Source organism: Acanthaster planci, linkage group LG04, assembly GCF_054643075.1.
Source record: "Acanthaster planci isolate LZ-2023a linkage group LG04, COTS_SCS, whole genome shotgun sequence".
NCBI lineage: Eukaryota > Metazoa > Echinodermata > Asteroidea > Valvatida > Acanthasteridae > Acanthaster > Acanthaster planci.
Genome location: NC_141780.1, coordinates 7,041,353 through 7,166,567, shown reverse-complemented (window position 1 = coordinate 7,166,567; position 125,215 = coordinate 7,041,353). Strand labels below are relative to the sequence as shown.

At 40.3% G+C, this 125,215-nt stretch overlaps 5 protein-coding genes across 12 annotated transcripts; 2 read left to right on the top strand and 3 right to left on the bottom strand.

The window, feature by feature from the left end:
* Window positions 1–3,892: 3,892 nt before the first annotated feature.
* LOC110989548 (4-vinylphenol methyltransferase 1-like) lies at window positions 3,893–12,826 on the bottom strand. Its single transcript, XM_022254023.2, has 4 exons — window positions 12,487–12,826; window positions 8,320–8,624; window positions 6,342–6,474; window positions 3,893–5,817 (listed from the first exon to the last, which is right to left on the bottom strand). Exons 1-4 carry the CDS (start codon window positions 12,659–12,661, stop codon window positions 5,645–5,647), a joined length of 786 nt encoding a protein of 261 aa, XP_022109715.2. The 5' UTR covers window positions 12,662–12,826; the 3' UTR covers window positions 3,893–5,644.
* Window positions 12,827–19,854: 7,028 nt separating this feature from the next.
* LOC110989551 (mitochondrial tRNA-specific 2-thiouridylase 1-like) lies at window positions 19,855–32,591 on the top strand. Of its 4 annotated transcripts, none has more exons than XM_022254026.2 (10): window positions 19,855–20,031; window positions 22,833–22,998; window positions 24,482–24,675; window positions 25,778–25,950; window positions 26,859–26,912; window positions 27,805–27,871; window positions 28,067–28,167; window positions 29,207–29,348; window positions 30,251–30,333; window positions 30,949–32,591. In XM_022254026.2, the coding sequence occupies exons 1-10, from the start codon at window positions 19,944–19,946 to the stop codon at window positions 31,090–31,092; spliced, it is 1,212 nt and encodes a 403-aa protein (XP_022109718.1). In that variant the 5' UTR covers window positions 19,855–19,943; the 3' UTR covers window positions 31,093–32,591. The 4 variants fall into 4 exon arrangements, with proteins under 4 accessions (XP_022109718.1, XP_022109720.1, XP_086991537.1 ...); XM_087135411.1 differs by lacking the exon at window positions 19,855–20,031 and adding an exon at window positions 20,065–20,189; XM_087135410.1 differs by lacking the exon at window positions 19,855–20,031 and adding an exon at window positions 21,214–21,580.
* Window positions 32,592–32,682: 91 nt separating this feature from the next.
* LOC110989540 (protein kinase C delta type-like) lies at window positions 32,683–87,284 on the bottom strand. Of its 4 annotated transcripts, XM_087135408.1 has the most exons (19): window positions 87,152–87,277; window positions 76,510–76,604; window positions 63,229–63,455; window positions 56,762–56,955; window positions 54,081–54,141; window positions 52,245–52,443; window positions 51,918–51,952; window positions 50,849–50,934; window positions 49,479–49,608; window positions 48,164–48,261; window positions 46,083–46,159; window positions 45,207–45,227; window positions 43,611–43,746; window positions 42,996–43,169; window positions 40,845–40,936; window positions 40,505–40,706; window positions 39,469–39,657; window positions 38,798–38,926; window positions 32,683–38,094 (listed from the first exon to the last, which is right to left on the bottom strand). In XM_087135408.1, the coding sequence occupies exons 3-19, from the start codon at window positions 63,338–63,340 to the stop codon at window positions 37,948–37,950; spliced, it is 2,082 nt and encodes a 693-aa protein (XP_086991534.1). In that variant the 5' UTR covers window positions 63,341–63,455; window positions 76,510–76,604; window positions 87,152–87,277; the 3' UTR covers window positions 32,683–37,947. The 4 variants fall into 4 exon arrangements, with proteins under 4 accessions (XP_086991534.1, XP_086991533.1, XP_086991535.1 ...); XM_087135407.1 differs by lacking the exon at window positions 76,510–76,604 and having other exon boundaries at window positions 87,152–87,284; XM_087135409.1 differs by lacking the exons at window positions 76,510–76,604; window positions 87,152–87,277 and adding an exon at window positions 67,903–68,085.
* A 2,796-nt stretch (window positions 87,285–90,080) lies between these two features.
* On the bottom strand, window positions 90,081–100,312 carry LOC110989545 (uncharacterized). Its single transcript, XM_022254016.2, has 5 exons — window positions 100,148–100,312; window positions 98,516–98,713; window positions 97,225–97,376; window positions 95,473–95,739; window positions 90,081–94,104 (listed from the first exon to the last, which is right to left on the bottom strand). The coding sequence occupies exons 1-5, from the start codon at window positions 100,259–100,261 to the stop codon at window positions 92,472–92,474; spliced, it is 2,364 nt and encodes a 787-aa protein (XP_022109708.1). The 5' UTR covers window positions 100,262–100,312; the 3' UTR covers window positions 90,081–92,471.
* A 3,753-nt stretch (window positions 100,313–104,065) lies between these two features.
* LOC110989536 (scavenger receptor cysteine-rich domain-containing protein DMBT1-like) lies at window positions 104,066–113,089 on the top strand. Of its 2 annotated transcripts, XM_022253999.2 has the most exons (8): window positions 104,066–104,202; window positions 105,987–106,040; window positions 107,038–107,151; window positions 107,790–107,995; window positions 108,707–108,839; window positions 109,773–110,111; window positions 110,672–110,983; window positions 111,282–113,089. In XM_022253999.2, the coding sequence occupies exons 1-8, from the start codon at window positions 104,154–104,156 to the stop codon at window positions 111,314–111,316; spliced, it is 1,242 nt and encodes a 413-aa protein (XP_022109691.2). In that variant the 5' UTR covers window positions 104,066–104,153; the 3' UTR covers window positions 111,317–113,089. The 2 variants fall into 2 exon arrangements, with proteins under 2 accessions (XP_022109691.2, XP_086992310.1); XM_087136184.1 differs by lacking the exon at window positions 111,282–113,089 and having other exon boundaries at window positions 110,672–111,012.
* The last annotated feature ends 12,126 nt before the right edge of the window (window positions 113,090–125,215 follow it).

Genomic DNA, 125,215 nt, shown 5'->3' with positions numbered 1-125,215 from the left:
GAGCACATGTCTGTAAACAAAGAGATCCAGTTCCTGCTGGTGACCATATGGGCTCCTTGGGGTGACTGATTTTTCAAGAATTTTAACTCGGCAGTGGTTAGGGTCTGGCCAGTGGGATTTTACAGGCTTGTGGTGTGTGCCTGGGGTGAGGATCACCTAAAATCTTTTCCAAGTTGACCAAATGAAAAAAAAGTTGTGACCATATTTGAAGAAATTTGTCGATCTGTATCACCGCGCCGTTGACACTAGGGTTAAGGAGTCATATGGTGCCAACGCCTCCTCCACCCCTCCCGCTTTTCAAATTTTCATGACAGGGTAAGTCATTTCCCCCCACCTCTTTCCCAATCCCCCACCCCCAATCTCCGGCACAAATTTTATGCTACTGCATGTATTGGTAGGTGGGTCGGTTGTTAGGTATGCGGTTACAAGGTTGAGATTGAAGACTCGCTCTTTCATCAGCGTCCTAACTGATATCAACGCGAACCTATGTTCGATTGATTAATTATACCAACGCAATTAAAACTGTCATGTTAAATAAAACCTGTGTAACAGTATCAGACCATTTTAGGAAAGGCAGAAAAGGACCAGTGGTATACTGAGTTAGAACAGCAATGGCCTGTTTATTTCACACGGATCTGGATCGCGATCACTGATCCCTATGGAATTCCATATCTGCCGTCGTGCGTCGCCCGTCGTGCGTCGCCCATCAAATGGGTTGCATAGGACCTGCAAAAGCCGGGGTTTAACAAATGACAATGTGATGATTCCATTCATTTCTAAAGATCTTTTCCGAATAAGGCAAGTACAAATCCCACCTGCAAAGCATATACTAGTCACATAATTAATTCCAATAATGTTAGACTACCCCTGCCCCTTGACAAGAAAATATCACCTCTCTGAGAATTCAACTAAGTGTTTTTTGGGAAAAACATTTTCAGCGAAAATGTTCCTGCCAACTTATCCACAGTGTTATTCTAATTTGCATACTGTAAAAATGTGCCGACTTGTTTTCATCAAATTCCAGGAAGAAATCTGCCAACCGATACAGATATTCCATCTTGTCCTCTCAATTTCACCTTGAAATCCAGAAATACTGACGTGCTGGGGATAACAAACTGTTTATTAAATGCATTGTTAGGGGGCAATTACCACTTGGTTTAAGTTTCAGAAAATATGACGTGTTAGTTTTTGTGGGCGTGTATGCCATGGCGGATAGACCAATGAGAACAGGTTGTCCAGCACATCAACATTATTTATGGGCTAACAAGTAACGTTACTGTTGAAAAGATTTCTGTGAGCCAACCTGCAACTGAAGTCATGTGTAATTTGGAGTATACAGCAGATTTCATCATAGGTATACCCGCCCTCAAAATAATGTTGAATCAGCTCGTCTCTTATGAAAACTATTAAGGAATCAAATATTGTAAATAATCTATTATTTACATTCCGTTCTGTGGGATATCGTGCAGGGATAGACAGAAATATTACATAGGCTATAGACCTACTATAGGTCACGTGTCTTAGCAGGCGCAATTGGCCTATTGGGTTACTACGGATCTAGCTGAAAGTTACAGAAATCACTTGTGGTAGCGTAGGACTGTTAGTAAACTCACGCTCATAAAGTTAATATTTCAAGACCACACTTTTCAATCGAATTATTTTCATCATTGCCTTGGCTAAAGATCCTCAGGTTTTATATCGTAAATCACTTGAATGTACTGGTACGTGTACATTTCATTGAAAGTCAAATTTTGTGGCTTGATATATGCTTTATTCCGGTTAAGTTAGCAGTTATAATACCAGCCCATCAAATCTTCTCAATAGACCTAGGAACCCTACCCATTTTTTCCCGATCCCCTGAACCCCCTCATTCATGTCCCACATATCCAAGCGGGCAGTCTCATTTTCAGTACAAACTCACTATATCAACTTGAATCATCAAATCCAACCTCATTTCGCCTATTTGGGTCAGCAGGCAGAGCATGTGTTTACACTGCTGTTTCTGGCATTTTGTAACTTCAGGAGTTAATTGCGATGCCACTAGTAGCTGCGATACGTCTTTCTGGATGCTTGGCCTTCTGGTGTCATTTTTGCAGTGCTTGTGACTGAATTCTGCACCTTTGCAGACATAACTGATGTAAGTGAATTGTTACTTTTTGTCACATCAAGATCTGGCCATGTATAGTCTCTTCCATTCGGCAAAGTGAGTGTTTCATACAGGGTCAGATCGATAATGCGAAGGTCCGATTCTCTGAACCAACAGGTTATCTTTTGAATACTTAGGAGCACTTAGTGCGATAACATGAAAAACTGTTTGTCTGAATATTCAAGTACAGTCCATATTGTTGAGGTTGACCAGGCTGAGCGTTAAGAAGTCTGAAAAGCGCCCGATGCTCAGGTTCAGCAGTTTGAACTGGAGTCGTTGTTCCCATGGATCTTTCATAATGTCAGGTAGGATCACTGAACCCTTGTGTCGATTGGACTTGTTAGCCTTCTGCTGTCGATTCGGACTATCAAACCATCGAATCAGTGACCCTTAATGTTTTCGCCTTCCAAACCTTTGGCATCAGACAAACAAACCTGCGGACGAAACGGTAACCGTTTCATAAGTCAACGATTAAGTTAATTCTGTGTATATCTCTGTCGGAGTTTTTTTGAGTCTTTTCGCTCTGAATCAATCACACAATCAGTGGTAAATCTTGACGCAACAGGGCGAGAACTTTATGAGGCTGGACGTATAACTTAAAAGCGCGCATAGCAGCACCATAGTACAATGGCTTTTTACGCTGATCCGCGGATCAATTTACAGAAAATCATCAACTTTCGGCTGCGGAGTAGGCCACTTCTTTTGGTTAAATCGTGACCCTTGCCCCACACTTCAAGTCTATGGCAGCCCAACCAAACACCAGGACCCGGCAGCAACCTTTGCACCTACTCTGCATCGCAGATGATGAGTCTGCAAACTTATATGCCCTTCATACACCACCAGGAAAGTAGCGCACGTCGTTCCCCCGTTTGTACAATACCTGCATGGAGGTATACGTAGTAACGGCATGCTGCGACCAGGCCAAATTGCAACACTCGCCTAGGATCGTAGTAAATAGACGAAGCTTGTAGTCCTCTGCACGCAGCCGAAAGGGAAAGATGTTACAGAGAGTATTGCTCTGGATGTCTCAGAAAAAAAAAATCCTGAAATAAAGGGTTATTTTGGCCAAGTTGTGCGCATGCTGTAGGAATCCGTCTCGAACAGAAGCACCCCCTCATCGGTTGAAAAGAGTCATGATGGCCGGGGGGGTAATGCTTATCGTAAGATGATATCACTCACTTATCGATGGTAAGCTGGACCATTGCTTAGAGTGTAGCTATCTGGTTTCATTTGTAAATAACGTTTATAAATACATGTACTGCCTCTGAAAAAGTCCTTTGTACAATCTGTCGACATCACATTACCCGAATCAAGCTTTCCATTCCACACCTTTCAGACATCATGATGAATGTTGACTTATCCTGACATTATTCCGTGAGGCTTTGTTTGAATTTAATCACAGTGTAGCAAAATGGGTTTTGGCATGTCAGTGGCGTATTATAAAAAAAATTTGCCAGGAACTGAGGGAAGGGGGATAAGGGGAGTTGGGAGGACGACTTGCCAGCCATGGACGTTTGAAAAGCAGGGAATGAGAGGTTCTTTCACCATATGTCAGGCACTAGGGAGCGACGTTCATGAGGCTACATCTGTAAGGTGTATAATAGTTCTGACGAACCCTTTCATCAAAATGTTGTATTTATATGGCATTTCAAAATTAGTTCTCCTATTTTGAGTACTGTTGAGACAGTTCATCATATAAATGTCTGTAATTTAATGAGGTACATTTAACGAAAGAATGGACAACAATTTTTGAGCCGATACTAAGCAGTTTATTGTATTTGATCCTAATAATAAGAGCCACTCTTTGGCGTGGAATAATCAACACAGACATTTTGGAGCAGGTATTTAGCAATGTATTTTAGCTCAAGAGCCACTCGTTTGGGCATACGTCGAAGCCGAGCAAGCAAACAAACGTACAGTCACGCAAACCCACACAACCATTGCTTAAACTATGGAAAACAATTCTGTAAGGAAACATGTTTGTTGTTGTATATTAAATGAGACATATTACAGCGTTCATTATTTCCCCTCCATTTGTCTAACATTTAACTAACAAATTTGTATCTACTTTTTGTTTATCCCTAGCTCCCACCAGGGGAGGAAAGAAACGATTCATCTCATTCTGGCGATTGGTGCAAAATTTTGTTACTGAAACTACAAATTTCTATATTCAAATACTATATTATGTCACCTTCCTACCATTACTTTTCTGACATAATTGCGACCCCTTTTTATCACAAAAAAAATACCACTTGAACATATTAAGGGGCAGAATCTTAACTTAAGCTGGTTAGGCAGCTCCGACATGCATCACGTGCCTGACATAAAGCACCTCGTTTTTCCTTAATGCTGAATATTTTCACTGTCTTAGCTGAAATAGTACTGAAAAGGGGAAAAAATGGACAAAAAGCTTTCAATGTGCCATAAAGTAGTTACAGGCTTGTACTGGAATTCGCTTAAGTTACTTCTTTTTGCAGATACTTGATTTCATATTTAATATATTATACGGGGAAGAAACCCCACTCTAATATTAAGTATCAAATTTGTAAGTTGTTGAAAATGAACAAAATTTACTGGCAGGTACAAGTATCCTAAATTGCCAGTAGTGCAGTGTGACAATTTTAATGATTTATTGTTTCACTGTAGTATAAATTCGTGTTTTGTGACCGTATTGTCGAGCGTAAAATGATGTCGTTACATACTGAGACATGAGTGGGCTGTGGTGGTAATGTTATCGAAACTTTGTTGTGTAGGAATTGTTTTAAGACAGGAAGATTCTGGAAAATGCTGCCATTTCGTTAACTAAGCAACATTTATAATGACTGACTTAGGCTTCGAGTACTTAAATGATGTATGGTTGGTGGCGTAAATCTGTGTCGGCAAGTGGGGAAGGGAAATGACTACAATCTGTTCATTACCCGACCGTGGAACTTAGAGAAGCCTTGGGGGACTGACTTACACAAAATGACACTAAAGGGAGCCAGTCATGACACAGATATTCATCTTATGTATAGTTACTCCAGTTATATGACGTCGGAGTAAGTCATAAAAGCACGCCCACCTCGGCATTAACGTTGATGTTTGTTCGAGGTTCCACGTCAATATCCTTGCTTAGAGCATTTAAAATTACCCTGAGCTGTGACCCTCCATTTACTCCCAAAGCAAAGGTTAAACGACTTCAAGATCACAGACAAAACTGTTGCCCCACTCAAAATATGTCAGATCCTAAAATATGATACACCTATATCAGTTCATGAGATATGTCAAGTAGATAATCGTTAACAAGTTGATACCTGACAATGCCATGTGTTTGTATTTACATCTAGGGATCGGGGTTGATGTTCGTCTTAAGTTTCAAGTTCATAAAGTGTACTTTCTCTGAGAAAAGCTGCAGAGAACTATCATCCAAAAAAGGAGAAAGATAGACTACTACAAACCACCACGCGGTGCCCAATCACCCCAGTATTTCGAAGAAAGCGAGTGCTGAATTAATATATCTCAGCAAGATTTGCAAGCCTGAATGATGAAAATTTCTGCTGGAATGCGGACGTGTCCAGGCTTGGACGAGTCCCCGTATTGTGACAATGTCCACTGCCACATGTCTCGAAGGTATTCCTCCATCTCTGATTCCGGTATTTGCGCTGAGATCCCTAGACCACTCTTTATCATTGCTTAACAGCGGATGAAAAAACAAAAGGAAAAAGTGACAGGTGACAAAGGCAACGAGGACTTTTTAGCTACAAAAAGTCTATACATGCTCTTTTGTGGTACACAGACTCTCTAATCAATTCAAAAACCCTACCTATGTGCAAAGTTCAGCGAACAGGTCCAGATACTGTTCTGGACCCCCTCGCCTGCGAAGTGAAGAACAATTTACCCCACTCTGTGTAGCAACTACCCAATGTCTGCAGACTGAATTTTTCTTTTCTGTTTAATAAAATAGCAATTAACTGAAAGTTCTTATGTTAATAGTTATACATGTAATTGCTTTGTGTCATATCTGGCATCAACTTTCACAAGGAAAAAGATTAAACACTGAAGATTATGTGCAGAATGTAAAAATTTTGGCAACTTTTTTTCAGCCCAGCATCAGAAGATCCTCAAACTGATAGGGTAAATTGTCACACAGTTTGATACTTTCTTTATTAAGTTTGGACACCCTCCCCCCCAAATAATCTGAAACATTTAATCTTGCCTTTTGTGGGTTCTTCCGTTATTTGGCCGTGATGCTGGAGCTCACAGCGTACGTTTTTCCAACCACAAGACGCCAGCAGTTTTTCAGCTTCTGAGACGGACATATTCCAAAATTGATAGGAAGACTTGAAGTCCTGAAAAGAAATGGTTCAATCTCACTGCTGGACGACTCCAAATATACTGTTCTAGACAGAAATCATTGCAATCAATCGCTGCAAAAATATATATATATATTCGTGGTTATATTATTTTTTTCTATGGGATAAAGTTATTTGACTGTACGGTGAGAACCAAGAAGATGACAATTCGTTCTTGGCACACAGAGCCTCATTCTCGATCTTTACGCAAGCCGGTTCACACATTCCTGTGTATGCATGCTTCGTAATTCTGTGCGTGGTGCGTAAGCTCTAATACATAGTTGGACAACATTTGAAAAGCTACGGGGTGCATTCCACCAATTAGTTGTATTTCTGCGAGCGAGCTCATTAATATTTTGTGATCCCACAGGGTTTCTACAATAAGACATCAGGAGGTATTTTGAATAGAGGCGGGCGGCTACATTTAGAGCCAAGCACAAAGTCTTACTGCTATTTGGGGGTTATTTTCGGGGAAAGGCGAATAAGAAAAAAGATTCGTGGCTAATCCCCATAAATTTGAAACGAAAAGTGATCTTCTGGCCATAATCTTGAATTTCCAGTGAAAACAACAAGACCGATTTCTTCACGAGAGTAAACAGGCGGCGCTATTTGGCTCGTTTTTGCATCGTTTTATATGGGCGCGTATTTGGTGTAGTGCAACCATTGATCTCCAGTTTAAAATGGAGATCAACGAGCGCAACCTACGTTGAAGCGATTGTGACCAGATTTTACAAACAGCCAGATCAAGGCTCTGCATGACTATAATGGCGGCAGCGTGCAACGAAAGAATAAGTCATTACGTTATCACTTATTATTTGAGACGATAACCAATTGTGGAAAACAGTGCTGCATTGCCGTAAAAGTGTAGCAGCGATAACATCATTCGTCACAATTTTTTGCAATGTCAAATTCCTCTATGTATGTATAAATTATTCGACAGACTTCTGCTATTTTTGTAATCTGTGTTCCGTTTCCAGTTTGGTCTTTTACGTTATTTATTTCAAATCATACAAAGTATATTTCTTCATTGGGTGGGGTGTGGGAGAGTCCTGTTTCTGTATGGATTTTGATTTTGTTTTTCTTTAGGATTGAGTGTTTATAATGTACATGTAATTGTTTTGTTTCCTGTTCGTCCGAGTGTATAGTGTATGTTTTAAATTTTTATCCTGTATTCTATTTTATAATTGATTGTCCCTGTATGTTTAAAGCTTTTTTCTTTCTGTTTTGTAACTTTGTAAATGTGCCTGGAGAGCTACCAGATAGTTATTAGGTTAACTTATTAGCAATCCGGCAGGGCCGCTTTTTTGTTTTGTCATTTTAATGTATTGACCGGCGAAATAATAAATGAAATGAAACTTCTTCGGTTGAAAGAGTATTGCACTGAAGAGTGCAATGTTTAATTAAAAACATTCACGAATGCCCATGTTTTCCTGGACAACAGAGGGCACTGTTATTGTGATGTCAGCCAGAGAAGACAGATTTCAGTACAAAGGTTTTTCTGTCCAGGTTGAAACCAAGAATTTAGTCAATAAAAATGTTTTTGAGAAAAGGGTTGGTTGCTTTTTACCTACCCAACAATGAATACGCAAAAACAAAAAAATCTCTTAAAAAATGAAGCAGTTTTTTGTGCAGAAACCAATGCAACATTTTGAGGCTTTCTTCCGGAATGATCTAGTTTTGCTCATGGATGTAAAAATATTTCTCAGCATTAAAAAACACACAAAATACTTAGAAAATACTCAAAAAGAAACAAGAATTTAAAATAAGGTTGAAGAAACACAAAGGTATAGCTTTTGAGATGCATTTTAATAATTAAATTGAGGCTACCCCGCACAAACATACCTTTCCGTATGTACTCCATTTGATGTGGTTTTGAACGAACTGAACTGACTCGGGGACCCAAGAAGACCTATTGCAAACGATGAACAGCGCTTCACCTCCGGGCTTGAGGCAGGCCAGGATGCTCCTGAGTGCCATAGCATGGTCCGGACACCAGTGAAGAACAAAGAAGCTGACTGCTTTGTCAAATCTCTCCTGCCACTCAGAGCAGTCCCCAATTGTTTGCGCATCTCCCAAACTGTAGGTTACATTTGGCGCTGAGTTGTTTGCACGAGCAAAGGCTATCATCTCCTTCGAAGAGTCAATGCCTAATTTAAAATAACGTTGGATTCAATGAGTTGGACGCATGATGAAACCTTAATGAATTTTTGGATTATGTTGCTGATTTTTTTTTACATACATGTAATTGGAGTACTCGGAACTGTACTCGGAACAAAAGACCACGCTACGGGAAATTTCCGATATTTTTTCACTCTCAAAAGTGGCGATAATCCAGCCTTGTTTTGAAACAGTATACCACGGTTTGGGGCATTTAGAGCGAGCGGATTACCACCGCGGACAAAAGCGAGCCACGCATCACAGCTGCACACTAATTTGGCCTCTGTTGAAAAAAAAAGTTGTAAAAAAAATTAGGAATTGTAAAGAATTTTGAAAAAAGAAAAAATGATAAATATCCCGGCCCAGCATCATCAACATTGAATGGCCTGGCAGGAAGTGGATATCAAATAGTGCCCTCCTAATGTGTCCACCTGCTCCCAAAAAGGCCAATGGAAGGAAATCCATTGCCGGATAACTGCTTTTGATTGCGATATTGAACTTTACAGAATTGGAGTTTTAAAATAGTTGTGAGCCTATGTAAGATCTTTTGACAAACGTTATAACTTGAAGTGTGTCGGATATTTTTGATACAATTTTATGCTGACCAAACTTCTGAAGGGATGGATTTTCACCAAAAATTCCAGAGTTTACATAATGTGTTGTAATTGTTTCAGAATGTGTGTGTGTGTCTGTAATCCTTGAATATCAAACCTAAAATTATTTGTTCAGTGTTTCATTGAGAGCAACTATGACACAAGAAAAGGATTCATCCTGTGCCAGTGTAAGTTTTTTTCAATTATTGTTATCGTGTAAAAATGCCAAATATGTTACAGGGTTGGCTGATTTAAATCACTTTGATTTAATTCACAAATTTAAAAAAAATCATTGATTCAAATAAACATAATCATTTAATTTTTGTAAGAAAAAGCAAAAATGTTTCAATTTTTACATTCCTTTCAACTGATATGTAACCTTTGCAGGTTTTGCAAGTTTAAGCAGCAAACCTCCCTTCTGTGAGCCTTTCAGTTTAGCGAAAAGGTGAATAAAAGAACACGTGTTACACACAATCTGGGTTGGCAGAATTTTTTGTTTAGCTAAATCCACTTCGATTTAAACCAGCTTTTTAGATTCAGTGAATAAATATAATGTAAAAGATTTACAATCATAACTTAATTTCACTTCATTTAAATTGGCCACTCCAGAGTTTGACATGGTAGAGGTTTCAGTGTACTCAACGTTTTATCTTTGAGCATTTTGTACAAATACGGTACATTCATTAATCATGTGATGCATGCATAAGTACATGTACTCTGTTAACAAACTCTTGTGAACTCTAGTTTTTGTCAAAACTTAAAAGTATGGTTTAAAACTGGTACGCAATTCATCCTTGGTACATGTACATGTACTATACATGTACATACACCTGTCTCTGAGGGAAGTATGTAGGTACATGTTCATGTGCCTGTAGGTGCTATACTGCCCGAATTACACCTGGATTTAGACAATATTTATGGTTGTTTGTCAATTCAATCAAATTATTCCATTTAAATTGCTTATTCGAATCCAAATTTGTTTAATGTTGTTACAAAAGACAAAAATGAAAGAAACTTAATAAACATGCAGCTACTTTGCTTGCTTTTGTAAGATAATTGAGCCAAGTTATCTTCAATTTTTATAAAATTTAAAAATTCGATTGAAACCAAAAAATCTTATTTCAATTTTAAAAAATCCTTCCTTTTTCTTTAAATTAAAAAAAATTGCCAGCCCTGATGTGTAATTGTTTTCTATAGCTAGCTACGTAATCGAGATTTCACTCAGGTATACATGTAAGTTGCAAATACAACAACTACATGCACATGTACAATGTACATAGAGGTAGTTTGAAATGTTTCCATGTTTTACTTAGGTTGTTTTGAAGTTCTCTTTGAACTGTGCCATGATAAAAATACCCCTGTTGTAATAAATCTTTATAAAGGTATCTTGATTGATTGCTTCAGTTTCCTGTTCAGGAAATGAAGCTTAGTCACGTGATTTCGGCTACTGGTTCTAATTTTGAATGACTTTAATAAATTAACTTTGTGTCACTACGTCTTCTCCCGTGGCTATACATGGATTCAGTGAATCTGTTGTTGCATACAGTACTGAAGAAGAAGAAGACTTGGAAGTGCAAAAATCAGATGACCATACTGTTTACTAAGTTGTGTCAACAGTAGTCATCTAGAGTATCCATGGTGTATCTAACTAATTTTAGGCCTTGCTTTGATCATTTCAGACACAGGGCAGGTCAAATGCTTTGTCAAGATGACTATCAAACCATGAAGGATGGACTAACTTATAGTCACGGTACACTGGGAATGATTAGAAAGGGAGGGTCTGAAAAACTTTAGAATCGTTAGAATCCACCTGTCAGCAAGGTGACTCTACTATACAGTGTGTCCATATAAAAAGTATACCAAAGTAAAAATTACTGTAATGGCAAAACTATTGTGTATATATGAAAAGAGATATATATCTCTAGAAAGGGCAGCATGTCCTCTTTGCAATGGTATACAGCTTGTTGTGTTATTGACAGAGATGAGTAAACTAACTATACTGATGTAAGGTACTGAAATTGGCAATGTGAAAAGTTTGCATATTTGAGGCTCAACTATGCAAGTGTACAAAATAACAAATGCCTTTACTTTAAGAACACATTCTTGAAAATAAGGACTGTACCTAAATCAATCTAATCTGCTTTGTTTTTGCTACTTACCTCATACCATGTTTAATGTGCTGTGCCCTCTACATGTACATGGCCATCATTCCTGTCAATGCACATATCTGACATCTTTGTAACATTCCTATAAGATACTGATTCCACTTTACAAAGCTACAGCACCATGACCCTCTCTGAGAAAACCCTCCTATTTTTGCCTGGCTGACAACCCCAATCTCCTTTTGTAATGAATGACTTGCCTGTGTAACACCCTTTTGTAAAGAAGATAAATAAAACTCATTTCATTGAGGAAACTACTCTTTTTTTTTAATATATTACAATCCAGCAAAGATGTACAGTATATTGAACTGAAAAAAGGAGGAAAAAAGATTTTTTTAAGGGCGCTCACCAATTGCATGTATTTACTTTTATGTGGCTTAAAGTTGTAAATAAAATTTATTTTCTAAAAATAAACAAGGGGAATTGTTGTTTTGAACACACAAATAAATTGAATATCATTAGATTTATGAAAAATGTAAAAGAATTACTTTGTGTTTTTACCTACGATTGGTGGCATAAACGTAGTGACAACTTCAGAGCACTGTAACTTTAATAACAATTTATTGGTCTAGGCCTAGTAGTAGGGATAAGAGAGTTCTGGCGCAGCCCCCCTTTTCCACCCTGCTTCCACGCTTCACCTCGACCTTTGACCCAGGCGCGGGACTGTGGAGGTGGTGAAGCATGGAAGTAGGGTGGAAATGGGGGGCTGCGCTAGAACTCTCTTATCCCTACTACTGGCCTACCGGTAGATTTTTTTTTCATTTCTAGAAAATTCAAAATATGTCTTATTAATTTTGAAAAAGATATTTGAGAAAAAGCATTTTGAAATTTCGACTGTGTTGCACTTTCATGGAATTGCCCAGCCTACCCTTTATCGGTCTAGTTTGTTCACTTAATATCTGTGTTGATAACATTCACAAGCTTTATAGTAATTTCTTACCATTGCAAAGAAAGAGGACATGTATTCTGCCTTTCCTACTCCTAGAGATTTTTCTCTATAAGTAGCTATGCCATGACAGTAACTTTATCTTGGTATACTTTTTATGCGGACACCCTGCAGTTACCATGGTAACAAGGATAGCATGGAGGCTAATTACCCGTCACACTTTTCACTTCCGCTGCAATGGACTTTGTCTCTACACCGGTACCACAGCCCACGTCCAGTACGTCATCGTCTACTTGTAATGTAAGCTTATTTTTGTTACGATTCACCAAGGCGATGTGCAAGTGCCTCCCGTGGCATTCGTAATCACTGATAGCTGAGAAATTCATGTCATTTATGTTAAGACTGAAAGACCTGTGATCGTCACTTCTGAAAAACGTTCAGCCCGACTTGCCTCAAAAGATTTGGCTACTTATACTGACGGACTAGATGTAATACCGCTCTAGGGGGCCTACCATACGTACGCTCGGCCCGGAAGAGCTGCGCTGCAGCTAGCTGGTACCAAGTGGTAGATCATACGTCTGTAGATTATGTACGGGTCGAGAGCCAGTCTAGTGACAACAAACCTTAGGCCGTTTTCCTCAACTTCGGCTCCATCTGTGACTTCGACTGTTTTTTACTACCTGACTTTGAAACTGTAAGCGCACTAATTAGTCTAACAGTGCCACAAAACATCAAATAAGATGCAAGATAGCAAAAACTTACAATAATCCAATTTGATTTAAACGCTTCAAGCCCACAACCGGGGATTGGTTTTGGGGACGAACCTGAGACGGAGATGAAGTTGAGTATTGGAAAACGACCATAAATACATGTACAAACGAACAGCCTGAGGGCTTGTTTAAAAAAACATGTCGGAGAACCCGCGAAGATTTTACCGTGATCGGACGTAGGATTGGATGTTCGAGAGCGCGCGAAAACTTGAATCGCTGTCAGCCAGTGATGACTGCCTTCGTTTGGCATTCTTGATTATTTTTCAAGATTCTTGTTTCGCTACTTCAACCGGTAAGCAATATCTTATTATCAGGAGGTTTTAAACTTTCCCCCTTTCTGGGCCGCCTTAGGCCGATTCCACCCCAAGATGGAAGATAAGATGGAATCAGACACCTCATGGGATCAATTATCACAATCTAATCAAAGGCTTATGGCAATCTTCAAGAGAATGATGACAGATCACGATCAACCCTAGATAAATTTAATGACTCAAGCCCAAAATGAAACACAGTCTCAACCTAAAAGCCGTAAACGACAGCACATAACATACAGTGACGTCTACACAGATTCAGATAGGGACCCTCCACAAAACTCCCAACCTAAACGCCGTCTCATCCATAACTCAAACATCAAGAGTCAACCTACACTGGTCATCATTAACTCCCCTGATATCAAACTTGCTAAGGTTAGCCCGATTAAAATTGCCAAAGCCTTGAACATCCTAGGTCGCAACTTCGTAAAAAGCGTCACCAAAAAAAATCAAGGGGGCATTGAGGGGACATTACTGTTAGATGTCATACATCAGCCCAGGCCAAAAAAACTCAAAGCCTTGTCGGAACTTGATCAATGGACTATAACTACCGAATTTGCAAAATCAGAAACCCAGAGCAAAGGTGTAATAACTGTAATCCCCACTGACCTAGATGACAAAGAAATTCTAGAAGATTGCAAGAAATAAGGTATCCTAGAAGTCAAGCGTTTAATGCGCAGAGAAGATGGTAAATTGAAGAAAATTCTGTCTGTTTGCCTAACGTTTAACACTCCCACCCTCCCTGAAACCTTCCAACTAGGATATGAAAACTTCAGATTCAAGCCTTTCATCCCACCCGTCATCCGTTGCTTTAACTGCCAACGACTTGGTCATGTGGCTAATAACTGTCGTAGCGCTACTAGGTGTGTTCGTTGTGGCGGCTCTCACTCATACGAACACTGCACACAGAAGGATGAAGTTAAATGCTGCAGATGTGGGGAGCAACATTCATCTGCATATGCAGGGTGCAATACTATGAAACAAGAAAGACGCATCCAGAACATCAAAGTTTCATACAATGTATCATATGCAGACGCAGCAAAGGCTATCAAAACAGACATCTCAATAAACCCAAACGCATCATCCACCCAATCTACTCCTGCAAAACAAACAATGGCGACCCCTGAGGCAAAACCCACAAGTCGTGACACCCAAATAGAACAAAAACTAAGATCAACAGACCTACTCAACCTGGAACTACTCTCCCCTCGAAAAAAAAAAGGATGCCACTACCCAAACTGAACAGGCAACTGCAACACAAACTGAATCCACGCATCAGTGCCTTTGTAGCGCAGTCAATATCCCAGAACTACTCACCGGAGTAATGCAAATAATGGATACCTTCAAGAACAAAGATGAGGGAGTAGCTGCAACTAAATCTCTTATCGACCATCTTCGTCCCGAACCTGAAGAAATCTCGCTGACGCAGATCAACCCAACAGACTCCATCCAGCCCGAAGAAAACAGATGCATCGAAATCTCATCAAACAAAAACAGGAACACACTCATCTAACCAGTCAAACGCAAGCCAACCCCCTAAAAGTAGCATAAACGCAACATCATGAATGTTTACATTTTGATGACAGGTTTACTTATCTTACAATGGAATGCACAATCCCTTCTGGCTCACCAAGAGGAACTAAAAGAAATAATTTACTCTTGGCCTACGATCAAGAAACCAGACATTATTTGCGTCCAAGAAACTTGGTTGAAAGAGAATAAAAAAATTCAGATTAAGTGGCTACGATGTCTCTACCGCCATGACCGAAACAACTCAAACAAAAAAGTGGTGGTGGATGTGCTTTTGTTGTAAAACATGGAGTTGCTTTCAAGTACAAAACGGGTTCCAATATCCCTCTGGAGTTCCAAATGGATGAAATTTACGTTGACTGTAAAAATATAAATAACATCATCAATGCTTACAACCTTGCTCCACACTAGACTTCAACTCACTGAACCAAATCATTGGAAACACTGACAAGCCTTGCATAATTTGTGGCGACTTTAATGGTCAAAACCCACTATGGGGTAGCTCTAAACGTGATCATAATGGACAAATTATTGACGATATCATCTCTAACAACAACTTGGTCTGTTTTAACACTGGAGAAGGTACCAGAGTTAACTCATCACACATAGCCTCCAAATGCAAATGGCCATTCTAAATAACACGATGGGGAGTGATCACTGTCCAATCACTATTGAAATTAATCACCGTATTTATAAAAGCACTAACCACTCTACACCTCGGTGGTCACTTTAAAAAAAGCTGATTGGGGCAAATTCGCAAAAGAATGCAACTGTCTTATCAGTAAGCCAGACAGCACAGCCAGTATTGATACTATACATACGACAACTTCATTCATGAACTTGATTGGCTAGTTCTATACCTAAAACCAAACCTATTGTCTAGTTCTATATCTAAAACCAAACCTAGTCGCACAAATAAACCACCTACCACTTGGTGGAATCACGAATGTCAGAAAGTTATACAAAACAAAAAGGAGGCTTTAAAAAACTGAGAAAATCTAGTCTATATCCCATCTGATCTAATAAACTACAAAAGATCCTGTGCTATCGCTAAGAAAACCATCAAAGTTGGAAAAAGGAAAGACTGGGAACAATTTTGCAACGACCTTAAGCCGAGTAACCACGTGGGGTGCTGACTGCAAGACACTTTATCAGTTATACTCAGCTTTAATCAAACTAGTTCTTGAATTTGGATGTGAAGCTTTCAACTCCGCTTCCACTACCATGAAAAAAAATTAGACAGCATACAATATCAAGCTCTTAAAATCTGTATAGGGGCTCTCCAAGGTACTCCTCTGTTCAAGCTTCAACTAGAATGTGGCGACCCTCCACTGAACCTCCTTCGTCAATTCTTGAGTGACATTTACAGCATCAAAATAAAGGCTCACAAAAACCATCCAAATCAGTATATTGATCAAGATAACTGGCAAAAAAAATACTTCAATGAGAAATGGAGTCAAACGCCACACAAACTCCTTTTGAAGTCAGAACTACTAAATATGATATTGTTACCTTCCCTTTGACTAACACCTTTCCATATTGGCACTATTACAATCCTAACATATCTACAGAAATCTTTTCCCGGATCTCATACAATGATGACCCAAACATGCGAGGAAGTATCAGCAAAGATGTTATTAATACGGTTTGGCACAAATCACTTCGGATCTATACTGATGGATATTTTAATCCTGACCTCAACACCGTGACAGTTGGCTGCAGTCTGCATATTCCGCAACTTAACTACTCCAAAAATGTCAGACTTAACAACGGTATCTCTATTTTCACAGCTGTACTTTTCGCCATCCCCTTAGCCGTGGATCCGAATGGACAGAAACCGTCAATCCAGTGACTCTTGTATATTCAGTGACTGTTTAAGTGCCATCCAAGCTATTGCTAATCCCCTGTCCCAGACGGAATAAAATCGTCTGTGACTTTCGACATACCGTCATTAATATTCAGCACCAAAGAAACGTTGTTGCATTTGAATGGATTCAGGGCCATTGTGATATTCCTGCCGCAATGAAAAGGCTGACAAATTAGCTAAACTACGAACAAAAAAAAAGTTGACCATCACACCCCTTTCTCTGACACCGGAATCAAACGCTGTCTTAAAAATGATCTCATAAATAAATGGAAAAAGTCCGTCCCAAATATTGACCATTCTACGCACCTACAGCTTGACCCTTCCTTTACCTTTACAAAATGGGGCAAAGGACGTACACAACTTACACACTTCGCCTGGGCATCTGCAAAGGACCTAACTTTCCTCTACAACATTGGAAAAACTTCCAATAATTTTTGCGATTCTCGCGGCACTCTCGATGACGTCAAACATTTCCTGCTTGAGTGTAATAAGTTCAATACACAGAGACAGACCCTTCAGAAAACACTAGGTTTAACTGACGCTCAAATGAATCTCACACAATTATTAGGGCAAAAACATTTCTCCCATTCAATCTTAAAATACACCCATAACTGTAATGTTATGGCCGGGCCCTGGCCCTTAAACTGCACGGTACGGTCCAACCTTGCAGGGCACCAGCGACACTGCATGTTCGGAGGATCATTGGCGTTCTCAGCTCTTCTCTTGCTCACGTGTTAATGCCATTCTGTTGTAGCATTTTTAATGTCCTTTTCTTTTTCCTTTATCCACTCTTTACTGTCTGATCAAGTGTCTTTAGCTATTTGAATTTCTAGCTGTACTACCACATGGCCAAGCGACCTTTTTGCTAATGGCATAAAGGGCACCAGCGTATGCCATGGGTCGTACTAATCAGCGTCAACACACCATCAGGATGCGTCAACACATTGATAGTAAGGTCAACCATGGAAGAAGAAACACATGTCAACACACCGCCTACACTTACAAAAATGCATTAAAAACAGACTTACCGAACTGTAATGTGTACACTTAGAAATAATTACTATTTGATCGAGTTTACATTTTACGACATTTCAAGGGAGTTTTTTAAACGTGAAAAAATTGTCTCTGAGCAGCGCCGCTCTTCGCCGCCATCCTGCCTCCTCACCGCGTTTTGACCCCCTGTAGCTTAATGGTGTAGTCCGTCTGGTCGAGGCAACCCCCCCCCCAAAAAAATGTCGTGCCTACTGTACTGTCGCCAAATTGTATTTTAGGCATTATATATATTGCTATCGACTCGCATTTCTGTTTACTTGAACGTGATTTGGGTGTGTTGACGGTGTGTTGGGGTTACTATCATGTGTTGACGCGTGTTAACGTTGTGTTGACGTTAATTAGTACGACCGCGTGCCATACATGCCATTAATTCTACAACAACAACTTAAAAACTAGAGAAAAGTGTTTGTAAACAAACACAGAGCTGGTTCGGGACTGTTTTACCAACAAGATAAGTATTGTTGATCAAAGCTCTCAAACTAGCCCAAATGCTGGGTTGAAAACGTGTACAAAGTCAAGGGGCTGAAATAAATATTGAAAAAACAAGAGTAAATCACATGACGACGTCATCATGACGTCATTTATATACAATAATTTCTGTATCAAGATTTTTGTTGGCTGTCACTTTGAAAACGAGCAAACATCCGAAAGGGTTCAAAATTGTGCCTTGGAAACGTGTACAAAGTTAACGGGCAAAAAAACCCATTTGGAGAAACACTGCTCTTTTAAGTTCGTGTCACGTGATTTGCGCTTAAACTGAACAATTTTATGAAATATTACTTCATATTCGGACCCTTAGGCATATTACAAATAAAACAACACAGCGTAAAGTACCCGATTTCTCCTTTGTTCTGATAGTAATCTTGCGCCAAAGTTAAAGACTACTTGTTCACTTTTATTAAGTAGAAAAACGTGTACAAAACGTATGGGCAAATATTCAGGTCATCGTGACGTCATCCCTTTGAAATAAGTCGTGCATCAGGGTCTTTGTTGGCTATTACTTTGGGAACGATCAAAGACTGCAAAGTTACCGACATTGTCGCTCAAAAACGTGTACAAAGTCAATGGGCTATAAACTTGTTTGTGGAAACACTGCTCCTTTAAGTTTGTGTCACGTGATTTGCGCTTAACCTGAACAATTTTTATGAAATATTACTTCATACTCGGACTCTTAGGCATATTTCAAATAAAACAACACAGCGTAAAGTACCCGATTTCTCCTTTGTTCTGATAGTAATCTTGCGCCGAAGTTAAAGACTACTTGTTCACTTGTGTTAAGCAGAAAAACGTGTACAAAACCTATGGGGAAAATTAAATATTCAAAAATGAATATAAAATAAGGGGATGATGTCATCATGACGTCATCCCTTTGCAATAAATCTTGCATCGGGGTCTTCGTTGGCTATCACTTTGGGAACGATCAAAGACTGCAAAGTTACCAAAATTGTCGCTCAAAAACGTGTACAAAGTCAATGGGCTAGAAACACGTGTGCAGGAAAACTGCTCCTTTAATTTCATGTCACGTGATTTTTGTCTAAACTGGGAAAAACTTATGAAATATTATTTAATATTTGGACACTTGGGTATATTTGCGATCGAACGGAAGGGAAAATTTAGTCTGATTTCTTCTTCGTTCTGGTAGTAATTCTGGGTCGAAGTTGAGGACTGCTCACGCATTATGCGGGACAATGTGTGTACAAACCCTATGTTGTGCAACAACGCCATACATGGTTCAATATGGGACAGTTTCTTGGAAATTGAAAGCCCAGGCAGGTGTGACCGTAATTCTGCAATAGCGCCCTCATAGCCTGATATAGGACAGTCCGAAAACTGTGTGCAATCTGTGTACAAAGTCTATGGGGGAAAATTAATTCTTCAAAAATCAATAATAAATAAACTACTTAAGTTATCACTGTGAATTTCTTCTAGGACCGTCCTTGGATGATCACACAACTATCCTCCAAGTTTGAAATTGTTCTGATTTTCCTAGGTGCCAAAATGTAGGGGTAGAAAAACTTGGCTGAAGAAGAAGAAGAAAAAAAAAAAAAAGGAAAGAAAAAAAACCAGAACGATTACAATACTGGTTCGGCTGAACTGCCGAACCAGTTAAAAAAACTGGGCCAGATGATCATGATTGATGAACATGGCTCGTTTCAAACATATAGTCTGTGCTGTGTCAGGTGGTGTCGACAGCAGTGTTGCTGCGTTATTGTTGAAGAGTAAAGGTAAGAATGTACATTGTGAGAATGGAGTTAGGAAAATTGGTTTGTCCTTGCCAAAGACACGAAAGAGTACATGGCATCCTGTTAGTGTAGTACTACTAGCGCGGCGAGGGAGATCACGTGTACATGTACATGTATATTATGTATGGCCATGCATGGAGGTAGAATGTTGGTAGATCATGTGACATCATGCTATTAATGTCCTAGTATTGTCCAATCAAAATCACGACTTGCAGCTCATTCATCCCACTTTGACCAGTCACATTCATTTTCAGCCTGTAGAGTGACTGGTGCCCTTTGAAAAAGACAATTAAGGGTGATTTCTTCTTAACAACATTTGAAAACGTATTGAAAACATTTCTTGTATAATCTGATTAGGGGCCTATACACATGCATCTGTGAGTTGATGAGCAGATACATAAGAAAAATTTAGAAGAAAACTGTAACTTGATTTTTGACTGGTTCACTCCCCCTTGCAGGGTTGTGCATAAAATGCGTTGCTTGTTTGTCATCCACACCCATAATGCATTGCGAATGTAGAACAGGTTTATTATGAGGGGAACTGTGAGTGTTGATGATGGATTCAAATTTGCATGGCTAGTTTATTAAGTGCTATCAGTAAGTTTTCTCACAATTTACAATTTGAAATTTCCCCAAAATAGGGTCATCGCAATCATCCATGGCACAATTAATGAAGAGAGTGTTGCCTTTGTTTTTTGTGCAAGATTAATGTGACAAAAAACGGTGGTCCCCATGAAAAGTGCCTACAGTGTACACTTTTGTCATGATGGGAACCACAGTACATCATATGGAAGGGAAGTAGGGGGCCTTTGGGGGGAAAGTCTCTGTAAATTCCAATTCAACATTTTTGAAATTTCAAGTGAAGTCATTATTTATCATGAATAACTAAGGCACAAATAAGAACAAACACTGTTTAGTCAAAAACTAATTGTTGTGTACAGAATAATTACCCCCAGAACTGTGGGGTTAGATGTCTGACCCCAAACAAACTGATCACAATTTGCTCTGCGAAATACATCCCAAAACCTGAAAACATCCCTGCTTCAAATGAATATTTCTTTGCTTTGGAGAGTCAGATGGTGTCTAAACTTACATCAAAATGTTTCTTATGAAATCCTCTCCAAGATTACTTCAAAAAGAAAACAGGGGGAATGGTTGAAACATTTATGACTACATGTATATGAGCTTCCCTAACCCCTAGTCTCACTGTCAAGAGTCATGATGAAGGAAATTGTATATTTGGGACCCCCTCCCACTTTTTTGTTATTTTAATCTTGTAAAACTGGTCAATCCCCCACAAAGCCAAAGACAACTCTCTTGTGTCGCACAGACCCCTTTTTTTTAAATTTCGAATTGTAAATTAAGAGAAAATGTGACTTTTTTGACTGACAAACCAGCCATGCAAATTTGAATTCACCATATTTCATGTGTTAAAATATGCACAATTTCCCCTCATAATTTCCCTCAAAACTCAAAACCCTGCCCTCTCTTCACAACATCAACCCTACAGTTATGTCATGGTCTTACCAAGGTAAATCCAAAAGTTAAAATGTACTGTACATGTACATGTGTGTACATGCACATGTACAGTGTAGGTCTCCGTTCTATTAAACATTTAGGAACGGCCGGGGTCCCAAAATATACAGTCCCCATGATGGCTGTCTCCATGTTCAACTCATCTAGTTTCCAGCATGTCCAGCCATGCTAGCCCTTTGCGTCAGCTGCAAATTGACCATTGTAATCACAGTTCCATGTGATTTTGACTTCTTTAATAATAATAATTACATTTGGAAAGAATTTCATACGGACATCACTTGACACCCTGTGCACAAACCCTATGAGCCTACATGTAGTCTGAACAATTTTAAGTGTTTTCTAAGTAAACGGTATTAATATCAAACCTGTAAGGCACACAGTATATGTACATGTATCTCACAGTCATTATCTCAAAATTTGAAGGTGCCAACAAGGCTTTAAAAGGTCAGGGATGGTGCTCTTGCCTACACATTTCCCTCTCTGAATCCAAAATTAATTCTGCCCCTTTTTAAAAGTTGTTACTGAACATGGTGAAATTGAAAAATATGGAGGCTGGACAAGGCTTCTTTCCTTTGAGTACATGTACAGTTGTAGTAATTGTACCAGGCGAAATACAACAAATTTTACTAGCTACCTTAATGTCCACATACATGTACATGTACGTGTACATGTATTTCCCTGACTCAGTACTGTACCTGCAGTGATTGTCAGTGTACAGTGTTGGCACAATTGATAGATTCGTGCAACTCTCTGATGTCAATTATATATAATGGGTTTGCCCTTACCCAACGTATATTAATAAACACTGTATGCTCAGTGCTTGTCCGAGAGCTTGCGAAAAAACCTCACAAGCTTACTCGGGTGGGACTCGAACCCACGACCTCCTGCTTACTAGTGCAGACGTCTTAACCACTCGACCACCGAGCTTGCCGGGGTCGGCTGGCCGGTCCGAGTCAAATGAAGCAGCGGGTACCGCGAACTATTTTCAAGATGTATTTTTTTTTTTTGGCGTTGGGGAGATGTTAATTATATATAACGACCTCCTGATGTCACCTGTTAACTTTTGTTTTTGAAAACAAAATTCCTTATCCTGAATTACAAAAAAGGTAATTCACTGATAATTGAATTATTACCAAATTTTGCAATATTAAGGTCAACAGATTGCACAAAGATTGAGCGATCGACTGATTGTAAACATGTATCATTATGTTGTATGTATGAGTGCTTTTGTGTACATGTATGTGCAGGTTACCAAGTAACAGGACTTTTTATGCGCAACTGGGATGTCCTAGATGAAACGGGAGTGTGCACCGTGGACCAAGATGAAGAGGATGCCCAGCATGTCTGCCAGAAACTGGGACTACCCTTCCATCAAGTCAGCTTTGTCAAGGAATATTGGCACGATGTCTTCAGGTACTTGTATATAGAAGCAGAAAAACCTCACTGACATTTTGAGAAAAGTTAGTCATCCTTTTTTACATTCGTTTTTAAATTGTCGTGAAATCGGTTTGTGTATACATGTAAAGTACATGTACATATCAAAAGAAAAATTCTTGAAAATGCAGTTTGGTCAAATATTTTATCTTTTTTGTAGGTGATGTTGTGGTTGTAATTTGTCTTTTGGAAAAGCTTGGAACTAGAGAAGTTTATACTGTTAAAGTACACCACAAAGTTGAGGTTTCAGATCGGTGTGTGCAGTCTTATACAGTAGTTCATGCCCACACTTACATGTATACTGTATCAACTGCAGCCACACCTGGGGCGATTTGTACAGCAGTCACTGCAAATTCAGCCCATACAGTGTCGTATCTTCAACCAATGAACATAAATAATGCTGTGTCAGGTAGCCTGCTGCCCACTCGTTCAAATTTTGCAATCTACGAAAGTTTCTAAAGCATTGGTGCCATTAAGCCTGTTTGATATTACAGCACCGTATGCCCAAAAGGAAGCGCGTCCGAGGTCAATCGGATGCATGTGCTACATGTACATGTACATGTAAATTTGCCCTGTCAACATGGCCCCAAGTGGACTCGTGCTACATGTACACTGTACGTGCTTTGTTCCTCGACTTGTTTTTCTGAAATACTGAACTACTGTAGCTCATTGTTACTGCAAACTTGCCCGTTATTGGTATACCTGAACTGTTGTATCTGCCCCAACTTTGGGGAATGTCCCACCTACCAGTAAACGACATTGTATGGGCCACCCCAAGTATAGTTGAGCCAGCCCAACTGTACCAAAAAAGGTACAGGTACATTTACCTTTACATTTTGTATACATACATGTACATGTACAGTTCATCATGATCAGCAACACGTGATACAAGTACATACATACATGTACGCAGCAGAATCTAGGTTTTGTTTGTATCATGGACGGAACTCTAGCTTGGCACATGGTTGATGAATTCTGTCAGCTGTGAGATGCAAATACATGTACCTGGAGTCTGAAAAATTTGCCTGTAGAAATTGGCCTACAGTGTACATAAGAGGGTTTGCATGGCTGCCATCTTTCTGGCGAGTGCTTTTGTTGTACAGGGTATGCACAAAGGAGGCTTCCCTGTGGAACAAAACAACTGCCCTGCAAGATGGCTCCCATGCAAAGCCTTGCATCTACTTGTACATGTATACTGATTGTAGGTCATACATGTAAGTGCAATGTACCGGTACCTGCAGCAGTACACTGTAAATATGTACATGTACATATACTGTATGGGACTGATGTTGTAAGTTGGGACATACATGTACATGTACATTGTTAGGTACGTGTGCCTACTGTACATACATGCAGTTACTGCAGAACCTTTCTGCTTGAAGCACAGCTATGCTGAATTAAACCATTTAAGTACATGTATTTACCGGTACACGATACATTGTGGTGATGCATTTTATTGCAGCGAGCTGCTGAAGCAATACCAGGCAGGCATCACACCCAACCCAGACATCCTTTGCAACAAGCACATCAAGTTTGATCGGCTGCTGCAGTACAGCCGAGATGTGCTGGGCGCTGACGCTGTGGCCACCGGCCACTACGCCAGGACAGATGCTGGAGAGAGAATCCTAGAAGATGGGTGGGCATCCAAACCCCCACGTGAGTATCACCTGCTGACCCCTATAGTCAGAGCTTCATGTTATTGTTAATCTCTACCCGACTTACATACATGTACACATGTACTCAGTGTACATTGTACATGCACATACAGTGTACATGTGTAATTTCATAAGTGATGACGACGGTTATGGTTTTCTTTAATGTAAAAAATAACATCTGATGACACTTATTTTCATTTAATACAAAGGGCAGAACTGGCCATATATATACTGCCTTTTATTTTACCATACCTCGTAAATACATGTACATGTATGAAGAGCTAAATTCTCATGAGTAAATTCATGTGTCGGTCTTTACACATTTGCTGGTGTACATGTACCTGGCACGCACCCAAGGATCCATTCACAAGTCAAATACGCAAGCACATTGTAACAAACGTGTACCCTAGGAACAGTTGACTACACCTGGACACTTTGAAGCCATACATGTACATATACACATGATGTTTATCATGGTTCATCTTTGGTGGATAGCCAATGTTGCGTGTACATGTATGTGTTCCCCCCCCCCATATTGGATGGTGCTGTGGGATCTTCTTTGTCAACTGCCAATACCTCAGGGAGCTCCAGTGTATCCACATACATGTATGGACACATACATGTATCCCCATGTGGACTGGTAATGAGGTCACTGGTGAACGTCCATACAGTGTATGCCTCTCGGGACTGTGAGTGACTAGAAGAGGGTCCTACAAGTATTTCCCTTGGGCATGTTTGACCTCAGGGAAATAGGACCCTCTTTTAGTTACTCACAGTCCCTCAAGGCACTCAGACATTCACTAGTGACCTCATTGCCAGTCCATATGTGTATACTATTCACCCCTTTAACCTTGTTACATATAAAGGTATGTGGATAATATCACACAATTTGAGATCTTAATGGCTTGATATGTCATGTAGAGACAGCTAGAGTTGGCAATTTCAACTGATTTTGTTTGGTGAGTTGTTTCAATGGCTGTGAGTGACATGCAAACAAATATACACAGGCAAGGGACCTCTGACACATTCGGTTGAGTCCCAATACTTTGGCAGAAACCATTGATGGATTCATTGGTGTTTGCCATATCTACCCGTACATGCAGTGGTCAAGTTACTTAGAGCCATGGATGCCACTAAAGACCAGACGTTCTTCCTCTCGCAAATGCCCCAGTGGGCACTGCAGAGAACGCTATTCCCTGTGGGGGATCTGACCAAGGATGTTGTCAGAGAGATGGCAAGCACTGCTGGACTGGAGAGGATTGTCAAACGGAAGGAGGTGAGAGCATGGAATGCCATAGCTGATGCTTAGGAAATATCTAAGAATTACACATCCGGTCAAACTGAAACTTGATGTGCTTATAGGCAGGGATGTATTATAGTCGCCACCATGACGCCACCATGTACCACAGGATGTCACCTTAAAAATACACGTTCAACGGGCCTGGTTTGACAACACCATCACACATGAAACACCGGTCAAATCCCGTGCACATGTTAACAGTGGACAAAGACAACAGGCCTAAACAACTCTGTGTTTGTCACATGTACGTACATGTACTGTATGTGGCAACACACATCTGCTTACAGTTCAGACTGTCCTTATCACTGTCATTTCCTTAATTATGCGTAATTATCATATTTATCTTCCTTGTCATTTGGACAGCCATTTTTCCATTATTGTTGCCACTTACCTTTATTGTCTTCACTGTCACAAGTTGCTTGGTCATTCCATCACAATCAGTGGCATCATAAATGATGCCATCTTTGTCATCATAGACACTTTAATAATCATCACCGTAATCGCTTCACTGCATCTTTTGCATCTTTGTAGTAATTATGAATACCATTTTGGATCTTGATCATTTTCTGAAGATCATCAAATTCATTATTCTGTCTAATGAAATTGCTGTCTTTTCCAAACGTTTAATAGCATACACACATATGGGACCATTATAACTGTGCTCCAACAACAAATTCATCAGCAGCAACAACCATCTTTTCTATGCTCTGATTATTGCTATGTACCCTCCAAATTTAGCTCCAAGGTTTAAACCAGTCTTCTTAACCCACATTAAAGAAATGTTGTTAGACGTGGCTCCCAATGGTATTGTACAAATTTGCTCTGTTCCCATACATTGTACCTTGTATAAGGAAGCAACTGTATACTTTTTCTTGTTCTTTCAGAGCATGGGAATATGTTTCATAGGAAGTAGGAAATTCAAGCGCTTCATCAAAGAGGTACGTGTTAGCCACTGATGCCATTCCTGCACATTACATGTACATTGAACCATCCCGTACGGCAAATGACAAAGTGTTACTGACTGCTCTGACTGAAACGAGTGCCAGTACTTTACATGTATATGTATACTTCTATGGACCCCATGAAATGCTTGGTTGGGGTGGTGTGGTGTGGTGTAGAGCGTAAGACGGATTTGATGCCTGTGCATTGCATAAATCTCGTGGGCCAATTTTCACTTGAATTTGCACAGTTTTCCTGGTGGAAGTGCCTGTCACAGGTCCATATGTTTTGAACTGTTGACATGGTTGAGAGGTCATTTTGAACAAGACTACTTACAGTGTTTAATTTATAAGGAGGTGGGGGCTTGTAACAATGTTTGTCTCACATGCGAAGACAGTGAGCATGTTTGAAAACTCCCCCACAGATTCTGAAAAAAATTGAACATTATGTCTCAGTTTCATTTAGTCTTCAGTTCATTGAAAAAGAAAAAGAAAAGAAAATGCCTGCAATTAAGAGAAAATTAAGAACAACCTCTGCAACAACCTCGGTGTTTAGTGGGTGCCACGGACTGTACATCTATTTGGGCCACTGTTATTTGATAAAATGTGAAGGGCACAGTATCAGCAGCTTGATTTCACACATACTTGAAATCACACATACTGTATGCTCCTGTAATTACATATATATGTTAGAATGCAAAACTTCCTGTGCCAGCGATCCAGATCAGCTGAAGATTAAAGCAGAAAGCCCATGAAACAAAGATCATACTTTCACACATTTAGAGGCAAAATTTTGTAATGTCTGGTAGCGCAGTGAAGAACAGCACTTTTGGCTTTCCCAAAATAATGGAGATGTTAAAATTACATTTGAATGTTTTTTGTTTTGTTTCAGTATTTGGAACCCAAGCCTGGTGACTTTGTCTCTCTAGAAGACAACAAGGTTATAGGCAAGCACGAAGGTAAGTTATTGAACTATTAGTTGATTAGAAACTTGTGTTGTAAGAGCCGAGCATTCCCTCATACCATGCAGCAAAAGCAGAACAATGAATTTGTCGGCAAAACTTAATATAGGACATCTCGTATGTGTACTGTATGTACATGTACAGGCTTAATGAAACTCTCTCATACTGTGTTTATTTTATTTTGCCTGCTAGGTCACTTCATTTATACAGTTGGGCAGAAGGCCAAAATAGGCGGAATGAAAGAAAAGTGGTTCGTTGTGGATAAAGTCCCTTCCTCCAATGAAGTCATTGTAGTGAGTAGACATGAATGGATGTTACAATTACGCTGTGGTTCATTGTTCAGTACACGTCATTTGTAAAAGCTGTGAGTAGTGGGTTTACTATTTGAATTTCCCCAGGCATTCTTGTAGCTCAACCCCAACAGTGTCTCTACCCCTGTACCACTCAAAGAACGCCAACTTCATATGTTTCTACAGGTTAATTGCATGCAGGCGGTTTTCTTTTCCATTGTTGCAAAAGGGCAAAATTGCAGTCACCTTTTGATATACATCCAAACACTGTTAAAGCTGATTCCTAAATACCTCAGACAGTTTCCCTATTCAGCAACGCGCAACATGACCGTGTGTTAATAGTTTGTAATGCCCGCTGCGATTTGAGAATGCCCCCTGCATAAAAACGTACTGGCAACTAGATACGAGACAGTTTCATTCATTCCTATTGGTTAAGAGTCTGTGTGCGCACCGAGGCATATAAGGAAATTCTCCAGGACTATACTTGTTCAAGGAATATACCCTAAAATGGATTGGGGTGTTCGGTCAGAGAAACGCAAAATTCTTGAACGAAATCCCTGAAAATTTATCTTGTACTTCTTTTGACTGTCCAACTAAAACGTATAATGGGAACAAATATGTGCTTGGTTGGTGTTTATATAAACTAACGCTCAAGACCAGCAAAGCACATATTTATTCTCTTATTTACAATGTCATTTGAACAGAATCTAGATGCATTCCCTGCCACAACCTCATATTTTTCAACACTCGGGGGTGTGCTCATGGAGCGGTATGTGTTATTGCAACTGGCTGTGCAAAGCAATCAAGATCAGGTTCAACTCAAAAAGTCCCAAACTATATATATACAAAACAAATGGGGATTTGATAGGTTTAAACATCTGGTGGAAGTGGGACAAGGCATACTTGATGGTTTATCCCATCAGCCGTGCCTCTGTTACAGATCCAGTCCAGACTGTGTTTACACGTCCTCCAGTGCAAAGTGGCCAAAAGCAGTGATTTTTCTGTCGGGTATTACCAGTGATTACACCCTTTAACTCTCCAGGCTCCACACACCAACCATCCGGCTCTGTTCTGTGAGACAATGTTGACAGGCCCAGTTCACTGGATACGAGAAGCTCCTAGGCAGCTTCTACAGGAGCAAATGATAGACTGTGACTTCCGTTTCCAAAACACTGATCCACTAGGTATGTGTACCATGTGTGTGCTTTACTAGCCAAGGAGATTGAACTGCAAGTTGAATGGATTGGAACATAAAAATGGAACAGTGGAACTTTTTTTGTGTCCACTGTGGTGACCAAGATTTAAATCTCACCACAAAGAGCCATGTTCAAACTGTGTCTCCATAGCCTTGTTTCTAATTAACCAAGGGGATCTGGGATGAAACTCCAACAGGTGTCACCCATGATCACTTCCTACCATTGTGGTCCAGATTCAGTTCTCTCAAATTTTCAGAAAATCACATTTTACTGCCATAACCTGACTCCAATGCATCACTTACATGTACAACCTGGTACATGTATCTGGTATAATCCACCAATGTGACCCTGGTTCAGATCCCACAATGATGAACAGGAGTAGATTATGTCACCGTGACCAACGGTAAAATGCCACCAGCATGACCCTGGTTCAAATTACACCACCACTGTCCTTGGTTTACATGGTGTAGATGTCACCAACTTAACCAGACTCAAAGTGCAGCAGGTCTCACCATCATCCAATTTCGAATCCAGCTGTAGTAGGCCTTCTTTTGACCCAGGCCGACTCCCACTTGAAGCAACATATGGATCAGGATCAGATCAGAATTGGCCATGTACAGGCACATTAGGTTTAAAACAAATCCTATTTTGAATTGAAAAGCATAGTGAATATTGTGCTGTACTCTAGGTGCTTAATATTGTCACATACTGTACTAGCTAGACATTTTTCTCAGAGCCAACTTATTTCTTCAGTGTGAGCCCCCTCCGCAGGCAAACAAAAAAAAGTGGTACACCTTAAATTATTGAGAGCTTTTGTGTCTATTAATTGTGGTGGCATTGTCATCTCTCCTGCAAAAGTGACATAAGTCTTCCATGTTTTCTCTTTCCAGTGCCTTGCACGTTAACACTAAGTAGTATGGGATCTGTAATTGTCTCACTGAGTCAGCCACTCAGGGCAGTTACCCCTGGACAGGTTAGTTAGTGTATGCCGTAGTCACAAAACGGTACCATATTTTACAGGATTATGTACATGGTAAGGTTTTGACATGTTTACAAGACAGTTGTGAAAGGCCAATTTTAATAACCACCACTGCATTCCTTGAAAGAATATTGTTTCTTCATTGAAAAAGATTTCTGAAATTGAATGCCCCGGGTTCTCCACAATGGATGGCATCCCTCCCAAAAATAGGAGCTTTGAAATTTTCCAGGTTTGACTGCACTTGTTTGTGTGTTGGCATGCATGCTTTGTGTAAGTTCTGCACATTGGGACTTGTCAGCATGCAAGTGCCTGGAGGTCACTAGTCCAGTACCAGTAAGCAACTCGCATATTTATGACTGAGAATAAGTTTGTGCGTGGCCGGTGTCCAGCTTTGAAGAATGGCCGCTTCTTTCTACATAAAAACTGGCAATTTATTGCTCACAATTGGTCGAAGAGGCACGTAATGCACGTGTACCGCCTATTGGTGAGCATGTCCCTGCCTTCAGCTTGGGCCATTTTCAGCAGAACACTGCGCATATTTATTTCCTCGGTTAAGTTTCAGGGTGCAGAAGAAATCAAAGTATGTCTCCGTTTCCTTGTTTTGAACAGTATGCTGTGTTCTACCTCGGTGATGAGTGCCTAGGAGGAGCTGTTATAACCAAGCCAGGACCTTCTCTGTACACACTACGCCATAGACACTACCAAACTAGAGACAGGCCAGTTCCAATTATAAGTCAGGGCTCCAAGTCATGACATGAGAGAGGCTGCTGAAGACTTCCTACCAGTATGAACGAGATTGATTCCCTTGTGGACACAAAAGCAGCCAGTCCTGCAAACCTTTGACAGGGATTGAGGGCAGAACGTCCACGTACATGTATGTGACCTATGGAATACTGGCCTGTGCTGATTACAAATGCTTTCACTATGGAAAGGCCACACTAGAGTGTGGTATGCCATAGAAGTCACAATCCCGAAATTTGTATCCTAGTGAAGACATGGCTTTGTTCTCCAGTACTAACACGGTCGCTGTGAAAGGATGTTTTCAAAATGCTCCCATTTCAACACATGAATCACTCTCCTGGACTAAAGTGGTGACCGCTTGTCTCTTACATGAAACACTTCAATTTGCGACAGATAGTACACATTAAAAAATTCTCCTTTTTGAGCGATTTTCAAGCATCAGTTTTGTGAAACTTTGTGGAGACCTATACACCTTTAGAAATTCCTTGTGGAGACCTATTTAACCCATTCTCCTGGGTCTCCACAAGGCACCATATTCCGAAATAATGCTACAGTATACGCTTGGTCAACACAGGTTGCATTTATGTTGCTTATGGGGTACGCGAACATGTACCTGTTGCAATCGTCCATGTCTTTAACCACTTCGGACCGGGGCATTTTTCAACGTTGAGGATGCTGGGCCGGCATGACTATCATTTTTTCTGTTTTCAAAATCCTTCAACAATTCATCATTCCATTTAACAGTCGTTTATAGCCGAACGGAGTAATCTTCAGGCACTACTCTAAGTTGACAGGTGACCTTCATTGACACCCGAATATTTCAGCCAGGCCTGCAGCCTTGTAAACAGAGCCCAGATTGTGCGGTGTCACACAGCTGTCTTTTGTTCACGAACCTGGCTCAGTGCACTGCTGACCTCTTTTCAATAGGGGCCAGATTAGCATGCAGCGGTGCTGTGTGGCTCATCGCTGCGGTGGTGGAGAGCTTTTGTCCCCGGTGGTAATCCGCTTGCTCTAAATACCCCAATCCCTGGTATACGGTTTCAAAATAATGCTGGATTATCACCACTTTTGAGAGTGAAAAATTCCGGTCATGCCCAGCAGCCTGGTCTTTTGTTCGGAGTACGGTCTTTTGTTACAGGGCCCTGTTTCCTTTGTCCGAGTTCGGAGACCCCGGCCACACATATAAACCATACGGCTCCGATCCCGGAGTCCCCGGCTGGTAGTGGTTAATAGAAGTGAAGTACTCCAGAATAGATTGATTTGGAAATCAGAGATGCCAGCCAAGATGATTATCACTGCAATTATCATGCTGAGGTGTGTATCGCTGGAATATATTATGCCAAGATTTTCATTAGTGGAATGTATTGCACGTGTGATTTGTTTCTTGTGGTATGAAAGGTATAAAGATGCACATGTATCAAGGCCCCTTAAATGAATTTGGAAGTGATAAAACAATAGTTCAGTTGCTAAAGCCGAATAAAGTTTCAACTATAAGCACACCAAAATTGAAACCTGTGGGTGTTCTGTTTGATTCCTATGCACACCTAATTGCCCCTTGCACTCCTGAAGACAATAACAAAATCCAACCCCAATACACAGTGGTTTTGACTTTACATCCTACAACATTTATTACATCTTCAATTTTCGGTTCTTTCTGCATACACAAAGAAATGCATTGATGTTATTCAGCTATCACTGTTTGGAGATCATAACCCAGCTACTAACTACTGGTACACAAACAATAATACATGTACATAATGTTTTCTGTGTTAGACTACTACAAAAATAGCTTTCTACACCATTTTTAAACCATAAACTCTGCAACAGGCTAGATATACACGAAGATCAATCTTAAGGTGATGTGTGATTGACACCTGGAAGTACCAGTACAGTGTAGCTTTACTGTTGCAACATTTTCGACTTTCGTTTTGTCCAAGCAATGGAGTTACCAGGTTCATTAAAATTACTGTTTCCATCAGCCTACATGTACGTGCAGTTTTTGCAAAGATTTTGTAAAGATTAAAGAGTGTGCCCTTTTTTTAAGCCATAACTTGGCAAAGAAGTGTACCGTCTTGAGCCAGTTTGGTGCACAAAGCACAATCGGCCAATATGGAACAATTGGATACATGCACATACACTGTATACAAGTAGGGTACAGCAAGCATGAATTGGTGCTGGAAAACTGTAAGTACACATATTTCTATTTGCAGTGTGTTTTAAGCACAAAGTATGATTATTTGGGTAGGGTTCACAATAAGCTTCGTACTGTTCAATGAAAAACAATTTTTTTCTGCTTATATCAAGCACTCACAGTGTATATCCCAACATGTATGTGTCAAGCATAATTGGCAACAAATTCCTCTAATTCAAATATCAAACCACTTGTACAAGTCTTGTGCCCAAACAACTTAGCATTTTCACTGTTTCAACTGCTATTGCCTGTACCAGTAATATTGACATTTCTCAGTTTTGGAAGAGCCACAGAAAGCTTAATTTATTCCTTTACAGCACTACATATACAGAATCAACAAAACAGTTCCTAACCATGTACAAAGCCATGATAATATAAATATAGAAATTGATAAAACATGTTTTTTTGTGGTTGCTAATACAGCATACAGCCCTTACAAAACTTTGTAAAGCAATAACTTCATTCTGTATTTACAGGATTTTTTCACTGTTACAATTTTTAACGACATTCATCAATATCGACCAGCTCAAGGAATTTTCAATAATGCAATGTTTACATCTGGCTAATATTTACATAAACTTTTAAGTTTTCCTGGTCACGGTTCCTTTTATATCCTTTTCCTTATCAATATTACAGCCTTGAATATGAAAAAAAAAATATATATGTCGCTGGTATTGACATGATTGAGTATATTCCTACTACAACAGCTGATAGTTTGCAACAGCTGATGAGGAAAATTACATATCTAATTTAGATCATTAGCCATCGCTTATGAACAGTCCCTCCAAAAGTGAGACTCGGTCCAAATCTGCCATTTCTGTGACTCGGGCTACTGATGCAATGCACACAGCAGTGAATATTCACAGCCAGCCAACTCTGTGTGGGACAAGTTTTAGGACTGCCTTGGTCGCTGATCACAAATGGAAGAAAGAGACACATGCACTGCTCTCCAAAAGGAATTTAATTATTCCTAAGTAGTGCAATAATATTCCACCCATTTCCTGTGTTGTTTGACCCTTGAACTTTGTGCAAATGGATGACTGAAGCTTTTCTTTTACAGGCAGCATGTGTTTGCTGGTTGGTTCATCTGTTGATGGCAGTAGATATGGACACACGGTCACAAGATTGTTGAAATTTAAATTTTGTTCTGACATTTTTCAACAGTGAGGCTCAAAGGTTCCACACAAACATCACCCTTTTCAACAAGTGCATACAAAGTGTACCCTTGTTACATTTACAATGTACATTGCAATACTGAAATGTTTCTATCACAGCTAAAATTCTCAGTCATTTTCTTGTCATTTTTAAAGATAAAACACCACCCTGTCAAGGTCTGCATGTTGCAGGCAGACTACTGCAAGCAAGTTGCACTGCAGATGAAAACTTGTCACATCACAGATAACTGCGTATTTTAAACTACTTATTTATATGAACTCACTATGCACAGCATATTGTTCAGTCACTATGGTAAAACATTAAAGTAATTCTCGATATTAACGCCTATTTTGGATAGAAAAATGAGTCCGGCCACATGCTACTGAGCGACAAAAAGGCTACCCCATTTAGGTTAAAACTCGCTACGGAATAAACATTTTATTGTGAGTTAGCATGCATTTGATGCATTTGGGAATGAATTTTATCAATTGTTAACTGGAATGATTGATTTCGAAGTTTTAAAGTCCAAGACCCAATTTCATAAAACAGAAAATATGACTCCTCAAAACCAAGCAGAAACTCAGTCACATGTAGAATAAACAGTTTCAGCAGAAAACAAAATTCAATGACTTTGTGAGGACTTTTCAAGACTAAAATATGACACTTTCCAAGACACCTGATTCCAGATCCTGGAGAAGCTTCTTGGTACTGCAAATTGGAAGACTGCCATAGCAAAAGTGGTCAATCAAAAACCACCTTTGCATAATTTTGATTTCCACGACTTTTTTCCTTAGACATCATGATTCCAGGATACCTATTCACCCCAATTTTCTATGACTTCCATGACATTTTTCATGACCAAACCCCAGAATAATTCACAGGCAATTGAAGTGGTAACCTGATGCATATCTTTGAAGGGCTTGTTTGTTTCACGTGGATCCAGATCGAGATCAGTGAGTCGACCTTGGTTCACTGACACCAAAACCTGCGTATAGAGGGATTTCACATTAGCGCCGTCTGCGCATATCTGCATCGAAACCGAGGCTCTCTGTGTTGAACTACATCGCACGCGCCCACGAAGTCGACACAGTACATACAGTATCCCGTTCTCAAGTGTGACACCACTTCAGTTTAAACCACACCCACTGCACAAGATACACGGCCATCGCAGGTACGTTAGTTTGCGGTAAATTGTCGTTATTTTTTCCTTTTTGATTTTACGTGTCGAGTCATCCTGACAGACTCTTCCACAAAAATTTGCAGCCTGAAAAGTCTGAATTTAACATACCTTTATGTATTTTGTGTCTTGACTCCTTACTTTCAATCGTCTGATCGTATTAAGAATTGAAACTGACACAGCCTCGTTTTCAAAAGCGGAAGTGCGCAAATCGACGCAAAAAGCATCGTATTGGGATCCCTCTATTGGATAGGTGAACCAGCTTTGGGATCACTGATCGCGATCCAGATCTCTGTGGAAAAAAAAGACCGAAAGGAGAAACACTTTCTGACCTAGAGTTGGATTGCAGAATAAGCTCTACTGGCCTGTCCATCTGGATCAAAGTTTGACAAAAGGAAGAAATAATTATGCCACTACTTCCCACTAGCTGCATGTGGCCACTTCATTAACCATAGACCTGTGGTTATTCTGGCCAGTTAGGAAATTATGAGGCAGCTTTCCTGGACTGCATAACATACTTCATTCCTAAGCATACGTGTATGCTTTCAAAAGCAAATAAATCAGATGGGCATCGCCTCCAAGGAATGTCCTGAAAAATGCATTTGATGAAAACTATGGGACAAAGAGAAGCCCCCCCCTGCCTCTGTGTTGGTCACCCACCCACTCTTGAACACTAAGGATGGGCAAAATGAACAGTACATCAGGTACTACTACCTTGGAGGTGGCATGCACAGGATGCAAACCATTATGAAAAATGGCGTATAATTAAATGCGCATTTTGTTTATTCCATTTGTAGTGGCAGTTTTGTTTTTGCTTATACACATCTGGCACACTTTCATTCAAAAATCAGTACAGAGGTTATGCCATCAGCCATCTTCCCCGTCAATATTTATATTCCATAGGGATACACATGAGTAGACCATCTGTGCATATCCCCCATGACAAAAGCACTGACTGGAAAGATGGCTGCCATGCATAGCCTCTATAGGACCTACAATATCAGTGCTTCCATCATTGCGCAAGCATTGCTCTATTGAAAGCACCCCTGTTCGCCCTGTATGTGTGATTGGTCCATGGCTAAACCAATAACAGCCTGTATTCTCAACATTCATAACATCTACAATGCTCTAAACCTAGTACTTTTGCATGGCCCCTTAACGTGAACTACACATATGGATCCAGCTGGTATACATGTAAGGTATGGAAGCCAGACTTGAATAGAGTCTACAAGCACCCTCACTGTAGTGGAATCACTTGGGAAATGTCTGCACCAAATTTAAAATCGTAAACCAGCATTCAAAGTATACACAGATGGCATGACTACGGAGCCAACATATCAGTACATATGTACCAGCCTGTGATATAAAGTCAGTTAAAAAAGTGTACACACCCGGGGTTAAAGAATCTTTAATAGAGATGGTACACTGTGTTAAAACAGAAAAATGAATGTACTCATATTAAGAGTGGTGAAAAAAAAAACACACATTGCCAGAAATACAAAATATACCTGTATATGTAACATAACAGTAATACTGGGTAAAACATAAAATACGCATATATATACACAAAATGACATGTTAACAAATGATGAACTTTAAGTATACATGGATAAAGAAAGAGCAGATAATAATGAAAAGAACCAAATTTGGTATCTGACAAAAGCATGATTGTAAATAACTGATGCACAGAAACTAAACAACTAGAATGATAGACTTGCCTCAATTAAGTACAATATTATCATCACACAGAAAATACAAACTACCTCTGATTGCATTAATTGGAATGCATTGCCATTGCCCACACAAATCCACAATGAATTGTTCACTAAGTATCCATTTGAACACATGTTCCTTCTTACAGGCTTAAACTTTATGATGCGACGAGACTCAACTGCCCACTGAAAATATCAAAATTTGTATTGAAAAATACAAATCTTGGAAGTGAGACTTTCACATTGTCGTTGTTGGCATCTGAGGGTAAATGGAGTTTTACTGGTATGTTATAAAAGATGAAAACGCAATTATAATACATGTACATGTAAGCTGATAAAGAAATGACAGAGTGATTCAGTACATGTAATAACCAGCGCCAGTCTCTTGGATAAGAAATACTAACTCCATCAACTGTTGGATTAAATGATATTATAAAACAATAACCTGGTACAAACAAAATGTCCACATAACAGTCAACCAACTAATGGTGTTAGTCTCTTTTCCAGCCACTAACAAGGCTCCTACATGTAAATACCCCTAACTTACTAAAAGTATGCACACTATTGTCACTTAGCCTCACACTGTGTACTTCCAACTCCATTGCAGTCAGTGGTTGCTGCTGTTTGGCTGACTACCGCTCCATCATGGGGTTGGTGAAGGAGAAGCCGCGGAATTGGTTCTGGTTGATGGTTTCCAGGACCTGCCGATCGATGACGGACAGTGCCACCTTCTCCATGGTGAATTCTGGGTCAAAGTTGCTGGCGTCGGAGGCAGATTTCTGGAAGTGAAGATCAAATGATATGTTCGGGTATTGCATAAAGAGATCAAATGTGGGTGAAATACACAAGAGAAGTCACCAGAGAAAAAGTCGGCAGAGTTTTTAACATTTGGGGTCGTACCTTTTTCTTATCATTTTCACAAGAGTACAAAACATTTGCTGGTGTGGGGAGGTGTAACAACAACTTTAGAAGAAATTACATGGGCCTGAAATGTGGCAGTGTGACATTTGCCAGGAATAAATAAAAAAGAAAGATTGAAAATTTGTCTTTGAATAGGAAAAAGCCTCCACAATTTTCTCTTTACAAGTTCTGAACTACATGTACACAGCTATTTACTAGTATTAAATGCACTTTTACTGCACTGCATAGTGCAAGTTGCCTAAGTTGTGGCCTATTCTATGAGAGACAATTCTCACATGCCACTTCTTAAACAAATTATGGCTTGGACTGACAGAGTCAAGATGTGGCAAGCTTATAAATAATTTTAATGGTCATCATAACGTTGCATCCAAAAGAGTATGTAAAATATTTGAAGAAAGTTGACCGTTGCCAGCATGTCTTTCCAGATCTACGAACGAATCACCATCGTGAGCATGTCTTTCCAGATCTGGGAACGAATCCCTCTTCCCACCGTGTACATTCATTGGTTCTTCTACAGGTCCGTTTGACCCAGGACACGCACCCTACCAGGCCTGCACTTACTATCTTAGGCTTGAATGGAGGCGGGATTTCTCGCCTCTCCAGCTTCTCAAAGTTGACAGACTTGAAGAAGTCGTGGTTGCGAATCTCACTCCTTACTCCTAATCGCATGTTAGGGTCACGTATGAGAAGCTACAGAGGTCACGTAAAACAGCAGAGGAACAAATGAGTCAGGCATAAATGGAATTTCTGAACATCCAGATATGTCAATCAGACAGAATAAACTTTGGGAGTTGTAACAGGTACCCAGCTGTAAGTCATGTAAGTGGTGATTCAGAATCTGTTCTGAGGTCTTAGCCCCAACGGGAAATAGTTGACACCATTAACTTCTGCACTGCCCTGAAATTACACACTTTTGAATCAACAACAACACATAGTGCTAAGACGGTACAGTGGGTACCAGGTTGAGCCCTTTAAAGCAGTACAGTGAATATTGGATAAGTTTCTCATTTTAAATCTTCATAATGCCGGTCCAGACTTCAGCCCACTTCACCTAAGAAAATTCGTAAATGGCAAGTCAAATCATGCAACTCCTTATGAATTTTTTTCAACAGGGAAGTATGCAAAAACCAACTACAGATAAAACTATGAGCTTACTTGTTATGAGTTCCTTACAAATGTATGGTTCTCTAGGTCGGCACAGATATGACTGCACGCAATTGGTCAACACTTACACTTGATACGCAGGACTTGGCTTCACTGGACAGCCACCGCGGGTAGTGGGGCGTGTCATGGAGGATGGAATCAAAGAGAAGCTCCTCGTCATCGCCATGAAAAGGCGACTGACCTATCAGCATCTCGTACAGCAGCACACCAAAAGACCACCAGTCTACAGAGAAACTATATTTCTGGCTGTTCAGGATCTGTGGGAAAAAAAGAGATATTTAACAGGTTAGAAACTTTGAGAAAATGGTTACAAAAAGCTAGTTTGGTATTTCAAAATGGCAAGGTGATTTGAGAATGAAGCACGTGTATGGAGTGTACAGACATGCTGATAGGGCAGATCTCGGACGCACTTCCTCTTGGGCAAGTGCAATTTGAATACTGAACTAGCTCTTTGAGGACAGACGCAGAAGTATAGACACACTTGAAGCTAGCGAGAGTTACAAAGGCCAAATACTGCAGCCCACAATGAGTCTGCACAAAAGCTGCTGAGGCCACTGTGTGACTTGCTCCTGACAGTGCAGTGAGGGACACACATTTCACCTTATACATGAGTGTGTACACACAAAAACTGAAGGCGTGCATTTAGCACTTCCACAACAATCCAAAATAAATCCTTCGTCGTTCCTCTGCTTCCATTCCACATGCACAGATAGCACCACAGAGAGAAGACATTCAAGGCTGAAAATAAGTGTACAACCATCCATCACCACTCAAACACATACACGCCAATAACTGCAATTATGGATATCCTTTGCTTTCCTATTGTCTATACTTGAAACTTTTCAGAGGGTTCCAAACGGACTTGCATAAGTTTCCGATGGGACACTTTGAGACGCATGGTGGCGGCAGACAAACCGGTCCTTTTTCGCAGTTGTGAACGTGCTCAGAACACGCATGCCTAAAACTGCACGCCCATGCCCACATCAACCAAACAGTACCGTTGTGTCTGCCGCCACTAAGTGTCTCAAAGTCTCCCATTGGGACCCAAACTGAATTATCGACATTTCCCAGGGAAATCTGGAGTTGGCAAAGACTGTTTATTACCTCTGGTGCGATGTAGTCGGGAGTGCCGCAGAACGTCGAGGCTTTGTTCTCCAGACTGATGTTCTGCTTACACATGCCGAAGTCTGCTATCTTGATGTGGCCCTCGAAGTCCAGCAGCACGTTGTCCAGCTTGAGATCACGATAGACGATGCCACGGCGATGAAGGAACTGCAGGCCGCAGATGATCTCTGCCGCATAGAATCTAACAAGGCAATTATTGTGGGTTTTCTGTGATATGAATACAATTTGTTATTCTGCACTAGAGGAGTTTATTATGAGCACAGTGTCATAAACATCTTTAGGATCTATTTATTCAAAACAGATGTCACCAGAAGAATACCTTGCTCTTCTTTCTTCAAATCTTAGGGATGACTGGATGTGGAACATCAGATCTCCACCATTCAAGTACTCCATCACAAAGAACAGGTGGCCCTAAATGAACAGGATTACCAACAAAAAAAATGTCAACAATATTGCTTCTGTGGATGATAGAGTCAATCCTTCACTGCTTACTTTCCGTCCTGTATTTCAAATGATCCAAAGAAAACTTGGGAACATTTATCAACTAGTTTATATGCTGCTTTGAAACTGAGGAGTCAGATTGGGGTAGTGGTACATGTACTTTCCCAGGGTTCCTGTGCCTAAAGGACAATTAAATTCCATGACTTTTCCATGACCAAATTATAAAAATCCATGACCCAATGACGCAATTTCTTGGACCATTTGGCCTTGTAAGTTGCAAGTACAATCACACATTTTTTGCGCTTATTTCTGAGAACAGAAATCACACACAGAGTTTGAAAAATTCCATGACCTTTAGTCATTTTTACAAAATTCCATGACTTTTCCTGGCCTGGAAAATAAAAACAAATTTCCGTGACTCTTTCATGCATTTTCCAGGCTGCTGGAACCCTGCTTTCCCTACCTTTGACCTTTGTAACCTGGGTTTCAAATCCCACCAGGGTTGACATGGGGATTGGGCTCTCCCCCTTGCCCCAGAATATCTGTCATGAATTTTCCTCCAACCTCTAAACACTATCTTCTCCCCTAAGGCCCTTAAGAAGAACAGTTTGACTGATGGAGCTTCACACTGGTTAACCACTTCGTGCCGGGGCATTTTGCAATGTTGAGAAAGCTGGGCCGGCATGACTATCATTTTTTCCGTTTTCAAAATCCTTCAACAATTCATCATTCCATTTAACAGTCGTTTATAGCCACACAGAGTAATCTTCAGTCTAAGTTGACAGGTGACCTTCATTGACGCCCGAATATTTCAGCCAGGCCTGCAGCCTTGTAAACAGAGCTCAGATAGTGCGGTGTTATACAACTGTCTTTTGTTCACGAACCTGGCTCAGTGCACTGCTGACCTCTTTTCAATAGGGGCCAGATTAGCATGCAGCAGTGCTGTGTGGCTCATTGCTGCGGTGGTGGAGAGCTTTTGTTCCCGGTGGTAATCCGCTTGCTCTAAATACCCCAAACCCTGGTATACGGTTTCAAAATAACGCTGGATTATCACCACTTTTGAGAGTGAAAAATGCCGGTAATGCCCAGCAGCCTGGTCTTTTGTTCGGAGTACGGTCTTTTGTTACAGGGCCCTGTTTCCTTTGTCCGAGTTCGGAGACCCCGGCCACACATATAAACCATACGGCTCCGATTTCGGAGTCCCTGGCTGGTAGTGGTTAAATAACAAAGAATTAAAACTGGAGATGCACTAACATTTTCTTAACCACTTCCTGCCGGGGCAGTTATCGATGTTGATGATGCAGGGGCAGGATATTTATCATATTTTTCCTGTTTTCAAATTTCTTTAAAAATTCCTCTTCATTAACTGCACACTTATACCCACACAAAGTATTGTCTGGTCTCCACTCTAGCCTGACGGACAAAATCTATTGACGCCCGAGTATTTCAGCCAGGTCTGCAGCCTTGTAAAAAGAGCCAAGATTGCGCGGTGTTATCTAACTTTCTTTCGTTCACGAACCTGCCACACTGCGCTGCTGACCTCTTTTCAATAGGGGCCAGATTAGCATGTAGTGGTGCCGTGTAGCTCATCGCTGCGGGGGTGGAGTGCTTTTGTCCGCGGTGGTAATCCGCTCGCTCTACATGCCCCAAACCATGGTATACTGTTTCAAAACAAGGCTGGACTATCTCCACTTTTGAGAGTGAAAAAATGTCAGTAATTCCCAGAAGCCTGCATGGTCTTTTGTTCCGAGTATGGTCTTTTGTTATAAGGACCTGTTCCTTTTGTCCGAGTTCTAAGACCCCGGCCACACATATAAAGCATACGTGTCCGGATCCAGAATCCCCGGCAGGAAGTGGTTATTAAAGTTGCTTAACTTGTTTACACAATAGTTGAAAAGGAGTCTATCATGCGTGCATAACCTGCAGATCCAATCTACATCACTATTTTCCCCCGCAGGAAATGTAATATTACAACCTCAAATCCCTGGTTTCAAATGCTCCTCTTGAGGGTGAAGTTTCACTTTCGTACCTTGCTTTGGAAGGTGCAAAACAGGTGGGTGAGGAAAGGATGTTGCCAGGCAAGGCCCAAGACGTGTCTCTCCACCATGGTGCACTCCACGTCATCATCTTCCAACACCACATCCTTCTTGAGGGCCTTGATGGCGTAGTACTTGTCAGTGCCCTTACACTGAGCTAGCATGACCTGTTAAAACACACGGTGGCATTAAAAGCCACATCAAACCAGGATTATCATATGTTTACATGTACGTTGCATAAGGTTTGAAACAACGCCTTCGGCTTCAAGCTTCACCAACATCAAAAGATGTCTTTTTCCCACTTGAACCCCCTCCTGGAACATTCCAGCATCCTTTGGGTAATCTGATGGAAACCCCAACAAGTCATACCCAATACACTTTGGCATTAACATGTGCAAAATGCTTAACAAAAAACACTATTTGTCCAATTACTTTCAAACAGGCCAGTATTTTCCTTTACATGTAATAGTATTTATTTCCTTTTATCTTTCATACAGTAAATGTGTAATTTTTCAACCTGTGGATTATTCTCTTGTGTTTGTTCTGACAGCCATGGTCTATCCAGGCAAAAGGCACAACTGTGATGTCGAAATAGAACCGTGATTTACCTTTCCAAAACTTCCTTTGCCTAGAACTTTGACGAGAGTGAAATCCTCAATCTTGTACAGCTTGGGTGCAGGGGGCGGGGCTTTGTCCTCCTTGTCAGGTGGGGCTACAGCTTGCCACAGTGGCTCATAAATTGCCCTGATGCAAAGGTCAAAGCAGGTCGAAAGTCATAGCACGTGCCAAATTACACATACATTGTACATATACAAATGTACCTCTGCAACAATTCCTTACACACAAAGATACATGTGCAATGTGTACTAACAACACAGTACAGAAAACAAATTGACACGTCTAAATTTCACCCCAAACCCATTTGGGATATTGTAATATCCAACCAATCCATCTAGACTGTACTGTACAGTCCTTTTCCATTTATGTCTCATCAACAGCTGTATACAAATACATGCATTTGAGGCAGATTTCACCCCAGTTCAATGCCCTACTGTAGCTTTGTAAGGAGGCAGCATCAAGATTGGCCTTCGTTTTCATTCCTTGGTTCTTTGACTAATTGTGAAGTGTCTCCTGTTAACACCAGTGCGATTCTGCGGTTTCAATTGGCCAAAATGATGGGCTGCTCGTAACAGTCATGACAATTCACTAAAGCAAATGTAAACACAATACAAAAACAGATGGTACCGGTGGCTAGGACACGCAATGCCAGATGGCTGTGAAGGAAAGGAATGTATCGGTATCAACATACTGTACACTGAATCTGAGTAAAGGAAAAGAGGTTGCGTTCATAAAAATGAAAAGGATGTATCCATGTATAAGTACAGGACTCTTCAGTAAATATGCAATTCACTTGAAAAAAAATCTCATGTGGTGAAAACGCTACACTACAAAAATTGCTTGGTAGCAGTGAAATGGTGGATGTCTAGGTGTCAAAACGGTACTTTTGTGTCAATACATGTACCTCTATATGCACTTCATGGACACACAGGCTCCTGCAATGCTTGCAATAGTCTGCTCACGCATTATCTATATGTATGTTGGTGAACAGGTGACGTATCCCCAAAGCCAGAGATGAACTTTAATCACAAGGTTTCGATAGCAGTCTTGCCTCAAAGGCATTTTTAGAAAATTACATGTGTGTCTCAACTCTTGAAAATCTGGAGAGGGTCAACTGGGTTTTTATACCCAAGACAGAGTCGTCTGTGCTGTGGTATGTTGCTTCCTATCTCTTATATATTATCAATATTTCCATACACCTCTTATCAAGTTTGAAAAATAGTGCGAAACCAGACAAAAATACTGATACTGTGTTTTTGAACAGCACATTGAGCTCAAAGAAAATCTACAGAACACAGCATTCACCACACAATAACACTGACAGAGACAACCAACCTCCACAACACATTAGACATCAACAAAACAACAGGTATTCAAAACAAATTGTCAGGGGAATTGCTTTTCTGTCCCACCCCCCCTTAAATGCAACCCTCGAGTCAAATACATGCAGCAAACACTATGTAACATCAAATATCAAAGTGCTTATGGCAGTGTGGCTAGTGGCTCAGCTGGCTTATCCACATATACATGTATGTACATGTATACAGAGTGCACATTGGAAAACCGTGCACAAGAAGTATACTTACGATTTCTTCCCCAACAGTATCCTGATTAGCAAGACACATGTAAAGCAAAAGATGTGTAAGACTGGCTGAACTAGACAATTCCTGTCTTTGGCATTCCTTTACTTTCCAGACACTGTGGTACATAGAGTTCAACCAATCTACACTGAAGCATTTCTCATTTAAATGTACTGTTTTGATTTTTGTTTGGACACAGACCTCTTTGCATTAAGTGATTACAATTCTTTCTTCAGCTAGAGACACAGTATTACAGCCCCCCCGAGCTGATTCAGATTGAATCAAACTGTCCAACACTTCAGTTACTCCTAACAGTTTTCAGACACCTAACTTTGAGCTGAAAATTCCCCTAGGTAAAGCATCCAGGTACATGTACAGTGTATGCTGCAGTTTCAAAACTGCACTTTCAAACCCCACTGTAGTAAACTTTATTGAAGTTTATTTCTGGTTATCAGAAATTTCCTTTTTTTGCCATGAAATACTTGTTGTTCATGCAACACTCACCACAAACTTCCTCTCTTGGCAAATTTGTGGCCCCTTTTTCTTTTTGGTTGACATAATAAACTTCCCTCGCACATACATGTATCATTTCCCTGAGGCATACATGTAAACAGCACCTTAATAAAATTTTGTTTTGTAAACTGTTAACATGGAATGATATAAAAAGGTTTGCTGTTACTTTTCCACAAACACTGAAAACTTGGCATTTACTTGCTGTGTTTACTGCATACAATATCTACAGCATGATTAATGAGTTGTCTTTGCTGCAGACAGAGCAAGCCCTTGCACAGGCGGTGCCTAGAAATAAGACTTCTCAAGAGTGTTGACATTTTATGCAAGAGAACCCAGCCTTTTTAGAGAGAGAATAAAACATAGACTTACTCGTCATCATCTGAATCATCATGTAATGTCTCCGGACTTACAGCAGCACCCTTGCTGGCAGCAATGCGCTTCTTCTCCTGTGTTCAAGTTTAAAGATAATTGTTACTGGTATTATACACGGCTTTTTGAACATCTATTCTTAAAATCCCAGCAGCAAAAACATTGCAAACACCGTACATGTACATATACTTACTAAAAATAAATTGGTGTGAATACATATGAAAAAATTAAATTAAATGTAAATTGATATTGAGAACCAATGACAAAAAGTGTTAAGTTACATACATCAATATGAAGAAAAACATAAAAAAGATTCTTATTGTGATTAAAATCTTAGCAGCTCTACAATGGGAAAGTGCAAACCAAAAATACCTATTCACGCACAGCACCTCTAGAAATCAACATCTGGGTATTGCTATTTTAGTTGGTGTCCGACTGAACTTGAAACCATACAGAGGAGTGGATTAACAGTGTGTACAAGTCTATAGAGTAATGTTGGCAGTTACAAATCGGAAATTTCGGATGGTAATGCATGGACGATGATGGAAAATACTGAGAAGCATTTAGTGTATGGTGCAAAGTTGTGTTAAAATGTGTTTTTTCACTTGGATTTTCAATGCTCAATATTTTTCAGAAACAATGTTGTACTTCTGATAAATTAGAGCTTTGGAGTTTGAGCACTTCCACTGCCGTGCTGATACATGTTTTCAACAAACCTTAACATAAAATATCCAGGACTTCTAATGTTCATTTAGGAAATGATTAACTGCTATTCTGTGTTCATAGCCTCAGCTTTGTTTCTTAACCCCTTGATGATGGGAATTTCTTCGCGAAAGCCGACTCCAAGAATTCCAGCCTCGCTTGGCCACAAAGGCCACCTGCCAAACCGCAGATTCTCGGTTTGTGGCCCTGCGTGCTCTGCACGCTTTGAATTACACAGTGAAAAGGCTGATTGTTCGGTGGCATGCTGCTCTACTCAAGCTTCCACATTCCCGTTGCCTCTTTTCTAAGTAGGGACTATTGTGAAGCTGGTGATTATGATGCAAATTCGGTCTTTTCATTTCTGGGCTACGCACAAAGACCAATTACCATATATACAAGAGCCAGGGTTTGCCTTCTTTCACCGTGTTCGCTCGAGCGTTGGCCGAGAATAATAGCTGAAAAGCGGGCTGAGGATTTCAATTTTTACGGCGGCTCTATCTGTGTCCCGGCATGAAGGGGTTAAAAGATAATTTGCTTATTTCCGAAGTGCTCTGGAAAAAGCTCACAGTACTCTTTCAGATAAATTCCACAAAACATGTTAAATCACATTCAGTTGTATTTTTCTGAATGGCCATTAGACAACAGGGATGTTTGACATTTGTCATAATTTCACCTTTTGTGCATTTTGGGTTTTCAAGAATGACCCTAGTAATGCTAGAGGAAAAAAACAAAGTGTGCCATGTTAGATCTTTAATAGAAGACAAGCTACTTTATGTACATCTGTGCAAAAAGGTTTTTAAATTTGCCATCCTTGTTTCCATGGTGTCAAGCAGTGTGTCAAATGAAGTAAACCATAGGGTATCCTTGTTTCCATGGTGTCAAGCAGTGTGTCAAATGAAGTAAACCATAGGGTATCCTTGTTTCCATGGTGTCAAGCAGTGTGTCAAATGAAGTAAACCATGGGGGTATGGCAGTAGTTCAGTAGTACCTCTCCTGAAATTGCAGTCTCATGACCACTCTAGTCAGTCTGGTGGTATTTTATGCATATCATTTTGGTTTGTCACGAATTTTTGCTCCAGATTTTGGAGAAAAAGGTGTCCGCAATGGTGACAGTTGATATTATAAGTGACAGTGAGATGTACAGCTAAACATCATATTGCATAATTACATAGCCAACACAGGTTTCGTGCACATCTAGATGTGGAACGAAAAATATGCGTGTGCACAAACCATTCTGTGTCCCACACACCAGAGTTTTTCATTCCTACACCAGAGTCTACACAGCAGCATGCTTCAGTACTAAAGGCCCACCGTGAAATCACAGAGATGGCTGGCCACGCTTGAGCTGCATTTCACCCTGATGCACTGGTCCTGCTTACCTCCACCTCATGTATGGCAGCGGCCATCAATTTCTGATTGATGCCACACAGATTGGGCACATTCTTCTTGCACTTGTGGTGGATGTTCACGTTGCAGTCTGAAACCAAGAAATGGAACACCTTCAATTGTTCTCCCATTCTGAACTACATGTAGTTTGAGTAGTTTTCCTGGACATGGTAACAGTAAGTTAAATTTCAGGAAAGCTGTGCTTACTTTCCAGTTTTCTGAGTTTAATGAACAACCATGTCATGCAAGTTGTATAAACAACTGTATCGGTACCTGTGGGCTAAATTGCAGCTACTAAGTCAAATCTGCATATGAAGACAAATTTGATAAAAGAACTGATACTAAAAAGACAAAGTAATAGCTAATTTTATTTACGTAATATAATAACTACAGTGCCATGTACAATACACTGACTGACGGCTGCTGTCTATCAACATTTAAAAATCACTGCAATGCAGGCAAATTTGTTCAATTTTCTCTCCTATGCTGAACCAGCTTTCATTGTTTTCCTGGCAAAAGAAGAGTTGCACTCACTCTGCATTTTCCCATGTTGGATAAACAACTACACCTCTGCACAGGCTTTTGAAGCAAAGCTACTTAATCAATCTACATGTACACTGTACACCTGTGTACCATGTAGATTTTATTTAAACACAGTTACAACCAGGGTACCATGTGCAATGACAACAAATTGAGCAAGCAGTGTGGGCGAAAGACCTTGTTAACAGCACCCAACATCCAGGGTTGTGTTTATATGCCAGCTGGTGTTACCCGGTAGCCTGCATTCCAAACCACCAACAAGCAAGTGGGATAAAATTAGAGCTTTCTGGCTGCCACAAACTTTGCTGCATATACATGTATGGTGATTTATAGTTTTGACAGAGAAAAAAAGGGTAGAAAACACTGAAATTTCCTCCTAAAAAAAACCCCTGTGCAAAGGCATGTATTCAGTTGGCCACATGTATATGTGTACCCTTCTCACTCTTATATATGATATTACACCTGCTCAGCCATTCAGCACTAACATTTTTCTTGTTCACAAGCCGTGCTAATATTTTCAACGAATTTGTACCTGCATTAAGAGAGCAAAATGTTCTATGCATCTACCTCCTTCAAAACTAACAAAACAAGATGACAAAAACCACACAGGAGGACCACTCAAGATGCTTACAGGCACCTGTACATGTAGTTGCTTGTTCCTCTTAGAAATTACTATCACTAGCCAAAAGAAAAAAAATCAGTCACCCAAAACTTTTTTTTCTCTCCAAAGACCACACCCATACATACAAGTCATACAAGTACATGTACCTTCACATCTGACCCCTTGCCTGAAAAGACCATACAGCATTGTGCCACAGTGATCGCAGAATGTAGGACTCATGTAGGTGAATACCTTGAAGCGATGGGGCAAGTTAAGATTGAAACGCTTCTTCAAAGTCTGCAGAAAAGAAAAACAAATAGGGAAAGTTTTCGAGTAAGCACAGGTGCCTACCTGTACAAAACCATTAAAACACTGAACAGAAATTCTATTCCCTTGCAAAAACGCTTGAGCTGAGAATCAAGGGATCTGAGCAGAGCCCCTTTTAATGTTGGTAGGTAATTAAAGTCACCACACAGAAATTCTATTCCCTTGCAAAAACTCTTGAGCTGAGAATCAAGGGATCTGAGCAGAGCCCCTTTTAATGTTGGTAGGTAATTAAAATCACCACTTTAGGGCAGCATTTTAATGTTATATGTACTGTTTCAAAGGCCAATTACGTAAACACATAAATATACAGGTAGAATCCTTCACTAGGAATGACCGGTAGATGGGAACTGGTACAACCCGCCTTCCAAAAATTTTTGATAGAGGATTAAATGTCAATTAGAAGAAACAAATTAAAATTTTCCACTGAAACCCTTTCAAGGAGTGGCGAAGAGCAAAACTGAGCAATGGAAGAAGATGATTGCATGTTTAACACCAGAAACACGTTACCAGCTAAAATGGCACACTGACTGAGTATGCTGTATGGTGAGTGGTTCTCCAATGTTTTTGCTTAGCAGCTTAAAAAGCAGAAATAAAAAGAAAAACAAGAAACCCAAAAAGTGAAATGTGTGAAACTTAATGTACATGTAGTAAGTAGCGTATAGTGATTCTGTCACCCAACAAGAGAAGTACTGTACACATAAATGTGCATGTACTTGTACTGGGTGTATGTAGCTTAAAGAAATTCTGCATGTCTGTTTAAACAGAACAGTGTAACTTGACCTTCCTCCGTAATCATGGTTATCAGTTGAGCATTAATTCATATAGTTCTGTCTGCAAAGATAAGCTGTGCCCTAGGCAGACAATGCACCACACCCACCTAGGTTTGATGAACGTACATGTACATGTAGTTTTAGAATAAAGAAGTAGCTAATTAAGGACAAATGTACTTTTTGAACCCATTTGAAACATAATTCATAGTCCGTTTGCACTTCTCTGGACTCTTAACCATCTTGGAAAAATTCAGTTTGAAATTTTTAATTTTTGTACCAGGCTTCACAGTTGCAAGTTCTGATGCGACTGGCGATGATAAGTACTGTATTTATCACAAAGAAAGCATTCTTTGCATAGTTGGAACAGGGGAACAGCACTCACACCCCCCCCATAAAGATGCTCCCGCCCCACCCCCTTTCAAAAACCTGAAAAACCTCACCTTTGTATCCATTGTTTCGATGCCTGCACCGGGACACTTACTCAACACTTGGTTGTAGCAGCGTTTATGCACAGCCAACTGACATTCTATCAGAAACAAAGAATGTAAAAAACAGAATGGCTATCGTTCCTATCTCATCATAACTACGTCCAATTTTGGTTGTACCACTCCCACAAATAGATGAAGGTTAACATGCAATAATCAAATTCTGAAATTTTAGTCTCACTGAACAGAACAGGAAGGCATTTACATGTTAACTATTCACACAAAAGCATTTAACTACAAGTATTCATACGATACTATAAGATATACCATTTCATTTTGATTCTGTGGGAGTTCCTACATGTATTCATTTACGCTTCTCCAACTGTACCTCCACATACAATAGTGAAAAAACTAAATGTATTAATGAAGTGTTTAGCATCCACCATCAATAAATCATCATCAATAAATGCTGGTCCTGGCATGCCAGGTGAAGGATTTTGAAGTCATCTTTACCATAGAAAAGGTACCAACACATGTCACATGCATAAACACGAGGTGCTGGTGTAATTCAGCAACCCGACCAGTCGAACAGGTATTTAAAACATACCACTATATGTTTGCCTAATGTGTGGGCACAGTGCCATCACAGTACCAGCTTCTAATTCTCCTCCCCAGTTTTGTCTTAAAATCTTTTATGGTTAATCAAGTGTATGATCAATATTACATGTGCATGCATTCTCTTTCAGGTACAGCTTACTGGGATCCAACCGTACATGTGTACCATGTATGTACTACACATGTACATCACAGCCTGCTTTTATGAGGCTGGCCACAATTGACATACTGCACAGGTACATGTACATGTACATATACATTTCAAGTGTACATGTATAATCCTGAGGGTAAATCAGAAATTTATGAGCCAGTCTTTTCCTCATTTGATCACTCTGTATTAAACTTTGCTACTTTCCTCAGCATGAAACATGCTGAAAGGTTGTCAGCATGAAACAAACAAGTGCCTTAACACTAAAAAATTGATTATGTACATTTTAGGTCTCATACAGTGACTTTGACAGTTTCTTACCTTTGCATTTGTAGCCCTGTTTTCCCATCACACCCCTGTGAATGTGAAAGTAACAAGAATGTGCTCATAAGAATGTACTCAATATTTAATGTTGGTGATGTGTTAAGATGGAAAGTCTTTGACGAGCTGAAATGTACTTTACGTGTACATGTAGTTGTGTCATTTGATACACACATGAAGTCTTTGTGCTTTAGTCAATGGCAAGCCCTTTTTAAGATGACACTGCACATCATTCCTTAATAAAGTTCATAAATGCAGTTCCATCTTCTCTGAGTTTAACTTCAACATATGCTTCTATACAATACTAATTTCCACGCCTTCACTCACCAGATGAACTCATTGCAGAAGGAGCAGTAGGTTGGGGTGCGGAAGTAGTGGGCAATGAACTTATGGCCCATGTGCTCGTGGACTTTTGCCTGCCGCATGGCACCACGCCGCCTTGTGAGGGCACCAGAACCAGTCTTGTCATTGTCATCTACTTCGAGGGCCTGGCTCGGCTTGATCATGCTCACTTGGTTGGGGTCATCTGGATTTGTGATTCCGACACAGTACAGGGATTACGAGAACTGATTTATGCGTAATGTAAGCAGAGACCCAATAGTATACACCGCATGAAATCGGGGCTACATGTACATGTACTACATGTAGTAAATGTATATGAACATGTGCATCCCCACAAAAGAGATACCAAAGTGTGCCATGGGATTGGAGAAAAAATAAGGGTAACAATATCAACAGTTTCTACACTAACATGACTAATTACATGCACTGGTACATAATCCTCTTGTCCCCTTATACCACTACATTAATTGCCACACCAATGCTGTCGAGCACTGTGCTCAGAAAGGAGTACAGTATGGTACATGTACAGCCTGTACGTGTGCACATACATGTACAGGTACAGCTCCTTTTCTGCCAAGCAAATTGGAAAGCAAATTTCTTTCCTCAACAGCGTCAGGAAATTGGCCCTAACACTGACAACTCTTTTTTTTTTCACGCATGTCTGTCTCAGCAACGGCAAAGTCTGGCACACCTGCCCACCCACACTGTAAAAAAAAAAGGACCATTCAGTCGCTCATGCTCATCATGAGACGATGGGAAAAAAAAACTGTCAAAATATTGATTTTGAGTCCCATCTGCGGACAAATGATATGAAAGGAGGGCTGGCAAAAGAATCCCCCGGCGCACTTCAATGCACTCTTGCTGTTTGTTAATGTAAACACTTAGCTCGCAGCTCAGCGGGACAACACCTGTCTTCTCAATAGTCTCAGGATAACAGGATCGCATTACATGGACTTCCTCATCAGAAGACCACTTTTTTTTAATTCTCGCTCACATATCGTCAGAGTGGCTGATTTTTTCCCCCTAACAGACCATTATACATGTACATGTATCTACAGTGTATGACAAATCGTGAACACAGGTTCATTCATGTACTTTTTTGAAGCAGAGGTAATAATGTCTAAAAATATTACAAACTCTATTTAAACAACTTTACAAAAAACCTGAGGGTGGAAGCCAGGCGTAAATCAAACTTCTGAAGTGCTATATTAGGGTCATGGTTAGTATCACCGAACTTAAAAGGATTTTTTTTGGGGGGGGGAGCTGCAGAGCTAGGGGTTGATTTTAAACAATTTCGTCCTATTATGATTGAAACACACACACAAGTGTGTATTTGCCTGCAACTGGGGACCCCCTATTGTTCCTCTTTTGTTTGTACTTTAACTTTTTTACAAGACCACCCATATGTTTTGTACACAGTTGTCAATCAGGGACCCTCTGTCAACCGGGGACCTTATTGTCCTCTATTGTTCAAGGTCCCCAATTGAATGCAGAAACAAACTCATGCACACATTGTTTGGCTATGTACTACATGTACATGTACAATGTTCTTTTCTCACCCATTCAAAATTCAAAAAGTTCTTTCATCTCATTCTTTCATGAATGTGATTGTTAGGTTTTTGAGGGGGGTATTACAGAGAGAATACCTTGACAGTTGGTTTAAAATTCCTACTTTTACTTCCCACTTATGGATAAATTTGCAGAACTACATAAATCTGGCCCACTTCCAACCGATTTGGTACTTTTCTAGACAATCCAATTAAAGATGAACATAGAGACTGTATTGTACAGTACACACATGATGATAGTGACGGTAAATACCTTTTGATTCTGAGAAGCACTTGAGCTGCGCATGGAGTGTGCCTGTTGGCCTCAGAGTCAACTAGAGGTAAAATGGGAAAAGCAAGATAATGAATATTAAACCAAGTCTATCAGTACTTGTATGCACGCATGTTGCCTGTTTCAACATTCCTTTGCTCATTGGGTTAAACAAACCCGGTTAAGAAACATTTGACAGGTGCTAGATGACATTTATTATCACATTCTGTTGCCCCAACTTGTAAATGACCATGTACAGTACATGTATCTTTATGTACCGGTATATGTGTGCAGCTGCTTTTGTGTATGTTCAATTATGTACATGTACCATATTCAAGCTTTCACCAAAATTAAGGAGTCGCAATGAATGCACAGCAGTGAGTGTACCAATTTGTCTCATTTGACATGTTAGAACATGCACGAGGCCAGACTAAACACTGAAGTACTGTGTGGCATTGGGAAGACTTGGAACAATAAAAAATGTGCATAGGGAAAAAAAAAACCAGAAGCAGGAAGACAAATGAAGCACACCGGCACCTGTATGCTACGGTAGGTGACATAGTCAGGAAAAACAACCCTGCACACCCAGGGCAGCAGATGCAATCAATGGGTGACAGACATGACAGATGAAATCTGACAGGCCGAGAACCTACACACACAGGGTATGCATATGTTCGTGCCTACATGTATATGCATGTGCAAAATCTGCGCCCACCCACAAGCGATATTGGTCTGTGAGTTTCCCCAATGCCCTCGACATTTGGGAAAAGCCAAAGATACTATCTTGAATCACTCCAAATCTCATCTTCCTTGAGAGTTTCCAGAGAACATTTACATGTACCCGGTACGTGCTATGGCTTTTCACTGATATTTCAAGACGACAGTGCTTTCTTCTTTTAGCAAAGTGCCCAAAAGCAAAAGCATTAAACTTCATGATTCTGATCATTCATTTTGTCTAAAAATATTACATACTTATCCTCTAAGCAAGAGGATTTTGGCATTATCATCTTTTGTTGTCCAGGTTGAGAGTATTGTTAAATCTGCAGTTCATGTACATGTAGAGTGTGTATACACTGACAACTTTATGGTACCGTACGTGCAAGGAAACTGGCCTAATAGTGTACATGTACATGTACTGTACAACAGCATTTTTTAAGTTGGGGTTATGGTCAACACTGTCCAAGGATTCATGAATGATGTGGTTACCATTCATTTTTGGCATGAGTGTATATGTACATGTACAAGAATATACACTTTTGTACATCTACGTACATTGGATATTGCCATTTCATTGGTCCTTCACAGAAAAGCACCTGCATGCCTATGGATGTTTCTGAAATGAACATGACATGTACATGTGTACATTGTACATGTATCACATAAAATGCATCGCAACTCCTGGAATTCATTCAGGCCATTTTTGGTTTGGTTTAACACATTGTTTGCATAAGAAAGAACAATTAAGCTTCATTGTTCAGGATGAACACTGGCATGTGGGTGAAAATTCTGAGTTCCCATTGATTACATTCTTTTGTACTGTACAAAAAGGCAATTGTTCCCTGGTTATATAAATGTAGTGTCATAACATTAATGTGTACAGATGAGTTCCTCACACTGGTACAATGAGTAAATGTACATGTACATGTAGTCACACTTGATTTGTGAGCTGCAACTGGATGTGATCTTGGTTAGTTACCAGTACATTTACAAGACACATGCACTGACAAAGCCTACATTTTATACAGGCATGACATTTTGTAAACTGTTGACCCAGAGAGGGGAACACAGCCTCCCTCATCTTTCAATGCCTTTTCAACATGTTCAATGCCCTTTGACATATTCGTGTGTCGTATGTCCTCCCCTTCCTGGTGCACACAAGAACATAAAATGCAAAACTTTCCTTGATTATCAGCAAAGCAGGATTTGTATTCCGACTATAGTGTACATTGTACACTGTGCATGTACATGTACGGTACTTGAGACAACGGTACCGACAGGTTAATCCTGTTTATACAGTGTGTACATACACGTGTATGTTCAATCATAGAAATCTAATCTGACGCAAACTTGAGAATGGGATGTTGAAACAACGAGCACCAACAACGGAGAAAGAGAATTGGCAAGGAGGAAACGAAGAGAACTAATGCACCTAGGGAAAAGGAGGGGGGGCAAGGGGATGGAACAAGTTATTGAGATGGAGAAAGGCCACAGCAGATAGACGGTGAAGAGAGATTGATGAGAAGGGGAAGATGGGGTTTGAAACTGGAGGAGGTTGAATGGTGCATCAAATGGACAGGTAGACTTGATTGATGCACTGCGCAGAGCTCGGCCACAAGGGCAAGGACCAATGAAACAAATGGAGAGATGAGGGGAAGGATTAGAAAAATGCACTGCATGTAAAACTCAGGCTAGGATTGGATACATGTAATGGAATGGTTAAATCTGTACTGCAGGCTTCATCTCAACAGCATTGTATTTATTAAAAACACTTAGAAATGAATGCCTCTTAGCCTCCAAGGGATTAAAAATGACTAAGTGAACATATGTGTGAATGAAATGCTAACTTTGCAAAGACACGAAAGAGGGTGCCCTTTACACGTACATGTACTTGTTCTGTACAGCTGGCAACCAATGTGTTAATCTCAACTGAAGTTACAATGTCGCATGTATGCAGCATGACTTACGTTGGTGGTAAGCACATCGCCGTTGGTGCCGCACATAGCGGCCATGTCCATGACTTTGAGTTCAGCCTCTGCCACCATTTTGTTGTTATTCTGGATGATGATGTGGATGATGCGGCCCTCATAGAGATGTGAGTCGAAGCACTTGCCCCAGAGAGGGGTCAGCTTGCGTGTGGTCATGAAACTGCTTCCCCCTTCTGAAATGAGGCAGTAAACGCTGGGTTAACATACTGTAACACTGAAATAAAATGAGATTCAAAGCATGCAGTGTTCTCCACCACACTTCAATTTTTGGAGGACGGCAGACACAATGCGAGCACAAAGCCCTTATGGGGTCTGGCCTGGATTCGTGTTGCAATCTGAGGCATTTCCTAGGCACTCTCTTTTGACTCTTGGAATCAAATCTGTTTGTGTTTACAGCTTGAAATGACAGCAAGATTATTGGGGAGAAAGGGGTTTGATCATCCAAAGTGGAATTTTTAGAGCAATTGTTTTACTGAGCGGAACATGTCACTGAGCTGGGGATTCAGGGGTTTATTCGTCTGAATAAACAAATGATCAGTTTGACTGTAAATCAGACAGAATTGGGTTATTGCTTAGACTTTTTTAATGTTCATTGACTAGTGTACATTTGATTTTAGACAAATAAATTCTTGATTCCCTCAATGATATGTAGAAATCCCTTTTTGGTCTACCAGACCTTCTTGTCGCTATCCATCATCTGAGAAAAAAAACAACACTTTCAAATATTACAAGTACTGTACATTGTAATTTACATGTACAGGTACGTACCGGTAGGTTAAGCTACGTGTAGTTCTCAACAGGATGAAGTGAAAATGATATTACCAGCAAAAATGGAGCCAGTCCAGAATTTTATGTGTACAGTACGTACATTCCACATTACGTGTATGTCTTATGGGAAGGCATAATACGGTACGTTGCATACATTGCATCCAAAAGATATTGTACCTTATGTATGTTCGCTTATGTTGCTGCAATACCGCTAAATATTAATGCTGGCAAACTCTTCATGTTCATTCAACAGAGTCCAATAAACTTCTTTTGTACTAACATTGTACTTTGATAAACTCTGAAGACCTTGAAGAATGGGAGAAATTCAGTGAAAAAAATAGCAGGGTGCTGAAAAGTTTAGCAGGGCAGCAAAACCTTAGTGGGATGACATAAAATTTGGGCAGGGCAGCCTGCTGTATTAAACCCCCTCGTGGAGAGTACCAACCATGTACCGGTGCAGTAGAGTATGGGACCACTAATGTGTATACATTAGTGCTGGTCTATGAAATTACAACATGCATGCTCTTCAGGTACAGGTACTGTACATTGCACTGCATGCTGGTGGTTTCCTGATTTGTCAGTCTTTTTGTGCTACCGGTTCAGGGTGCAGTGCCCCAATTCAAAGAAAATTCTCCGCTAGACGGAGGCGCACAAGAAGTACCCCCACAGATACTTTCGAAAAGAGGGGTCTGTTTGGGCCAAAAAATGGTGAGATTGTGCCAGCATGGCCCGATCATCTCTGTAGATTCAGGGGCACCCATCTGGGGGCAAAGCAGACAAAAATGTGATTGAAAATTTGTCAGAAGAGCCCCAGGAAGGTGAGAGATGTCATTTGAAAAATGGCTGCTGAGAAGACTTGGGAACAATGACGTTTTAGGGGGGGGTGAGTTTGTTTTTGGTGGATAATTAAAAAATTCATTGGTTAACCTACTAAAAATTGAAAAACAGGGACTTCAGTTGCCTGCCATGGGGCTCCAAACTTGGTTGATTTTACACTATTTTCAATGGAGTTTGAGTTGGTTCAGTGCACCCTTCAGGTACAAAAATGTCACTGGTCACGATAAAAACCATACATGTACGAGTACATATACATGTACCATAAGGTAATGGTATTTTTATTTTATAGTTCTTGCCAGTAATCATGCTTAAAGCCATGATGTCAGCAGAATTACTAAACATCTCTAGTATGCCTACACTGTACATATAATACAAATTTGTATCGGTAGCTCCACAGGGTGTCTCAAAAAGGACACCGAGATCAATTTGTTTCTTGAATGTGACTTATTACTTTGGTAATGGTAACCATCATCTATTTTACATATATTATGATGTCCTCTTTCATATGACATCAAGAAATCCAAATTCAGATGACTGAGCATGAAGTGGTTTAATAAGAAATGGCTCTGAACCAAACAGCTGTTTTGCAGTTAAATTCAAGTTGTCCAAAGACGGCTTTTTTGTCAGAATTACCTGTACCAAGTACATGTATGTAATGTTTGTTAGAATCTCCAAAATGCATAAAAGCGATGAAAACAAGGGCAGAAGTTAGCATTGAAAGAAACAGAGGGCATATTTTAGTACACTGGGGTAAGGCTGCTTCTAGAATAAGCCCCTAACTTTGGTTGTTTTTGAATTAATGATTTTGGTAGTGTACAGGTACTCAATTATCAATTTAAATTCACAATGCATGTAAAGCTTTCATTACAAAACATTGTTTTCTATTGCTTTGGTTTGCTTTGGCAGTTCCTCTTGTCTGCTACGGTACATGTACATGTAAATGTTGTTCTTCAACATGTTAATGTGTTAATAAAAAAACCAATACACATAATGCACATGTACATGTACAATAATGCAGGTCATGTACGCACGTTTTACTTACGTGTAACTCTCCGCAAAATTCTTAGTTTTGAGGTATTTTTGCCACTTTTTATATAATTAACAGAATTACATATTTTCTTTACATGCATGTACAGAGTATACTTCATACACAAATTTTTGGTTACAGAACAAGTAAATACTGCATACACCTGCCGTAATTTTACATGCAAATGTGTAAATGTGATTTCTTTATTGTTCTTTCCTTTCCCCCTCAACATCCTCTTTGGCAATGTTCCCGGAATATGCAAATACGTAAATCCTGACAAACAAAACAATGGAAATCCATGAATACCGATGTTCAAGAATTCTGATTTACCAGTAATCTGTATGACTCATTGGCCTTTTTTTTTATACATGTAACATGTATTTCCTAGGTGCTTTAAAATCAGTCGAAAAATATACTGAATTCTCCTTCTTGTTGAGAGAAGTTTTGAAATCAAAACCTCTGGTGTAAACACTTTGACGTAAAACTTTAAATGAATTCAACTCCATTTGATCTGCACTGGAAGCCGACCAAATGTCCACCATAAGTACATATTATGCCTAATTATCCCCATATAAACATTTTCATTATCTGAAGGTGCTAATTTGTATTTTACAAGATCAAAGTCACTCTTTTAGAAGTTTTGAAAAATGAAATCCGGAGTTGCATTTTGGTCCATTTTATGAAGAACATGCCACATGTGGCATGCAAGAGCAGCAGTATACCCGTACATGTACAATGTAGTATGGTACCATGCCAGCTAGTGCCCCCCGCCCACACACGTTTTTGACTGGGGAAGAGCTGTCCCTCCCCCCCACACATACTTTTTGCAGGTCCTATAAACGGATAGGGCTTGATGGATCAGCCTATGCTGGCTGATGCCTGATGGTCTCACAACTGTCCTCTCCCACTTTGAAAATCGTTCTGCCCCTATGTACATGTATACCCTGTACACGTGTACCAGTATTTTGGGGTCATATTCCTCAGTTTTCAAGCCTCTGGCCCCTCCCAATCAGTGAGGACAGTCAGCCAGGGATATTTCAATAAATTAATTTTCCACTCATTCGGCACTGGCTCCTTCAAATGCCAGTTAGCCACTCTCAGTTTCCCAATTCAATTAGGAGCACAGGGAACGGGCAAATATAACGAGGCAATTCCTGACGGCGCTACATGTATCCGAACCACCCCCCCCCAATGAAACGCTCTCCAGGGCTGTCTCCAAATTTACCGAAGCTTCAAACTTTGGGGAATTGTGTTTGTACAACTGGACAGATCAAACGAAGCCGAGCAAACTAGCGCTGGAGGCAGGCACTTCCACAATACACGTGTTTAAACCCAGCGCTGGGACTGTCACAAGTGCAGGCATGACAGGACAGGGGCATGGGGAAACATTTGCCGGGGCAGGGGTGTATGCATCTGATGACAAATGCATGGAAATGGCACCATTTGTAATAACAGCTCCTGACAGCCACAGTTCAAAATAAGGAGTCATTTATCTTTTACAAGGAAGTGCCTGCGTCATTAAATTTATATCTGTTATGTGAAACCTTTCTGTTAAAAGTCATCCATGTAAACATCCAATTTAGATATGTGCATACATGTACATGCACAGACTTGCAAATTTTATATTCAGTACTACAACAACCTTTCCACACATTCATGTACCTGACTACCTGTACCTGTACACTGCATGTCACAAGATACAACTGATATACATGTACACAGACATACATGTACATGTACCGGGTACACTGTAAGTTGAAAAAGTATGGTACATGTGGTTATGTGCACTCAACAGTGTCCCCAACAGTCTGGAAATGTAACTTTTAATGTCACAGCAACCAACATTTTAAGAAGCAGAGACTGAGGCACAGACCATAAACGACGGCAAACTGCTTCCATTTATTTCAGTTGGGGCCAGAAACAAAGTGATCCAGAACATTGGCTGACACTTGCATTCATTTATGCATTCTGCTACGTATACCTGTAACTTCCCTCAGAGGCAAAAACCAAAAGTTGCGGTCACATGAAGATGTGGAGTCCAACAGTTCTAACTGTATACAATTAACCAGTGTTGTAACAAGTCACTTACTTTGGTTTGGTCAAGATGTCGAGTCACTTTGTGTAGTCGAGTTAAGTACTGAGCTTGAGTCAATTTGAGTAACAAATTTTCGAACAAAATACAATAAAAACACAACTACATGTACATGTAAGTCATATATTGGTATTTCTACTTTAATTACATGTACACAATGAAAATAATTAAATTACATGTAAGGTGACAGGTACATGTACATGTACATGTGCAGGTACCGGTATCTAGCCAACTAAAATTTGCATTTAATTTTTTTGCGACTCAAGTCTTATAAGTTTGTACTTGAGTCGAGTCTCCATGAAAGATTCCAGTCGAGTCATTTGGTTGAGACTTGAGTCAAGGCATTTACCCATCGGGACTCGAGTCAATTCACCAAAATTGTGACTCGAGCCAGGACTTCAGTCATTACAACACTGCTGGTAATATACGGTATACTCTTTGTACAGTGTTTGTTATAGTCCGAGTGCCAATGTACATGTAGTACTGCCTTCCTTGAGGAATTGAGAATGTCTGGAAGCCCAAGTAAAAATTCAATCAAGCCAGCCCACTAATATTTGATTAGACTTGGCACAAAATGCATTTAGACTTCCTTCACCATGCCCATCGCAACACGTGGCACTGGCAACAATTTGCTGATCATGGACCTGGGATGCAATGGAACATTTCACAGGCACAGATTTCACCAAATGGGATCAATACTGTTGGAGGTCTTTGCTTTCCCTTTCCCCTGGGCAACTCTCTTGGCCGGGAGGAAGTCAAATTCGGGATGCATTACAGCCAGGTTGCAGTGTCACGGTACATATCCAGTACATGCACAATGCACACGTGCCCTGTCCATAAACCGGTGCAAACAATATAATTTTACCTTGCTTTTCCCTATTCTGAATTTGCTGAATCACCTTCACTTGCAACTTCCTGTTTGTGTGCACATTAAACATTAATTTCTGTAATATTGCTGAAATCTGCAACTTCTCTTCGCTCAGATTCTTTTTGTGTATTTGTAGTTTTCAGAACAGACAGCATTCAGTGTAATTGTGGATATCCAACAAAGGTGAATTCCGTGAACAGCGGTGATGTACTGTATTTAACCAACTTTTTTTTCTGCAAGTCAAGTCTCAAGCCAGTTTGCCTAAAGTCAAGTCATACATGTACATGTACAAATGTAGGTGTACAAGTAAGTCATTTTTTCTAGTCCAGTCAAAAAATAGTTTTCTCAACTCTGTCCAAAGTGATAATGGACATTTTAAACATGCTCTTGAATTATTCAGAGCTGATATAAAGTGATGTTTAGTCAGCAGGTTTGACTTGTCTTGCTCATGCTTTGTTTGGCAAAGTGCAAGTACATGTACATAATGTCGGTATAACAGAAACAGGTACATTGTATGTGACTGTTGACTAAGGCAAACAAAAAGTCAGGATTTTTGCACACATTACAGACATTTTTTCTGTGTTTATTTGAATGAAATTTATGTCAACGAACAAAATAATAGTTGTAGTTTTTATTACATAAAAAAAAAATAGGGAGGGTATGAGGGTAGAATACAATGTAGAAACAAATGGACATTAGTACTTACGATTTTCTTATAATTTAGGGGCACATTTACATGTAGGAGACAAACAGGTGCCTTTTAGCTAAAGTGTACCTGCGCCCTAATTTCGAGCCCTGCATACATACGGAACTATAACTTCCTTATAACCTTGATACCTGTGAATCATACTCACGTGCAGTGGTGACTTTTTCTTTGATGTGAATGACAACATTGCATTCACTTGAGTCTTTGTTGGGCAGGTCTATATCATCCACTCCATGAAGTCGCACCCTCAGAAACACCATGGTGGCAGCTGGGCGATAAATAAGGTGTCAGAAGTGTGATATCACAGCCACTGATCAGTTTCCTGAAGCCAACAGCCAAAAGTTCAAATGGAAGCACCCTTTCCTATCTGGAAAACTGCAGAAAAATAAAAACAATTCACAAAAGTTATCACTGTCAAAGTCTGTATTACTTACATGTACACTATACATGTACATGTATGTACTGGTACCTGTATACGTGTAGACAGAAAATAGGAACAAAAACTCCTCAAGAGAAAAATTCTGCACATGTACACGAACATACACAGGAACATGTACATGTAGATGTACATACAGAAAAATTTACTGCAAGTACGGACAAATTCATTTTGTGATGTTTCATTTACACGTACCGTACATGTACATTTGACAGCGGGCCAATTTCAAATAACAGGCCATGTTTCAGCTACTGATCTCATGGAGCCAGTTGCTTTTTCCTTGCATGCAATGGGGAGTCAGGTTGGCATAGTGATTCTTTCACACCCTGTACGTCTCTAAAAAGGTAACTGCTTCTCACTGTCCCCTCTTTACAGGTTTCTTCAGGCTTAACTGCCTATAGACACTTTTGAGGAATCCTCAGTGTCCTTAGCAGAAATGAATTATAATAATACTACTACTCAAATGAAGTCTTCTTGTTTACTCAAAGGATTACACACGTGTACAGCCAAAATTTGTAAATATTCACTACTTCAATTTGGTGGCATGTACACGTACATATTCATACATGTATCAAAAGTACAATATACATACACCTGAAAACTGTACTGTACTATTTTGCATTTTGCACATGTACAGTGTACGTGTACCTACAATGTACATGTACAGTGCACAGAAAAACAAACAGCTGAAAGGAAGTCTAAAGTCTAGCAATACTAATATGGCATTCATATTAAATTCACAGCTAATGTACAGGTACATGTAAGTGGTTACACAGTGCGTATGTGTACTAAAAATATATCTGCATACTTTATATAGGAACGCCACTCACAAATTCTCAACAACTAAAACCGAAGTTTAAATAATGAAGTTGTCATTACACAAAGTTGAGGCATGTTTTGTGACGTTTGGATGTTTTCACTTGAAGTATAAAAGGGTCACTAAGACTTTTAACATTGCTTTTGACAAATTAAATGTAGTCATTCAGAAATGTTTCAAGGCATTATGAAATTAATTAGCATGATATTTTAAAGTAAACCAGGTTGCAGAGATGGTAACAGAGACACTGAAATATTTTATTAAGTTTAACTAGTCCGACAACGGAGCACAACCCCCAACCTTGTACAGTGCTGGTACCATGTACCGGGTAGAACTTTTTGTAAATCATTTCTGTTTAATGTTTTTCACCATGTATTTTGTCACTGCAATTTTCTTCCCCGTTTCAGTTTTACAGAGGGTGTGCATAAACAATGGGGGATATGTGCCAGCCCCACAACCTGTCCCTGTTGATATTTGGAAGATGATACCCCATGGTGGAAGGGGCAGTGGCCTTACTGGGGTGAAATTTCTGGGCAGCATCCAGGGGTGCAAACTTTTATTTTTTCAAGAGAACAATCAAATACTTCAGTCAGGAGCAGTGTTTTACAACTTCTAGCCACAGTGGGCTGCACAGGGCTGCAACCCTTACATGTACAGTGTATACTGCAAATTTCCGCCCGGCTCTTGGGTTCAAATTGGCTGTGCTGCCCAGCACGGATTTCCAAAAAATGACATGAAATGTTACTGCAAATGTACCAATTTGATCGTATTTCAAGTATTCAGAAGCACTGACAATGTCTAGCTACATGTAGCATTATTACGTGACCTAGATGTGAGACTATGGGATGTAATGTAACCTCCCCTGAGGCAGCGTGCACGTGTTCATAGTCTTGGCTTAAGACCAGCTGACCAGCGGTATCAATAGAGGGCGTAAATCTATTCCGGCTATGAGCTGTGACAGCTCTGCTCACTGCATTCACTACACTTCGCAATCCAAAAATTTAACCGGTACTAACATTTTCCTAGCAAGCTAGAGCACTGGTCAGTACCATGAAAAGTACATGTAGGCCACGATACAGTACATGTATGCGTGTACACGAGGCATGCACATGTACCGTACCCAACAGGGTACATTACTGTACCTTAATCTTTCCCAGTTGAGAATACCATTTCCACCATGTTGTACTGCCAGTACTTTAGCGTGACCTCGAGTAGAAGGTTGTACATGTGTGATACATGTACAGTACATGTACGTGCACGTACATGTGCCTGTAGTTATACTGTACACTAACACTACATAAATTTACGTGTTCATGTATGTATGTCCCTGTGAGATCTACAAGTACATTGTACCATGGCGACAGTGAAGTAACATCTTTGCCAAAACTGTGCCAACTGTGTCCACAACTTTTAACTGTGCCAATCTCACCCAAAGTTTACCTTAACAATATCGGCAGACAACAATGGGTAGCCTTCAAAAAGAGGTTTCTCTCACATTCTGAGAAAAAGATCAGAAACTTGATTTTTACAGTACATGTACCGGTATGCAGAGGTAGCACCAAGTCATTTTTGCTAGTCCAAGTCAAGTCAAAAGTCAGGCATCAGGTACAGTCAGAAGTCAAGTCGCAAGTAATTTAGTCACAGGGCAAGTCAAGTCAATTAAGCCAAGTACAAATCAAGCTGCACATTATTTTGTCCAGCTGTAATCAGCAAAAAGAACCAGGCGTCAACTTACAAAGTTACGGGTTATAAATATATATGGGGCTGGTCAAGTGGCGTCTGACTTGGGTTGGCAACAAGTCATTTTTTGCAAGTCCAAGTCAAGTCACACTCAAGTCAAAGCCGGTATTTACAAGTCAAGTCACAAAAATAGCTACTTGAGTCCAACTCAGAGTCCAAGTCACATGACTCAAGTCAGCAACTCTGCCAGTACATGTATATGTACTGGTAAATGGATGTACATGCAACTTCAAAACATTTTAACAGGCAAATACATGTATGCATGTATACATTATGTGCATGTTCCTAGGACTAAACTCTCCTCAATTTTCAATAAAGCTCAAAGAAAGGTGAGGTCATATACCCTAGCTAGTACAGACATGGCAAAATTAAACAACTGTTGAGTACTCTACATGTGTTTATAAACAAGTACCCAACATGTACATGTACCAGTACAGCAAGCATGCAAGTTGGGCATGCAGCTGTTTGTACAGTACTAAATGTATGTGTGTATTCAACCTTTCCAAGTATCATACATGTGTACATTTATTGGCAGATCATTGGGAAGTAACACTCTGCTGTACCATACTAACTGAGGCGTCTGTAAAGCCTATGCCCAGTAGGCTCTCAACCGAATGGCTTTCAATTGAACAGACGGGAACAATCATCAGAAGTATATTAAAAAATGGAGCACTGTCATCTTTGCACCCATCAAACTTTAATTACGTGCATTCACGACCGTAACAAAAGCCGTTTACTTTTACCCTCGATAAAAGCCAACAGTGCAATTTCACCACCTGGTTGCTATTACCTGCCCATGGATGTGTGAGGTTCGGTACTAATAATTTGAAAGGCTGTGAGACTGCAGACTGTGCACACAGCAGCATTTGAGAGATCCAATTATTGCTTCTTTGTCTGTGGTACTCGATGGGCCAGGCTACAGGACCCTCTTTGTTAAATTGGCTTCGTTCAAAATATGGACACTGATATTAAACAGCAAATCTGACAGGCACTTAAGCAATAATCACATTATTTCTGCAGCTGCTTAACTGATGGTATCAACCTTCCAGTATATTTTTTTCTGTACAGGTACACGTACATGTATACACTGGGCAGTCACATTACACAACAGGAGTATGTGATCTATCATATACAGTGTAGGCCAATGATTTGCTTGAGTTCTGGCTCGTGTTTGCAAACTTGCACAACCAATCCAACCTGCCTTGGGCTCTTAATTGGCCCAAATACCATTGCGTAGATCATATTGCTGAACAACATATCCCCTGCAATTGTACATGAATGTACACGTACATGTGTATGTACATGTACGTACAGTGCATGTACATGTACCGGTACATGCATATAAGCACACAAAAACAACCTGGTATAGTCCCCTGAGCAGAAAACAAGAGCAGAAAAACCAAACAAATGAACAAAAAAGCAACAAAAATAAGACGAACACATGATCACCTCCTTCCTCCATGCTCAAACCACAGGGAACGACAGTATATGCACTTGCAAGAAAAAAGCGCTACTGTACATGTACATGTATGTAAGTAAATGGGATACTAAATACTTTAAACACAGTGCTCGTATTTAAAACTTACCATGTACACATGTACCGGTACCAATAAACATGCATGAACCAAAAACTGCAATATTGGTATCTGCATGGGTACCACTGAACATACATACATATTGTACATGTACAGTCCCTGTGCATACTACAAGTACATGTACATGTACACTATGCACAGAGTCCTCCCCTTTGCAGACCATATCAACTGCATGTTCTTCACAGCATATTTACAGCCTTGCTGGTTAACATTCTGCAGTGTATTCTAACTTACCTGTATTTACCTAAATGCCAGTTAACATGTACATGTACATCTTTATACAGCTCAGCTTCGGATCAATTTACGCACATGTACATGTACCCATATGAGCCGGCATGTGTACACATACAGTATGTGTACCGTACGTAGAACGTTTAAAAAGCAAAAAATAACAGAATAGAACTCTTCACACTGCAAAGTGCAGACACAATTTGCTTGCAAATTCTCTCCTGACCAGAGGAAGGAAGACCACCGTTTACGTATCTCTGCGCTATATCCTGCTGTGTCAACTGATTATCCTGTATTTCCTGGTCAAATCCCCCTCTCTGTTTTCTGTTGGTATGCAAAATAACTATGCACATACATGTACATGTATGGGAGAAGTTATTTTGAACACCAACAAAAAACAGAGAGGGAGACTATTGCACGCAAGCACTTGTGACAGTACACATGCTGTAGTGATGGGCATAAAAAGTTGGCAAAGTACACATGTACGTACCTGTCCATGAAATAACCAGCACCGTCAATAAAAAACAGGAACTGTTACAACCATGACAACTCGTCTTTTTCACTAAACAAGTACATGTACCAGTTGTGGTAATTTGTACATGTACATGATGTACAGGTATGCATGTGGGTTGGTTTTGTTCTGTAGTCAGAAAACTTTAAAGAAATACAGCTTATAATTTCCAGTAAGAAAAGGAGCAAATGTAAATTGACTTTTAAAAATTGTACTCTGGTTCTATAAAAGAAGTTTAACCCCAAAACTCTTTGAAGAAAAAAGAAAAAGCAAATTGTAAATTAAATCAAATTACTAATTAAGCTGTACACAAAATGGTCATCAACAACCTGTGGGCAAGAAAACCTTACATTAAAATGAAATGTCAAGAGTACATACACAGTATGTCCCCACAACTACGGAGTACGAGGGTGTGTACATGTACCCCAAAGTGGTGTAGCCCCAATGTGGCATACATGTAACATACATGTGCTCTGATTTTTCATTTTTTTTGTTAACATCTTTTATTCCTGTTTCCGGCATGTAGGACTGAAAATAAGGCTGTGCTGAATATCCGAATAGTATTTTTTTAAATTTGAATAATCGAATGCAAAATTTATGATAAGGAAGGGGAAATATTCTTTTGTTTTAATTATTTAAATGAGAAAAATTGCACAACGGAGGCTTGTTCCAAGCAGATTCAAATGAAAAGCATCAGAAATTGTACAACAATACAACAAAAAAGTAAATTATTCATTAAACAATTGAAAGGAAAAGAAATTTTCAACTGGGCAACAAGTCTTGTTCATCTCTTAAATCTTGCTAAATTATGGCTGGAGATACTCCTAGACGTGAGAAGCTACTATGCTATTATACTGATTATAATGTACAATTGTGTGTGTTATTGCAACTGATTTTGTATATGGTTTGTTCATCAACAATCTGCCGGTCAGTACAACCGAATATTTGGATATACATGTACATGTATTCGAACAAATTGAAAGTCAAATATTCAAAAAATTGACTCAGCCCTAATTGAAAAAACATGTACTGTTGGCATTTGGTTCTAGGTGTGCACTTACATGTATACTCTTCCCAGCCCATATTCTATAATACCTGAGGGATACCGGTATATTCCCTAACTCATTTCCAACTCTCAACCTGGGGAGTATGTACAACCATCAGCAAAGCCATTTCAGTTGCTCACAAACAAATGAGCCCCTCCGCACTCAGAGGTGCATGTACATGTACATGTCCCCATTTATACTCCTGGCATGCCTGGGAGGACAGAGGCAAGTGAAGGTAGTGGTAAAGTGACTTGCCCAAGGTCACAATGCCTGTCCCACAACAGGATTCGCACCCTGACCCTGCAAGTGCAACTGGGAGTTGGGTCATTCCATGAGGTAGGGGCACAGTTTGTGACGGTGTCAATTGTTACATGGGTTCCGTAAAAATGAACAGCTTTTTCCCTGCAAGTGGATTCCAAATTAACATTGTTATGTATGTACATCTTGCAAGGCTAAATACAGAGGGGTACGCTATTTTTATTGAATAAGTGACGTACTATACAGGTCATGACTGACTCTAAAAGCTACCTATGTAACAAAGACACAGTCAAAAATTGTGGCCCAACCTTATGGAATGACCCAGTTACAAACCCTACACACTAGCCCACAAGCCCTTACTTCTGTAAATTATTGCAAGGGTCACCTCATGTGACTGCAGTGGCTATGGTTCATGTAGGCCTAGCCTTGGGACAGATGTTGCTGACTGGAGTTATGTGACTTAGATTCGAGTCGGACTTGAGTTGTTATTTTTGTGACTTGTGACTTGACTTGTAAATACCAGCTTTGACTTGTGACTTGACTTGGACTTGCAAAAAATGACTTGTTGCCAACCATAAGCAGACGCTACTTGGCCAACCCCATATATTTTTGTAACTTGTATCTTCGTAAGTTGACGCCTGGTTCTTTTTGCTGATTACAGCTGGACAAAATAATGTGCAGCTTGACTTGTACTTGGACAAAGAGACTTGAGGCTTGTTTAGACCAAATTGACTTGACTTGACTTGTCCTGTGACCGAATGACTTGACTGGACCTAATGACTTGTGACTTGACTTGGATTTGCAAAAAAAGACTTGCTGCCACCTCTGCCTTGGGAGAACCAATCTCTTTGTAACAGCATCTCCTGAGCTAGTGTACGTGTATTGTATGGACATGTACCCTAAGCACAACTTTCCTTTTGCCAGAACATACATGTACATGTACATACACGTATACAGTACATGTAAAACTCAGAAGAAAGTTTAAATATTACACAAAATGATTTAAAAAGTGTGGGGAGGGGCCAGTTGTGAGATCATCAGACGTTAGCCATTAACAGGCTAGTCCAGCCACACCCTGTTATAGGACTGAAAAAGTTGGGGGGATGGCACAGCCCCCCTTCCGCCACCAGTGATTGTAGGTATGACATGTTGTTCAATTTCCAAAGGAGTGCCATGAATTCACCATAACAAACGAACCTCCCCAATCTAATGATGAGTAACCACTTCACAATAATACAGACAAATAGCCGTACTTCATGTACACATACTTATTGCAAAGTCAAATACCCACCCCAATCCATCCTTCAACCATCCAATTCAAAATGCATTACATGTACATGTAGGTTCCACGCCTTGGTGCCCACAGCAGCGGAGGAAATACATCCTCCAGACAGTTAGGCCTCTGGCACATCAAGGATCAATACTGAACGCTGAAACTAATGCACATTTCAAGTTCAAAAGCAGGAGCTTGTGGGCCTGACTGAAGAAGGGAAAAAATGCTGCTGGGAAACAGACTTTTGAGTGCATCCATTTGATGGAATGAAAACTGCAGAGCCCTGAAAATGTCAACCACTAAATACAAGGACATGTACATGTACGTTGGTAATCTTAAGATAACATTACAATTCCACTGTGATTGTATAAACGTACATAGTCTGGATCCCTTTACAAGAACATACCGGTACATATAAATACCAGGTACTAGTACATTTGTGTGTGTACATGTGGCATGGTACCGGTACATGTACAGTACATGTGTGTAGTCACTTACATACATACATGTACAACAGTACAAGCACATTTCATTGTGTGTCCAGCAAAAGTTGCCAGGAAGCATGATCAGAGTAGAAAAAATGCTCCCAGCAAAAGGGCATAAGAAGTGCACTCTCTTTATTTAGTAAAAACGGATAAAATTTACTACAAAATCAACACAGGCAATACAAAAAGCAACCTTTGAACAACTTGGGAAATTTTTAACAATTTTGGCAAAAAAATCTTTATATCTCATTAAAATAAAACAGTTGCATACATGTACATACATCCTTTTGTTGGGAAAAGTTTTTTGCAGTGATCATGCTTCTCGGCAAAAAGGCATTAAGCGCATAGACGTACAATGTACGTCCTTCCTGGCACACAACGATTTACAACATGTACTGAGTAGGTGAAAATGTGCAACTGTGCACAATCATACATGTACATGTACAGTGCCGTACATGTACGTGCACATGTTTGTATACTGTACATGTACATATACAGTGTACATGTACATGTAAATTTACATGTACATGTATGACATACATGTATGCATGAACCGTGCATCAACTGTCTTCTGGTTGAACAGGTGCACACGTACATTACATTGCATTACATGTACATGTACATTCTGCACGTACTTTGTACATGTACACTGTACACACTTACATGTAACATGCTTAATGTAAATTTAGTAAAGCCTGACAAGTGTGCTGTCTGTTCTACTCAACAAAAGTGTGCTTCCCTGGTTACAAGTTACACGTACTATGTGCACAAATACATGTATATAAAAAGTGCAAATTTAATCATGAATCAAATTCATTATGAGTAAATTGTACAATGTACCGGAACTGTATACATATATGTTTGTACATGCTAGCCTACATGTTATACAAGATTACAGTGCAAATGCACTGGAACTTGATGTACACGGGGTACAAATGGTACCTGTTCGTGTATGAACAGAAGTGTACATACATGTATGTATGTACATTGTAAAAGCAAACAAAGTATTATTTTACATGTGTGCTAAAAACACTTGAGCCTTGGTGGTGGTACACAATTCTCAAATTTGATTAATTAAACCTCAATCACCATGATCACTGTACGGTGAATGCCATTTTACCATGAGTTAATTAGTTTAATTTTTCTACATGTACGTACCGGTACCGTACATGAGACCTACTTACCCAATTTAAAACCCCAAAAGAAAGGTCACGTCTGAAAGAACAACTTACCCAATTTAAAACCCAACAAGAAAGGTCATGCCTGAAAATGTACCTGTACATACATGTATGTAGCTACCGGTGCAAGTACATGTACATGTACATGACCATCATGGATGAATAATGCTAACACACACTGCTGTACACCCCTCACACTCAATTTGCCAACTTCAGTTCTACACTGACTACAGGTCTGAGCTGCTGCAAGAATAACTTTGTTGTGTTACAAATTAATGGTATGAACTTGCCCAGTGAATCACAAGACCATATAAACTCCTTTAGGTACTGGTACATGCACCGCTTTCCATGAACTTCAATGTGTAAAAATAGCAAAGTGTTTGTGGACTACAGTATATTGAGGCCTTACAAATCTGTGCACTCCCAGCACCACTTGTCATGTGAAACTGACTGGGATATTTAAACTTCCTTAAATGGTCATGGCTGGATGATGTGAACAATCTACATATGTACATGTTTTATTTGGTTCCCTACCTGACAGCTTTGTGCGTCACTGCTTTTTCAAACCTAGGTCTGTCACACAGTACACAGTTCTATACACAATCATAAAGATAGCAACACACACACTAATGGACTGTCCATGCATGCTACATGTACATTGTATATGTAGAACTCACTGACACTAACAAAACTATAGAGATTACAAAAAATCTATAGTCCCACACAATCCCCTCAAGCATTTGATTGTTTGCATAAGAATGACAAGGGGGGGCAATGAACTGTTGTTGTTATTACAGGTAGTGCACTCTGCCGATGTACATGTGCAGATGCGTACATGTATGTACATGTACATTACAGATACATGTACATTGTACATGCAGTATCAGGGTTTATGGGCTCCAGGTCAGGGGAAAACTAGGGTCTATGTGACCTTTTGTAAGTATGGTACCAACAGTACATTTGCACAAGTATACGGAACATCTGAGGACTTCAAGAGAGACTCTCCAAACCTTGGCCAAGTCCTCAGCAAGATTCTACAAGTAAAGAAACCTTGTGGGTTTTGTCAAGAAAAGGTCAAAAGTATCAGCAGGTCATAATAAGTCAAGCAGATTATGTAAATACCAGTAGCATGACTGGGAGTAGACCTACATGTACATTGTACATGTACTGTATGTATGCATGGCATGTACACAGCTAGGTAACGGTGCATTTGTACGACATGCTTGCTAGACATTTTATGCAAAATGAAATTACAATGTACAAAATACATGTACATCTAATAATACCACATCGGAAAGTGATCATTTGAACTTTCACTTAATGAAAATCTGATAATGAAAATCTAATAAATCAAATTATTCCTACAACTCCACATGAACACTGTCTAATTTGTTTGGCTTCACATAGATGAAGTACACTGTACATGTACACACATGGCACGCCCACATGAGTGAGCACAGAAGCTGTATGTGAAACAAGTACAGTGTACATGTACAAGCACTCTGGACTGTACATACATGTACTATTATTAATCCCTAAATCAATGCATAAACACAGCCCCACTTACATGTATTTATAACCCACCTCACCCTCCCCGGGCACTGAGCTCTACATGTACATGTACCTCGCACAGAATTCTGTCCTCCCCTAGAAATCGCCCCCAGCGGTAAATTTGCTTGAAAATGTCAAAATATTCGCCCATTTGTCATCCATAAAATATAGAATTGCAGAAAGCCAACCAGCCACGAGTCATGTTTGGCAAAGCTGTTCTCGTCCCAGGTGGACGGACTAGATGTCATTAGTCTATTCGCAGCCCATTAGGTGAATTAATGCACATCTCCCCTAGACACTAAACTTTTCAGTATCATCTAACTGCGCATAACGACACTTGACGGGAAACACTAATAAGATATAGACTGCCGCACTGCAGCTTTCCTTTTATGAAATCAATTCCCCTAACCCCTTCCCACTTAAGCAGTAAATGCACGCAGGCAACAAGAAGCTGACATTTCACATTTTTAGGCCCACATTGACACTTTTTTCTTTATGTAGTGTACATACAAGTGCATACAAGTATTGTAAGGATTTTTTTATTTCTTGTACAGTGTAAATGTTCCATTTACAAGAAATCAAAAATTCCTTACAATACTTGTATGCACATGTCTCATTTAACCCGATTTTCAATTTTTGATATGCCATTTAAGGACATTTTGGTACATGTTGTTTATTTCTATGCTTATGGCAACTTGTATTCACAAGTGTGATGTCATTCAAGGCAGAAATCTCCGAGTTACAGCTACAGTTTCTGCACTAAAACATTCCAGAAGTTTTGATGTACATGTACATGTTGGCCTATTTTGCAATTTTTATGTTTGGTTCTGTTTCTTCTGCTCATGACAGCAGGCATGTGAGAAAACTTTCCTCATAAATGATTTCAATGAGCAGATTCTTGGTTCACAATCTGAACACATACGTATGTACAATGTACCCCCCCTCATAATGATCAGCACCTTCCCACAATACACAGGGATACATGTATGACAGCGCACGGAAACATTTGCCTAATTTCTTGGGGGAAAAAAGAAACTTTTACATCTTAAAAAAAAATGCACTTTTCTGTGAGAGAAATCAGAGAGAGGTATCAGACACTTTTCTTACGTTAAAGAGGGTCAGAAATTTACATAAAAAAGTAAAATGTATCGGGTATTGTGTCTACTTTCAAATATGGTAAAATTTTCACCACGCCCCTTCGAGTGCACTGTACGTACATTTGTACACGTACACAAGTACAAATGTACTCAAAAGGGAAAATGTAGTGAACTTGACTTCACACATGTTACCAATTGTTACATGAATACAAATGAGATAAATAATTATCTTTAATGGATGAGACAAGAAGGTTGTAGATTTTCCATTGTTAGGAAATCCTTTCATCAATACTTTTGAAAAGATAGTCATTCTGCTTTTGTTACACCATAGAGGAAGGACACAGAAGGAGTTGTAACTCTGACACTTGAAAGTGCTTGATGATTGTCGCCACTGAGTCTGACGAATAATAGTTCTAAAACATTCCAAAAAAGCCTGATTACTGCCTGTAGCTTACATGTAGCCGGACAGGCAGGGCCAGTAATATCCTAGCAAAACTTGTAGTGTTGAATTTGCTTTAAATTAAATCAAAATTATTGCTGCAACAAGGAAATAGAGAGAGAAAAATTCCTGACGTTAGACCTACATCTGTACATGTACATGTAATTTTGCCATTGTGAATAAACTTTTTTAGGTAATTTTGCTACACTGTTTCATTATCCATGTAACATTTTTAATTTCATTCTTCTCCCCGTAATACATCAGTTTTCAAGACTTGGTACCAATTTGGCTAAGATTGGCCATCAAGATGTTAACCGACACTGGAAAGCTGAGAACATGAGAAAGAAAATGGTCTACATGTATTTCATCAAAGGAAGTGATCATGAGATCTTGTAAATTCACCTTTGTATAAATGACTTAATAAAAATGATTCAAATAAAACACAACATTTCACAACAACTTGACCATTTATTCCAAAAATAACTCCACAAGAAAGCATTCAAGAAGGGCAATAACTCCATATTAACATTTAGGGCGCACTACACGTATACATACCTACATGTACATTGTAACACAAACAACTGCGCAAGCAATAAATTCAATGTTGTGAGATTATACAGTACACAACTTTTAAGGATGCAGATTACCAACGAAAAACTGTGGTGGTGAGGGGTCTCATGATTGCGAAATAGACGACGTGTTCTGTGATGTACATATACATATACGCACTCGCTGTGCTCTGGCTACATGTACAGATGTATATATATGGACATACCAGGCATGCCAGAAAGCGGAAATTGGTCAGATGTTACAGCCCTGGTAGTTCAAACTCCTTCTGTGTCTTTCCTCTATGGCCACACAAGGCACTCTCTGTTAAAAGAGCATTTAAAAAAAGTCCTCAAACTTACCTACATGTATTTTGAGAAATACATGTACTGTCCACTTCTTACATGTACATGTATATCCTTGGAAACAAGTTGATTAACAAAATAAACAAGTACAAAACTAGAACTTACGTACATGTACTCCAGGGAAATGGAGAAAAGAGTGATGGAGACACTGTTCTGCCACATGCACACATATATGTACATGTATGTAGATGACATCACGCTTTGCCTCATAAACATCATTATGGAAATTTTCATCAGTATAAACAACCAAAATGTTGAAGTTGCTCTTTTCCACTGCTTCAAAAGTGGTGACAATTCATATCACAGTATGTACATGTATACTTTTCAACAAAGCTTTCCTACACAGTTATGAAAATCTTATCTTGTCTCCTTTAATTCTGGCTTCCTTGATATCAAGCACTGCTTTTAGCCTTTAGCTTGTTGCGGTACATAGACATGTACAATGTACATATGTGTACACTGTACATGTACCTGCAAGTGTACATTTACACATACAGTATATAAAATACAAATGTATATACATGTACATCGTATCAAAATTTGGACACTTGTTTTCTAATGCTGCACCCGTAATAGTAGACACTGTACATGAACACTGATTAACCCTCCTACGCAAAGATGCATTCTCAACACAGTTGTCCTATCAGTCAAAATCAGTCAAGCGACAAACGATGAACATGTTTTGTACAGGGGCAGTGGAAAGAACTTTTGACTGTTTTTTGATGGTTACAGAAAAAAAAAAGGTTAACTACTTGCTGCCGTGTGCTTTTAAAAATGCAGTGCACACATACAGGAGATTTTCAAGGTTTTCAGTTTCAAACTTCTTCAAAAATTCATCATTTCATTTAATGGACGTTTACACCCACACGAATTACTGTTTGGTGGCTACTCTACACTGACGAGCAACCATCATTGACTCCTAAGTGGTGGTACTTCAAACAGGCCAGCCGCCCTCTAAAGAGAGCTAGCCAAGAATTGTGAGGTGTCGTAATTTCCTTTGCCCCAGTGAATGCGAGTGGCGTCTTTTCAAACTTGGCTGGGTTAACATGTAACGGTGTTGTGTTGCTCATCAATGGGGCCCTGGAGCACTTTGTCCATGGCGCTAATCCACAGGCACGTCATGCCCAAAACAGTGGTATAGTGTTTAAAAAATCAGTGAATTTCCTTTAAAAATGCAAGTCAAAAAATAATGGCAATTCCCAGCAGTGCAGGTCTTTTGTTCCAAGTACAGTCTTTTGTTACACGGACCCTACAAAACACATACGTATGTACATGCCCATGGATGTAGATGAGAGAGTACTTCAATTGGGTTTCCTATTTATAAACACAATAAATGTGGTACCTCCAAGCTATGCCAATCAGACACGTGCATGTAGTTCTACTGGTACATATGTACAATGTATCCATAATCTTCTTGAAAGATTTTTCCAACCAGTCCAGGACTAAAACCAATAAGACAAACTGCATTTTCCGGAACACTGCTCTTAAATGGATACTATAGTTCCTGTGCGGACATGCGCTCATATGCTGCACTGATCAATGGGCCGAAACACTCAATAACACCACAGCAAACACAATCACGATTTTTGACATGAAATTGCAGGACGGGGAAGAAAAATCAATATCTAGTTTGCCGGGGCTTAGAGTAACTATGGTAACATGTTCCACTAGAGGTACATGTAGGAAAAGTGAAATTGTAATGATTTACAATTCTACAGGGATCACAGGGGAAAAGGGTAACGCAATGTACTCTGCACTGAAATGATGAGACTGCCTAAGGGTGAAGAATGATACCGGTAATTATAAAATTGAGGCTCATCCTCAGACACGTTATAGACAGCTGTACAAATAACAATGGTAAGAATAATTTCACGAGGTGACAAATTTAATTCTGTCTATTTTTGCGGTGATGCTGAGTGGAAAAGAACACTGGAACAATGTTCAATCTGTCACTGCATGAAATCGCCGGTATTCTTTCCAGGAATTTATACACTTGTGTACCAGCATGTACATATGGGAACCTTCAAAGTGCCTCAATACATGTAAATCCTCTCAATGAAAAAAATCGCAGTACCAGTACATGTAAGTCGCCATTTGCATTCTCGGCCAGACATAAAAGCGCAACATGACGTTTTAACATACAGTTTAATTACAACTCTTCTTCCTCAACGGGTTTGTGCAGTGTGCACCTGAACATGAGATCTTTACCATACACGCAAGATGAAGATCAGATCTCATCACCTCTCAGGAAAGCCAGGTACAGTATTTAAAAAGTACCATTCAACTGCTTGTACACGTACATATACATGTATGTACATGTAATTTGTCATTCCCTGTGTGGAAAACTTTTGACAAATCCTGAGCACAGACACTTTGAATTCATATGATTCAATTTACACAATGTACATGTACATGTACATTTAGTTCTTTTGGGTATCGGCTTTGTTGATGCATCTCTTTAGATTACATACATGTACAGCCAAACAAAATTTCAAGTCTTCCATACATGTACAATTGTACACGTACTGTACATGTACAGTAAGGTTTGTGCACCAACGTAGAAGTGCCCAGTAGGCTTCATTTTTCACAGGTACATGTAGTTACACGTTAATGTATTGGTATGGTATGTAGTGGTCTAGTGCTTCAATTTCAGTACAGTACTGCACACATTCAAGCGCATCTTACATTTAAATTTAGAGAACAAAAAAGGTACGTGTAAATGTGCTCAAAGCTGCCTTTTCCTCAGTACATGTACCATACCGGTACGCATGTACATGTACCAGCATTTGCTATTACAAGAGCCACTTCTTTCTTCTGAGACACAGTGACAAGCACCCATATTTTCTTTTAAATATCCCAATCAATACTGAAAACCAACATTTTGAAGGAATACAAACACAAACTATTCATTATCTGTGGGCCTCCGACCATTGCAAACATCTCCATGAAACCCAAACCTGACTCAATTATCCCAGAAGAAAAGGCAGACCACAACCACTGTGTGCTTGCACAGGCATGTGATAGAAAAAGTGAAACTCAAAACCGTCAGTGCTCACCAGACAAGAAGATCTAATTGCATCTCCAGACAAATGGGAGATGGCAAAGAATGGAACTCTCCACTTCAAGACTGGTCAATTTGTCTTCCTTTCCTGACTTACTGGCTTTCCTACACGTGCATGTAACTCATGAATCCATCTTTACTTCCAACACGAAAATTGTCTACCTTCACCACTGGAGATTTTTTTCAAAGACAGAAGAGGAAATAAATACATGTACATGTGCATGTACATGTACCAGTGGGTAAAGAAAAAAAGATCCTAGAGTATCGGCTCAGTGTGCCATCAAATCGACAAAATCTATTCATAAGACATGTAGGATAGATGAAAACACCTTCTACTGTGTCAACGGACCCAACTCTGTAACAGGTTTTACATTACAGTCAATGTAGGTGCTGAGAAACTGGAGGCTCGGACCCTGTACAGGTAATTGACTGGCTGGCATGGCTGATGTGAGTGGCTGCCCACTCGGCATGATGGGGGATACTTGTCTGTCGTAGGAGACAAGAAGAAGTACATGTAAACCTACTGTACATTCTCCACTTGAAGCTGAGATTAGTTTCTCCTCATTTCCATTGTTGAAGACATTTGTCATCTGCATGTGGGTCATCACTCCATTAATTAAGGGTCTGAAGTGGGCCACATACCGGTAGGCCAAAATTTGAAACTTTTTTCCTGTCCTTTGATAGTTTAAATTCCATCACACAACTTATACATGCATGCTTCTGCTTCATACCTCCCAAACATCCTCAGAGGGTTATAAATACACAGACGTACAGTAAATCAGTTGGATTTGCACGTAAATCAGTAGGATATGGTATGCCACTGCTTGGTTTGCATTTGGGAGAGGTAAAACATTTGAGGCACAAAATTGACACATCACGAGGGCAATTTCCATAATGTATGAAATTAAATGAACACAAATGTTGTACCTGTATGTAAAAATGTATATATGTAACAATGTTGTACCTGTATGTACCGTAATATTGTACATACTGTACGTACTAAAACTAGTCTGATTCCCAGCCTAGTCTGCCTACGATATTCTGTTCAATTCCCAAATGAGGTTGCATTGAAATATGTACAAGTACAAAATACTCATATCAGAACACCCACACACATTTGTGGGTAAACAACATGTGTGAGAGTTTTGGGCTGATTGAAAATGGCAGAATTTATGTTGTGGTTTCTAATGTAAGAAACTGATGAGTGAAAAGTTAAGGTGCCATACTTTCTGTACAATATATGTACTGTACATGTAACATTTGTAAATTACATGTAAGAACAAACAACACTAAGTCCTTTTAGAATGGAAAAGTAATTCTTTATGTATTTCAGATTCCCTGCAAACTTACGTGTCTATCTACACAGGCCTAAATTTTGTCCCACACTTTTCTCTTTTAAAAAGTTGGTAAGACAAAAACGGCTCTTTACATGATGACCACCACATTTGATTATGAGAACGCAATTAAGGTTACAAAACATTAACCCAAACCAAAAATTAATGTACAGTACATGTACTCCTTCAAAGTTTACCATTTCAAATGGGAAATCTCCAATTGGACACACCAAAAAAGATGGACCTATGTTTTGCAGTAAATAAGAAATGTTTGAGCCTATCTTCCTAGTCTTGCAATGTACTGTACATGTACAGTGTACATGTAGGTACCAAAAAATTGAACACACAATGTAAAAGTTGATATGCACAATTTAAAGATTTTCGCAAAACTGATAGCAATTTTTAAGAAATACAAAACGAAGCAGATTCTTGTTAATGCTCATCTTCCTTTAACCCTAACCCTATATACAGTGTACATGTATTTACTACAGGTAGTAAAATGTAGTTATCAGTTTTACTGAGGACATGTTCCGCATTGTTCTCTGAAGCCATAAAATACAATAGAAAAGACAATGTATGGTACAGTGCTGTGGCACTGTGAATGCATGGCTTTATTGTTCTCTGTATGAGTAACAATGGAAGTATAACCTAGCCAGAAGCAGTAATTAGTAGCGCTAGGTCCTTCAGGCTCAGGTTACTACTTAGTATTTTGTAGTACTTAGTCCTGTAAGCATGGCAGTTAGGGTTAACTTACACAGATGTTGTAAACTACATGTACATGTATCTAAAATACATTACGGCTTTTTCAAGTGTTTTCAAAAAATTTAATTTCAATACCTTTTTCCCCAATTTAAATAAAAGTCTGCTACATGTAGTGGTATGATGTTAACTCGGACATTTGTTAGACACAATTTTCCCACCAGCTTGAAACCTGTTTACATGTATGTGCGCGTAGCTTGCATAAAATTCGTATCCCCATGGGTGTATATCTACATGAACCTGTTTATGATGAACATGAGTAACAGAGAATTTTCTACCCCGAGAAGTGCCCGGGTAATCTTTGGATTAAATTTTTGCCAAGTCTGAGATTACCTAGGTATTTAAAACAGCATAGTGTGAAACCTGAATTTACATGTACAAGGGTACAGGTACCATCATAACAGTCAAACTACATGTATATGTGTTACGCTTTTCAACACTAAAAACAGGTCCAGGTGCATCAGACCTTTTCTGCTCTGTTAGCGTATTACTCTAACACATTCTCTGAAAGGCTTACAAGCTGTGAATGCAATTGTGCTGATACAGAGAGTTGCCATGGTAACCCATCCCAAGTATGATCTCCATTGACAACTATGGCTCAGGGCGGGTACGTGTATGAAATGCTGAATAAATTATCAAAGATTTCACTTCAGCAGAACACCAAAGACATGCTCAATTTTCCTCTTGATAAATGGAACGCATAAAAATTGCTTAGAGCTGAAAAACATTTCAATTAAATTTCACATACATGTATTTTGCATTTTGGGTAACTCTGTGGGTAACAGACTTGCATACATGTACATGTACGTGTACCGGTACATGTACACTGTACATGTGTGTACCAGTACGTACAGGATTTTCAAACGTATCCTGCTTTCATGGTGGTGGTATACAGGTACATGTATTGTACACATGTAAGTTTATTAAGGACCTAAACTCTTGTGCTGTTTCCCTGAAGGAATTTCCCTCTATCAATTAGATTGCTTTTGAAATTTGCCAGTGGGGTTTACATGTACCTAAACTTTACAAGGAACAGTTATGTACCGGCAAATGTTTTGTACATGTATGTACATGTATTGCCACTGTACATAAATGACACCTTGGCAGTCTCTGTTTTGGGGTATAATATGGAATAAGAACTCACTGAAGTTGGCAAACAAAAAGCAATCACATACAAAAATATCCCCCCCCCCAAAAAAAAACTGTGATCACTTTGCTGTCTTTGTTTCCAAACATACAGTGTAAGTACTGGTGAAGGCCTTCACAATGATGCCAAACATTATTATTTTCTGCAAAAAACAAAAAATAAAAAAATTGAAACCCAGGAAAAGGATCACATTTGCGAATTTGCGAACATCCTGTGGATCAGCGGAAAATGAAGCTGTTTGTTTTGATTCTGTCAGACTCTGCAACATGCATTGCTTTGATAACAGCCAATGATCCACAATCAGGAAAATAATTGATATGCCACTTTCCTTTCACAATGTGAGACTTGCTACTGGTGCAGAGAAATTGATTCTTTATCACAGATTTTTACATTTTAAGCTTTTAAGCATGTCAAATTGTTCATACATGTACTTTTCAAGAAGATAAAGACACAGTGTCAACGAAAAAAATACTGGTCCTAGTGGTGAGGTTTCCTCAGACACTTTTTGAGGAATGTTTCATTCCTCTTTAGTGTATGAAACCAATTGAACATTAAACCTTTCAGAAAGTGGTGTCTGGTTGCTTGTTGTCATGTACACAAACAACAATGAATCACCAAAGAAAAGGAAATATTTGCATGTATACAGTACAAAAACATTCCAGCTTTTTTTGTGCCAAAGTTACAAGTACATGTAGATGTACATGTATATGTACAGTATGTCCAAGTACGTACATGTCATGCAAAGTTGAGATTTCTTCCTGGAATAGCATCACACTTTTTCTCATGAAAACTGAAGTTTGCATCAGCACAACTGAGAGGTATCAAAACACCATTCAAACTTGTAAAACAAAAACTGAAAGCCAGGTTAAGAAAGCATCAGGGTGCATTTTCAACGTTGCTGCAAAACTATTGCACTGTGACGGACCCTTTAAGGAGAAAATCCACAGCGAGTTAAATGAGACTATCAACTGGATCTGACATAATGCAAGCAAATACAAAGTCTGAAAGATTCATTCTGACAGGCACAATATTGCAATATTTGGTGGATGGGGCTCACGTACAAAAGACAAAATCACGGCACGTTTTTTTCTGCCACAAACTCCACAGCCTTTATTGCATGCATGCTTGATTGAAGGATGATTTTTCCCTGGGGGCAAGCTGTATTTGTTGAATCAATAGGTTCTACAAGATGAGAAGGAAATGAAACAGGACATAGAAATTAGTAAGATATTGGAATACATATGCCTGACACTTTACAAGCAATGGTTGGTATAGGGTGCAGAACAGCAAGATACATGTACACTAGAACATTTTTACTCTATTGTGTCTTTCAAAAAATGTTGAAGGGAAGGAGTAGCATGGGTGGGGCCTCTTCAGCCCCCCAAATTTTGAGGCATATTCAGTGAACGACAATTGATTTGTCTTTGCCAGGTAAAAATGTTCGAAAACAATGTTGAAGACATTTCTGCATTGTAGGAGGACTTTTAAACCCTTGATGTCAGTCGTAGTGTAATGAAAACAATGTCCAACCTGGGCTACCGGTAGTTAGGGACCTACATGTATGTAAAGCCTGAGCTGTTTCTTTGTTGGAAGAGTCCCTCTATCACAGAGATTTCTTTCAAAATTTGGACTTTGCAAGGAATCCCAGGATGACATTTACATGTACAATGTACATGTACAAACCATTGCTTTTTTCTCTCTGTGTTCTAGAGAGTATAAAGTTTACTGGCTGATTCCAAGATGTGAACCAGTACATAGACATGTACCAGTACAGGTACATCCGGTATGAACTGTATACCAAGTACAGACCTACATACACTTGAACTTTGATCTGAAATTTCTACATGTATGTAAGAGTACACAAGTACTGTAGACAAGGAATGTCCTGAAAAAATGTGACCGGTCATAATCTTCTGTCCTTCTTTGCTGTTGTTGTAAATTTCCATTTAATTTTACTGGTCATAAACTTGGTATTTTATCAACTTGCTTTCGAGGGTCGTACTTCAACTTAAGTCCTTTCAATGCTTCCTTGCAATATTAAAGGGAACTACGGTATGTATTTCCAAGTACATGTACCAACTGTTTTTGACGATGATGAAGATAAAAATTTATGATACATACGTACATGTACACGTACACTGTACTACAGTAGATGCGATGGAGTTACTGGTAATGTCATAGTCTAATTATCACCTTTCAGTTGTGGCTGGATGACTTTAACCATGAGGCAAAAAAAAAAGAGATTCATAAAAGCAGTTAAAACATTCAAACAATGTTCAAAATGTTCCTACCGGTACCTGTTCGTATGGTAAATCATATGGGGCTGAATCAGCCGAAACTTGACAAAACTACATGTACACGTAGGAACAAAACCTACAGTTGGAGTTTGAGGGTCTTGGAGCAGTTAAGGTTAAGCTAAAAGAGTCTGATTAACCAGGTTTCATACAAGTACAATTGTTTCTCTTAGCAGTACGTTGCACTGTTCTGTCCATCATTCTGACCTGCAAAATGCAGGAAGTGTAGGCACTTTGTAAATGACATTGCCTTTTTACTATCAGGTGGTTTTGGGTTTATTTGTTTGTTTGCTCGTTTTACTTCTGGGTAACTTAGTGGGAGCACCTCAAGTAACTGGTAATGAGAGCCTTTAGCCCTTGTTCTGAAGTAGCAGTATAGTACGGTTACATGTACAGCATTATACTTAGGCCACGCAATGCTTCTCAATATTTGTGACTCTACAAGGAGCCAAAAACCCACACGAGTTTGGTTAAAGTACAGTTACATCAATGGGGTGTACATTTGTCCAGGGATATTGACAATGACAGCCTGTAGTATAGAAAAACAAAAGGAGAAATATACAGTCAACAATGTACATCTCTTCTCAGTGATGTAAAAAGCACAACTTCCACAAAATTAGATCTCATTTACTGGTACATGTATTTCAAACTGGCAATTGCAGTCTTAAATTAACTATGTACATGTACAAAGGAGGTCGCTCTGCATAACAAGTACATGTAACTAGTGTTAATTTTAAGAGCAACTGTGAAATACGTGTACATGCACTTAAAACATTGTACAGTCACCTACATGTACATACATGTATATGGTGGTACATGTGATAAGACAAGAGGTTGAAGAGATACATCTTTTTCTGAAGAGTTAATTTCTCGAATTTAAAATACAAGGGGATGCCAAATGTGCACGTACATGACACACATGTAGGCCCACATGTATACTCTTTTATCTACATGTACCTCCTCTGACATTGTCTGAAGTATGTAACTCTAGCCCGAATGTTTGTGACATTGGGAAATCTGTGAATTTTTCTGTGCCATGATCAACAACACACATACATCATCTAGGGCTCAATTAGGGAAGATTTCACTTTAATACCCCTGCCCCTACCAAAACTTTTGGAAGAGTAAAATCTTCAATAACTACTAGGGGGCCCTTTTCCTTTGCATTCAGAATTATGAAAGTTTTAAGATTGTGCCCAGCATATTGCTTGGCACAACCTTACAACTTTCATCCGAAAGTCTTCATTTAACAAGGGAAGAGAGTTCAAATGATTCAGGGCATACAATTTAATTACAGGGAATTAAGTCTTTAACCCTAACCCCCAAGGGTATATTTAAAATCATATTGAAATTGGCAGATTTGGGACTGTTAGGGTTAATAATCTAGCTCTATTCCTGTCATGCCTGTTGTCGTTCAACTACATGTACGCATGTACATGTATGAAGTACGTGTCATCTCCAACACGCAACCTACATGTACTAGTACCCTGTCATGCCAAATGAGTTGAACACTTCTGCTTATTGAAACTTCTGACACCAAGTGACAGAAAGAAGTGCATCACCTGTGACCTAGGCCTAATCAGTCTAAAAATAAGGCTATCGCATGCTGCTTGAGCCTTGAGGATCCCCCGAACATCCGAATAAATCGTACATGCACTGTACACATACACGTTTGCAGGAGCAGACCTACATTGTTCTACCATGGATGGAGGTAGGAAGACAAACAGCGAAAGAGTGACCGGCGACCGAAACTTTCAAGGCGCTTGACCGTCAAAAGGGCCCTAGGCCTAACGTTACACATCTGCCATTTTAACGTTCAGGCCCAGCGGTATAATGTTTTCCTCCAACATGTCAAATAAGAACTATCTTTAAAAATCCGGATTTTCGTTCACCGCTGACCTAAAAACTCACCTTCCTTCTTAGCGAATCGGTATCATATACAGTGTACCTCGGTCAGAATAAGCAGGACGTCGAGCGCAAGCAACACCACCTAGGTTTACTGGCGTCTTACGCGGAAATGACTCAGTTGGCTTGAATGTGTGCACGATACAAGGCAGCGCCAATCCGTTACGCTGTACAGGTGTTACGTGCTTGCGCGTCACTACGGTAGAGGCAGGAACCCGACTCAAATCTCAAACTTCCGCATTAACGCAATGAACTAAGTGCAGGTGGTGGTCCGGATACCAGGACTAAAGTTATCAAAAGTTTTCAGGGGCAACGTCAATCGGCAAACTTCACCTATATGGACATACATGTCCGCAGCGATGAAGGGGATAAAGTCCCATTCGATTTACTTACCGTCTTTAGAATTAGACCAACAGATTTTCAAAACAGAGTGTGGAAATGACTCTCTAACACACAGTGTGATTTCCTTACCCATTCCAAAAGTAATTATTTAATTTTCCTGCAAAGCAAGCGAAATGAATTTAACTTTATAGAGGGCGCTGTACAGTTGTCTCTCCATCATCATTGATAACATGGATAAGGGTGCACCACTACAAATAAATTCCCATAGACAGCAGTGATAAATACCTATATTTCAAAAATATTTCTAAAATACTCACAACTCTCATGCGTGTCCAAGCTGCACAGAAAAATGATGTTCCACATGTCCTCTTTCATTTTCCTTTCAATTTTTAGTGGGTTGACAGATGACTTTTTGAGAAATTCTCACCTAATGCAGACCACCCCCAAAACGAAGGAAATTTACTGCCCCGCAAAGTAACCATTTTGAAAATGCATCCCTCTGAAAAATGGCTCGAATAGTGCCACTTTCGGACTCGATTGCATCCAAATTGCTCACAATTGGAAGCCCTGAGCCCGGCCCAGAGGTTCAGTGCCATATTTCTTCAATTCCCCAGTTCCATGGATCTCAGGACCCTCTAATATAGAATATTTTGCGTGTATAACCTTTATAAATGAGCTCGGCGGACAGATTTCTGGCCTTTTTGCAAAGGTGCATCCATATATGGAGACCAACGGTCATCCTCAACTTGAACTAGCCTGAGTTCGTTTAGTTTGCTCAGTTTTTAGGAATGAGGATGAGCCAACTCCTGGGAATAGAAGAAACTGAAAACAGTAAAAATATCAATATTTACTTTTTGGAGGTGAAAGGTCACTTCCAAAGTGCTCCCCGCAACCTTTACAGCAACGTCAGGTCCAAAGAGGAATAAACTCTCAATACAATTAACACTGATTGTGCACCTCCATGAGTTTGCAATGCGTTGGCCAATCATAATGCGCAAAATCTGTCAACCCAGTGCGCGTTTGGAAAGGGTCGACAGATTTTGTGCATTGTGCACGTGATGGGCCAAGGCCTTGCAAACCCTTGGAGGCAATAGTGAATCGCCCATATTTTAGTTAAATCTTTAAAGGTTAAACAAATGTTGCTATATTTTCGAAAATCCGTGAAAGTTTTCCACACAGCCTACAACTTGAAGCCTTGGGCATGACCATGACATGACTGCATCCATGCAGTAACAACAAGACTTTCCAAGGGGAGCATGTGGCGGAACATCGGCATCTCATTGTGACACAAACCTCTATTATCGTGTACCTTTGGTTGCGAAAAAATCCTTCAAAATAGAATGAGTCCACTTTGATAAAGATTAAATGCATAAGGGGTAAAATAACTGCATATATATTTCCCTGAAAACTTTTCTTTGTGAAACAGGTCTGACCTCCATTGTGATACGCTGATGAAACAATTTAGTTATTTGCAACATCCGCTGGGAAATGTTACGACAGTTTTCGATATGATTCATTTGACCGTCTTCGTCCTATAAGTATGCAGCAAACGTCGAGGTGCAGGATCATTGTGAATACTCATTGTGGCTACTCATTGTGGCCAGCATAAAATGAAACGAATAAAGAATGATGCTGTGCTAATGATATTACTAATTGACTTTTCTTGGTATAATAAATTTTGAGAAGCAATATGTCGGTGTTTATAGGGCATGGGGCTTGTAGCATCTTGGAGTTCTGTATTCAAGGATACGTCCCAAGCCCTCATCTCACTTGTGCCTGTACACAAACCCCTCTGCATCATATTCAAAAACTGAAAACAACCTTGACACGTATTGTGTTTGTTGATATTAACTGGCAGTAACATAAAATGAACAGAAATACGTGTAACTTCCATCATGGGTCCGAAATAAATTTTCCTAAATCGAATACCGAGTGTGACGTCACTGTGATCCAGAAAGCGCAGTGCAAACGAAAAGAGTACGCACGCGTGTTCGTTCACGAGCTGGTTCTCGCGCTAATGCCTTTTGCACACTAGCTGTGCGCGTGATCGTGACAAACTGTTCATTTTTAATTCGGTTGACTATTTCTTCGAGGAAAGGGTGTCAGCACTGCAACAGAATAGCACTTGATTGTGGAGGATACTCGGGTGTGAACTCGCATAGGTCGCTGGCCTGATTTAAATAGTTAAAGGAAATTTCAATACTCTTTATTTTGAAAGAAAAAACATAAAATTACCATGGGCACCTTGAAAATAAAACTGGTGGCGCTCTTCAGGGTAGCCCCTTTTCCTGACAGTGTAGTAGCATGATTTTGCCACCTTAAAGGATGACTCGGATGAACTGTTATCCGGGACACGGACTCTTTCAAAAAAGAAAAGTTAATACTTATTCATAAATATCTAAGGAACTACGAGCGTTTATTATGCTACAAACGGAAGTGTATAAACTGTTCAGCAGGAAATTTGGTGTATGAAGTAAAATGACAGCCAAAACACGAATATTGGCTTGAGTTGGAATGTGTTCATCTAATCTTGCAAATTATGTGGAAAGCAAAGCATGTAGAAATAAGATTACTAATGAACACAAACCAAAAATTAAGTTGTGACCTTGCTTTGCATCTGTTTAATAACTTCGGCGTTTTTACATCCTGGCACGTGAAAAGTTACTGTTCCACTACAAGTGTAAAGATAAAAACACAAACTTTTCAAACATTTTACAAACAACACTGAGGCACCCCGATCCTCAGTAGGGCAAGGTATCCAAAAGGAAATCCCTGTTTTTCTTGCGGAACCAAAATATGGAAAATGACAAAAACTGTCAGGTTCTAAATTCCGGTAATTTCTTGTGTGGTTAAAGGTTCCTCACATTTTGCAAATTGTAACTGGACTGGCAGCACCTCGCAAATTTGTCAAAAAAAAAAAAAGGAGCTAAGGTGTTTCGAAATGTTTGTGGGGTTCGTCCTAGTTAACAAAGATATGAACAGGAATTTTGAACATGTTCAAAATTTATGTTCAAAATTCTTGGTGAATATTATGTCACCATTCGGCCTTTCTTGCCAGATCGTTTCAAAATACATGTAGTCCTAACATGCTCAAAGCCTTCTCGTGTGTTACGCGATGGGCTACAAACCATCTCAAACATGTTGCCAGCTTTCACCAAAATTAATAGAAAGCCATGGTTTGGACCCTGGGCTGGTCTATGGTAGGCCCTGGGCTGGACAGGAAGACCCAGGCCAGGAGTCAGGGCTGGTCTTGAACGTCCGTCTGGTGGTCCTGCACGTCTATTGTCTCCAGCGGCTGGATGCAGACTGAGGCTGACCTTGGTTTGGCTGGGGGGGGGGAGTTACACAAGCTGGTTGGTGGCCGTGACGTGATTCTAGTGGTGCAATTGTTGCTAAGTGCTTGCGCAACAATCTACGAAGTCGCATTTCCTTCACGTACGTTTGCATAAGGCGCCAAACCATCTCAAAACTGTTCTTAACATGTACAAGTCGCGGCTCTTCTCCGGCGAGTGTCCAAACCCAGTTTGCCAAGCTCGCTAAAGTTGCCACTCGCCAACTCTAGTGTGAGGCCGTCTTCAGGCAACCATCATGCCAAAAAATTTGCAAAGTTCCCCTCTAACGCAATAAAAAACGGGTGTTTTAAAGGTTGCCACGAGATCAGTCAGTCTGTCGCTACATGTATGTATTGTAATATTTTGTTTCCTTCTCAAGACACTGTGTAAGCTCCACCAGCAAAGCCATGATTGCAAATCACCGTTCCAGCCATCTCCTGCCCTCTATGCGTACATGTAGGTAGACGCACGAGCAACTCATGAGTTTCATAGTCGTAACTGAACTGCATGTACATATGTACAAGTATTTAGTTTATGGATCAACTTCAACCTCGGAATGGGAGCTGATTATGGGATTTCCCATCAGAGCCACTAAGTTTGGTTATAAATACAAAGGTCATACTCAAGACCACAATGATGAAAACACATGAGGGGCATGCTTAGGTAACTACGTGTAGAATTACCAGTAGACTTAGGACATTGGGTTGGTCTAGGGATCTTCCAGACTCAAAAGCCTACTCATTTCGGACGACATATGCCAAAAGTGAGGGTCATTAGAATAGAAGAATGACCTGCCATTATTTTGTGCAGGTTCCATCTCACGAAATGCAATTTACTTCAACATGTTTACTTCAACACATAGACCTCAACTTCACACTTAGCCAGTTTAGTCCACTGATATATGAATTTAAGTTGATATCCAACTTCTACTGGTTTGAAAACAGAATAGATGAAAAATGTGAAGTACAAATCTCAGCAGTGCGATGAGAAATGACGCACACTCAGCAAAAGTTTGTTTTCCTTTTTTTCCCCCCAACATTGTCAAACCATCATCTTCTTTAAAAATGGTCACTGGGCCTCAGTCAATTGAACGTAGTTTAGCCATTCTGCCTAAGCACATCAAACTGAAAAATGAGAGCAAATTTTTTATGATCATGTGTCAACACTTAATGTAAGTTCACAGGGGTGATAGCAAAGTGCTCACATGGCCAGTATTTACATAGTTCGTACACCACTTAATATCAATGGAAATACCCTCACTTGGCACTCCATAGCAGGCTTAAGAGTGCTCTCAACAGTCCTACAGAGTTCCTTCATACGATAGCAAAAAGGGAAGGAGTAGAATATTATGGAATACAGTATTACTAGCTTTTGTTTTATTCTTTAAAACAAAGTGCACTGGGCCAAACTGATCTTCTCTCATAAAGAAGGTGATAAACACAATATTTTTGAATGTGAAGAGGTACATTAAAAAGGTCAACATTCAGTCTAGCTGAATGACCAAAACACTGGCCCACAAAATCTCATTCACGTAGATGGCACCATGAGACAATGTATGCATGTACACACACACATGTATTTTACATTCCTCATGAAACATCTTGGAGTCTGCCTTCTATTGGAAAGTGTTCCACACACACAAACATTCCGTTCTATTCCCCAAATGTGTATAAGGCACATACAAGCTCAGCGTCTGTCTTAAACTTCTTTGTTTGGTGGACAAAGTCCTCCAACGCATCCTTGTACACGCAGGGATTGTTAAGGTAACCAGTTTTGATCCTAGCCACAAAGGCATCCAATTCGGCCAGCACCTTCTTCTGATGCACCTTTGGAGACACAACCATGCCCTTCCTCTTCGTTCCCTTGCACATCTTTCTTTCCTCCAGTGGCGTGTCATCGTATTCTGAGGCTGCTAGGTCAAAGTCATCAGTTTCACACACCTCATCTTCCCTGGGACGCTTTCGGGTTTGGGTTTTCTCTTCCTCCATGGTACCCCCAATTTGGAAAAGGAGCTCTCTCATGGCCTCATCCTTCACTGGGATAAAGTTCCAGGAGGGGATATAGAAGCCAGTCAGGACAGCTTTCTGGTGACAGCAAGGCCCACCTGTGCTGCCAACGCGGCAGGTGCAGAGTCCAACAGTCATGTCCACCCTGTAAGTGGTCTCCTCGGGTTTCTCATTTGGTATGAGGAACACCATTGCCGATTCCTGGATGATCTTGTCCTTGTGGGTGCACACAGTTGGACCCCCACTAGAGATGTAGCGTGACGCAAGGGCCTCATTTAGCCTGTTGTGGCCAACGTCCAGCAGGCGCTTCTGGTAATACTGGTCCATCCTTGTCAGCAGGAAATCAACCAGTTGGACGACAGTGTATGTCTTGGCCCGGTGGAAGATCTTGTCCTTCAGGATCCTCATGGCCGACTCACAGTAGTTACTTGTGTTGTTGCCACAAAGAGGCAAAGCGTTCCGGTAGCACAGTGCCCACTCTGTCCTCCTCTCATACATCCTGAGATACGTTGCTTTCACTGGTGAGTACTTGTTTGCAATGTCGTCATGCATGATGTTCTGATAGGACACTTCTAGGTCGGCATCCGACGATGCATACAGCATGGCCTTCATCATTTCGAACAGGTAGGGCCCGTCGCCCCTGTGGATCTTGAACTTGGGATCAAAAAGGTGTTTCCAGAAAGCCTGCAGGACTTGATAGATGCAAAGGATGAGAGTGGATCCTGGATAAACACCCTCCAGGGCAAACTTCTCAGCATCAATGTCATCAGTGAAGAAAACTTCAGGGCCTGCCATCCCTCGCCCGTAGAAGGCAGTATCACCTAAGATATCCTGGCCCAGCTGGATGGCAGACTGGATGAGCTGTTTTGAGTCACCAGTGGTTATGAACGCACCGAGGGGCAGGCCACCAGCAAAGCTAGGTGTCATCATCATGAAGACCTGGGTGTTGTGCCGGCTCATAGTGCCTGAGGCATCCATAAAGACCATCTCTCCAGCATACTTGATCAGGGCATGGGTGCGCTTCATGAGGGGCGTGACGATGGCCATCACCAGGTGATTGCTTTCCACTTTCCACCGGACACAGTCCCCATTCTCCAGGTTGTACTTGTCAATCTTCTCCTGCAACATGGCCACCATCTCCGGGTTGGAGTTGATGGTGAATGTTCTCTTGTCCCTCCGCTTACCCACTGCCTCGTCGATAATCTCCCCTGGCACAGGTAGGTGTTTCGGCCTCTCGCCCTGGTTGGTTTTTGCCTTTCCAAAAATCTGGTTGTACAACCTGTTAAAAAAATTTGAAAAACCTTTATTAAAAAGAGAAAAGGCACAGATTTCTGATTATTTTCATATTTGGGACGGTCCATCTTCCTTGGGTTTTTGTTTGATCAACCCACCAGCAAGTGAGACCTATGCTACATGTACATGTAGTTTAATATTAAAGGCACAGTTATCATACTCTATGAGGGGGGATACATGTATCTTGTGACGCTGGCGATGCTATCACTGGTCAAGGGCTGTAAACCCCACCGATGGTGGTAACCATTGTGAAAACTACTGTATAGAGCCACTGTTCCATTACAGTCGCTAAGTACAAGACCCAACACAATGCATTCCCCCATTAAAAGTGGGCTGATGAAAATGCAACATCACTGGATTCCCTAAACACACTTAAGCACTATCCACCCCGTCCTGAACACTGGTGCCGAAGAGACAGGACAGCAGGAATCGTTTCATCTGGGAGCACTATCCACTAATGGAGACCATGCACTGCAGCATATGCAATTGGTCAAATAAAGTGTGCTCTGAACTACAATGTATGGGTGCATGGTGCATTTCAAACCTAGGACATAGTTTGAAATGCTTGTTCCAGCACATAGAAGATTAGGTGTGTAGAAGCAGTATTTGTAACATTTGTTCTCGTACCTGTACTTGACTCAAGTACATGTACATGTTCTGGTAATTTGGAAAAAACTGCCATGTACTCATACAGAAGTACTCGTACTCATGTATAAAAATGTGAATGTACTCAACCACTTGGATTAACCTACAGTAACTTCTGTTTAATCATAATTTCACTTATTTACCGAATCATTCACCCATAAATGCACAGCTGCAGTGGCAATTAATAAGTGTTACAGCATAATAAATCTACATGTAACTCTGTATTTCTATGTACATGTACAGTGAACATGTACATGTATGTTCCCAGATCTCCCATGCTTACATGTATATTCAAACTGACCTCAACTTCCCAGTCAGTGCCAAAGTCGGGAAAGCAGTAAAGTGTGCAAGAACTGACACCTGATACTGAAATTCATCAGACTTTATTTGATTTGTCTAGAGCATCACTTTATCTGCCACTAAATGAAATTTTTCATTCCATTGCACAATTGTGAAAAATTCATTAAAATATAACATCATTTATTTGTATACTACTGATATCGCAACAGAGGATTAGAACATATTCCAGCTTTGGGGTGCCGGCACATCATATGTTTGCACTGTGTTTGAGTGAATCATTCAATGACATATTACTGACGACCCATCCATTAAATGATGGGGATTTACATGTTAATAAGGCTTTTCTAAGTGGTTTGTGAGGAGCCTTTACAAAGACAAAAATCACATGGAAGAGACTGCTGTAATGTACCTCCAAGTGAAGTTGAGATCGGGATTGTGGTGTCTGTCCCCGCTCAGGAAGACATAATCATCTCCATGCTCTATTTGCAGGTCATACTGGTGCATGTTGAGGGCACTGGTGGCCGAATGACCGGCCCGGAAGAGTTTTATCAGCTTCTTGCGCACGTCCTTGGAGACATCACGGTGCCGCAGCATGTTGGCCGCCTTCAGGGGGTGGTTGTGGTCATGCTTCAGGACAACCGTCATGGGCCACTTGGGGAGATGGTGATCTTCTGACCTGAGGGCAGTCAAAGCATCAGCAGAGTAGGAAATGGAACAGCTCACAGACACATGTATTTAGCTGGTGCTAACTTGGACAGGTACACTGTAATAAGAGGTGCTGGCAAAAAATGAAGTCCCTGGAACATTTCATCCAGGATGAAAGCTCTGGTAAAGCGCTTTCCCAGTGAGGCAGTCTAAATGTTGTCGTAAGTTTGCTATAGGCAAGTAGCTCTGAAATCTACTTTTTAGGTTGTTTTTCAGCATAACATTTGTAGAGCCAATGATTTTCCGCATTCGTGGAAAATGGACAGAGTTCACAGAATCAACACTTTGAAACGGAATCCACTGTGTAAAACGGAACCTGCAAAATTTCTCACTAAGAATGGCTTAAAAAGTAAAGAAAAATTTCTACAAAGTACTACAAATAGATGCCTACTAAACCCTTTTAAAATGCAGGCTTTTTAATGAACAAATTATGCTGGAAACATGCTGAATTGCACCTTTTCACCACATGACTGGGTTGTCTGCGCTTAGTAGTACCGATACTTGCGCTATGGTGTGTGTGAGCCCCAAGTGTCCAGCGGCAGCCAGCACAGCACAGTGGCGCTGTACGGACATTGGCCATTCACACGTACACTGTACTAACAATGAAATCAAGGCGCAAACAAGTTCATAATTACACACATGCTTATTGCACACATGGGGTAATCCACATAGACGCCTTGTAACTAGGCTAGTATCGCATGGCGAAATGATCAAAACGCGGCAGCAAAACGGAAGACTAATCACATATTTCTTGAATTAAACGAAACCCAGTACAGGTGAGCTTGGTGTACCATAGCTGAATGAGCCCTAAGAAGTGTTTGACGAAGAGAATTTTAAGGCAAAGATTTAATGTTAACTTTCCAAATTTTATTGTGCCACTGCCAAATAAAATGGCGGGTCAATGTCCAATATTAACATATTGTGATCAACGACTGTTGCATGCAGGACCTATTCTACAACTTCACTGTACATGTATTTAATGTAATTTGAATTTATACACAAGGAGTGACGCATGAATTGTCCGCTGATTAATCGCAGCAAGTTTTTGACTGGTTTTTCAGCAAGTTTTTTTGCACTGGTTAGAAATGCCACATTTATTGTGTAATTTTTTTTTAACATTTTCATTACAAAAAAAATAATAAAAAGATTTGGAAACATTGCAGAGTATTTCAAACAATAGTTTTTTCTTTTGCTTTCTTTTGTTTGGTCATGTTGGTTGGGTATTTATCCATAGTTTAAAACTTACTCTCCTTTTCATGCGCACTAAGGTATGAAATGGAATTTGAATTTCTGAATTGGAATTCAGGATTTGACGAAATGGAAAATACCCTTTTTCAAAATGGAAAATCATATAGTTGATGCAATTTTAAAAGTTTAACAACAAATTCTGTTGAGAATGACTGTAACAGTGTATTAACAAGCAACACAAAAGAGGCTTTTTCTCGACTAAACTTACCGGCACATTCTTTCTTTACCATTGTGGCGTTTGAATTCGGTCCTCCTGACGATAACAATGAGCACGGCTGGGCAATTGGTGTTCTTGGAACCCTTTCGTAAGTCGGCCGATTTGGAGCGTGGGCAGGTCATGTGCTGACACCTCTTCTCCAGCTGCATTTACGCAAATGTACACGCAAAATGGGTAGAATTTCCAAATGTGAAAAGGAGATGCTAAGCATGGCATACATGTAATTCAAAGAAAAAAGAAAGGCATTTGGGAGATTGATGGGATTCATCATACTGAAAACTGGTTGTCATTGACTTTGACACTAAGCCTACAGCACTCCTACCTTTCAAAATGGTAACAAAAAATGTTTCAAACATGGATTTGGGTCATCCTACAAACCGGGGGTCCAAAAGTGTTGATTTGTGCATACCGATGTACATGTATATGCCTTTGATTGTGGGAGCAAGGTGTGTGGTGGCAATGGATAAGAAGCTCCATTGAAAAATACACATGTACACGTACAGTGTACGTGTACATGTATATACAGCAAAATGTAATTAGATACACGTACACATAGTGTGCGTACATATACATGCAGTACAATGTACATGTATTTGGCCAACGAGTGCCGAACTGTAAGTACTGTACATACATGTACATGTACGTGTATAGGTATTGTACAATGCAGGCCTGGCTTAGACTGCAATGGGAAAAACTGAGCGAAAGACCCAGTTGGCTTGTGATCAAGTGGGTATAAATAAAATGAGCTAAGTAACATGTACACGTGTACATACACGTACATGTATAAGGTCTTGTGCTGTAATGCACATGAGATCAGTAGGTTGAAATTGTGGTAACTGAGCTTGTCTCAGACAAACTTTAAATCAATAAACCAAGTTTGTTTGGGGGCTTAGACTAAATGTGACACACTTTGTGAAAATACATGTAAGTTACAAGTCGCCAGAGCTACTTTTGAGTTTTAGATTATATTGGAAACAGGAAATTTGGCCCTCTGTTTTGATGTGTCACTGAATTTGATATCCAGATGAAAATGGATGGAACATGTACATGTATGAAGATGAATAAACTTCTGGGATTCCTATTGCTTTACATTGTGTGAGAGTTGCTTGCAGGTTTTACATGTACCTGAAAAGTGGCTCTGGCGACTTGTGACTCATTTTCACAGAGAAGGTCACAAATACATGTTCTGTACATTTACATTTAGTCTGGGCACACATAAATCTGGGTCAAGCGGGTAAGATTTCGTATTCCCTTCTTTAAAAAACCCACCAAATGAACTTACACGACACAGTGTCCTGCTGCCCCGGTTTGGATATGTCCTTGCTGTTCGCCATGTTGCCAGTGTTGTCTCCTGGTACTTGGCTAGCCACTCTTTGGCCGACAGCTCATCCTTTATGTTTACTCGGAAATCCACCCGGGGCACGTTTCTGGAAGTCTCCTGCTGACAGCAAATATACTGGTACCCATGCGGTAAGGTTTCCTGTAGTATTCAAGAATGCATCAATTGAAACACCATCACTATTTGTTATAATAGAATCCAGACTGGAAGCACTCCCTTACCAGCAAAGAAGAAACAGGTTGGTGGGAATTATTTCCTCTAGTCCTTGATCAAATGTGGTGAGTTCCCACCAAGGGACTGTAACATCTCTTGTTCCTGCCTGGAGCTGGTAATCAAGTACACTCAGTAGACTTGTCCAGTGGCACCCTACCATCAGCATGCAGCTGCATGTATGTATGTACAGTGTATCTTGATGATCTATGAGCAATCCGCGGTCATGAAATCCCCATATGAATGATGCAAGGACAATACGGTTTGTGGAAACATGTTATACGTGTACATGTACATGGATGCATTCAAATGCACTTTGACAATATTATCATTTTTTGCTCACTGTAACGTTGACACTGGGAAGTGACATTGAAAATATTGAAAGGACCTTATTAAGAAAAACTAATACCGACATCTCCTATTCATGGTTTTCCGTGGTTGTAACATTTGCTGTAAAAGGAGAGTACAGAACTACATGTAGGTACACTGTACATGTATGCGACATCTTGCAATCTTGGCCACTATGCATTGTAGTCATGTTGCGTGTTACCAATATTTGCATACATGCGTCAGTAGTGTTTTTTTAACTGAGGTCAAAAATATCTACATGCTATTTTTGACTTTTTCTCCCATATTTTCCATTCATGTTTAGCTATTTAAGTTGTTTTTATGAATTTTTTGCCATTTTACTTGATCATCAAGTTGATAAAGTAACTGAAAAAAAACTTGTTTTGATGCAGTCTTTTTCCCACCTTTTCTGTGCCATTGCACACTCCTGCATGTATTCCTAGAAGTAAACGGTAGAATTCTGTTTTAAACTGCAGTCTTGGACAATGGTAGGATCCCCATCTACATGTATGCACTGGCATGACTGGGCCGGGGGGGGACACAGTGTGTTCATGTATGTACATGTATGGAGGGTAAAGGTGGGGGTATTCACCTACATAAGAAAAGCAAGAAATTCAACCAGCTGTGTAGTCTTTGAATGCAGTTGGTCAAATTTTCCTCCTGGTCGAAAATTCCCGCACTCACCCTATGCACACGTACATGTACCAGTGCCTTGCCCTTGGGCTGTATGTTGTTAGTCCATGTATGTTACTGTGCTGTTTTCACTCTTTACATCTGTTTATAAATCTACAATTTACAAAGTCATGAAAGTACAAAACTTTACCGTATGAACCTCACAGAGCTGACTGTGTCAGTGTCACTTAATTACAGGCATGACAGGTACATGTTAGCCAAGGTTGAACGTTGTCTTCATTTAGCCTACACTACTGTCCGTGCTTCATGCACTACGACTGATAGTCACAATCAAGCCTACTGAGGAAGGAAGACATCGGTTAACCAAGCGATAAATTAAACTACCTTGAGTGCTTGCAGGCTTCCTTCTTGTCGAGTAGACGGGCAATACTCACACCATTTTATGTCAACCTCTGGCAGATTGGTTACTTCACCGTTTTCATTAGAAATTTCCTCCATTTTTTTGTACGAATTCACGATTTTGAGCTCGACAACTAATGATAAACGATTGAGGGCGCCGCACATTACGGTTGCACAAACAGTGCAAAATCGGACCGAAATAGCGCCGCCTGTTGACTCTCGTGAAAAGATTGGCCTCCTGGAAATTCAGGATTATGGCCAGAAGATCACTTTTCGTTTGAATTCCATGGCTAACCCCGGGGGTTAGCCACAGGTTTTTTTTATTTGCTTTTAAACGAAGATACCCCCAAAATAGCAGTAAAACCTAGCACTCATCTCTGAATGTCGACTCCCGCCTCTATCCAAAATAGGTCCGCAATTTGGGGCTTTTTGTTGAAGAAATGCCCCGAACTGGAAACATCAGTCCCGAATTCGGGATTTATGGAAGTATTTCTATGATGCCTCCTGATTTTGGCCCGTCTCACTGTACTGTAAAAACCTCGTGGGATTACAAAATATTAATGAGCTTGCGCGCAGAAATACAACCATTTGGTGGAATGCACTGCCTACGTACATGTAGGTTCCAAATGTTGTGATTGACCACTTTTGAAGATTAAAAGAGGAAAGGGGTAAAAGCACTTTTTCAGGGGATTTTTTTTCGGAGGGAGGGGGAAGATCTCATCGGCATAGAACTTATAGGCCATTCATTAGGATGGGGCAATTTTTCAGGCAAACTGGTGATTTCTATCCCCTTTCATTTCTTTTCCCCCTTTCTCTCGCTTTTTTGCCCCTCCAATTTAATGTTTTTTTTCTCTCTTTTCCAGGAGGAGGGGTATGGGCCACTTGTCCATGTGTCCCTTAGCTGCAACGCCCACCGTATTGCTGTTGATAGTCGACGGTCTCTCTTCGACGCGAATTTTTTTGAGTCCGTTTCATTTTTCAGGGTTGCAGAGCCCCGAGTCCCTTTTAAAGGTATATTAATGCTTCAGTGGTTGTCCCCTAGCCTTTACAGCTCTTACAAACCATCAAAAACCACCAAAAGTACAGTACCGTGGGGGGCCATTTTCCCAGGCTATCCCGATTTGAGAGGGGGGCCTCGCCACGCGCCAGCCAAGCCACACCACCACTACAACACCCCCAACCAAAATTACACTTCAAAGACAGCCGAAAGAGGCCTCTGACAAGTTCCAGACAGCTGTCACTGATAAAAAACATTCCACTCCCTGCCCCAGGCACCGTTTTGTAAACAACCCATTAGATTGTACACAGCACACAGTCCTATGGGAATTGGCTGGAGGCTGGCTCAAGGACGGCTGGATTTTTTGCATTTTTTCTGGCTAGGGAAGGCCCTGGCTGTAAAATGACTAAACCAGGTTTTTCAGCATGTACAGGGGTAAGATATGATAAGTAATTGTGGAATTTGGACAAAAAAAATGTTAATTAGCTCCAATGGACTTGCCAAAAGATGCCGCTCCCTCTACCGAACGTTTAATTAATTAAAAACCAAAGAAAAAAGTGAAAAATACTAAGATAACAATTTATCAAAAGCGTCTTTACCCATTCATGATTTTTCCTCCGGTTACATTCGTGTGCACCGAGAATATTAATAGCTCGATTGCGCCTCAGTGCTAAGTCACTTGTTTGAACCAACATAGTGGATTAGGTGTCAGTGCAAATTGAAAACTTGGTAGCACACATGCTGTACTGCACACATTATGAACAGCAGTTTTGTTCCTCAAAGGTGCTGAGTTGGTTTTACTCCCTCTATGGCTCTGGATACGACCAGAGCTGTTGGCCTACTACATCATAGCGCCACATAGGTGTGGTTTACTGATTAAAAAATAAAGAAAACTTCTTCTCTACAATTCTTGAAAGTTCATGACCACGGATCGTGGTGATCCCTGGCCAGTGTTCTTTTATGTTAGCTAATTTATATTACTGTGTCCTTCGAAGGCGAATCTTAATCAAGAGCTATAATAATTATAGGTAAATTCCAGTTTCGGAAAATGCGCTGTTTAGTTCGTGTCACTGATCCATCAAGTATACATGAGAAACAGCGACCTGGTTGGAATTTGGCATTTAGTAGTTGAAGTTTTATGATTTCCATATCGACCTTTATATTTTCGTGTATACCAAACTAGGCTTACACATCCACGCGGTCAATTCATTTGCTTGCAGTGACTCTTATCGAGTTGAGTCATTTAGCCTATCCTTTGGGATTCGACTTCGGTCACAAACTAGAGCCATCCAGTCAGCACAGTGTTTTCGTGATGACCTACTTCGCCAAATCGACCATGCATTCTCACAATGTAATCCTAATAATATTATTTAAATCACTGGTAGCAGGCCACAGGTGGTCGGGTGGGGGGGGGGGCTAATACTGCTTGTTTCTGACCGTACAATGACCACAAAGTGAACTAATCATACACCCGGCGCCACAAAAAGTCCCCTTGGCCTGATTGCTGACATAAACTTTAACTCAGTAAACTAGACCATTTTAACTGAAACATTGGTTTGCTTCTTCAACTGCACGTTGATGGATTGGTTGATCAGGATGTAGGCTATGGATAATGGATGGGCTTTCAAGCGTTTGTGGGTCGGTTGATAAAATGTTTCCTGTGAAGATCGATGGTTTCGATATCAGAAAATAGTTTATTTGTACTGTTTGGAAGGTTCTGTCGTGCATGCTGCCTCTTACTGCAAACATTGCTTTAAGTCGATACCCCAAGTCGATTGAAAAAAAGTGGAAGTTAAGAGTCCATTACTGCCTCTTATGAGTACCTAGACTTGAGCACTTTATTGACACATCGCAGTCTCAGTGATATGAAACCAAAACGTACGTGTACAGGAGAGCTCTTCACAATGAAGTTTCTCACCCCCGAAATGTCATCAGAGCAACCAATGAACACTTGACGTGTAAATCTGTACTAGACGGTTGGAGTGTTAGAGTAACATCACGACAATAAAATTTCTACTGAAGGCCAGTGATGACGAAAGGCAAACGCGTATCATGGGAAGATTATCAACCAATTTTTGGGGGACAATCTGGGGGCAACAGGCAATGAGCATTGGCCGATTTGTGAGTAATGTTACACTCTCTGGGGAGGAAAGAATGAAAAGGAAAAGTGGCTCATTCCTCTTTTGCTTAAATTTTAATAAAGAAATAGAGGCATAACAACGTAATTTTCGCTTAGGGGGTGAGGTGGTGGCGGCCCTATTGGCTCCCTCTCACGATGTGGCACATGTGTGCGTGCTTGATGACGATAACACGAGAGACTTCAGGCTTCCTTGTTATCCTCATCTTCCAGTTAATACTCCAGCTGATAATTTTAATTTGAGGAATTTGTTCGTGCATACTATTCTCAATCACCAAAACTGGCTTATTTAGATCTTAGGACATTTATTTATTTACCCAGAGCAATCCCATGAAAATGCACATGAAGCAACTACTTTGGAAATTAAATTCTTTGAGTATGGACAATTCTTTATAGCCACGTACAAGGTTTGCGCCACTAGGCTTGCACCACCTTCACAAACGTGTAGTTCAATCTTTACACGAGTAAAAAGATGAAAACATAACATGCCATTGTGCCTTTGTCTGTCTTTATGTGATCATTATCCCTTCCTACTAGTCACAATTTTATGATTGACATGAATTAAGCAGGATTAAAAAAGTTTGTATTGTAATATTTATTATTCATTTAGGCCAACTTATGTTCTCAATGTCAACAAGGAAATGAAAGCACAAGTTTTTAGAGTGGGCTAAGTACATTTGTCAAAATGGTTTCGTCGATGTTAAGTACATTGCGACAGTTTTCAAGGGTGTGAGTGACATGCCATGCCAACGATATAAAGGTAATTGGCCCTTGTGATTTTTGGCCAGTTTATCGTCTTTGATCAGATCTGACCAGCAACTTAATTATCGTCCGACTGGAGCTCCTTTTCAGAAGGGATGACATCTAGCTACAACCTGCGGATTGTCTTCGTGGCAGTCCTTTTCGGTAAGCCACATCAGTACGTGTACATAGCCCTATATTTTGTCTGGAAATGCATTGACCGCCATGGACGGCCAAAGTTTGGAGAAAGCTTCACCCTTGTATGGCAACAAACCTTGCCTCAAAATGCACACCATTTATTAAACTGGAGGTGTTTTCATGTGGTATTAAGCATGGGAAACTGTTATTTAGTGTTTTGATATTTGAATATGAATATTTGAGTATACTATTTGAATATATTTTGATACTCATATGAATTTTTAAAACACTTTTTAAAGAGACCTTCACTAATAAATTCATAATTATGCACGCATGCGCACAAATGGCCTTTGCGGCAAGAAGTGTGAACGGGCCATTGAAAAGGTACAGGGTTGTGACTTTGATGATCATTTTCTCTCAGGTTTTCTGGCTTGTTCAATTTCTTTCTTCAGAAAATCCTAATAAATCGTTTTTGCTATTAGTTTCTAATCTAAGCGGGAGTTTTAGAGTTGTGCAAAAAGACCTTATAGTCGTAATTAATCCTGTGCGCACGAGAACGCCGTTTCTTAGCATGGTTTCCTTCGATCATACGTAGTATAAATTACATCATTAGTGTTCTTGGAGCAAACCTGTGCATTTGTAAACAAGTGGTGATGTTCAGTGAACATGTACTGTACGTACATACATACATGTAGCTTACCATTGAACCTGGTCATAGCTTTGAGCAATACCTTTTAATTAATACCCATTCAATTCGCTGCTTTTGCACTTAGGAAATCTGAAGAACCAGATCCCTTTCTCCTTGGAATCTGGACTCTGCGTTGTCGTACAAATCTAAACACAACAACTGGATACCACCTCCTTCGGTATTACTCCAAGCTTGTTGTGGAAAGTTAATTCATATTGTGTTCAATCATATGAATACTAACAAAAGCTTGAAATATCTTTGACAATCCATCGTTACTTGAAAGTAACTTCCCCGTTAAAATAGGCCTAGCTTTATAAGTCCTATGCACCCTGCGCATTGTTTACCTGGAGTAGGCCTATTATGTTGCACATATAACGGAGTATTGACGTTGTATGTCCTCTGAACTTTCCAACCTGCATGTTGACCTTGGTCTTTTGCCATTTTGCAGTCCGAACGTAAGGACTTTGCGTTATTGTGATAGCTGCTTGGATACTTCGATGTAGGAAAAGTATCCATAAGCCTATAGAGTCATCCATTTCAATTTAAAAAAATGAGATTAGTCAAAAGTGTAAGTATCAGAAACATGTGTTTCACATGTCGAAAGAGATTACAGTAGTATGGTAAATCCATTCATATTTATTGTTACCTGGTAAGAAAAGTTGGTAAAGCAATTGAAATAGTCTCGTTTATTTCAGTTATTTTGATTAGTCCGTCAAACAAACAAAAATGAGCGAATTATAACTGCATATAAAGGTTATTTTAAAGCTTAATAATATGAACATTCATATAGTTTTGCTTCACCATGTTGCTGCAAAAACCACTTGTCAGCATTAAAGGCAGGCTGTTTTCGCGTTAATATGGATTCGACATACCAATGAGCAAACTAACCGGACCAAAACGTTCTTGTTTTAGGTCAAAGTAATGATTATATCAATAATCCATCACTTCTACGTCTGAGTGTTATATGGGAGAGATTATTTTTACGTATAATGGTGTCCCCACAAAAACAACCGACGAATAAGATCATAGTGTTAACGTAATCAATCAGGATGTGTAAGCGGGTCTTGGACCCAAACCAAGTACCCGATTCCATTCGCCAAATATCTTCCTGTGACTTTTGCAGGACTCAGTTCGTCACATCCTGTCAATGGGGATGAAGAACATGCAGGGACATCCGGTAAGTTGAATGTATTACGCCGGGATAGTCTTATGAGAGTTTTGTTGAAATTCTGACAATTTTTATGATCTGCGAGTGACAAAAGATATCTTAAAAATTAAGACAGTCGTCTTAAGCGTCGAGTCCAACCACACAAACACAATATAAACCTTTTCCTGTGTTTGGTTTGTTTTTTACGAACGCTGATAAACATTAAAAGTTCTGAAACTGTGCATACTTACAGGCAAATTTGTTTTGAGAGAATTTATCTTTCAACGTTTGTACCATTAACCCTGAAAGAGGCAGGTCCGGAGTCTTTCCCAACATTTGTTTTTTTTGTCGAGTTCGCCGCAGTGCATGCTTTTTTTACGAGCCGAACCTTTAGAACACCAATTTATATACCACCTGTGAAAAATGGAAAATGCCGTTTTCACACAGTGCCCATTGTTCCGAGATAGGTCAGCAAAATATGACTATACTCTTTTCCACTGCCGTGCTCAATGCATGCGGCGGACACTCATGTGGCATAAACTTCAAATGACCTTAACAAACATGTACGTAGGATTGAGTCGATAGTTGAAAATTGTACTGTTGATGAAGGTTTCTACATGCATGTTACGAGTTAAAATATCGGGTATGGGACAGCTAAGTTCAATGGGTTGGAATCCGCTCCTGACTGTGAGATGGTCCAAAACAACCCGGCCCTTAAAATAATAATTTTGCCTTTTAAATCATATGCAAATCAGAACCCCTGAAAAACAGAGTAGTTGTTTTACCGTCTTATACGAAAAATTAAACAGTCGAAAAAGGTTTTTTGTGTTTTTTGGATGCTAAAAACTTTCAATGTCATATCCGAAACCAAAATTAAAAAGACTATAACTGGAAATTAAAACCTTGTCTCGTTCTAGTAAAGCGTGAACGACTTCAGTATTTTCAATAGATGTATAGCGAGTATTATAATGTACACGTACCTTAAACTCGATAGGGGACGTTTTAACGATTTTGTTCGTTTTCCTAGCACCATGTACCAGTGGGCCTCTAGGCATGCAAAATGGTGCCATCCCGGACAGAAGCATCACGGCGTCAACATACAATTATGGTTACTATCCACGCTACGCTCGCCTCAATGTCGGTAGGTCTTTGTTGGTCTTCGATTGCTCCTTTTCGTGAACACCTTAGGCTAAATCAGTGGAACAGAGCAAATTGAAAATCTGTTGCCTTGTGTTACCTTGCACTCTTTCCTCCACCGTACTCACTGTATATCACATTTGCAGCGGTTGAATTGCAGAGAAGTCGTTTTGCCGTTGTTTGTGCTCAATTCTATGCATAAAGCACGACCTTCGAAAACAACGCAAATGCAACATCAGCATAAATAATACCAGCGGTATTGAGGTGCATTCATTTAAAAAGCTGCACTCTGTTCGCCAAAGCGTATAGCGTTGAAGCTTTCAAGATGCTTCTTATACACAGTGGCGTAACTGCGGTAAGTTTTGCAGAGGCCACTTTGTGGCTTCATTTTCAGTGGGGGGGGGGACTTAAACAACAAGCGAATGAATGTTGGGTTCTTCCCGTTCAAGGCTCTATTCCAGGCCCACAAAACAGGTACCAGTGATCAGTAAATATATTATATTAAAACTTACCATGGTCCTTAGTTTTTTTCATTCGCTTATATACTGCATGTTTGACTTAATAAAAACAGATCTTTCTCAGGTATTTGTCCTCGCTTGCGTGATAGTCCCAAAGAGAGTATAATTTCATCATTCCCAACAGGAAATTACGGATGGAGACCAAGATATACATCAAACCAGTGGATCCAAGTTGATCTGGGTCAACCCACTGCGGTTACTGGGGTCACCATGCAAGGAAGATACATTGCGACCAGTTACTATGTTCGGGCATTTTCAGTGCAGTACAGCCTCACTGCTGAGTCAGGTGACTGGCGTAGTTTGTCAAGTGCAAACGACGAACCCATCACAGTAAGTATAGTGCGCCGTCGATGTTCGCTGCCCATGGTCATTACTTCACTCATCAATTCAGACTTAGCACCTACATTTCAGTTAAGATAAGTGTTATTTTGTTTGCCTTCAGGAGGGGATGTTGACCATAGGCCTATAAACCCTCTCTAAAAGGATTCTCTCACTGAACCTACGGCTGGATTATAATATGCAGAGTGTGCCAAGGGCCTAGATTCGGAGGTTTGCGAAAATGTTTGCATATAATTGGAAGTGTTTCTCGAAAACAAACCTCACCATTCACGTATTAATTACGTATTAGTTAAAAATTAACTACAAAAATAAATATTAACACAAAATGCTAGGTTCTATAAAAGCAACACTTACCAGCATTGCATGAGATCAGTGCCTATGGGCGCGGCGGAGTATATACGGTACGTAGGACGGTGTCTTTTATTTCTCCATGGTAGGACCAGGCGTGTAGGTCCTTCAAAACAACAGTGCCTAGGGCCTACGGAACACTATAGGGTCTACAGTATGCGGAACACGGTGCCTAGGGCCCACTGAACAACGGTGCCATGCGGAATGGAAATTTTAAGCACTTTAGGTTTCATATAACTTAAAAAAACTGCTGATGTTTACTTCATGAAAGTTATTAAACCATAGTTAAAATTTCGACAACATTTTTTGAGTAGAATTAGCTGATGGAATTGTTTCTTATGATTATTTTTCCAGTTCTTAGTGTACAGTGGTCGACCAACGAACGTCACCTTCCCGTTGGTACCGATAGCAAGGTTTATTCGCATATTACCAACTCAGTCGTATGGTTCCTGCTACTATCTAAGATTTGAAGTGCTCGGGTGCCAAGGTATACAAAAATCTATTGCATTCGCCCAAAAGGTATAATTTAACTCTGTAACACGGTTAACAACATTTGAAGTCGGTGGTGAATGAAACTTCAGCTTTAACCTAGACTTAAAGACAAGGAACTGTTACATTCCCACGTACCACAGGGAACCGAAAACCTCACTTGGTTTCGAGAAAAAACAGCTGATCATCGGACAAGGGCTGAAGGAAGAGCAGTAGGTTGGTAAGAGCAGCTCTCCTACACTGCCAACAGTGTTGACGGCCGAACTTGCCAACCAGTGACAGTAGCGCGTATGCACTTGTCTCGTTTGCATATTTCATGGGATGGTCATTGAGTCATTATAAAGACATGCACAAACTAATGCCGCCTGCATTCGTTCCCATGGATTCGATTTTGCAGTGTTTTGCTGGTCTCTATGATGCCTTGTTCGACGATTCTCACGTTACCCACGGGGACGAGGCTAAATAGTGACTCTGGTCAGAATTAAGGCGGCCGGGATATATCTTATGCAGTGGCAATGAGGATCAATAGGCTGAACCAAAATTAAGGCATGCATGAAAGGTAGGATTGCAAGGGCTAGGCGAGATACGCCACAGTGTGGTGCCATCGTAGTTTAAATCTTGAAGCCTCCAAAGTCAGGCAGAACCAAAATCTTGGGTCCATGGGGCCAAAATTTAACCTCTTTTAGACTGAGACAAAATAGTATTGAAACTTCGAGGTCAGTATCCATCACTGTTGAAATTTCTCACTGAAATTCATATATACGAAATAACTGGCTAGAGGCATTTAATTGTCTTTATGAACGCAATTTGTAAGGTTAATGTAACTTAATTTGTAAGGTAATTCTAAGTGTGTGCCGTGAAGCACACGTTTACAGAAGGAGGGGAAGGCTCTGCATGAAGACGAAGAACGTATTTTTAACACTCTTTAAAGTCCCAGAAGATGGGTCGATAAAGTTGGTTGACGGCGATGATCGTCACAGCGGCCGAGTAGAGATCTACCACCACGGCGAAGGTGTTAGCTGGGGTGCCGTCTGTGCGGACAGTTGGGACATCAACGACGCCAACGTTGTTTGCCGTCAGCTTGACCTCGGTGCCGCTATTCAGGCGAGTACAGCGTCAGACTTCGGGAGTGGTGACCTGCCGATCGTGATGAACAAAGTCGCCTGCGAAGGGACAGAGAGTCGGCTAGCTGACTGCCCGTTCGTCTGCACCAAGTATCAGCAGTGTAACGACTCAACTATTGCCGGGGTGGTTTGCCAACCGAAACTTAGTAAATATAAAATTTCCTCCTTCAATCCATCCATTGTCTCACACTGTCATTATTTTCATCGATGAAAGCGCCATTATTGATCACCAACGTCGTCACCACCATTGCGAGCCCCGTCACAAGCATCTTCATCTCTACTCTTTGTTTCCTTATGTCAATCTTGCCTGTAAAAAAAAAAAAAATCTCTCTCACGCGGTTTGTGTCAAGTCTTTCCCTCTCATGTCACGCCAATAATATCCCCCCCTCCAAAATAATACAAAGAAAACTACCACCTTTTCTGCACCACAGATTCTAGTTGTAACAAGCCAAATTCTTTTCATTTTTCTATCATCAAATCGTCAAAACTTATGCGTCGAATCTCTTCTTATTCCAAATAATTGTTACTGTCGAAATATAATATGGACAGTGTAAGTATCTTTCACTCATTTAAGGTGTGCTTTCAGACAAATGTTTTATTTAGTCTGAGAAATCGGAGGAAAATCAAAATAAAACCCAAGAAACAAAACCAAATGAAAAATCTGATTAGTGTTACTTCATTGAGCGTTATTTCTCTGAACTTACAGACACCATTCGGTTGGTGGGAGGCTCCAATAACACCAGTGGTCGAGTGGAGATCTACCGCAACGACACTTGGGGCACGATCTGCGACGACAAGTGGGACATCGACGACGCTTCCGTGGTCTGCCGTGAGCTCGGGTTCGAGGACGCAAAGGAGGCCAAGTCCGGCGCCTACTTTGGCCAGGGGAGGGGGCCCGTCCACATGGACGGTGTGGCCTGTGCCGGTTCGGAGGACGCCCTCGGTGATTGTCCGTCCCGTTGCTGGGAGGAGTCGACTTGTGGCCACAGCCAAGATGCTGGAGTGATCTGTCTTGGCGGTAAAGATGACTGAATCACCTCGTTTTTACTTATTACCTAGTATATCTTTACGAATTCTTCCAATTACACTCATAAAACACTCCCTGAGATCTCTCTGAATCATTACGCTGAAGGTGCAGTAAAAATTAACGATTACGATATGTCTGTCTTTAAACAAATAATATTGTATTCCGCGCTTTTAAATGTAATGTACGGAGTACAGAGCGCGAACTGTTCACAAGCAGTTTTTCTGAGGTCCCTGCAGCTAGGCCTAACTGTACTAATTTTACGTTTTCTTTACTTTGACTATACTTTCAGATGAAGACACCATTGGTGACATCGACACTCAGTAGGAAACGCATAAAGCGGTTAAACTTTCCACAGCGGTAACAATGATATTGTACGCATAGCTAATCTTGCAGGTGCGCTAGGCGTGTCGTGTAGAGATAAATTTGACAACAAGCGTCACCATTACAGCTTCAGCTTACTTATAGAATGTGTATGAAAATTAATACACACACTTAACTTTTTCTAGTTTAAAGAAGTGATATTGCTAAGTGCAATTCCAGTGACAACGTACTCAGACTAGAGTCAATCAGTGGATTAAGTTTAAAAGTTGTTATTGAATGGACAAGGTGACACTTTATAAGGAAACTGGCCTGGTAATCGTTTTACAAATAGAGTGTAAGGCTCTGCCGTTAAAATGAAAATTGTTCATACACCCATTCAAAATTCAGGTAACACAGAATTTATAACCAACTGACCATAGAATTGACAACCAACAGCTTAGATCTTTGCCAAAGGATTGACGAGTATCTTTTTTGCCTGGGTCAACCACTATATCCAGTTCAAATGTTTTAAGAAAATAGCAAACTACCATTTATTCAAGGGTTATTTATAATTTTGGTCTTAACTGATGTATCTTCTATGTATTTTTAGTAGTGAAACCGTTTCTTTAGTATAGAAAATTTCAGGTTAACGGAGCCTTGATGATCTGTGTGTCTTTGAATGAGCATGTTCTTAGCACCCAAACACGAAATATTGTAACTATTGACACTATTTTGACTGTGAAGAGTAAAACATTCGACTTAAAAAGATATAGCCTCTTCAGCCATCCAGCAATGGCTCAAGTCGAGTCATTGACTTGATTCATTACAACTATGGTACATAACACCGAGCCAATTCGTTAAACCGTTGAGGTGACCTTTTCCATTAAGTAGGGCCTAAGTAGCAGAGAGGATTCACGGGCTAGTCGTGTGTCACAAAATGTTATCAAAGGTTTAAGAGACCACAAAACCTAACACAAAATCTATTTTTTCTACCGGTCACCCTTTATTATACGGTCGTGCGTCAAATTGTGTACACATTGTACACATGTGCATTCGTGTACATATGCACCCCCCACAAAACAAAACCCTCTGCCTTCCGCCCCTTTCCTGCGCAAGTATAATGTGAACGACCCCTTGATGGAACATTTGCATTTGTAAGAGGCTCTTGATCTAGGAAATTGTCCAAAATGTTGGAAGTTGTGGATCAGGTTCTAGTGGTCCCGTACGTTAATCTGCTATTGGCTGGGGTTCACTCACAGGGACACGTCTTGTAACAGAACCTTTTTTTTCTAAAGGGAGAGGGACATTGGCCGTTTAGTCATCCCTGCACACACCTCGCAGTAGTGAGAAGCCAAAATGTGATGTCTGAGGTTGTTGTTGAACTTTACATCCATGCCGAAATGTACTGAATAACACCGAAAAACGTCAAACAAACAGTATAAAAACTCAAAATGCACGATTTTCTGTTAGATTACGTGCGCAAGTGATTTGCATATGTATCATGAACAACGCCCCTAATATATTGCACCCCCCACTTTTAGAATTGTAGTCATAGGAAATATAATGGGATTTTAGTCATCTGCTATCCCAAGCCGCTGCCACTGCATTGGGTAATTTCATTTCCAATTACAGCATACTCGGATGATGAAACAACCAAATTTCCTAGAAGATTTCATTTTAGCCAGGAGACTGACGGTAAAATTGTGTATACTTACTCTGCATGCCTTTTTAATTACTAGTCTTGACTATATTGTAATTTCAGATCGAGTGACAGAAATAAAAGTTACCCGAAGTACATTCTGTGGCTTATTTTATCGTTTATTCAGAGTATTTATCACAGCAATTTAGAGAAGATCCACGCAGCCTGCCACAAGTATCACCCGGCACGCGGTTTGAAGAATTGTTTTCTGCATGTTTCTTTTTTTGGCATTTAGTTGAGAATAAAAAGAAAAGCATTAAAAGCCATATTTTAAAGAATTTTAAAACTTTATGTAAAAGCTTCATTTTCGCGGAACGGTTAGGTGTCACACGCGCTTGTGCAGTATGGTCAAAGAGCAGAGGACCGTGTTTGGCTGTTGACACCTTTCACAGTACCATTGGACCAAAAATCACACATTGCTGACATGTCAGTGGTTTCCAAAATATCTTCACCTAATTATTCTGAAGATTTTCTGCTCCGTGTCCGTACCAGTTCTGTGGCGTCACGACACTACGAAGCCGTCATAGCGGTGCGTCGGCTATAGAACACCACATCTTGCAGACCGACGATCGACGTTGTTCTTGCAGTATATAGTTATACGCAACATGCGGCAGGCCAACCATTCCGGGCCGTCGACTGTCTCAGGAAGCGGGCCCACTGCTGCCAGTCCTGGCTCCTAGGCGAGCAGGACTGTTTTTTTTTCCTGCAAGACCGACGCAGCACCTTAAGTTTATGCCCTGCTGATCGTCTTCGTCACCTACCTGGCATGATGGTCTCCCATCCACATCATTTTCCTGTTCTGGAACTTTGGCTGGGCTGCTTTTGTTCAATAACCGGTGCTTTTTTCTATCCGTGGCGCTGGTTGAGCTACATCCGAGTGAATCTCATCATGTACGCCCTCAAGTGCAAGCATGCAATTCATCAGGAGTGGACTACTCCTGATAATCTTCAAGAAATCAGCCCAAGTAGATACGGCCTGAATGCTGCCACACATCAACACAAGAGATCTATAAATCATGTCACAGTAGCAACTCGCAGCTCCTAGACTGATTTACAATCAAAGATAATAGAAAGTTGGAAGGTTGGCTATCAAAGGTATCAGTGTCACTTCCAAGAAGATAAAATGCTAATTGAGAAAAGGTTGTTTCTAATCTTAATGCATTTGGAGGACAAAACCCATACCATTTCATACAAATGAAAGGTTTTGGACCCTTTCATGAACAAACTACTATACAATAGCCATTTGTGACAGCTTTATCGACAACCAGTTGAAAAAGATGAAAGTGCACGCCAAATACCTGTAAAATAAAGAAAATGTGTTAGTTATTAATGAAGTTCAAATTGACGTATTCATTTGGGCTCGCAGATCACTCATTTTAATTTTCCTGTCAACATTTGGCTCGCTCAAAATTAAACCAGATTAGTAGTAGAGAACTGACAGTTCTGGATCACACGCCCTTTTCACCGTTTTCAGCAAAAACCCCTGGGTAGTACATCGACTCAAAAAATCGGGGGAATCCCCTAAAAATCTGGAATTCCAGATTTCCCCCGGTACCTCATCGACCCAAAAAATCCGGCTCTAAAATACCGGGCGAATATATACATTCTGAGCCAAAATCTCTTTTACCCACCCCCGCCGGGGATTCCCTCCGGTCGTACTCGCTACGCTCGCTCACCTTTTGACCCCGGCTGACTAAACAACTCGTGACTGGCACCGGCCTGCACAAACAAAAAAGGGATTTCCCCTTGCGAACAAGTCGAGACTTGCCCGATCTGAACTTGTGACCTTGGCTCTGTTCAAAGCAAAACACGCTATGTTTACAACCGCCTTAAGTAAATGGTCTATATATAAAAATACAAAAAACATGTCAAGTCAAGGCGTCAGAAAAATTGATAAAAATTTTATAAATCTATATATAAAAAGAGACATGAGCTATCAACAACATCGACCTATATTAACGAACTTTATTCGATTTAAGAAGGTGTTTTTGGAAGATTTTATTAAACGGTATAAGATCCCATTACCGTCACCTAGGCGCAAATATCATACACGATCAGAGCTAATAAAAGCTATCAGAGAGGATCAAAAACAATTTAGATATCTCCCGCGTCAGTCATATCGGCAGCTGTTGAAAACGGTACAAAAATATAATATTCCTTATGCAAACAAAGACAGATACGTCAAACAGGACTTTATTGATGTGATTAAAGCTTATACACAACCTAAAGAACTGGAGGAAGTAGACATTAAACGTATAAGGCGTTTTAAAGATAATTTTCGTAATTGGGAGTTGATTCCTCGCTTCTATGAAGACGATTTAATACATTTTTTTGATTTTTATAAGCAGTTGATAGAGAAAACAGCGTTAGTTGAACTCAAAGAAATCGGGAGTTACAAATTACAAACACATCTTAAAGTGCAGTTTAGATTGGAAAAAATTGACGGAACGATTGACTACGGCACCTTTCCCTTTCAGAGTGATCAAGACGTAGTAACGAGTAAACCAAGCGTTAAAAATGCACTCGCTAAGCAACGCGAAGAACAAATCGAACAGGTGGAGGCCCATACACAAAAAGGCTCGGGGTGGATCTTTGACAAAGTTGTCGCTTTTTACATCAACGTGGTTAAATATAATCCAGTGGGTTCTTCTTACATTCCGTTGCCTAAGGAACTGTTAGACAAAAAAGCAATCATAAACGTCCAAAATAAAGATCAAGAATGTATCCGATGGGCGTTGAGAGCAGCTTTGAAGCTGTATTCAGACGGAGTCAAAAGTCAGCTAGAAACAAATCCAAAATATAAAATAAATAAGGAGCGACCTTCGACTTACCGGTCAGAATCGGATGGTTTAAATTTTACAAACATAAGCTTTCCAACACCGATTTCACAAATTCCACGTATCGAATCGCAAAATAACTTGGCGATCAATGTGTTTGGTTATACCAAAAAAGACGGTATTTACATTCTGCACAAAAGCAAGCGGCCAGAAGAACCGATCAATTTACTTTATTTTACCCGAGATGAAGATAATCACTACTGTTGGATTAAAAACTTTTCTCGGTTGACGGGTGACATCAATAAACACGACGGTCAAAAATACTGGTGTTTCAAGTGCATGACACATTTCCTAACTGAAGAAAAGTTAGCCAGCCACAAAGAAGATTGTCAAGGCTTAAACGTTCCTACATGTAAAGTCGAAATGCCAGTCAAAGGCGAGAATATACTCAAGTTCAAAAATTATAAAAATAAGCAAGACGCGCCTTTTGTCATTTACGCCGATTTTGAGTCTGTTTTAGAAAAATTACCGCTGACTGACACAAACACGGTGAAAACACAGATTCACAGGCCTTGCGGATACTCATACGCAGTCGTCAGATGCGATGGAGTTTGCACTAGCCGAAAAACATATAGAGGCCAAGACGCGGCTGTAGATTTTGTAGAATCACTTTCTCAGGAAACAGAGAAAATAAATGAAACGTTTAAAAACAAAGAGCCGTTGATTTGGGACGATCAATTACAAAAAATTTACGAAAAATGTAATAGATGTTGGATCTGCGAAAAGTTGATAGATCGAGCAAAAGCGGATGAACGAAGTGAGAACGAACGAAGTGAGTATGAATCTCACTGTCAATGTGATATTCCAAAACCACCTGAGACAAAAGCTGACAAAATTGCTTTCTGTCATAAAAATGAAGCTGGGTTCAAAGAGTGGAAATGTTTAGATTGTGAAAAGCCCATCAACAATTTTAGAAAAGTTCGCGATCATTGTCACGTGACGGGGAAGTACCGAGGCCCAGCGCACGCTAGTTGTAATCTCAAGTTAAGAATAGTGCCCGACCAAACACCTATTCCGGTTATCTTACACAACTTGGAGAAATACGATGCGCACTTGATTATGCAGGGTGCTCACGAATTTTATGGGAAATCAATTAAGTTGATCGCTAAAAATACTGAGAACTACATTTCGTTTTCTTTTGGCCAACTCAGATTTTTAGACTCCTTTCATTTTATGGCGGCTTCGCTAGATCGGTTGGTTAAAAATTGTTCACCAGATGATTTTAAATTACTTTGTGAAAGGTTTCCAGCGAGTAAAAGCGCAGCGGGTACGAAGCGACTGGAAGGAGCGAGGACGAGTTTACTTTTGGAAAAGGGAATTTATCCTTATGAGTATATCGATTCCTTTGATCGATTTCAAGAAACAAAACTCCCACCAGTAGACGCTTTCTATAGTTCTCTGAAGCAGGGAGGGATAACCGAGCAAGAATACGCTCGTGCGGAAACAGTATGGGAAGCCTTTGGCTGTCAAAACCTAGGCGACTATCACGACTTATACGTGGAAACGGACGTGCTATTGTTAGCGGGTGTATTTGAGAACTTCCGGAAGGTATGCAAGAAGAACTACGGCCTTGACCCAGCCAACTATTATACTGCGCCAGGCCTATCGTGGGACGCTCTGCTAAAACACTCTGAAATCCAATTGGAACTATTGACAGACATCGACAAGCACTTGTTTTTTGAAAGGGCAAAAAGAGGCGGTATCTCGAGTGTGGGCGCAAAGCGATACGCGAAAGCTAATAGTCCAGAATTACCCGACTACGACCCAAATAAGCCAGAGTCACAGATCATGTACCTAGACGCAAATAATTTATACGGCTGGGCGATGAGCAAATATCTACCCGTAGGGGAATTTACCTGGGAAACAGACTTAGAAAAATTTAATTACTATTATATCCAAGAGTTACGGCTAACTGACGACTACGGTTACATGTTTGAGATCTCTTTAGATTACCCGGAACGTCACCATGACAAACATAATGACTTTCCACTTGCACCCGAAAACATGTCGGTGCCGAACGAATGGTTTTCGAGTTACCAACAGGATTTAATTGGTAATGGTGAAGTAGCGAGCGGAGCGAGCTCGGTAGACAAACTCGTGGCTACTCTCAACACCAAAGAAAAATACGTGGTTCACTATCGTACATTACAAAAATATCTCAAACTAGGGTTGTGGATCAAAGAAGTTCACCGGGTACTGCGTTTTCGCCAAAAGCCGTGGATGAAGAGCTACATCGATAAAAACACAAAATTGCGCAAGAAAGCAAAAAATGATTTTGAGAAAGACTTTTTTAAATTGATGAACAACTCGGTCTTTGGCAAGACGATGGAAAATGTAAGATATCGAATTGACGGCCACCTCCTAAGGGACGAACAAGACGCCGCCAAATACAAAAAATTAACGTATAAACCGAATTACAAATCGACGGTGCCATTTGGGGACTGTTCTCTTTCGTTTGTGGAGATGTACCGAACCAAAACAAAATTAAATAAGCCAATCTATTGCGGGGTAAGTATTCTCGATATCTCAAAAACGTTAATGTACGATTTCTACTATAACGAACTAAAATCAACTTTTGGTGAAAAAGTAAACCTACTTTATACGGACACTGATTCTCTATTAGTTCAAATCGAGCAAAGCTCCGACGATTTAACTGGTTACCTAAACGAAAAGCGCCATTTGTTTGACTTTAGTAATTATCCACCGGGTCATCCGCTTTACAGCGTCAAAAATAAAAAAGTCATAGGCAAAATGAAAGACGAGTTTGGCGGTAAAACAATTTTAGAAGCCGTTTGTATCAGACCAAAAATGTATTCAATCTTAACTACCGATCAAAAGCGAGCGTCAGCGAGCAACGAAGCGAGCAAAGCGAGCAACGAGCGGAGCGAGTACTTTTCTTTAAAGAAGGCGAAAGGGGTCTCCAAGGTAGTAACCGAGAAACGATTGACCCACGAGATGTATAAAAGATGCCTAGGGTTTGAAAGGGTTTCTCATTTCAATAAACAACAACTATTTAGATCGGATAAACATCGGGTGTTCACCATTTCACAAAATAAACTTAGTTTGTCGCCGTTGGACACAAAGCGTTATATATTGCCGAACGGAATCGATACGTTGGCTTACGGGCATAAGCGAGCGCAGCGAGCGAGTGGAACGAGCGAGCTACTCCGGTAATTCGGTGTCCTCGGGCACGACCTGAAGTTCCTCTTTGACGAAACTCCTATTCGGGCCGTTTAATAGGTAGTACAATGTTGGGCCCGTTTTGACGCGTTTTCCTTTCACTCGTTTAAATTGACTGGTGCGCTTTTCAATTTGGTAGACGTCCACGGACCATATCGGATCTGTTGCCCTTCTGACGGTGCCGCCCTCTTGCTCACCCGGGTAATAGAGGTACCTGACGACTGCGTCTGGAGGAATACTCGCTTTGCTCGTAGCTCGCTGGCGCTCGCTTACAGGTGTACTTGGTTCTTGGTTCACTCGCTTTGATTTTATAGCTTCTGCAGGAACGGCATCTATTAACCGCGTTTTTTCCTCGTTTAACGATTTCACGACCTGAGGCAAACGTTCCACCCATTCCACGTTACGCACACCCACGTTTAACATTTCTTGAGCGTATTGGTGGCCAAATAACCTTTCGGCTAAAGTACGGTTAAACCTTTCTACAATTCCTTGAGATCTGTGTACCCCAGGTTCACCCACTTGAATTTGTACTTTATTTTTTGTCATTAACTTTTTAAACTCGCCTTTGAATTCAGATCCCGAGTCTACCATTACGAATTTGGGCCACGTCAAAGGTGATCGCGAATAAATCTTCTTTATTGCTTCACTCACTTGTTCGGCGGTTTTACTGGTCAACGGTTCTGCTTCTTTATACCGCGAACCCACGTCTACCACGGTTAAAGCGTACTTAAACGTTTTCCTTTTAACTCGGTCCCAGGGTAAATACAAAACGTCCATTTGATGCGCGTAATTAGGTTCGACCGATTCTGATTGCAATATTGTAGGTCTGGGTACGTAATGTGGTGCGGGTAAATATATTTGCCAAATGGCCTGCTTTTTTAGCCACTTCCTAATAACTGATTTGTCTGCACCAGTCTTTTCGTGTAGACGATCGACAGCACTTTCTCCTCGCCAGTAACCCTGTGGGCTGTAAAACAACTTTGAAAATTCTCTCTCCATTTTAAAATAAGTTACACAAAGCGAGTGTTACCGCAGCGAGTACCGGTAAGCCAACAACCCGACTATCGCAGTTCCACCTATAATCCAAACAAACTCGCGAATTTTTTGATCTTCGGAAGGCTCGTAAAAATCGGACAACTTAGGCTCTGGCGGTAGCGGGGGAAGCGAGTGGAACGAGCTACCGGTCAATTCTGAATACTCCCGCAACGCTTCGTCTACGTTTACAAATGTTTGCTGACTCGCGCGTTCTTGTAGCATTCGTTCGTTCAAAAAGTCTAGCAGGTGCGTGCGTTTTTGTTCCCACTCTTGTTTTGCTTGCTCCAGTTGCTCTAACGCGAGGTCGTGACGCTTTCGTTCTTCGTCGACGTTGTTATCTTTTGATAAACTGTCAAATAAAAAATTTGAGCCCGTGAAGGCCAAGGCGTTTACTATCGCTCCTCCAACCATCATTAAAGCACTAGCCATTTTTAAAATAAGGTTAAATTAAATATGGAGTACGAGCGAAGCGAAGCGAAGCGAGCAACGAGCGAAGCGAGTGTTACCGAAGCGAGTGTTACCGAAATTAAAGATAAATTAATCGAGATTCAAACCGAACAGGTAGAAACTCAGCTAAAGATCGACGAAATCGCCCATATGTTAGAAGGTGAAAAATATGAAGATCTGTTTTTTGCAGCGGGTTTAACGTTAGTCGTGTTTTCTTTTCTTTTTAAAATTATAAAATAAGAATTGTATTATATAAAAGTAAGATGTATACCAAAAAGCTTAACCCGAGTCGCAGACTTAAAGTTCCTCGCGCGATCAAAGGCGAGCGGCGTGAAGTCACCATTACGCACAACCCGAGTACCGTAGACGCGGGTCACACGTTAAACGTAAAATTCCCAGCCCTAGGCACGGATGAAGTCATGGTACCCGGTACTGCAAAGTTGGCTTTTAAACTCGATCTCGACGGTGCCTCGGACGACAACCGGACGGTTTATAACAACGTGGCGAGAAACCTGGTGTCGGAAATAAATGTGAGTCTCCAGGGAAACAAAATCGTAAGTTACTATGACGCGGACGTATTTCACAATTTCAAGGACAATTGGTTACCCCCGTCGCAGACCAAAAATATGGCGTATTTTGGTTTGGAAAGAGAAAACGTAGCTAAGATACGTCTAGGGGCTGACGATGCTAATGCCGCCGCAAACGATGGTAAGGACAAAGCAATTGCTGACGCTTTTAAAAACAGGTACGCGATTCCACTAGACACGCCTATGTTAACGGATCATACCCCATTTTATCCTTCGTGGTTTAAAGAGCCTCTGACGTACCAACTAACTTTTAACCGACACGACAAAGTGGTTAATTCGTCAGATACCGCGGCTGAATATCAAATTTCAGATCTGACCCTGGAATACGAGGTAGTCACCAACCGAGACTTGGCCCAAACCTTGAGAAATAAGAAGACGATGTATTATCTATTTGACCGTATTCACTCGTGGAAGAAGCAAGCGGTAAACAAGTCAGACACGCTGTGGAACATCAGCATCGACCAGAGTATTAGAAGCCTAAAAGGGGTGTTGATTTTATTCAGAGATCCGACGATCAAGAACCCGCAAAAATTCTATAATCCGCACATCACAAAGACGGTTGTCACGGTCGAAGGTAAACCAAATCAATTGTACTCCCAGGGTCTGTTTGAATATCAACATTGGAACGAAGTTACAAAATATTTCGGAGACTCGGATAAAGAATTGGCTAGAGGAGTCGTCTCGGACTTATCCTTGTTGGGAGTAGACCTAGCAGACTACCTAAAAGATAAATACGGTCTATGGCTCGACTTCCGAAGTTCCGACGACAATTCCGCTCACGGATCGGGCAGACCTCTCGGTGGAGGCGGGGACATATCTATACAGATGGAACGAACGGCCGAAACCGCGGGACCGTTGACGATGTACGTATTCCTGGTGATGGACTCTCAACTAACGGTGGAAGACGGAAACTTTAAAAATCTTGTTTATTAAAAATGAACGAGCGAGTGGAACGAGCGAACTACGAGCGAAGCGAGAACGAGCGAGCGAGTTATGAAAGAAGTGAGAACGACCGGAGGGTGTACGAGCGAAGCGAGAACCAGATGTTTAAGAATCCCCACTGCGCCTTGATCGTGGGCAAAACTGGCAGCGGGAAGACTAACTGGATCTTAAATCTTTTAGAGACAGAATACCGATTCACCTTTGAAGCTATCGTCATTATATGCCCAACGCTTTTTAAGAATAAAACGTATTTAGAACGACTGTGGGTGTATACCGATGAAAACGTTTACCTATGTGACCTGGATCGAGAAAGACTAGAATTAAATGAGACGATAGAACTTTATCAGAGAGTATTTGATGGGATAAATACATTGTTTATTATCGACGATTGTGCAGCTGATCAATTCATCAAGTATCGTAAGAAGTCTAAGAGTGGTTCAGTTTGCGCGTTGTCGAAAATGGCTTTTAGCGGTCGACACTACCTTCACAGCTGCTGGTTACTCACACAAAAGTACAATTCAGTTTTAAAAGATTTTCGCGAGAATACTGCTTGGACAGCAATTTTTCATTGCAAGGACCGTGGTTCGTTTGATCAGTGTCTGGACGAGAACGACGTTGTACCGGATGAAAAGAGAGGGGAAATTAAAAGGCATCTACGCACCGTGAGATTTAGTAAGTTGGTGTTAAATACCGAAGCGCCCGCAAGTTACAATATTTTTTAGCTAGTTACTCAGCTATGTTATAATACGTTTTAGCTAGTTATTTATTTGTTTTACTTTGTTGATAATTACTTACCCTTTGCTTGAGCATAGCTAATTCAGCTGTGCTATAATAAAATTTAATTTAGTTATAGTAAATAGATAACAATGCTACAATACGTCCAGCTAGTTATTCAGCTAGTTATTGCAGCTAACTTGACTTATTATACAGTTGAATACATACGACTAAAGCATACCTACAACAAATTTAAAGAGTACTTATTATTAAAATGGACGACATAAAAAGCATATTCACTGAATCAAAAAGCGAAGCAATCAGCTCAAACGTAAAAGACCGCCTCTGCGCGATAGCTGCCTCGGGCGAAAGCAAGAAGTATCTCGGAAAAGAATACTCGATAAAAGAAATCGAAGCTCTGCCACCAAAAGAACAAGAAAAACTGTTTAACCTCTACGAAGTTAAGTTTGGCAAAGAAATTGTCAAAACTCTCGGTCACTCGATTTTAAGTTTGTACTCTCGTCTACTAGGAATAGCCACCCCGATCGATCTACTCGGATTCAACGTCAACTTAAAGTCCGAAGAAGCGCTGACTAAGGATCTCAACGACGACCCGATCATCAGTCAAACGATGGGTAGACTACTTACAGAGGTCTGTTATAAATATGGAGTTTATCTTTCTCCACTTACAACAATGCTGATTACAACAAAACACCTGGAGTTTAACAAAAGTTCTGTTATTATAAAAGAGGATGTCAACAAACGAAGTGAACCCAACAGAAGCGAGCAACAACGAAGCGAACTCGAGCAACCAAATTCAGAAAGCAGTTAAGTCAGTTACTAAGCGAGCAGAACGAGCTAAGAACCCAAAGCGCGTAGAACAAGGTAAGAAGTTGGCGGAACATAACAAAAAGATGAAGCAACAACTCGTTAAGATGAAATTAGCGGGCGAACCGAGTGAAGAATCTAGCTTTACCCAAACGGCCTTTGAAAACAGAAGCTTGATACTCGGTGGATTGGGTATCGCTGGTGTTGTGGTTCTCTACTTAATTTGGAAAAATAAGTCGACTAGTTCACAACAAATTAGCGTTCAACCAAAGCAAGAAGCGACTAAAGTCGAGCAAAGCTTGACTAAAGAACCGGATTTAGATATGGAATAAATACTCGCTGCGCTCGTAGCTCGCTTTGCTCGCTTTATTTAAAAGTTCTTTATATATAAATATGAGTAACGCTAAATCAATCGACGTAAACGGAATCGTCAATACGGTTTACCACGGCGCAGTTGTTTCAGGAATCTCACTCGGATACGCCATGCTGTCGAGTAAGCTATTTAAAATTAAACCACCGGATTTCAATAAGTTGTCCGCCGAAGATGCATTAAAATTAACCGCTTTGTCCAGCGGTGCACTGGCTACCCAAGGTTGGTTGGTGGGGCAGGGTATCTTACCCTCAACATTTCCTATGGGCGGACCGAGTTAAGTTTTCTTATTTTAAATGGAAGAAGAGGGATTTGAAACGGGCGACATGGGTCAAGAACGTGAACAAGAAGAACGTGAACAAGACTACCAAGATGAACGAGAATGGGACGATACCTTTGATGATGGTATATTAAAAAACGCCCCAAACCCTCCTGTAGTTGGACCAGAGTCTAGTCCCGAAGAATTAAGACAGAAGCTGAATGAAGATAAGCTTAGCGATGAAACTAAAAAGGAGGTGTATAGTTTTTATAACGAGATTAAAAAAACTACCGGACTTGAACCGACCATAGACTTAGAAAAGACAAATATATTTAGCCTTGATTCAAAAGGAAGACTCCATGCAACCTATAACGGCAAAGAAATCCGTCTGACTAGATTAACAAAAGATAAAAGTGGGCAAAAGTTTCTCGCGTTGTCTAGCTTAGAACAAGAAGGAGTTGGTAGAGATTTTATTAGACACACCTTAGGGTTAGAAGGCTACAAAGACCCTGGATTTCAATTAATTGAAGAGGCAAAAGCTGTTTCAGAAAATATAGAAAAGATCACGAGTGAAGACGGATCTGTAGACAAATTAGATGAGGCACTCGATCAACTTCAAGAAATAGCAGAACAGTCTCATAACTTAAACCCAGAAGATACAAATTCAGAATTTACTCTCAGAGAGATTAGAGGATTTGACCAAAGCTTACAAACAATAAGAGGACAATTAAATTAAAGGAACCAGATATCACTCAAGAACAAAAAGAATCAGATCTTAAATTTCTTAGAGAATGTAAAGATGAGTTAGAAGCATTGAATACCCAACGAAAAAATTTAACCTCGGGATTTAGAAACCAACTTAAAATGTTAAAAGAAACGATCCAAACGGCTCTAGGTAAAGATTTGACTTTACGCGAACGAATTAATATTTTATTTAGAGAGCAAGGCGTCACGATCGTGAGCATTTTAACGGCTATTGGTTTAGCTGTGAGCACCATCGTTAGTAGTATCGTGGCTAGCGTCAG

Coding starts and splice junctions, on each gene's coding strand:
- LOC110989540 (XM_087135407.1), bottom strand. CDS start 63,340: ATGGTGTTTCTGAGGGTGCGACTTCATGGAGTGGATGATATAGACCTG. Junction 45,228..46,082: donor GATGATTCAGATGATGACGA/GTAAGTCTATGT, acceptor CTTGCTAATCAG/GATACTGTTGGGGAAGAAAT. Junction 40,707..40,844: donor TTTGAAGAAAGAAGAGCAAG/GTATTCTTCTGG, acceptor TTGCCTTGTTAG/ATTCTATGCGGCAGAGATCA.
- LOC110989536 (XM_022253999.2), top strand. CDS start 104,154: ATGACATCTAGCTACAACCTGCGGATTGTCTTCGTGGCAGTCCTTTTC. Junction 104,203..105,986: donor CTTCGTGGCAGTCCTTTTCG/GTAAGCCACATC, acceptor TGACTTTTGCAG/GACTCAGTTCGTCACATCCT. Junction 106,041..107,037: donor AGAACATGCAGGGACATCCG/GTAAGTTGAATG, acceptor TCGTTTTCCTAG/CACCATGTACCAGTGGGCCT.
- LOC110989545 (XM_022254016.2), bottom strand. CDS start 100,261: ATGGAGGAAATTTCTAATGAAAACGGTGAAGTAACCAATCTGCCAGAG. Junction 98,714..100,147: donor GAAGCCTGCAAGCACTCAAG/GTAGTTTAATTT, acceptor TGAATACTACAG/GAAACCTTACCGCATGGGTA. Junction 95,740..97,224: donor GGTAAAGAAAGAATGTGCCG/GTAAGTTTAGTC, acceptor GACTGCCCTCAG/GTCAGAAGATCACCATCTCC.
- LOC110989551 (XM_022254026.2), top strand. CDS start 19,944: ATGAACATGGCTCGTTTCAAACATATAGTCTGTGCTGTGTCAGGTGGT. Junction 20,032..22,832: donor GTTATTGTTGAAGAGTAAAG/GTAAGAATGTAC, acceptor ATGTATGTGCAG/GTTACCAAGTAACAGGACTT. Junction 30,334..30,948: donor GGGCAGTTACCCCTGGACAG/GTTAGTTAGTGT, acceptor TGTTTTGAACAG/TATGCTGTGTTCTACCTCGG.
- LOC110989548 (XM_022254023.2), bottom strand. CDS start 12,661: ATGAATTTCTCAGCTATCAGTGATTACGAATGCCACGGGAGGCACTTG. Junction 8,625..12,486: donor GGAAGTGAAAAGTGTGACGG/GTAATTAGCCTC, acceptor ATTTTAAATTAG/GCATTGACTCTTCGAAGGAG. Junction 6,475..8,319: donor AATGGAGTACATACGGAAAG/GTATGTTTGTGC, acceptor ATTTCTTTTCAG/GACTTCAAGTCTTCCTATCA.